General features: G+C 44.8%; 1 protein-coding gene across 3 annotated transcripts; it reads left to right on the forward strand.

The window, feature by feature from the left end:
- Nucleotides 1–11,007: 11,007 nt before the first annotated feature.
- Nucleotides 11,008–93,230, forward strand: CALCRL (calcitonin receptor like receptor). Of its 3 annotated transcripts, none has more exons than XM_088655825.1 (13): nucleotides 11,008–11,523; nucleotides 60,956–61,059; nucleotides 61,984–62,155; nucleotides 65,492–65,602; nucleotides 66,880–66,992; nucleotides 72,188–72,279; nucleotides 73,130–73,256; nucleotides 73,871–74,024; nucleotides 81,960–82,020; nucleotides 82,138–82,204; nucleotides 83,321–83,539; nucleotides 85,317–85,358; nucleotides 88,372–93,230. In XM_088655825.1, the coding sequence occupies exons 2-13, from the start codon at nucleotides 61,009–61,011 to the stop codon at nucleotides 88,591–88,593; spliced, it is 1,431 nt and encodes a 476-aa protein (XP_088511951.1). In that variant the 5' UTR covers nucleotides 11,008–11,523; nucleotides 60,956–61,008; the 3' UTR covers nucleotides 88,594–93,230. The 3 variants fall into 3 exon arrangements, with proteins under 3 accessions (XP_088511951.1, XP_088511969.1, XP_088511996.1); XM_088655843.1 differs by lacking the exon at nucleotides 11,008–11,523 and adding an exon at nucleotides 15,138–15,160; XM_088655870.1 differs by lacking the exon at nucleotides 11,008–11,523 and adding an exon at nucleotides 55,897–57,986.
- The last annotated feature ends 50,949 nt before the right edge of the window (nucleotides 93,231–144,179 follow it).

The following is a 144,179-nucleotide window of genomic DNA, read 5'->3' on the forward strand; positions in this document are numbered from 1 at the left end:
TAGTCACAGAGAGAAGCTTGGAAATGCAGCCTTTTGGAATAATAGCGTTGCCCCAAGTGAATCTCCACCTCCTCCATCTCTCCCACTTCCTCATGCATCATCGCTACAGGAGCTGAAAAGTATCCTCTGCCTTTGAGCTCTTTGCTCTCCTACTTTCAAGGTTTCTGGGAGGGAGGGGGTCTGGAATGCTTTCTAAAGATGGTGTGTCCGTCAGCTCTTGCCTTCCTCCTCCTCCTCCTCTCCCATTACTTCCCAACCTTTTCATCTTCCTCTGAGCTGTGACCTCCCTCAAAACCCTGTTGTAATTCTGAACTGTCTCCTTCTTCCTGGAAGGGTCAGGCTGGGGAGGCAGTCTCCACCGTTCCTCCTCTGCCCGGTCCCTGACAATAGTGAGGAAATTGCTGCTGGAAGGTGGTGTCCAGTCCCCCCCCCTCTTGTAAGATCTGGAGGCTACTAAGGATTCAGTGTTTCAGTAAAGAGTGGTCTCAGCAAGAGCAGGGTTTTCACTGCCCCATCAGCTACTTGCCCCCACTGGTTTGCAAGCTGCAGAGGCAAAGCCCTCACTCCGACGTGGTAGAAAGGTGGAACGTGCCAGAGATCAGAGACATGGTAACAAAAGTCGGATAATACCAGGCAGTGGCGTAGAATGGGAGGGCCACGGGGACGTTTGGCCCGGGCGCAAAATTGTTTGGGCACAAAATTACATCGCCCAGCGCTGCCTCAATACAGCTGCATGCTTCCGTCACTGGGCTCTGTTGAAAATGGCTTCTCCATCATGCAAACCAGGAAGTGACCTCTCCAGACAACGAAACTGTTGGATCAATCCATCAACTTCTGACGGATGATTTAGACACTTGCTGCATGTGTGTGCCAGTATCTGTACTCAGCTGAGTTACATCTCAACGCATCTCCTCCTTCCTTGGAAGCGTCTATGGGATTGAGGGTACACACAGTAGGCAATAAACATCCATGGGCGCCATAAAGATTCAGTCTTGTGTAGAGGTTTACTTGACAGGCATAAAAGCACATTGGTAGCAAATACATACAGATGTTCACCACTGCCGTGGTCAAGGCATGTTTAGAGTCCAACAAGAGTCCAAGACGCTCTCTCCGCTTCTCTCACCATAAGATACAAGCAAGAGACTCAGAACAAGTTACAACAAGTCACACATAACCATTGTTTATCAGTACTTCCTGTCACACTGTGCATGTCCAAAGAACAGTTCCCACAGAAAATCTCCTTGCATAGACAAACGTGTGTGTGTGTGTGTGTGTGTGTGTGTGTGTGACACAGTAGCTTAAAAAAGGCCCTTTAAAACACATTTTGTTTTAGCAGCTTGCTTCTTTTGTCATTTGTATGATCACCATAATAGTGAGGAGAAATACGCATTGCACTGGAAACACTCATAGGGGGACGGACTCCATTTCTTGATGAGTCAAGAATTCTTAGCATGTAGGACCGGCTAGTGTTCTGTAAACTTCAGCTGGTCTCTGGGTTCAGGTTTCAGCTGGAATACCAAATCCTGCTCTCCCTGCTCATTCACTCCCCTTCTCAAAGTAGGCTCAAAGTGCCTGGTTAAATTGCAGCTGTTGGCACATCACATGAGCGCTTTGCCTTAAACCCGATCAGATGTGAACTCTGGAAGAATTAAGATGGACATTTCAAAGAGGATGCTTACATACAGAGAAGCAAATACTTGTCCTGGGTGTGGCTGGGGGAATTTGACTGAATCCTTTGTGAAATGATGGCTTTCAATCCTATCCATGCTTTCCTGGGAGCAGGGATGGGTGATTCTGCTCATTTCAGTTTCTCAGTTTCTCATATTTGCAGTCTTCATTTCCCCACATTGATTGATATTTATTACGGCCATTGGCCCATCACAAAACAATTCCCATACTAATACTACTACTAATAATAATAATTTATTATTTATACCCCGCCCATCTGGCTGGGTTTCCCCAGCCACTCTGGGCGGCTTCCAACAGAAAAATAAAACACAATAATCTATTAAACATTAAAAGCCTCCCTTCAGATGTCTTGTAAAAGTCTGGTAGTTGTTTTCCTCTTTGACATCTGTTGGGAGGGTGTTCCACAGGGCAGGCGCCACCACCGATAAGGCCCTCTGCCTAGTTCCCTGCAACTTGGCTTCTTGCAACGAGGGAACTGCCAGAAGGCCCTCGGTGCTGGACCTCAGTGTCTGGGCAGAATGAATACCAACATATATGTACTTAAACCTCCAAATTTAAAACAGCCAAAAACTTACACAAAACAAACAAAAAACAAAAGACCAACAACATCCACATCCTTTTGAGATTAAATGTCACCTTGAAAATCCCCCCAGCATTTTTGTGTGAATTTCTCCTAATATAATACAATTTCTAATTGCAGTTTCCCCTAATGCAATGCATTTTGGGGGTTTTATTTTCATCGACATATGTGTTTTGGGGCATAGTTTGCTCTAATGTGTGCACTTTGTATACATCACTTGGCTGGAGAACTGTGTTGCAAAATTCAGAGAACAGTGAACTTTGAAAGATGAGTGTATTTTGGTTCACATGTTTCAGAAAGTGTGGACAAGGTATGTTTGCCTTTAAATGAAAACTGAACTGAATTTCTCCCCCCCAGTGGGGCAAGTCCCACTGAACTCAATAGTTGATGATGATGATGTCACTCCATCTTGCTCCTGGGGCAACTCAAATTGGCTTTCAACCAAACAACATGACTCCTGAGAAGACATTTATAAGATAGCACTGTGAATTATTTTTTAAAAAACCAATCTGGACACCTTAATTGGGACATGAAAATGTGGATTATGTGGATCTATGCAAGGTTTGGCCAAATGTTAAAGCGTTTGTGTAGCTGCATCAGCAGCGTTGCATGAGCAGAAGATTGCAGAACATCTGGAGAACCACGGGTTTCTCACCCCTCTTCTAATGTCTTTTGACCCTAGACAACTCTTAAGGAAGTGCTGACTGCTGTGTATGTTAAGGTTCAGATTTGTTTGATTCCACAAAAGTTAGGCAGAAACTGTTGGATTCCAACATCTGGAAGCCACGGACCATGTTGGCTACCCTTGTATTAGACTAACATGTCCTTATAATTTACCTTCAGCAACTGGGGTGGGGGTGGGGGAAGCAACATGGAAACGCCAGCCTGCATCCTGAATAGGAATCGACTCAACCTCTCAGCAGATTACCCCTGGTCAGTATCCCACAGAAATCTCATCGGCTCATTTTCCACAGATGTTGCACCTGTTTGACAGTCTTCCTGTGGAGACCTGACCTTCTGCTCCTTGGTTTCCATGATGGTAATGCCAGTCGCTCTGCTAAGCTCAGCTGTTACGCCTAATCACCCACAGTGTGCAATGTTTGCTAGTTTTATAATAGCAGAGATGTGAATATTGCCTCTCCAGAGCAGGAGATGGACAGTAACCCTATGGCCTGTAAACTCATTTGTTCAAAGCCACCATGACTTCAGGCTGCCCAGGTTCAATCCCTGGCATCACCAGGTAAGGCTGGGAGAGAACCTTGTTTCAAACCCCAAAGAGCAGCTGCCAGGCAATGTAAACAATAGATAGATTTGGCACAAGGCAACTTTCTATGTTCCATGTGAGTTGCCGGGGGTTGGACTAGATAACCCTTGAGGATTCCTCGAACTCTACAATTCTATGGTTCTAAGTTGAAATCTACACACACATATATAAAAATGCATTTAAAAAAGTTTTGAAAAACACATTGAATTTGGCATAGCTCACTATCGCCATCTAGTGTCACATTTGTGTATTGAGCTTTGCAACACATTGAAAATGTTTTGTTTGCAGCTGTATAGCTGACTCCTAAGTCCTAAGGCCAGAGAGCAGTTTCAGGTGCTGATCTTAATGCTCAGGTAAGCTCCTCAGGGAAAACATGGGGTAATAGCAGCCATTAACCCCTCATTCAATAAGCTGCATGAAAGATATAGAAGCTGTGAAACAGCCTGCTGGATATGAAGGGCAGATGAGCTGCTGCAAATGTAGGCGGTGATATATGGAAAACAACACATTTTCGTTAAATGGTATAGTGCAACTGGGGTTCCACCGTTAATTATATGTCAATCACTGCTTTCTCTCCCTCTTTCTTTTTTTTAAAGAAAGGCTGTGAACATCATTTATTTCCTTTCAGTTCCATCAGCCAATTTGCTGAAAATAGATGATGACAGAACAGTCCTTGGCCTGGTGAATAATTGCACTCCAGCTGTAAAATGGGGTTTACTTTGAAAACTTTTTTTTTTTTGCTAAGAATCGACTGTCTTGGTCGAGCGACAATGAGCGACAATGACACATCCTTTTAAAGCTGTTGGGTGACGGAAATGCTCTATTTCTATAACATGCAATACAAAAGCATGGTGGGCTGTAAAAAAAGAAAAGAAAAAGTCCCGTTCCCGCCCCCGCCCCGCCCCCCACCCCTTTGTGGTTGTGCCTTAAGAACATTCTTCTGCCTATCTTTTTGCTTGAAGTATATGAAAACATGTGGGGGTTCCTTTTGTTTAGGATGCCTTTTGGGGACCAAGTAAATAAAAGGAGCGCAGGCAGGCAAGATGTGCTTGCTTCCTAGCGATTAGCTCGTGGGATTTGAAAAGAAAAGACTGCAGCAAATCTCCTTGAGGGCATTTTGGGGCTGCAACCTGTCTTGGTCCGTGTCATTGTCCAATTATTCCCCATCATTCTTGGTCTCGTTGCTGTCAAATTCTGCTCTGCCTATTTTCATGCCCAGATGAAAGTTGGGGGCTGAAAGTTGTTAGGAGATCCTTAGTCCCGCCACAGAACTACAATGCCCAGGGTTCCCTGTGAAGAGCAATTGATTGTTAAACCACTCTGGGAATGGTAGTTCCACAAGGAGAATAGAGGTCTCCCAGCAACTTTCAGCACCCTTAACAAACTACACTTCCCAGAATTCTTTGAGAGGACCCAAGTCTGCTTGTCTTGTGATTTTGGAGATGGTTTTAATAGATTTTTAGATATGTATATAGTTCTAATTACGGTATTTCAATGTTTCTATTGATATTATTGATTTTTAATTTTCCCCCCTATGTTTTAAGTGGTTCTTATTTTCATCTGCAAGCTGCATTGAGAACAAGGCATGTTATAAATACAGTGGTACCTTGGTTGTCGAACAGCTTGGCTCCCAAACAAATCAGCTCCCGAACGCCACAAACCCAGAAGTAAGTGTTCCGGCTTGCGAATGTTTTTTGGAAGCCGAACGTGGCTTCCGATTGTGTGCAGGAAGCTCTGCAGCCAATCGGAACCCGCGCTTCGGTTTTCAAATGGACTCCTGGAACGGATTAAATTCGACAACCAGGGTACCACTGTATATTATAACAATTATAATAACGACTGTTTAAAGTGATATCACAGTATGGCGCGAATGTGGCTTTAAAAAGAGGATGGCGCTACAAGCCTGGCAGCAAACTGGTTTATTATATATTGATTTTGTAATATATTTTTATCCTACCCTTCCTTAAAGGAGCTTTCCTCCACCTCTAGCCTCATAACAAAAGTGTGTGGTTAGGCAAAGCTTAGAGCAGGGTCCCCAAACTAAGGCCCGGGGGCTGGATGCGGCCCAATCGCCTTCTAAATCCGGCCCGCGGACGGTCCTGGAATCAGCGTGCTTTTTACATGAGTAGAATGTGTCCTTTTATTTAAAATGCACCTCTGGGTTATTTGTGGGGCATAGGAATTCATTCAAATTTTTCTTCAAAATATAGTCCAGCCCCCCACAAGGTCTGAGGGACAGTGGACTGGCCCCCTGCTGAAAAAGTTTGTTGACCCCTGGCTTAGAGAGACAGAGGCCATGTTCAAGGTCGCTTTGTGCCACAGCTGAGTGGGGACTTGGACTCAGGTCTCACTATATATAAGGGCCTGGTGACTTCTGTTTCAGCGTATCTGAAGAAGTGTGCATGCACACAAAAGCTCATACCAATGACAAACTTAGTTGGTCTCTAAGGTGCTGCTGGAAGGATTTTTTTTATTTTGTTTTGACTATGTCAGACCAACACGGCTACCTACCTGTAATCAGGTCTCCCTGGTCTTCATCTTGTCTCTTGATCCATTACTAGGGCTGCCATATGTGGCAAATTTGTGTACTGTAGTTTTTTTTTGGGGGGGGGAGCTCAACAACTGTGGGGTTTGTCATTTTGAAATATGGGAATCCGATTCACTACCCTGTAATAAACAACTTTAAAGACAGAGCTGGAACATTAAGCAGAATTGATGGGGACTTTTAAAAAAATAGCTTTAGTAGAGTAGGGGTTGGCACAAAAAGGGAGGCAAGAAAGGCAGCAATTTGGGTGGAGGAAAAAGGACAAAATGAACATTTTCAGCTGTCGGGGAGCATATATGGAAATGCAGCTCCTTTTCTTTTTAGAACTGGAAGCTGGCAAACCCAGTATCCAGGGCATAGGTGGGGGACAAGGTGGAAAGGAGCAGAATTCATCCCAAAGAGGAAGAGGAAGAAACATTGCAGTTCCCAATATGCAGGTTTTTCAAACAGAACTGAGATTAGCACCACTGGAAATTACGCTTGGTTAATATTACGGCGGGGACGCGGGTGGCGCTGTGGTCTAAACCACTGAGCCTCTTGGGCTTGCCGATCAGGAGGTCAGCAGTTCGAATCCCTGTGACAGGGTGAGCTCCCGTTACTTGGTCCCAGCTCCTGCCAACCTACTTGCACGCCAGTGCAAGTAGATAAATAGGCAGCGCTGCGGTGGAAAGGTAAACAGCGTTTCCATGCGCTCTGGTTTCCATCAATGGTGTTCTGTTGTGCCAGAAGCGGTTTAGTCATGCTGGCCATATGACCCGGAAAAACTGTCTGCAGAGTGGACAAACGCTGGCTCCGTCAGCCTGTAAAGCAAGATGAGTGCCACAACCCCAGAGTCGTTCGTGACTGGACTTAACTGTCAGGGGTCCTTTACCATTTTAAAAAATATTACGGCAGCAAGTCCACTCCCCCCACCCTCCAAATTGTTGAGATTTCCGATTGACTTGCCTGAGATCCAGGACAAGTGCAGCCTTTCGGAAATTCTCCTCAAATGTCAATTCTACCTTTGAAATCCTGGAAATGTCTGGGGAAAATCTGGATATATAGCAGCGCTGTGTCTCGAAAGGTGGCTTGTTAGTGCTTCAACACTAGAGGGCAGCATCACACAGCAGACCAATTCTTTTTCTGCCTTGCTTTAACCTTGATTGAAACCATGGTTTCATGATATTAAAAATCCAAGTCTTATAGAGGGCATATTATTTTTATTTTACCTTATTTTCGTTTTTCATCTGATTTTGGTCGCATTCAGGTTTCAAAAACTTTCTGATGTGTAACTGGTTTTAACGATTGGATTTGCAATGCTGTCATGGGCGCAGGCAGGGGGGCAGGGGGCAATTGCCCCCCGCAGAAGCAAAAGGCTGAGGGGCGCAGCATGGCGGCCCCAGGCTTATGCTCCCCGCATGCCTCTGGAGCTTTGCGCCGGGAGCGGGAGCCTGGGGCCGCCTCCTCGGAAGAGCTGGGAGGTGCAGGCCACGTAGCCCCACCTACATTCCCACTGTGACCCCCTCCCCTCCCATGCCTTGGCCCCGCCCCTTGCCCCCCTAATTTTGATCCTGGGTACGCCCCTGAATGCTGTTGTCTGATCATTTTCTTCTATATTATCAGTGCTGGGTTTACGTATAAGCTAAACAAGCTATAGTTTAGGGCCCCACGCAGCAGCGTAGCTAGCCACTGGGACACCTGGAGCGGCATAAAATAACTGTTCAAATTTCCCAGCAGAGCTGATAGTCCAGTGGGGAAAGGCAGGGTTTGCCCATCAAAGCACCTGTCAACAGTATTAAGAGCACTGGGTCTCTATAATAACAACAACAACAACAACAACAACAACAACAACAACAACAACAATAATAATAATAATAATAATTTATTATTTATACCCCGGGCATCTGGCTGGGTCTCCCCTTTAAGCTCATCTTGAAGGAATCTGCTGGTGTTTGCTGGCCTTTGTCTAGCTTTAAGCACCTCTGAGTTCCAGAATGTTGGGGTCATCACCACCAGGTTTCTAGAACAATGAGGACAATGAGATGACAGGGAGGGGAACAGGGGAGAAGTCAGGTAGAACGACAGCAGCATTGAAGCTCTGGCCCTGCGGCAACTAGTTGCAGAAAGCTGGAGGTTGCCAAGAGATTTGCACGGATTGGATTGCTCTGGCTTTCTCAAACGCCACGGGTATGCCTCCTTGGCCAAGAATTTTGCACGTTTCCAAAGAGGTGCTTCAGGGCTGCAACTGAACCATGGGGGATGCTCCCATGGAAAGGTCTTTTCGTGCGTGCTAAAAATAGGTGCAGTGTGGTATGGGGATTCCCTGCACGGCTGAGACATCTTCTGCGTGAGGCAAATCTGCAGGCAGGCTGAGATCCACCCTGGGCTTGCGAGGGCTTTTGTGCATTTGATACAATGGCAGGCCAATCCTTTGCATGTTTACGAGGGGGGGTGGGAATCCCAAATAGGTATACTAGGAATTAAATCCCTCTAGTTTCCATGAGGGTGACTTATGCAGCCTAAAAGACCAAGGCAGATCTGAAGACGGTCACATCTTTTTTTGCTGCTGAGTTCCTTGTGAATTTTCAACCATTTCGGCAAAGCATTTGTGTGAATCTTTAGGGATTCGAGGGATTAAATTTTCTCTTTAGGAAGGGAGAGGTCAGTTGGGGTAAGAATACTCAGTCGATTTTATCATATATAGCCAAAGGCCTTTACAATGGATGGCAGAGAATAAAAGGAAACTTTAAAACCCTACGACGTAACCTGTGTAGCAGATAACATAAAAAGAAATCTACAGCATTAAAACTTAAGATTGGAGTGCATTCACATAGCTGGAATGAAGCTTCTTGGCGGCCGGTGCAAATTTGGCTACCTGGTGAATAGTATATAGATGTTTATCTGCTAGGAGTTGAACTCTCACTTCCAGTGCGGATCGACCTGGAAGCCAATGAAGAATTGGCAATATAGATTTTTCCTCTGGGCGATGCATACAGCGGGGAAATCAGCAGAGAGTTTGTGATGTCCTCCACCTGATCCCATCCATATATACATTTGCGATCCATATGGGCAGCGCCAGATTTATGTATAAGCTGAACAAGCTATAGCTTAGGGCCCCCACTCTCTTGGGAGCCCCCCAAAAAAATTAAAGGAAAAAAACTGGATGCACGTTTCCAAAATATAAGATAAAAAAACAAATAAACTAAAACCTACATACAGTTAGAGCTTAATAATTATTTCACTATTAATAAACTTCTTCTTAATTGTATTTCACTATTAATATACTTCTTCTTAATTGTATTTCACTATTAATATACTTCTTAATTGTATTTCACTATTAATATACTTCTTAATTGTATTTCGGTTCAACAATTACAACGATTACTTTGATAAAATACATATTTTGTTATGTGTAAATGGCTTTAGATACCTATTATGTCCATAAATTACCATGTAGCACTAGCAGGGCTGTCCAACAGTTCAATTGCGATCTACCGGTCGATCGCAGGATGCCACTGGTCGATCATGGGATCCTTCCCCCCCCCAAGCTTTTCAACACAAAAAACAGCGACAATTTGTTGTTGACAAAGGACAGCTGGACATATAAAGGGCCCCATTACCTTCAGTAGCTTAGGGCAGGCATAGGCAAACTCAGCCCTCCAGATGTTTTGAGACTACAATTCCCATCATCCCTGACCACTGGTCCTGTTAGCTAGGGATCGTGGGAGTTGTAGTCCCAAAACATCTGGAAGGCCGAGTTTGCCTATGCCTGGCTTAGGGCCTCATCAAACCTAAATTCGACCCTGCATAGGGGGCATTCTCCGGTATCTCCCCTCTAAATATGCTGAGGGCATCTGTTGAAATCTTAGTTCTAGAAAGGCCCTGCATTGTTGTGGGAAGGTCAGAGTCTCAAGGTAACAGCGCTTTGAGTGATTGGTCTCAATCTCTCAAGAGTACTAAGAGTAGCTCTATCAAGCAATTGGATATAAGCAAGTGCTGCTTAATGATGATGATACGTTTATTCCATCACAGCACGCACAAACATATTCTTTCAAGCACATACACAATCTAGACCCTCATGATGACTTAGTCTTCATATCATGCCTGTGAGAGAGGTTAGGCTGAGTGCCTCAAAGTCACGCCGTGAGTTTCGTGGCATGTATATGCAGCACTGTGGGGCAAATGGTAGCTTAAAGACTTCCTGGCAACCATAGTTTGTTAAGGGAGCTGGGAATTGTAGTTCTGACTGTGAGAAGCAAATTGCAGCTCCTGTGATTCTTGGTGGAGGGAATCCATGTGCTGTAAATGTGTGATGTGGCTGGGGAAACAGTGTAAAAAGAATGAGTAACCAGCCCAGTACAAACTTCCAGCATCTGCTTTTACTTTTGAGGCAGGGTGGGGAATCACAGGCAATTCAATCAGAGGCCTCTCCACATGATATTTGAACCCCCGCGGTAATCCAACACTCTAACCACTACGCCACACTGCCTCTCCTGTTGCACCTCCATGCCCCACTTGAACCAGAGCAATGTAGTGTTTAGACTGAGTCTCCAGGTTCCAATTCTCCCCTGAAGTTTGCTGGGGTCATCCACAATCGCTGTGCCTAAGGAGCCTACCTTGTGGGGTTGTTGTGAGGATCGGCATGTTGCCTTGAGCTCCTCCCAAGAAAGGCAGGATGCAATGGAGAAAGGTAGTCTGCAAGGCGATTTATGACAGCTTTCCACTTTCCTTGCGCTCAAGCTGGCCTTGAGAGCCTGTGTGATCTAACAGTTAAGAGTGTCGGGAGGGATCCTGAGGGTCATCTAGCCCAACCCCATCTCCACACAAGGTTTCCCATCCAATCAGAAACCACACCGGACCCTGCTTAGCTTTGCAAATGTTCCGGCAGCTTTATTGCTGCACCACTCCCGTTTTCTATGCCTCTTAGGTGGAGAGATCTCGCTGTCCCGCCCCTCACTTCAGTTCCTGGGTGCGCGCGTTTCAGGACGATCGGCTAAAGAAGGTTAAGAAGCAGCAGCAGCAGCAACAGCTCTGCGCTCGTACCGAGAGCGCGTCTCCGGGAAGAGAAAGCGAGCAGCGCTTGGCTTGCCAAGAAAGTAACCCAATCCTCCCGGCGGGCGGGGTCTGGGACTGATGTAACAGGAAACGGGGATGTTTCCTTTGCGCTGCGGATCGCTTACAACCGGACCACGCTCGCCAGTCCCTCTTCAGACCCAGCCGCCTCCTCCGGAGGGCAGAGCGCAGCAAAGCCGCTTCACTTCGCCCCATCTCCCAACTTGGATTGTACCTGCCTCTCCGGACCGCCTCCTTTGTTGTGCGCTTCGACTCCGCTTCGCATTTGCCTTTTTGGGGTGTGGGGGTGGGTGTGGAAGGGGGCAAAGCTGCCACCGAAACGAAGAACCCACCGAGAGTTTCACGCACATCCGATCGTCTTGCCTACGGTGCCGCCGGGAGGAAGAGCTTTGGGTGAGCATCGATCCGAATACAGATCTCTCTTTACCCACGCGCGAGCGAGGCAATCGCTCTCGCTGGCGAAGTTGGGGGCTCCCCGCGTGTGGTTTGCACAAGCCCTGGAGAGGAACTTTCTTTGGAAGGAGGGAGGGGAGAAAAACCCTTTGTTCGAAAGCGCGCATCCGTGTAGGGATGAGAGAGGTGGGACCACACGCAACTCGGGGTTTCGCTGGCTGCGCGTAAAGAGACAGACCCCAAGTTGGCTACAGGCGACACCCGGGCGCACCCGGTTTCGCCTTGGGAAATGCAGGAAATCCTCCGGGCCTTCGGAGTTTTCGGGATCTCTCTGGAGCAAAGCCCGGCGTGGAAAGCAGGCGGCTTTGGGCAAAGCAGGGGCGAACGGAATAAGAGGACGAGGGCAATGCCGGCGCTGCAGCCGCGCTCGCCTCGGTGCCGTTTCGGTTGCTGAATCAGCGCGAGGGTTTGCGCGCATCGCGAGCGCCTTCGCTTGTCGGAAAGGGTGGCTTGGCGTGGAGAGAGAGGAGCGTGCGAAAATGCATCCCCGGTAGCCCTTTGCTGTTCGTGTCCGATCAGACTCAGGGCTGTAAACGCTGCGCGTCCTTACTTGGGACTAAGCCTCGTTGCTCTCAGTGGGGCTTCCTTCAAGTAAACGGGGAAGAGCTTGTTCTGGGAGTCCCACAGAGATCAGTGGGGCTCTTTCCTACATAAGGAGACACATTTGAGTTCATGCGCTATGGCACTTGTGCCTGAGTAGGCTTAGCATCATTATTAGCATTCAGGGAAGTTTTTAGTACAGTATGTGATGTTGTATTGTGCTTTTCTTGTTTTTTGTTGGGAGCTGCCCAGAGTGGCTGGGGCAACAGAGTCAGATGGGTGTCATATTTATAAATTGTTGTTGTTTGTATACCACCCTTCACCTGTAGATAAAGTTTAATACCTGGTACTAATAATCACATTTGCATCCAGATGTTGCTATTTCTGATTTTATGTATGAATAGCCTAGGTCCCAAATCCAGCCGGTTTTGCTATTTCCAGTAAATATGCTTTAAGATCCACTGGTTGCTGCTACCAGTTCTTTAGATGCCAATGTGCCTAGAATTTCTGCCCGGGGCTGCAGTTCTGTGCACACTTACCTGGGAGCGAACCAGATTCAATTCGCTCACTCTTCTGAGTAGGCATACATTGTTTGGATCGGACTGCATTGTTGCAATGCCAAGTATACACATTTGGCAATCCCATGCTGAGCGAGAGGACTTCTGAGTAAGCCTGGTTAGGATTGGGGTATTAGCAGGCCATGTGCTCGCCACAAACACTGCCGCTTTTTCCTCCTTCCGCTTCAAAACCATTGGAGCCATGAAAATGTGGAAGTGTGTGGAATTGTAGGGTTACATTTTCTCCCCATCCTCGTGTGCTTTGACTTCTCTTGATTTGGATGTAGCAAAGAGGCAGGAGCACATTGATATAGGGAAGTTTTTCATGTTTAGTGTTTTATTGTGTTTTTACTACCGTATTCTGCTGGGAACTGCCCAGAGTGGGGGGCAACCCAGTCAGTCAGACAGCCTATAAATAATAAAATTATTATTATTATTATTATTATTATTATTATTATTATTATTACAGTATTATTATTTCCATGAACTTCAGCTTTGGTGCTTGACCTTCTTTGTGTAAGGAAGAGAGAGTTTAAGGAGGATTGGCTCCTGTGTGATGTTTTGTCGATGGCAAAAATCCTACTGAGGTGTATAGAAGGAAATAAATGCCTAAGGGTTGCCCAGAGAGGTTGGCAGCCCTGCATTTAAACTGGAGAATTTGTGAGTGCAGAATGGATGTGTGGTCCAAGCCTCCACTGTTATTTTGGCCATTAGAAATTAACCCTTCCTAGCACTGGGGAGCAGGACTCCACTTACCTGGAAGGTCAAGGGGTTGTTGGGGAAACCCCCAATAGAAATATCTGGGGCACAGAGAGTGCTGAAACGCTTCGGTTAGACTTGTTTGGGGTTTTTCTTTTGCCGGAGATTGGAAGTGCAAGTAAGCCCCCTTCATGCAAGAGTGGCTGCTAAAGGATAGGAGTTGTTTATCATACTTTTAAGTACTGCTGTGGTTTGCTCGGAACTCAAATGGCACGGGGTTAACTTTCATCCATGAACCCTATGAGGTAATTCAGGCTAGTACCTTGTCTCCATTTCCCCAGGAGGAGCGATCCCTATAGCTCAGAAGTGCATGAATTGCTTCACAGGTCTTACGTTTCTTGACTGTGCATACAAAGGTCTGTCCGTTGCAATGGTTACAAATTGTGCCGTTTGTTGTGTCCCTTGCTACTTGTAACCCATCATGGGCTATTGCTCTACATTTCAGCGTTTCCTTTTCTCTGCTGGATACCAGTTGTCTGCTTGTATTACTACAGTACTTTTGACCTTTTTTAAAAAAGAAAGAAAGAAAAGGAACAAGACGCTTTGCAAATGGCCAAATAAAATCCTGCTCTTCGTTGCCATGATCCAGATAAGTGCTGACCAGTGTTTTTCTGCCAGTTCATTCATAGGGTGGACTAGGGTATTTGGGACCTGTCCTCAAAAACATTCACAGATCTAAAACATCAGACCAGAATATCTTTCTTTAGATTATAAAGAAACTGGCCATTTAGTCATGCTTAGCCATGATGCAAAACTAGAGTTTAGGACATGGGGGGCGCTGTGGTCTAAACCACTGAGCCTCTTGCGTTTGCTGATCAGAAGGTTGTTGGTTCGAATCCCCGTGATGGAGTGAGTTCCCATTGCTCTGTCCCAGCTCCAGCCAACCTACCAGTTCAAAAGCACACCAGTGCAATTAGATAAATAGGTACCGCTGCGGTGGGAAGGTAAGTGGCATTTCTGTGTGCTCTGGTTTCCATCACAGTGTCCTGTTGCACCAGAAGCAGTTTCGTCATGCTGGCCATGTGATCCGGAAAGCTAGGTAAAGGTAAAGGGACCCCTGACCATTAGGTCCAGTCGTGACTGACTCTGGGGTTGCGCGCTCATCTCGCATTATTGGCCGAGGGAGCCGGCGTATAGCTTCCAGGTCATGTGGCCAGCATGACAAAGCCGCTTCTGGCAAACCAGAGCAGTACATGGAACGCCGTTTACCTTCCCGCTGTAGCAGTTCCTATTTATCTACTTGCATTTTGACATGCTTTCGAACTGCTAGGTTGGCAGGAGCTGGGACCAAGCAACGGGAGCTCACCCCGTCACAGGGATTCGAACCGCCGACCTTCTGATCAGCAAGCCCTAGGCTCTGTGATTTAACCACAGCACCACCTGGGTCCCACCTGGGACCCACCTGGGTCTGTGGACAAATGCTGGCTCCCTCGGCATGAAAGCGAGATGAGCACCGCAACCCCATAGTCGCCTTTGACTGGACTTAACCGTCCAGGGGTCCTTTGCCTTTACTTTTACCTTTTACCTTTACTATAGTTCACATTACCATCTTAGAGGATGGTGAAGTTGGGTGTGTGTTTTCTTTTCAGGGTGTTCCTCAGCTCATCCTCCAACCCCTTCCTCAGATGGAACAGCAAAGATTCAACAGCAAAAGCATTCACGACACGTAAGGCTTTCTTCTTCAGTTACCGCTAGAGGCCCCAACGCTCTTCCAAGTGAAGGTCAGGAAAATTTAAAGCAACTCCCTATAAAGCTTTAATTCCTTTAAAACTGTGAAATTTAAAGCTTGGAGCTTAAAACTTAAAACTTAGGACTTATGGCCTAAAATTAAACTAAGCTAAAACAGTATAAAAACAGTATAAAATAATATAAGTCAGCAAAACAGACCAGAAAAATACGGAGGTCAGAGGTTCTCCCCATCTTAGTCGTGTCTTCTGTGGGTTTTCTCCCCCCATTTAGGCATCCCAAAAACCAAAACTCAAGCCTTTTTTCATTCAGCCCAACATTTACTTTCTGGTCAGCAGGTGGACTGGCCAGACCTTCAAGCTTTGGTTCTCTGTTCCACCTTGTCTGAAACAATATAAACAAATGAGAAATATTGTTCCCATGCGCAGATAGTCTCTCTCGCAATCCTCTAATAGACTTTTTTCATAATGAAAAGGCAAAGAAACATGATCACTAAAACGTATGATGGAAAAGATGCAGTGGTTAGAATCTAGCACAGACATCTAAATTTAAAACGGTTGTTTTCTAGTGCTGGTCAGCATCCCTGCCTCTCATCAGGGAATAAATCCTCTGTGTGTGTGTGTGTGTTTTCTTTTCGGTGTGTTCCTCAGCTCGTCCTCCAACCCCTTCCTCAGATGTTCAAATCAACATAGCTTCATTAGTGTCATATTTGTGTACGTATGTTTGTATACAGGGGGCGTTGATGGGCAAAGGACTCTCGTCGGTGTGAATAGTTTCTTATGACAGTAGTACAGGATGCAACTGTATTTTGGATGGTGCTGAGCTGTGTGAACACAGGTTCAAAACCCAGCACTGGAAACGCAGTGAGTGCACTGTAAAGCAGTGTTTCCCAACCAGTGTGCCTCCAGATGTTTTGGGACTACAACTCCCCTCATTCCTGACCACTGGTCTTGCTAGCTAGGGATGATGGGAGTTGTAGTCCCAAAACATCTGGAGGCACACTGGTTGGGAAACACTGCTGTAAAGGGGACTGTGAATTTATTTAATTTATATTTAATTTATATCCCGCCCTTATGGCTGGGTTTCCCCCAGCCATTCTGGGCAGCTTACAACATATATAAAAACACAACAAAACATCAAACATTGAAAAACAAAATATCCTATATGTACAAGCAACAAACAAACCAATAAATCAATAGAAAACAACAACAACAACCAGTTTGCAGTTATACACAAATTTTAAAAAACTGCCAACCCCAAATAAACATTTAACTAACACCAACCCGACAAAAATGAAACAGAGGAACCAAAACTGGAGCTGGTTAAAACATTTTGAAACGGTTTAGCCAGTTGCCTCCACCCAAGAGTTGCTCCAGCAATGTCTCAGTGGCCTCCCAGGAGCCTCTTTTAGCTGCTCAAGGTAAGCCTGGGGCCCATCCCCTAAGCCAGGTGAAAATGGGCCTTGCAGCAGGGAGTAGACTTCCTTCCAGCACTCATGGCAGCAGCCATGAACACAGCAGCAGTTAACCTCCCCAACCCCCTCCAAGGCCACAATCGGTGGGGCTAGAAGCAACAATGGTCATGGCCCGTGTTTTCCCCCTCTCTTTCTGCTTCCCAGCTACTCTCCCTCTCTCTCCCTCCCTCCCCCTCTTCCTCCCTGCCCAGAGAACTGCCAGGAAAGGACAGATTGCTGTTGCCAGAGGTCTCAACTGATTGCCCCCAGAGGGATTTCCATCCATCCATCTCTTCCATTTGGCTTTGTGTGTGTTTTGCTGCCCTGCGCTCCTTCTCTTCCTTCCAGCTCTCCCCAACTCCATGAAATCCATCGGAGGTCCACAGGTTCATCACTGCTGATCTCACGAATCATTACCACAGTCCTGTAAGGACCTCAGCCTCAAGGTTTTCTCACCTCATGTCACTCTATGTAGCATTTTGAGGCAGGGAAGTTCTGACTACGACATCACAATGAAGCACATTTTGCACCATGGAAGAGCAGGGGAGAGAATAAGACACAGGGCTCCTATTTTCAATGGCCACCTGGCATCTGCAGCATCATTTAATGTTGGCCCAAGGTGCTTGGAAAGCAACTTCATTTGCAAAACCAAATCCTATCACAGTCAGTGAATAAACTATCCAGATTAGAGCAAGATCAAACACATTTTGTGACTCTCTCTGTGTGCTTTGAATGGATGGCGGTTAGGCAGCCTGTAAAATCCAAATCTAACATCATAAATTTGTCAAAGAAGTTTGTTTGCAGACTGAAATCCACAGTAGTTTTCATGTCTAAGGCTTTGAACATCCTCTAAAATGTGAATAGGAAACTACATTAATAAAAAAAATCTACATTCGATTTTTTTTTCTGCGTTTGGTCTGGCATTAACCACTTTAGGAATGTAAGAAGCCCTCTTCTGGATCGAACCAAAGATCCATCTATAAGTCAGCATCCTTTTGCCCATAGTGGGCAGTCAGATGCCTATGGAAAGCCCACAGGCGGGGCATGAGAGTAATTCACACAGGGCACAGGAAAGGCTGAAAGGGGCTTCTGAGCCTATATTTTTTGCGCTTAAATCCCCAAAGGAAAGAAAGTATAAACTGAAAGCAATGGTGGGTTCAAATGCAAACGTTTTTGCTTTCTGGGATATAAATGTTTTATTTTAGTTTGCTTAAAATGGTATCTATAAGAAGCTGGATTGTTCCATTGTTTATGGATATGTTGCTGGTTGCACTCTCAGTCCTTACGTGGTATAGGGAGTTGTACTGCGGTAGCTAGGAAAATGAAAGAGAGTACCACCGGCATTCGATTCAAGCAGTTGGCTTATCTTCTTTGAGAAGGATGTGCAAGAAGACATTTTGTAGCTCTTCAGTAGTTAGTTACCGGTACTAGTCCCACAATACACTTATGTTTCAATGGTGGTGATGCTGGCTAATTTTGGTTACTTTAGAAGTCAGTACTGTAAAACAATTGTTTGAAACCTCAGCTTGATCTTTACTAAATCAAAATTTAGAGCGAATCTTCTGGTGTCTTTGGTTTTATGTTTAATAGAATCTGAGGATGTGGGCAAGTGGAAAGTTAGGGGGTTAACTTTAACAGTGTTACACAGGAGTTGCCAAAGCTAAGGTGGTTTTAAAATGGTACATGCGCAGTTCAGCAAAGCCACTATTTTGGAACAAATAAGATTCACAAGGTGAAGCAGTTTTCACTTCTTGATCTCTAAGTGGCAGGTCTGTACTTACTCTTTTTGAAGATCTGCAAATGGGTTGAACAGAAGCTCACCGAAATATTTCAGTCATTTTCAGTGAAGCCAGCTGAACCGTCACCAAGTGCGCACCTCCACAGGTGTCCCAAATGCCACCTGAAGACCGAAAGGGTCCCTTCCTCCTGCAATTCGGATGTTTGAGACTCGCTGCCTGTGCTTTTCGTGGTTTTGCTGCTTGCTAGCTTCGCTGTGGGTTAAACCACTGAGCCTAGGGCTTGCCAATCAGAAAGGGTCGGTGGTTTGAATCCCTGTGACGGGGTGAGCTCCTGTTGCTCGGTCCCAGCTCCTGCCAACCTAGCAGTTCAAAAGCATGTCAAAGTGCAAGTAGATAAATTGGCACCGCTCTGGTGGGAAGGTAAATGGTGTTTCCGTGCGCTGCTCTGGTTCACCAGGCGAGGTTTAGTCATGCTGGCCACATGACCTGGAAGCTGTACGCTGGCTCCCTTGGCCAGTAAAGCAAGATGAGTGCCGCAACCCCAGAGTCGTCTGCGACGGGACCTAACGGTCAGGGGTCCCTTTAGCTTCTACAGGGAGATGACTCCTGAGTTGTGGAAGTGTGGTGAGCGATAGAGGCTGGCTGGCTCATCCTGGCACAGCAAAATTGGCCAAATGTCAGAGTTAAAAAAAAAAAGTTTAAGCATCCTTTAGCCTCTAGCTGTATTGTTCAACTATCCCACATGTCAACTTTCCCACATCCAAACCTGACCAACAAGCCATTGCATCACAATCGCTTTTATTCTCACTGAGTGGAAGTCTTTTTTTAGTCCTGGAAGCCAACACACCCTAAATTCCCAATGCAGTTTTGTTAAACGGTGTTTTAAAAAGTTTTGTCACTGCTTCAGGTCAGGTTTATAGTTTCAACACGAAGTTTGCTTGTACCTCGGAGTCACACTTTTGCAAACATAAGCTCCTTCCTTTTATTCACCTTCTGCCCGTGTCTGTAGTTTCTGGGTGAATCGTGCAGAAATAAGTTCACATTTACAGGCCTCGGGAAGATTAGATTGAATGTTGCTTGTATGAAGGGGGATTTTTAGGGGATATTTGTGCCAGGCTGCAAATCTGCTGGCCCTTTTTTCCTTTTGAAAACTTAATTTTTTAAGCAAAAAACAATCAGGGTGACTGGGTGTGTTACATGTTGGAGTACCCAAAAGGAGATACCAGCCACTTGCTGTTTTACTTTACCCAGAGGATTTTTTTAAATGTACAAGTACATATGCACAATTCTTGCACACAGAGATGAAAGCTATTGAAATATTTCATACAGTAGCACAGTGAGTGCTGATGTACAAATTGCAACCGGGGCAGGGTAGAGGACCCAGTACACACATTAAAAAAAGGTAAAAGGTAAAGGACCCCTGGACGGTTAAGTCCAGTCAAAGGTGACTATGGGATTGTGGCGCTCATCTCGCTTTCAGGCCGAGGGAGCCGGCCAGAGCTGTCTTAAACATATCTGGCGCCGTGGTGCGAAGATCCCTCCGGTGCCCCCCTGCCCCATTTCCCAGGGCGCGCCCCCTGGCGGCCTGCGTCACCCAGCCTTGTCGTAGGGCCGGCCCTGGAGCCGGCATTAATCCACAGACAGCTGTCCAGGTCATGTGGCCTGTATGACTAAACAGCTTCTGGTGCAACGGGACATTGTGACAGAAGTCAGAGTGCACTGAAACGTTGTTTACCTTCCCACCACAGCGGTACCTGCTTATCTATTTGCACTGGTGTGCTTTCGAACTGCTAGGTAGGCAGGATCTGGGATAGAGCAACAGGCACTCACCCCGTTGTGCAGATTCGAACTGCCAACCTTCTGATTGGCAAGCCCAAGAGGCTCAGTGGTTCAGACCACAGCGCCACCCACATCCCTTTACAAGTACACACGTGCAATGTTGTGGATCTGGGAAATCCTTTAAGCACCTCATAGCTCAGCTTAAGTCCTGACATGCAGAGGTCCCCCCCCCACCGACAACCAGAGTTACCCCCCTAAAAGTCAGCCTCAGTGTGCATCTGCATATAAATTAGCAGGTGCAAACTTGTGTCGTGAGCCTGCACCCCAAGTCTTTCAAGTACCTATCTGTTTTCCCTTTGCTTCTATGGCTTTTGCATGGATTTACCAAAAGGGCCCTGGCGTTTGAAAGCTTCTGCCCGGTTTCTTGCGCTTCTATACAGCAAACCTGCAATGTGACTTAAAGACAATTTATGGTTTTAATTACGGCTTTGAAACTGCGTCCGTGCCAATAAAGGAAGAGGAGACGAGGCTTGCCGTTTGGCACGCCTTGCGTTTTGAAAAGTTTGAAGAACCCAGGCAGCACTTCTAGCCAAGAGTTCGAAAGCAGCTTGTTCAAAGCTCCTCACCGAGTTCACAGCAGATGTGACATTTGAAAGGAAGGACTTCCTGCTTTGCAGCTCAGCCTCTTTACATAAGGTGCAATTCCCTTATATATACATACTATATATTTAATTTTTAACCTGGTAACCACAACATTTGCTGAGCTTTATTATTTTGCCGCCAGCTGCATATGTGTACGTTACATAAACTTTCTGGAAGGAAGCCCAGATCTAGCCCACTCTGTATCTTATCTCTGTGTAGGCAACACACAGCGTTATGGCATGGCGAATAGAAGTGGTTTTCCTCTGTTGTGGGTTGGGGGGAACCGGACCTCAGACTTGGGAGCCAAATACTCCAGCACTCTCAGCCTGGTCCTCTGGAACTCTCTTTGCACTCCTGGCTGTCCCTGCTTCACCTTCTCTTTGAAGGATTTACCTAGCCAGAACTCCTTAAACCAGGGATCAGCAAGCTTTTTCAGCAGGGGATGGGTCCACTGTCCCTCAGACCATGTGGTGGGCCGGACTATATTTTGGAGCGAAAAAATGAATGAATTCCTATGCCCCACAAATAACCCAGAGATGCATTTTAAATAAAATAACACATTCTACTCATGTAAAAACACGCTGATTCCTGTACCGTCTGTGGGCCGGATTTAGAAGGCGATTAAGCTGGATCTAGCCCCTGGGCCTTAGTTTGTCCACCCATGCCTTAAACTCTGCTAATGACACTTTTTTTTTGTCTGAATGGAGGATTGCGAGGGGTGTGAAAAGCAGTGTAAAAACAAAGGGTGCATGCATTGTGGGTGGCTCTTGTGAACCAAGTAAAAACGTCTCCTGGGAAAACACACAGAAGTAGCAATCAGGAACAGCTCAGGCCTCTATCTCTGTGGGTTTACCAAAGAAAACTGGCAATTTAACCATTTCAATTGTACGGGGACGTTAATTTTGTTCCCTGGTGTTCATACCAAGTGCAAAATGACTCATGAGATGTTGTCCCCCACCTCAACAGCAATTCCTTACCACCCTCACTTAAATATACCGAGCAATATAGGTGTTTTGGATCAAGGGGAAGCAACTTTTCCTCAGGGTATGAATTTATTATGTGTGTGTGTGTGATAAAGACTTAAAATCTTGCAGCCTAGATTCAGATTATTAAAGTTTCCGGGCAAGGAAAAAGGCCAAAATCGTTCTGCGTAATCCACTTGGAAGACATAATTTTGATTACTTTAAATTCAAGTAGCAGAGCTTACTGAATTTTAAATCCAAGGGTTTTGAGCAAAGGAGAGTACAATCACAAAGCTGTTGGGAACATTTAGTAATAATTCCGCCGTCGAGCACAGTTTTTAAAATTCAGGTGATCAGTTTCTGCCTACATACTACTGGATTTGTGGCCATTATGCTCATTTGCCTTGAGTAGCAGTAAAGCTCTGCTGAATGAAATACAATTGCCTCTGGTCTATTTTTTGGGAATCCTGCAACCAGTTTAAGTTTTTACTCTGCCAACTATACATTGGAGTTCTGTTCTGGATCAATATTGAGTAGAATTTCATGACAGTGTCTACGTATGTGGTGTGTCTGTTGACTGCAGCAAATATGGTCCTGAAACTTTTTCTCAGAAGCCATTCAGCTGGAGTTAGGGTTGCCATATGTCCAGAATTTCCTGGACGTATTCAGAATACTGCAGCTGCAAGCAGTGTCTGGATAGAATTCGGCAGAAGGTCTGGGAAAATTCGGACGTACGAAAGCCTATGCCGGTAGTGTTGTTTCCCTCAGAAACAGCTAAAAAAAAAAGTCCAATCTCCTTGTGAGTTTGCCAGAAAAAAAAAAAGCTCAACAACTTTTCTGTCTGGGTTTTCACTTTTTGAAATATGGAAACAACCCTAGTACTTCTTTGAAGTAAATAGGTTGCTTATTGGCAGCGTGGGAAAGAAGTTAAGTAGTTATGCAAATAGTAAATAGAGCGGCTTGTTGTATAATTAGTAACACCAGAAAAAAAGAGCGCTCATTTCCTCTCTATCTAAAACGAAGTCTTTGGTTTAAACCAGCTGTGTTTCTTGTCTAGCTGAAGGTTAGTGACATTATGACAGTTTCTTGTTTACTAAACACAGAGTGTTGGGTAGGTTTTAATAATAGCACTAAGTAAAATGGTCCAGTTCCAAATTACTTGTCAAAAAAAGCTCGGCAACTTGTCATATGGCAACTCTACATTTAAAGCACTATCGTAGGGATTTAAACTGTCATGGCTCCCCATCTGCCATTTGTTAAGGGTGCTGAGAGTTGTTAGGAAACCCCTGTTGCCCTCACAGAACTACAATTCCCAGAGTTCCACGGGAAGAGGGGTTGATTCTTAAGCCATTGTTGGGAATGAAGCAGGCCCAACAATGGCTAGGATACAAATGGATGTGCTAGGTTCTTTGAGGATAAAATTGCTCATTGCCACAACAACTCAGATGCCATGGCTATTAAAGGTCCAATGTGCCAGGATGTAATGCAATTTTATGGGATCAATGACAGCTTTCCAGGTCTGAGGAAATAGGCAAAGTACTTGGAGTGGCTCAGTCAACAGCATGTATTGTTTCCTTGTGTACCGCTTTGAGGTGGGCGGGGCGGGGCGATACAGTCAAGTGGAATACAGTAAATAAATAAAAGCTGAAAACCACTGAATGCTACCAACAAATTTAACTTTAACACAAAGGATGTCACTCCCTTTCATGCTTTGTTGCTTCCGTTTCTGCTCTTAAAGGAGTCTAACTCTCACACCATGCCCTCTTTGCCGGCCACGAAAGCAATTGCTTCCCACTTCAACTTACCCGCCACTGACCCGGCAGCTGCCATTTTTAAAATTCAGAATTGTGATTTTAGAGTGTCTTTTGGAGCACTGTCTCGTTATTACAAGCGGAAACCTTGGGTCCCCTCTGAAACCGATGGGACATGTTAGTCTTGACTTAAACCCTTGTGCAAATCAATTGAAACAAACAATGTAGTTTATTGTACAAAACTCACATGTTGTTGTTTAGTCATTTAGTCGTGTCCGACTCTTTGTGACCCCATGGACCAAAGCACGCCAGGCGCTCCTGTCTTGCACTGCCTCCCGCAGTTTGGTCAAACTCATGTTTGTAGCTTCGAGAACACTGTCCAACCATCTCGTCCTCTGTCGTCCCCTTCTCCTAGTGCCCTCAATCTTTCCCAACATCAGGGTCTTTTCCAAGGATTCTTCTCTTCTCATGAGGTGGTCAAAGTATTGGAGCCTCAGCTTCACGATCTGTACAAATACATGTACAAAACTCACATATATGTACATTAGTAACAGATATGACCTCAGCTATTTTTAAGCAGCATTTGAACACGGTTTGGCATGGAGTCTACTAGTTTCGAACAGTCACTGTTGATTTTCGGATCCCTGTACCACACTTGAATCAGCGCCTGAATGAGCTTCTCCATAGTCATACAGTCTACAGCATGGAGGCGACTTTCATATAGCCCACAAATTCTCAATGGGATTTACGTCCAGGGAATTCCCTGGCCAATCAAGTACCTGTATTTGCTGCTCTGTTGTGAATTTCTTCACAGCTTTTGATGTGTGACAGGGGGCAATATCCCAGTACCATCAGGATACCTCTTTTCCAGCTCTGGAATAACTCTCGTTCATAGAACCTCAATATATTGTGGCGAGTGCATCATTCCTTCTATTGGCTGCAGGCTTCTGACACCATAATGATCAATTGACTTTTCATGTTTGTTTTGACTACAGGATTACAAGTAAGATAGAAAAGATGGTTTGTTTCAATTAATTTGCACAAAGGTGTAAGCCCCGTTGAGTTCCGTGGGAATGAAGTGCAACTACTGTATTTCTTGCTCCATAAGATGCACTTTTTTCCTCCTAAAAAGTGAGAGGAACTGTCTGTGCGTCTTATGGAGCGAATGTGTGGTCCCTGGAGCCAAATTGCCCAGGTGTGAAAGGCAGATCATGCTTTTTTTTATATAAAAAAAAAAGAGCTAAAGGCTAACAAGAGGGAAAGAGAGCATTGAAAGGACCTGCTCAGCAGCTGATTGCAAGAGATCTGGGAGGGAGAGGAGGGAGCTAGCTTCCGCCCCGGCCCCTTGCCCAGGCCTCAATTGTTGTCTGCAGAGGGAGGCTGCTTGTTTCCCCAGCTACATGTGACTGGCTGATTAGATTATCTGTCTGGAAACTGTAGAAATGGGTCCCTTTCCTTTCCTAGAGAAGCTGCAGAGCTGTGAGTTGAACCCCATAAAAACAGGATTTTTTCCTTTGCAAGGTAAGCTCAACAACTTTGAGCTGATCCTCAAAAATGGAGCTTTCCCCCTTTGCAAAAAAGTTGCACAACTGTGAGCTGACACCCCCCCCCTCAAATTTGCAAAATAAGCTTCCTCAAATATTTAATGGGGGGGGGACAAAGGCACCTAGGCCTCTAGGAGTTGGCTGCTATGCCTAGAACAATTCAAGAAACCAAAATATTTTTTTCTTGTTTTCCTCCTCTAAAAACTAGGCGCATCCTATGGTCAGGTGCGTCCTATGGAGCGAAAAATACGGTAAAGTTAGCTTGGATCTAGCAAATGGAAAATAAACTTTTTAAAAAGAAGGCATCCTCCCGAGTGCAGTAGATCAGTTCTTGATATGCAGGGAAAATAGCCCTGAGCAAACAGCCTTTATCATGGACACCGAGTTCCTCCGAATGGAAATGTACTTGTGAGTTTATTATGGGAATATCTTAACTCTTGTGGTGGGTTTTGTCAATGGAGCCCAGCAGGTGTCACTCTGGGGACTAAACATGAAGGAGATGTTAGAATGACATTTCTTTTCTGAAGAGAGGATGTGCCGAAGAAAGATATTTTCTTCATAACCCATAAGAAGTATTTTTTACTGCAGTTCTGTCTCACTCTCTTTTAAACTGGCATTAGCTGCTTCTCAGGACGTTCCTCCTCCTCTGTTACAAACTGTTGTAACTTTGATGTGTGATCTGCTTTAAGAATGACACACACATGGCCCTGGATATGGTGCTTGCATTCATTGACTATAATCAGCTACTTCAACAAAGCAAACATACACAATGGGTTGCTGCAGATAACTGTGATTCTGACCAGTGTTCAAAACTCCCATTGTTCTAGGCGCATTTTGCGACAGGGAATTTCATTCTCGTGAGCCGCTTCTGAGCTCTGGGCGCAGTTCTGCGCCTAAGATTTCAGATTAATACTGCAGAGTGGAAGGAAAAGAGGACCTTTTTCTGCCTCCCCACTTCCAGCTACTTTCTGAAGACTGGAGAAGAGACCCTCTTAAGAATATCAGGGGGTGGGCATGGGGAAGGACTTGACCATCTAAAAAAGGAACCTAATATTTAGGCTTCAGTTCATTCATTTTTCAGCTTTGTATTCTTGTTATAAAAAAGCACGCCTAGACATTCCGTTGTGGCACCCATAACTTCGGTTTAAGGTGTCATTTAGCTCCTAGCGTTCATATCTCAGTTTCTAACACTGATTATAGATACCGCTTGAGCCTATGGTCTGTCTCACTAGGCAAAATGATATCGCCGCAGAATATTCCCACGGTAAGAGGAGTGTGTGTGTGTGTTCTGAGATGCTAAATCCACAAAGAAGTGTACAGAGTCAAGAAGGAAGCCAGAACATTTTCCGTGTCTGACAGCAATAACATAGGGGAACTTTATTGGCTTGTCAACAAAAAGCTCATGGGTTTATGAAAAAAGCTTGCAGTGGGTGTGTGTTTTTATGAAAGGGTGTGGGTCCTTCTTTGTAGAAATATGGCCTGAAATTATCTTTGGGGCTCAGCGGGGAACTGATCTGCTGTATTGCTCCTGTTGGGAAGCTGGATGTTTTGTTGAGACAAATGATTTGTTTGTACGTACTGTGAATTGTTGGTCTTGGCTGCTGGATTCATTCATCCCAAATATTAATAAGTCAAAATTGTTGGCAGGCACCATGGGAGACATAGGGCAGCAGGCTGGCCTCAACTGATGCAGGCCCTCCCGGTACCGACCCGCCGGGCGTCTCCACCCTCCAGTGCAGCCAGGAGATATCGATCTGGACTCCAAGAGCCTAGATATGCTGTAGCAGAATCCACGTAGCTTGAGTGGCCACAGAGAGAGAGAGAGAGACGTGGTGGCATATTTACAGGCATATCTCAGGAGAGAGAAAAACACATCCTATCCTTCTTCTTCTTTTTTATAATTATTTTTATTAAGGATTTTTGTGGGTTACAACGGTAGTGCAGTGTCTCATGCATCATTTTTACACATCAATTATACTTGTTGAGACATTATGAGGAAGGGGGGAAAGAGGTGGGTGGGATGGGGAGTTGGGTGTGGTGGATTGTCAATGTTTCTGTTCTTCTTGATATGTGTAGGGGTTCGGCGTCAGCGTCGTTTGTGCAGGTTCTCTGTTGTTTGTTCGTGATTCTCTGTTGGTGAGAGAGGTCGGAATTCATCTTAGGATGCAATTGCTCATTTGTGGTTGGCTGTGATGATCTTTAGTTTCTTGTGTGAGTGGGGAGGGAGGATGTTTTGATTAGGATAGCCATATTGATTTGTATGCTGACGGTAAGTTTTTGTTGTTGTCTTGTTGGGCTGTATAAGTGATGAAGGGGAACCATACTGGGGTGAAGGTGTCTTCTTTTGTTTGTCCCCGTGTCAGTTTCAGCTTACTGGTTAGTTTTTCTAGTAGGGCCGTTTCCCATACAATTTGGTACCATTGGTCCATGCTTACCCCTGACAGGCCCCTCCAGTGCCTGGCTATGATGTTTCTTGTTGCTGACAATAGGTGGATTATAAGTTCTTTGTGATCTGAGTAAGCGTTGTTATCTTGAAAGATATTTAGTAAAACCAATTCTGGGGTAGTATCTAGCACTTGCTTAGTTATCTTACAGATTTCTTGCATGGATGTCATCCAGAATGATTGGATTTTAGGGCACTCCCACCACATGTGGAGATATGTGCCTATGGAGGTGCATCCTCTCCAACAATTCGATGAGGTTTCTGAATGTATTAGTGCTAGTTTCCTTGGAGTCAAGTACCATCTGTAAGTTAGTTTCAATGAGAGTTCTTTTCTTTTCATTGATATAGATTTGAAGGGGAGTTCTCTCCTTCTTCATCAGCACAGCAGAGCAAAAGCAAAAGCAATATACAACAGAAGTGTACAGACATGGTACATACAACAGCTACACGTCTATAGCTTAAGGTGGAACTGAATTCCCAACAAATATCATTTATAAGTAGGCTACATTGCCCTAGCAAAACAATCTACAAAAAAAAGGAGAGCCATGAGATAGAAGCCATCAGAACGATGTGTGCATCATAGGTAAGAAAGCTCAAACTGAAACATGCAGACTGTGATTTTTGCCAGAGGTAGAGAGAAAAATATTCAAGCTTTGCTTAAGCCCCTGAACTGAAGTGGCAGGGTATAAATCAGTTGGAAGGGAGTTCCATTGCTGTGGGATCACCGCTAAAACGACCCTGTTTCTTGAGGACACTAACCGGAAGTTATCTAAAAGCACCAAGCCTGTTAGCATAGGTTATTCTTGGAAAACTACTATGTGAACCACTACCAAAACTTGGCTTAATAATGGCCAAGCCTTAGTCATTCATGCAGCCCCTAGAATTGGCTGTACATTCCACTGAACTCCAGTGAAATGCCTTTCCAAGGATACATGCAGGGCCGGATGAGGCCCTAAGCTACTGAAGGTAATGGAGCCCTTTATATGTCCAGCTGTCCTTTGTCAACAACAAATTGTCGCTGGTTGGTTTTTTTTTTTGAATATATGCTATATGGTAATTTATGAACCTAATAGATATCTAAAGCCATTTGTATATGTTGCCATGCAACCAGTCCATGCAGAATGTAGGCACCCTATATATGGAAAAGAGCAAACCAGTGATATTTTAGGGAGCAGGCTAGCAGGCCATTACTTACATCATAGAATCCTACACAACACAAAACACTGTTGCTGTATGTAGGTTTTGTTTTATTTGTTTTTTTATCTTATATCTTGGAAACGTACATCCAGGTTTCCCCCCCTTAAAATTGTTTTGGGGCCCCCAATAGAGTGGGGCACTACCGGTAAGCTATAGCTTGTTTAGCTTATACATAAATCTAGCACTGGATACATGGATGTTATCTGGCTTTAAGAGCAGTTTGTGCTCCTTCCCTTCCACGGAACGAAATACGCCCAAGAGCTAAGCAAAAACTTCTACAATGTACAATTACAATCAAGTTGTTACATTGAATACAACCATTGCTAGAACCACGGCTAGGTTATCTGTGAACATCTTCCTATGGATCTAAGGTATTACAGTATTAGAATTTCTAACCACTTCGTCACTAAGCTAGACGGAAACAGTAAATATAATTATTCACATGCGCGTGCAACCTCAGACCACATAAAGCATCTCTGTTTCCTTTCTTTCCTCTCTAGATCCATCCTGTTCCTTTCTTATTTTGTTCTATTTCCTCTCCAACGATGGTGTTGAGTGAGATGTTTTGGCAAGCCATAAAAACCGGCCACGTTTTTCCAAAATCTGTATCGCTACTTGTTTCGGGTACTGTGGTACCTCTGGTTAAGAACTTAATTTGTTCTGGAGGTCCGTTCTTAACCTGAAACTGTTCTTAACCTGAGGTACCACTTTAGCTAATGGGGCCTCCTGCTGCTTCCGGTGCGTGATTTCTGCTCTCATCCTGAGGCAAAGTTCTTAACCGGAGGTACTAATTCCGAGTTAGCGGAGTCTGTAAACTGAAGCGTTTGTAACCTGAAGCATTTGTAACCTGAGATACCACTGTATATGGCATTAAGCACTGCTTCAAACTTATTTTAATGTGTGCCTGTAATATTAGATTTTTCAGGCAGCCTTTTCCACAATCATAATACCCCTGAGAAAGTAGGACTACTAAATTGATGCTGGATAAATATCCTTCCTGGAAGGTTGTATAATGACAAAGAAGGAGCTCTGTGTAGTTATATATTACAAAAAGGCCTAGTTCATACATATAGATCAAATGAAGATATGCACAAACTTTTCTATTCTCTTCTCCCATTTCACAATGACCCAAGGAATTATTTGGTTAACCATAGTTTCTCATAAGAACCAAACCATGAAACCATACCCTCCAACATTTATCCGATGAAAATAGGGACATCCTATTCCATAATAATAATTTTACTAGTTATACCCCACACACCTTACTGGGTTGCCCCAGTCACTCTGGGCAGCTTCCAACATATATAAAAACATAATAAAACACTAAACATTTAAAAAACTTCCCTATACAGGGATACCTTCAGACAGCTCAGGGGTCAGATAACTGCATACCCGCCAACATTTCTCCAATCAAAATAGGGACATCCTAATGAAAAGTGGGACGTTCCAGGATCAAATCAGAAACTGGGGCAACTTCTCTAAATCAGGGACGTCCTTGGAAAATAGGGACATTTGAAGGGTCTGTGAATCTGTGGTTAAGTCAGGATCTTAAACCATGGCTTCAAATTTATTTAATATCTTTGTGCGATCCAAAACCTGGTAATGATAATTCATAGCTGCCAAGTTATCCCTTTTTTAAAGGGATTTTCCCTTATGCTGAATAGGCTTCCTTGCGAGAAAAGGGAAAACTTGGCAGCTATGGATAATTTCCCATTTTGGAAGCAACAGAAAGCAATGTTTAGCTGAAATGGGTTAATTTCATTGTGCTGAGAAGCTACGAGGGAAATGGCTGTGTCCAGAAGACACAAGATTCATTCGTGTCTTGGTTTCTTAAGCCAAGGTTTGTACAGCTGAACTGGGCTGATATTGAGTACAATCCCATCAAAATTACTCAGTAAAGATTAAAGGTGGTTGGATGAGCAGACTGTATAATCTATCTTCCATTTGTTGCAACTTCTTTGGGTTTGAGAAATCCCATGGTACGTTTTAGCAATCACACGTTTTTCAAATGTTCAGATTATCTGCAAACCTGTAATGGTTGATTAGTTACCATATTGATGCCTTTGTTTTGTTTTGTTTTGTTTTTTGTTCCCCCCCCTCTGCTATTATTATTATTATTATTATTATTATTATTATTATTATTAAAGGATTTTATTCGTTCACAAAGGTAGTACAATGTCTCATATTTTTCCCATGCATCATTTTTACACATTAATCTTGATTGTTGAGACATTAGGAAGAAAGGGGGGGGAGGTAGGTGAGTGGGTGGGGGGTGTCGATCCTACACAGCCCAACAAGACAATGACAAAAACCTACCATCAGCATACAAATCAATATGGATGCCTTTGTTAATCTATACCTCCTACAGACAACTATAAGAATGCAAAGGTGATATGAACAGGCTTTTAAAAAATGGTACCTGAATTACAGAGGGGGGGTTAGCCTCGCTACCTTTCATGACATCACCCTTAGCTCGCGTTTTAGAAGGCCATGGTGTTGTAATTTTACTAAGATTGAGAGGGGTTAGGGTGGTGCCCCTATATTTGATTCCTTAATTCAAGCACTGTTTTTTGAAGATTTGTAAGATTAGGGTGGACGTAAGCCCTATTTTACAGAGGGCAGTCTTCTATTTAAAGGGCTGTCCAGTTTAAAACAGGCCACCTATTCAGTCTCCTCCCATACAGAGAGACATGTTGAACTTCCATTTCAGTTATAGTTATTGTATCCAAGTGACCTCTTAGTCTTCTTTTTCGGAAATGTGCTTCCTCTTTCCCTTTTCCTTTTGGGAAATGTGTTAAGTGGCCATGTTACATGTGGCAATTTATTATTTCTCACATTTATAGCCTTCTCTTCCTCCGAGGAGCTCCGGGTAGCACACATGGGGATTGTCCCATATTTTCTCACACACAAACCTTGAAAAGTGGTTTTAGACAGAGAGAGAGAGAGAGAGAGAGAGAGAGAGAGAGAGAGAGCAATTGACAAAAGATCACCCGGTGAACTTCACGTCTGAGTTGACATTCAAACCCAGATTCCCCTTGTCCAATCACTGTTATTAGCTCTTTAATTAAACCGTTTCTGAAATAGGTTGTGGATGTGCGACCTTTTTTCTTCTTCTTTTAACAGCAGGAAGAATAATGGTGTGTGTGTGTGTGTGTGTGTGTGTGTGTGTGTGTGTATATATGTGTGTGTGTGTGTGTGTGTGTGTGTGTTGTCTAAGGAATAGGCAGAGTCTCCACAAACTTGAAACCCTTTATTTGGTAGGGGGCAGAAATTAAAACATTATGAAAGTCATCCTATTGGATCAAGGGAGGTACTGAGTGAAGAGATAAAAAGGATGTCTTCTCTGAATAAAGATAACTGTAATTTAAAAGAGGACTTGAAGTAAGGTTTTCAACCTGGTTTCCCCTGTTAGACACACATGCAAACAAACTGAACATTGGTTCAAGTCATCAGTCTTGCACCCCTATATTTTTAAGTGAATTGCCTGCCTTATGTATATTTTTTTTAAAAAATCATATATCTGCCTGTTAGCATAAATTTCTAAGTGGTGTTTTCTTTTTAAGTTGCAAAACTACTCCAGGTATTTGAGGCCAGAGACAAGTGTATTTATGATGCCATGGGCATCTGCCAATCAGTGTTATCCATGTGAGGTTCTGCAGAATAATTGTGGGGTGGTTTGTCTTACATCTCAAGCAAAGAGAGAAAAGGGCACATTTTGAACATGCCAGAGATGTTTTGAAACTGACTCCAACCCTCTACAAATGAAACATCCCTGTCTTTTAAGATCCTGTCTTCTTCTTCCTCCTCCTCTGAGGCCTGGCCACAACTGGAGAAGCAATATTGGATAAGGTTTGCTGCTCATTCCCTGTGGACCATTTGATGGATTGGATTGGCTTTGATGCTCAAGTACAAGGTTGAGATTTAGCATGGGGTGTATCAACAGGTAAAATCTCCTTGTCATTCTCCCATGGATGCTTGTTATAAATGCTTGCCCTTTCCCGAGTTAAAAGGTAAAGGGACCCCTGGCCATTAGGTCCAGTCGCAGACGACTCTGGGGTTGCGGCACTCATCTCACTTTATTGGCCGAGGGAGCCGGCGTACAGCTTCTGGGTCATGCGGCCAGCATGACTATGCTGCTTCTGGCGAACCAGAGCAGTGCACAGAAACACCACCGGAGCGGTACCTATTTATCTACTTGCACTTTGACATGCTTTCGAACTGCTAGGTGGGCAGGAGCAGGGACCGAGGAACAGGAGCTCACCCCGCCGCAGGGATTCGAACCGCCGACCTTCTGATCGGAAAGCCCTAGGCTCTGTGGTTTAACCCACAGCGCCACCCGTTTCCCGAGATAGAGAAAGATAAATGATTAATTTCCAGCTATCGCCTCTCCTTTAGTCATATACAAACTCTGTTGATCTATGGAGGGGGGGGTGCGTAAGATATATCTCTATACTGGTGCATTTTTTTCAGTCATTGTGTAAAGGTGAAACTAGTTCTGCACCTGCAGAGCTGCACTTGGCCTGTTTTATTTAGAGGCGGAAAGATAAGGCCAGGAATCTGCTGACACACTGAGCTTCTCCCGGACTCACATTACAGCACGTTGACAGACACGGATGTAGCGAGATGGACTCAGTTATATGAGGACGAGTAAAATACCTGTATAGCACATTCTCTACCTTTGGCAGGCAACTGGTGTGCATGTCTGTGGCAGGGGACCTGACTCTGGGAATAGCTGGTGCTTCTAAACCGATTCTGGAGTTTCAGAAGCTGTAAGCTGACCCTGATTTTCGGCCCCGTTGGCAGTTACATCCTTGGCTGAAGAAGCAGGTTATTACCAAGCAAAGGATGTTTGCACAGCAAGATGGAAAAGTGTGAAAAGCACCTTCTTGGAGGATTGGCTTTTCTTTCATAATTTTGCTTCCTCGGGACAAATAATCAAAGTTAACAGAATCAGTTCAGGCTGCTGAAAGACCAAACCGATCCAGATATGGCGATTATCTTTGTTTGCTTAAAAAAGCTCTGTGGGGGGAACCCACACATCTGTGGGTGTGAGCCTGCCTGCCTGAGAATAGCAGCTAAGTTGGGGCACCCTGGGTGAACCCCATAGTGGCTCATTGCTGCAGTCATATAGGCCAGTGTGGGGCAAGCAGTCTGCAGCTGACGTCAAAGAGCAGACCAAGGAATAAAATAAAAGATATCTGAGGTTGCCTGAGGGTGGGCTTGTTTCTTGTGAGTACATCCTGATTCATTTGCAGGGAAATTAGATGAATAACAATTGTTTATACTTTGTGGGGGAGCACATTTGATGTTAAGCCAAAGCTAGTGCCACAGTGCATTTTCCAGTACATTTCCCCATCACTTTCCTTCCTGCAAGAAGTCCAGGCCTTCGAAGTAATGGGTTTGCTGAGTTCCTCACCAGCTATAATTGTGCGGCCTGAATTTGCTGGTATGCGATTGGATCCCCCTGAGAAATAGTGACAGTCTGGATATGGCCTGAGAGACAAGAGCCTAACTCTTGACAGGGATGCCGAGGAACAGGCCAATGTGACCTAGGGAATGTTTGTACTACTCTTCACCCAACCAGATGAATGGGCTGGAAGCCTGCTAGGACTTAAGAATTCCCTGACGTAACAAGGGCGACCAGAATGGTCCTACCACTATCCAGGCTACAAACAGCCTTGTTTTCCTTTTCCTCTAGTCCTGTTTGTTCAGGAACTAGCATTCAGGGGGCAGTTTGCCGGAGGCGAAGGTGGACGGGAGCAAGCGAATCATTAAATTCAGTCACGGGAATCAATCTTTGAAAAGCCCGTCTCTTGCTGGGCTCCTCCTGAGTCAGCTGCACTTAGCAGCACATGCAAGTACCCTGAAAGCTTCCTTTCTAAAAGGAAAAGAAGCTCAATGACTTCTAAGGACAAATGCAGTTATAGAAATCGAACACCTGGAGCTCCTCTGCTTAGTAAATTTCTTTTGGACAGCTTGTCAGGTATTAATTTATATAGTACAGCTGGCAGATCACTCAAACTGTTAACATTTATCAACGACTCCCACATCCTAATATTCAAATATTAAAAGTCAATCTTTTCTTCTTCTTTTAAAAATGCACAGATTGGCTTAAGTATACTTATTTTCCATCCTTAAGATATCAATGACTTCCCTTCTTCTCTTTCCATGGTTCATTTTACATATCATAAATCCCTGCATATTTTACAAAAAAAACTATACCAATCCGTATTCCATTATTGCATCCATCAAAACTTATTTAGTGTTGAATTTATCTCAATGCTTCCAGCATTTTCAGCTGTGCATTTTCCATATATTCAATAAACGTTTTCCAATCTTCTTTAAACACATGTTCTTCCTGTTCTCTTATTCTATATATTAAGTCTGCAAGTTGTGTATATTCTGTCAACTTAAGTTGCCATTCTTCTTTGGATGGGACTTCGCTCGTTTTCCATTTTTGGGCTAACGAAACACAGACCGCAGTAGTACCATACATAAATAAACATTTTTGACACCTGAGAATTTCAGTCTGATTTATTCCCAACAGAAAGGACTCTGGGTTGGGGGGGGGGAAGTACTTATAAACTCCCCCCCCATTCATTATGGATAATTTCCTAATACACTTTTACCCTTTTACAAGTCCACCACATATAAAAGAACGTTCCCTCTGTTCTTTATATTTTTAATCCGGTTGCATATTTCCCCCTTCTAGTTATGCTTCAGTTGCTTCCTTTCAGACGCAAGCACACGCTTTCTTCCTAATTACTTTCTAGCGCTAAACGGGTGGCTGAAATCGGTCTAATTGAACACCCGGAGATGTCTCTTGGTTGAAGCGCTTTCAGCCACTTGTCAGTAATGTGGAGAAACAGTACTGGGCCAGGGAAGCCCATCATGGGAGATGTGGGTAGAAAGGGAGGTGATAAACCGCAATCCTAAAATTGCTTTGTTACAGGGAGCGTTTTCAGATACAGGCAGGATTTTCCGGGAGAATGCTGCATTATCAGTCCTGGGATGAGAGCCAACGTTGAGGGTACATGAAACAGCAGGATCTCATGTGTTGATCCACTAGCAAAATTTTGCAGGTAAAGGGATCATAACAAGGAAGGGAAGCCCTGGTCTTGCAAGTCCAAGGGTTGCAAGGGTTGATATTAGGTCATAGTATCATAGAATTGTAGAGTTGAAAGGGGCGGCAATGGTCATCTAGCCCAAGAATCTTTCTCCCAATGTGGGGCTCGAACCCATGAACCTGAGATTAAGAGTCTATTAAGTCCATACACGTGGAACTAACAGGAAGTACAAATTATTTTTCTTTTCTTTTTTATCTTATTTTTTTTATTTTTCCCTTTTTATTTTTCTTAATTTTCTTTTTTTTTCTTTTTTTCATTATTATTATTTTAAATCCCCCCTTTTTTTTACTGTACCCCAATTTATCCTTATTTAAGGATGGTAATAGCAGGAAAAAGGAAAAAAAGATAAGCAATGATGACTTTCAGTATTGTGTTTGTCCTGCTGTGTATAATCTATGTAAGTTTAATATATATCTTGTATGGTACAGTATGGGATGTTTTATATGAGATATATATATTGTATATGTGAAGAATAAGCAAGAAAGTTTAAAGAGAGAGAGAGAGAGAGATTAAGAGTCTCCTGCTCTAGTGACCGAGGTGACATTGGGCTTCAGTTCCCAGTGCTGATGCTGAATTCTGTGGCCCATGTGACATGGGCCGCAGCTTGAGTCCTATTTGGGGAGAAGGGGAAGCAAAACTCTCTCTCTCTCTCTCTCTCTCACACACACACACACACACACACAAACACACACACACAGAGGGGCTATCATTGTCCTGACAGTGGTTACTGCAATGCGCAGGCCTTCTTTCCTGCTTGTCATTTTTGAGCATTTTTGAGCATTTAGTATCTTAAAAAATAATAATAATTCTGAACTCCTTGAACCTGTGAGGATTTTGCTGTTCTGTTCCCTTTCTTGGGTCAATGTCTGCAAAGCCACGACTCCCTGATTAGGCAACCATTTGGAAGGTTCCTGGGGTCTGCTAGTTTTGTGTGGGTGTGTTCGGAGCGGGACCCATGTCATGGTTTTTTATTGGATAGAGACGAAGCTGGAATTAAAGCTGCCCCCGTCTGCCGATAAACAGAGAACTGGGAAAATGCAAGTTTCGAGTTGCTTATATATCACATATTCCCTTTCCTGTATACTTCCTACTCTCAGGCCGCAAATGGAAACGGAACTACTAAAATGCCTTGGGTGGGGAAGGTAAATGCCCCCTCTCTGTTGTGTTATTTATAGCTTGATGATGATTATAACATATAAAGTATCTACAGTCTTACCAGAAAACCCGTTTTAACGAGATTCCCATCCTGGATTTCTGGCCAGAGAAATCTGGAATAGCTTCTTAAACAACATGGCCTCTACTTATATCTGAATGGGATCAGACCATTGAATTACTCTTAACTGCTACCTGCTCCCCTCCCTCCATTCCCAACCTTCGTCTTCGTTTTCCGCACATTTGAGAGGAAACATCTTTGCACTTCCTTAGCTCTCGAGCTTTTGCCCATCAACAAAACAGCTGTGTACATCGGTTTCCTTTTCCGTTCCCAGACCCCGGTGTCATTAGATGACTAATATTTTCTGTAAAGTTGAAGAAAAAATGAACAAATAGGTTGTAGGGTTTACATCTGTTTGGTGGGGACCAACTTCTAATGGTGACGGGAGCATAAAGAGTTGCCTTCTTCCAAATGTTGTTCTCCGGCCTGCAAATGCACACTATCTTACAGTAGGGTTGCCATATTTCAAAAAGTGAAAATCTGAAAGTTGCTTTTGGGGGGAGGGGGCAGGACGGTCTGCAAAAAGGACACTGCCGACATGGGCTCCTGCTTCCGACAGCAAACCCCATCTTATGGATAGAATCTGATCTGATAAAATATCCTATTTCTGTCAAGCTCTTCAGTGTTGTTGCTGACCTTTACAGTCCTAAACGGACTCAGCCCAGTATATCTGAAGGAGTGTCTCCACCCCCGATGGGTTGGGTATGTATGTATGTATGTATAAATAATTGTTGTTGTTGTTATTGTGGTTTTACACGATTTGGCTTATACGTGTGATGGCCAGGAATATAACTCCCACCTAAGCTGGGAAGAGAAGACTCCCTGGAAAAGACCCTGATGTTGCGGAAAGATGGAGGGCACAAGGAGAAGGGGACGACAGAGGACGAGATGGTTGGACAGTGTTCTCGAAGCTACAAACATGAGTTTGACCAAACTGCGGGAGGCAGTGGAAGACAGGAGTGCCTGGCGTGTTCTGGTCCATGGGGTCACGAAGAGTCGGACACGACTAAACGACTAAACAACAACAACAAGTTGAGATCTACCTATGGTCAGAACCGAAGGAAGATCTGGAGCAGTTCCACCTCCCCATGTTACTTTGAGGGTTTTCCCAGGCTATAATTGGCTTCTTGCCCAGTCCCCTCCAATACAAGCTGTCCATCAGACCCAGTCCTGAACGGTCTGCTGGCAAACTGGTGCAAATAAGGAGCAGTTTGTACAGACAATAGAATCAAGGTGGCAAAGCCCAGACAAGACCACTTTCCTGGACATGGCCTCTCCAGACTATAGGTTGGGAACTGTATACTTTTGAGTGCTTCCCCATAAAATAATAATGATAATATTGTACATAGAATAATAGCAAGACAGGGAGAAAGCCAGGACAAATGTCTAAATTAGGCTTAGAGTATAAGCACACCCCAATGTAAGTATGCTCATTCTACTGAGTTCTCTTACATTTTTAAGCAAGAGAGAGAGGAGGGAACTTGACATTTTCAAGTACTTTTGCTTCCCAAAAGTCTTATACAGTATTTGGTTGCCCTTATTATGACCTGCATAGCTATAAATGTCATTAATAGCAATGATATTAATCAGAACTGCTTCTGTGCCTGTTGCAGCAAGCTACGGAGAATAGCTCAGTTCAGATGCAGAATTGTAGCCTTCCTAATCATGGACTTTGTGCTCATCCTTCCTCCTCTTACTCCTTGGCCTCATAGGCAGGCTCCTTGCCCCAACTTTTCTTAGACTGCGATAACCAGACAAATTGTAGCAGCCGAATTAGCGCTAACTTGCAAGCTGTGTATGGCTGGACACGAGCTTTGCAAGCTTGGATTTTAGTCTCAACATTAGTAGATCAGTGGATTGCATAGTAGATTTTTAGAGTCAGGACCCACTTTGAAGGTTAGAGTATGGCAACATGCTATACCTCTGAAGACAGTTCAGGAACATCACCTGGTGCAGATTTTGGAGGCTAGTTGCTCACCGGTGGGGAAGATGGTTTGAGCATATTACACCAATCCTGGCCCAACTGCACTGGCTGCCAGTGAGATTCCGGGCCCAATTCAAAGTGCTGGTTTTGACCTGTAAAGCAGGGGTCCCCAAACTAAGGCCTGGGGGCCGGATGCTGCCCAATCACCTTCTAAATCCGGCCCGCGGACAGTCCGGGAATCAGCATGTTTTTACATGAGTAGACTGTGTCCTTTTATTTAAAATGCATCTCTGGAACTATTACATGGCCTGCCCCCGGCCCTTCTAGGTTTGGGAGGGTCTACCAGTCAGTCCTGGTGGCTCCAGAACACTCTCCAGATTCATACATTTTGAAATGGAATCCTTCCTACCCATTCAGGCAAGTTAAAGAGCAACCATGTTAAAAAGCTGTGGACGGTGGTGATCAAAAGTCTGCTTTCCTGTCTCGTCTTCCCTTCTCCCTCTATGTCTGCCTAGCATCTCTGTCTGTCTGTCTCGTCTTTTTGTTTCTCTCTCTCTCTCTCTCTCTCTCTCTCTCTCTCTCTCTCTCTCTCTCTCTCTCTCTCTCTCATAAGTCAGTTGGCAACAGTACCAAGGAGAAGCAGCAGCTGATGCCAGCGAGGCGGAGGCCTGCTGAAGAAAGAGACCCCCGCTGAGACCAACTTGCCCCAGGGCATCTCAGATCCTGGATGCAGCACAGCTGACAGTGGAATATCTTCAATTTCCTTCTTTTGGCTGCAAACTGGCTTTGTTGATGTGTTGCTACAAAGAGACACTATCTAGATGGGACGAAACTGAGCGCACTTGGCAGTACTCCTCTGCCCCAACAATGGTTTTAATAGTTTGGTTAGATTGCCAATTCGTCTCCAGATGTCTTCTGAGTTCTGACATCCCTCCCAGTCATGTAACTCCAGCCGAAAACTTTCGTAATACTATTTCTGTCTATTCTCGTCTGCTTTTGCTTACATTTTGCAATTCTTTGTGTACGTTGACCCCTTTTAGGGATTTCTTTTATTATTACTGTTTCTTTTGTTCTCCTCCCCACCCACCCCGTCCACCTTCCATGTTTACACTTCAGCGTAGATGGACACAGATGGATGCTTCTGTAATTTTTATATTTTAAAACGGAAGAGTTGCTTTTAATGCAGATAGGCATGCAGAGTGCTTCCATTGAGCAAACCTCGCAGAAAAAGAAGCATATGCAAGAGTTTGCCTCCACTTGCAGCATCATGCCTGCACTTTGAGATCTGTGGCAGAGTCTCATCATCTGGTATGCCCCTCTTCTAAGACACTTAAGGTCATGGGGGAGAAGCTCTTCTCTTAAAATGGTAAAGCGCTTTATATCATCCAATATAAAGCGGATTGTGGTAGGGCTGTTAGGAAATTTACTATAGGGTTTGGGTTCTGGCCTAGGCCACAGGTCATGCTGAGTAATGGGGGCGTGGGTATGCAAATTTGGGAATTGTAATTGGTTGAAAGGTCCCTCTTTTAAAGATCTTGCCCTCCATTTTAGAATCACTTTTGCCTTGGCGTTTGAATCCCCTCCCACCCGCCCTTTTTTCTTGCAGGTTAGCACGACATTGCTACTGCCTTCGGGGCCGCCTGTATTCAGGGGCCAGTAGGAATTTTTTCCAATTGGCTGATTGGCTTTGCCTCTTGGTTTTCGCCTACTGCGTTAGCAAATTGTCACAACTTGTTAGGTTGGCGGTTAGGCTTTTGGTTGGTTAATCGGTTGGTAGAGGGGTGTGGCACCCAGATGCCTACCCCCACCTCCGTTTGCTCCATATAGAAGTATTCCGTTAAAGGAATCTCGGGGCTTACGCTCTTGTCCTTACCATCCCGCCATTGGCGGGGATGGTGAGCCCAATTATAAGAGTAAGAGCCTTGGGGAACATTCTTGGGAAAAGAGAGGAGGGAATGACTGGGCTCAGCCACCTCCTCTCCCAGGTATGTTTACTTGACTTCCCTTCAGGAAGTCGGAGCAGGTACTGTCCAAGCGGACAGTGGTGAGTCCTGCCCCATGGTGACAGCTGAAGTGAGTCCTGCCCCAACTGGGCAGATGAGGTGAGTCCTGTCCAAAGGGGACAGCTGATTGAGTCCTGTCCTAAGTGGACAGATGGGGATAGTCCTTCTTAAGGAAGGATGAGTGGATAACCAAAAGCCTAAGCCAACACTCAGATTAAAATTGGTGTAATTAAATAAAGTTGTGGCCCTAAATTAATTGCTAAAAACCAAACCATAATTCTGGTGTCAGTTGTGAGTTATTTAAGGTAATTTCTGGTAAGCCTCGACACACAAAAAGGTAAAGGACCCCTGGACGGTTAAGTCCAGTCAAAGGCGACTATGGGGTTGTGGCGCTCTTCTTGCTTTTCAGGCTGAGGGAGCCAGCGTTTGTCCACAGCTGGTCATGTGGCCAGCAGGACTAAACCGCTTCTGGTGCAACGGGACACCGTGAAGGAAGCCAGAGCACACAGAAATGTCGTTTACCTTCCCACCGCAGTGGTACCTATTTATCTACTTCCACTGGTGTGCTTTCAAACTGCTAGGTGGGCAGGAGCTGGGGCAGAGCAACTCAAATTCAGTCAGTTGCAGTTTGTGTTTCGTTAACGTTCTATGCTCTGGTGCTTTGCAAAAAGAACATTATTCTTAGCGATTCTCCTGACAATGTCGCAAGCATCGCTCATGTAATGGCTATCGCTGTTCACAGTATACTTCTGCTGTTATTCAGTGCCTGTCATCCAGTAGCCCCCATCTGCATGCCCCCAGGGGTGTGGTAATTTGTCTGTCTTGTGGTACTACTTTAGTTTTGACATGTCTCTTTCTTATTTCTACGCCTTTAAGGAATTTAATGAGGCTTGCACATGCAGCGGAACAAAGTGCTTTCTTTTACTGTTTTGCTGATTTTACTCGGTTGTCTATCCTCAACTGTGTTGTGGACCCTAACTTGTTGCGAATCCACCTCGAGAGGTCCAGAGGGTGGCAACACGAGAACGGAGCCTTCTCTGCAGTGGCTCCCCATCTGTGGAATGCTCTCCCCAGGGAAGTTTGCCTGGCACCTTCATTATACACCTTTAGGTGCCAGGCAAAAAACATTCCTTTTCAACCAGGCCTTTGGTTGATCTGATTGACATCCTATATATACCCTTTTAAAATGTGGCTCTTTTCTGAGGGTGTGATATTGGGTTGTTTTTATTTTGATTATATATATTCTGGTTTTTAGGTTGATCTTTTCTGTGAACCGCCCTGAGACCTCCAGGTATAGGGCGGTATATAATTTCAAATGATGATGATGATGATAATCTTTGCCATGAGTGCCCACTTGTTAGAGTTTGAGTCTTGTTTTAAATGATTGCTGCCTTTGTGTTTTCGATTGTTTTATGTGTAAGTCACCTTGAGATGGTGGTTTAGAATGTGATCAATAAATTGACTGTAGTAATAATTAAGAGCCCACTCCATCACATGCATGGAGTATAACCTTCAGTTTCAGGGGTGTGTGGTTGTATCTACACAAACACACACAGGAAGCATATATAGAATTGTGGGGAGTTGACTGTAAGCAATGAGGTCAGAGGGAAATGAAATACACAAAGGGCAGATAGTGACTATTCAATTAGAGCTGGAATGTAGGAACTGAACAAGTTACTTAGGGTGTAGAAAAACATAAGTTTGTGAGTAATATTGATATTATTTATTGTGTCTCCAGTAGGCTTGTCTTAGAATTCCAGCAGAATTCTCTCAATCAGCCCTTGATTGGCCATTGCACTCAATATAACATGCCAAGAAGTAGCACGTCTACGTGGAAGTAAATCTCACTAAGTTCACTCATTAGTACAGTATGTGTGTTTCAGATTGCAGCCTTAGCCAACTATGACTCTGCTGTGCTTAAATATGTAACACTGAATTCAGGTTGCTGACTGTTCTTCTGAATTTTCTGAATTACTGCTCTGAAACTTTTGACAGCCTTTCAGAGATTACCTAAATGTGCGTAGGTTTTTTTTTGTGTTTTTGATTGTCAAGTGTGCCACCTTTTATTGGCCGGTAAAAGAGAAAGAGGTTGTCATTTCTGAAAAACACCAGCGTATGGGATAACCTTTACGGATAGGTTTGCCATATTTCAAAAAGTAAAAACCAGGACACCCCAAAAGTTGTTGAGTTTCTTTTGGGCAAAAACATAATTTTCCGATTGACTTGCCTAATATCTGCCACCTTTTGGAAATCCACCCCCCCCCCCCCCGGACATCAATTCCACCTTTGAAATCCTGATAATGCCCAGGAAAATCTGAATCTATGGCAGCCCTATTTATGTGGTAACAAATTGCCTCATGATCTGGATCATTTTTTAAACACTGAAATATTCTGTGCTGCAGTATGTGAACAAAGTCAAATCTGCATATTCAGTCCAGATTTGCGGCTTTACATTCTTAAAATGCTATGGCCCTGATCCACGTCCAGTTACAAGCAGATTGTCTTACGTATTAGTCAACTTTGGATGGGGATATGCGTTCCCATCCATATCAAGAGACACATCCAGGTTCTTCATAACCAACCATATGAGCATGGCAATGTAGACACAAATGGAAACACAGATGTTTAACTGCATCTGGCACTGGTTGTTCAGCATCATTGGCTCCCACTGTCCACATCTGGCTCTTCCTTTGTTCAATCAGGACATCATATTGCTAACATGCAGTCACAACTAAGTGGACCTGCCAAATCCCAGTGTGCTTTTCTTCGTTCTAGATCAGGGGTGGGGAACCTCTATTGCCCTCCAGATGTTGTTTGACTCCTCCAGATGTTGTTTGACTCCAAGTCCCATCAGCCCTAGTCCTTTGTCATTGTCCAGCAACAAGTCCCCCACCCTGATCTAGTCTGTAAAGAGAACACGGACATACTCTATGGAAGGATGTTGTAATGTGAAGACTGTTCTGCACAATACAAGCTTCTGTTCAGCACTTGCCCAACACAACATGCTACTGCATAGGGCTGCCATATGTCCGGATTTTCCCAGACGTTATTGGGATTTCCAAAATGCGGAATTGACGTTTGGGGGGGGGAATTTCCAAAAGGTGCTCAACTGTTCTTCCCACCCAGGGCACACTGCCTTCTGTCTGCCCCTCAAAGCCAACGTGCCATACAAAGCTGGTTATCAGAGGTGGTAGCCTCTCCTCCTCCTGGCTCTCTTTCCAGCAGTCGCTATGGGCTGCCCAAGGGAGGAGGCCAGCAGCGGTGACCATGGAAAAGCCACAGGATGCTCCCTCATCATCTATCTATCATTCATCTATCTATCATCTATCTATCTATCTATCTATCTATCTATCTGTCATCTATCTATCATCTATCATCTATCTGTCTATCTACAGTCATACCTCGGGTTATGGCTGCTTCAGGTTGCACGTTTTTGGGTTGCACACCGCGCCGATCCCAGAAGTCCCAGAACAGGTTACTTTTGGGTTTCGGCACTCGTGCATGTGCAGAAACACTGAATCACAACCAGAGTGTGCACAAATACGGCGCTGTGGGTTGCGAACATGCCTCCCGCATGGATCATGTTTGCAACCTGAGCGTCCACTGTATCTATCGATCATCATCTATCTATCTATCATCTGTCAATTTATCATCTATCGATCTATATTTATCATCTATCACCTACCTCTATCTATCTATCTATCATCTATCTATCTATCATCTATCATCTCTCTCTCTCTCTCTCTCTCTCTCTCTCTTTCTCTGTCATCTATCTATCTATCTATCATTTATCATCTATCTATCTATCATCTATCTATCTATCTATCTATCTGTCATCTATAAATGCTTTGTGTGTCAGCTTCTAATCTTGCCCCTTTCTGAAATTGATTTATTGGTGTGTGTTTTTCTTTTTGTAAATCTACTAAAGGATTAAATCAAATCAGGATTAAGGAGTTTTCTCAGGAGGACATCTGAGCTGTGCCCCAATGGCATTGTGCTGATGACACTCACCCTTCTGGTAGGAAATGCTCTGGGGGGGGGGACACAAAAAATAGGGGGTGGGATCAAGGAGGGTCAGTTGTGAGGAGTGACAAATGTGCCTATTTTCATCTAAGTAATTTTAGTGGGTAAGCTGTTCTGGATGTGCTGTGTAGCCTTTTCTGGTGTCAGGCTTCGGGGAATCGACATCGTCCTCCCATGGCAGTAGATAAGAAGATCAAAGAAGAGAACGTCTTACCAGTTAGAAACTTTAATAATCACAGCGAGAGAACAAAGAACACATCTAGAAATGGTGGTGCTCCCAATTAAGGATCACACCCCCTTCCGTCTCTATTAACTTACATCATTTCTGCGTCTTGTAATCTGAGTTTGTACCCTCTGTGCTTTCTGTTTGGAGACTTTCTGAGGTCTTCATGACTTTGAGGAGATTGGAGGGATGCTTTCCAGAGACAGTGGATCTGATAACCCTCCCTCTCCCAGTGTTTCTTCTCCTAGCTGTTCCCCATCCAGTATTTCCCAGCTTCTGCCTTCTGAACTATGCCCCTCTGCAAACCACTGTTCCAAATCTATGCTGCCCTCCTGCTCCTGGGAAGATTCAGGATCAGGATCGGGGGGAGGGGGTGGCTCCCACCATTCTTCCTCAGTGCAGCCCTCCTCAGCACAGTCCCTGACATCTGGAGACCAAGCCCTCCTTCAGTTTCACGTGTGCCATGCAGCATCGCAGGGATGGTAGTAGCCACAGGTAAATCGGTCTTCCATTCTTGGAAATATACATCTCCAAGTGAGTTTTAAAATAGCTCTTTCATCACATGGCAGCTTGACGCAGAATACCGTCTCAGTTTCTGTGCTGATGGATTCAGAAGCACTCGGACTGCCGGCTGCATCTGTGAATATCCCACTCCATCAGCACTGAGAGGAAGCTGAGGATAAATGATAGGCCGTTACCTTTAAATTAAAAAAATTGGCTCACAGTATCCCGGAGGAAGTCAATGTAGGAGAGCTTTTAGTGTTCTCGTCACATGGGAAGAACGTTGGGCGATATTTCTTCTTCAAGGCCATCGAGGCCGTTGATGATGAAAGCTTTGTTGTAATGTTTCCACCACAGTCTGGAAAATTTTCTCAATTTCAGAAGGCTGCCAAGTTAGCAGCTGCGAGCAAATGTGTTGGCAAGTGGAATTTTATGTTGCTGTTGGATAACAGGAAACACAAATGCAGCTCTTAGCAGAAGTGAGGCTGAGGTGGGCCAATTCAGAGCTTGTAAGGTTGCCGTATTTCAAAAAGTAAAAACCAGGACACCCCAGAAGCTTTTTTAAGGAAGACCACAAAATTGTTCAATTTTAGGGTGTGTGTGTGTTTTTTTTTACAAAAACGCCAAAAACCCCACAATTTTTCTATTGACTTGCCTACGATCCAGGACTAAGCGCTGCCTTTTGGAAATTCCCACTGGACGTCAATTCTGCCTTTGAAACTGGGGCATATAGTTTAGTAAATCATTTGTTTCAGCTGATCATCTAAAACCCAGCCCAGTGACTTAACTATGATTTATTAACCAGTATACCTGAAGGAGCGTCTCTACCTCCATCGTTCTGCCCGGACACTGAGGTCCAGTGCTGAGGGCCTTCTGGCGGTTCCCTCGCTGCGAGAAGCCAAGTTACAGTGAACCAGGCAGAGGGCCTTCTTGGTAGTGGCACCCGCCCTGTGGAACGCCCTCCCACCAGATGTCAAAGAGAAAAACAACCAGCAGACTTTTAGAGGACATCTGAAGGCAGCCTTGTTTAGGGAAGCTTTTAATGTTTAATAAATTATTGTATTTTAATACTTCTGTTGGAAGCTGCCCAGAGTGGCTGGGGAAGCCCAGCCACTTGGGCGGGGTATAAATAAATTATTATTATTATTATTATTCACAAACAAACCACACTCATAAGCCAAGACTGGTTTGTTGTTCGTTTGTAACATTACTTAACCTTCACCATAGCTCTGTATTACACACAAACAAGGCCAGAATCTGGGTTTTCTTTCCTAGCTTTGTTTACCACCAGCTAGTCTAACCCAAAGGTAAAATCTCCTTATTCCTCATGGCATAGTCATGAAATGTAGGAAAACAATGCTAATTCTGTTGTAAAGGTGAACACAGACCGATCCAACCTTTAACAGTCCATTCATTTTTCTCCTGCTGAGGGTGTGCTCTGTGTTACATCCACTTGGCTACTATTTTTAGATGACTATTGGAGGGTATGGGTTTTAAAAAAATAAATGAGGGGTGTCATGGGTTTGGGGTGGTGCATTTAATGAAGTCCTCTCCATAATTCAAACCCTGGCTTCCTTCACCTTTGCTCCACTAGTCACAAGCATATCATTCTCTGAATCCGGGTGCTGACCCATACAAGCTTTCAGCTTTTTTTAAAAAATTAATCAGACATCCAGCATGCTTAGCCATTCAAATGTTTTTTTTTCAGCACCTCTTTTTGCAAGCCAGTCAGCCACATCTCCCCCTGCCTGCCCAGTAAGCATAAGGGAAATGCTATGTGATTGTTTGCATGCCTTACTGGAAAGGAGAGCTGGGGCAGGAGATCCAACTTGGGCCCCAGGTTATGGGTGCCCAGCGTGTGTGATGTCATGTCATGATGTCACGTCATAACATGATGTCATGACCTTACGCCCTCTGCCAAGACCTCGGGACCCGACTTTCAGTGGCACCGGAAGTCAGGTTCCAAGGTCTAGGAAGGCCTCAGAAAGCATCTCCAAGGCCTCAGAGATGCAATCTGAGGCCTTGCGAGACCTTGGAAGTTGGAGTGGGGGAGGCCCTGCAGTGTGGGTGCTGAGCACTCACAATGCATTGTGACTGGCTGATCCATGTGGCAGTCGGTGCTCTGCACAGTTAGCTTTAGCTGGAAAGAGGAAGAACTTACTTCTGCTGAGCTCAGTTCTCTGAGGAAGATTGTGCATTCAGCCAAAAAATGGTGCCTGAGGGCCCACCGCTCAAAATATGTATACAGTGGTGCCTCGCAAGACGAATTTAATTCGTTCTGCGAGTCAATTCGTTTTGTGAAAAATTCGTCTTGCGAATCACAGTTTCCCATAATTTCTTTTTTTGCCCATAGGAACGCATTAATTAAATTTCAATTCATTCCTATGGGAAACCGCGATTTGCAAGGCGAATTTTTTGCAAAATGAATTTGTCTTGCGAGTCACCCATAGAATCGCAAGACGCAGTCGTCTTGCCAAAAATTCGGCTTGCAGGGCATTCGTCTTGCGAGGTACCACTGTATACCTACTGAATATAACACATGCTACATGGAGCCTCCTAGATTGTGGGATCTTGAGCTCAGCCTCCAGTCAGTTGATTCCATCCTTATTGTTGCTGTACCAACGTCCCGTCCAATGTCTCGTTTGCTCCACTTCTTGGATGAAATATGTGTCTGTTGTTGATTTCTGGCTTCGTCCGCTTCAATATTCAGGAGAAATATTGTTACTTTGCGTTGTCAGGTAGAGTGACAGGGTGGAGTAACACTAAAGGATGTGTGTGTGTGGAAATCTGCTTGTACTTAAGAAGAATGCTAATTGGACTTCAGGGGCCAAGTCTAAGAAGCAGCAGACTTTCTCACGACCACGCCTTAAGCATCAGAGCCCAGCTCAAATTCATCCCAGCGTTGTGCCTGCTTTTCAGAGACTGACACTGGCATTCTTCGTCAAACGTTGTGTAGTGAATTCATTGGTCATGTATTCATTGGTCCATTTGCTATTCCGCCCTGCCCCCTGCCCGGACTGTACCAATTTAGGCTGCAGGGTGAAGGAAGTATGTTTGAATTCACTCTTCCACCGGGGACTCATCGCCCGTGGAACAGCAGCACGTCGTGGGGTGTGTTTTAACTGAGTCTTCCTTGTTGCGTTTGTAGTCTGGGAGCATTCAAATATGCAACCTTCCACCTGCAGTTAGTACAGTCTGGGGACTGTTTGATCCTGCATGTTGCAGGAATGGGACCCAATGCAGAAAGACAGTGCAAACAGTGTCCTCCATAATTCACCAGAGTGCAAGGCAGCCAAAGTACAGCTAAGACCCTCTAGGCATTTGTCCTGTAATTATTCTGCAATTAGTGCCAGAAAATGTCCTTTTTCTGTAACATCTTTTTCCTTAAATGGGGAACCTGTGACCCTCTAGGTGTTGCCGGACTGCAACTCCAATCTTCCCTGACTGATTGAGACGCAGGTGGCCAACTCCCAAGAGACTGCAATCTACTTACAGAATTAAAAACTGGCAGTGATCTACCCCTGTTTTTTGGGGGTTCAGGTCAAAGTTCTTTAGTTTTTTTAGGGAGGAGGAAAACCCCGTTTGGGGGGAGGGAGAGGAACAGCCACTCACCAGCAGATTGCAGGGGGGACAAACAACCTCAATGAGTAAACTTCGTCTTCCGTTCTGCAGATCGTGAAACAATGGAGAGCAGGGCGAGGGGGCGGGGCCAGATTCTATTTTACCAACACTAAGGAAAGGGACCCAGCGATCGACCGCGATCTACCAAAACCTCTACCAGTAGATCACAATCGACCTGTTGGACATCCCTGGTCTAAACCACTGAGCCTCTTGGGCTTGCTGATCAGAAGGTGGCCAGTTCAAATCCCCGCAACGGAGTGAGCTCCCATTGTTCTGTCCCAGCTCCTGCCAACCTAGTAGTTTGGAAGCACGCCAGTGTGAGTAGATAGGTACTGCTGCGGCGGGAAGGTAAACGGTGTTTCCGTGCGCTCTGGTTTCTGACACGGTGTCCTGTTGCATCAGAAGCGGTTTAGTCATGCTGGCCACATGACCCAGAAAGCTGTCTGTGGTCAAACGCCGGCTCCCTTAGCCTGAAAGCGAGATGAGCGCCGCAATAGTCATCTTTGACTGGACTTAACCGTCCAGGGGTCCTTTACCTTATCTTTACCTTCCCTGATCATTAGCCAATACTGGCCGTGTCTCTGAAGCAGCTTGCCTGATGGGTCAGAGTGAAGCTGTAGCTTCCAAGCAGTTGTGTTGTTACTGCTTGCTGGGAAGGGGGAATGAGAATAGCGTGTGGTCAGCGCTGTGTGGATGCCCAAGCAGGAACACCAGATTGGCTCCACCAAGGCACCCGCACGTCCCCAGCCATTCTGCCACCTCAGCTGAGTGCCACCTCTGTTAAGCGGCAGCATCACGACTGCCAGGAAGCTCGTATTGTGGTTCTGTTGTGTTATGATGGCATGGAATCTGCTTCCATGGCACAGGAGGTAGCAATCTCAGTCACCAGATACGGTAGTAGGAATGAAGAAAAGCTGGCATTTCTCTGGGAGGATGTCAGGTGATTGTTCAGTTCCTCTCACAAATAAAAGGCAGATCCCTGCAGGTAACGTAATCCTTTAATCTCTCGCTTAAGGTTGTTAATCCTTTGTAACATTTGCTATTGCTTTGGGTTAAGTGGAGAGGCTTTCCTTTAACATAGGAAGAGTCACGGGAGATAAAAGAGAGCTGGTTGTGTTTGTTGTACTTACATGTTTATGGAAGCCACCACAAGGTTTGAACTTAGGTTGTGGTCTTTCTAAACAGAGGCCAGGCTTGCTCAGAGCTGGATGGGGTATCTGCTTCTCCAGAGGTTGCTGGATTATATCTCTTTCTTTCTCACCATTGGGAGTAAAGAGTCACAACAATATTTGGAGAGCCACCAGCATAGGAGAAATGATTGCATAAGCCGCAATGTGTTTAAGGTTGTTACATTTAGGAGAACCAGGTTGCAATAAGTCTGTGGTCTCATTCCATCAAGCCCAGATGTTTACAATTTTTAGAAAACTATCAGATGTGTTCGGTATTATTTTTTCTGCCAAAAACATTCTCCTTTGTCTTTGTCAGGTTTGATGACAGCGCAGTGCATCATATTCATCTATGACTAATGCTAATTCTCATAATTCCAGAATTTAAGATGTAGGAGGGGAATTAAATTGAAGGCAGATAGCAAAAAAAAAAATTGTAGAAGGTTATTTTCAACAAATGTGGAGGTCTGTGAGGGAGAAGCTTCGGTCCCTGGCATCTTCAGGTAAGGCTGGTGTATGCCTTGAAACTTTAGAGAATGCTTTCTGAGCTAGATGGACCAACAGTCTCACTCAGTCATTGTGGACCAATGACTGAAGGGATCTCACAAGTACAGAGATTATAATAAAAGAAAATGTTGCATTGCATGAACTAGAACTGGAATGTTGGAAGGAATGAGAACAGTCGTCGTCGTCACACACACACACACACACACACACACGGTAGCTGCCTCTGGTTTCACTTAGAGCTAGTTTACTAGAGCATCAAGTGATAAATAAATGAGTTGTCCATGAGTTGTTAGAGATCAGATGTCTCCAATAGACTGTAGCCTTCATACACTGTTTTGCAGTGGGTTCATAAACTCCCACAACATAGTGCAAGCCATCAGGTCCACTTGTGTTATTTCACTGGGCATGAATCCCACGATTGAACCTTGAAACATTCTTGTCTACAGGGGCCATTTGGCGAAAGTCTGGAAAACCAGTGCATTTGCTGCCTTTCCCCACTTGCGGTGTGTTTGTTTGCAGAGTGGCGGCTCTAATCTATGGCTTATGAGGACACCACATTAATTTCATTGCACTGCGCATTACGCTTGAGTACTTTTAGGGCAAACCAAACAACACAATAATGCTTTTATCCTTGCTTAGGTTTATTTGAGAGCAGGGCAGTTAAATCATGATCAGCACATATGACAGTACAGTATGTATCCATAATTCAGGCTGAGCTCTACTGCTCCCTTAGTCACATTCAACCGTTTGCTATCTGATTGGATTAGTATCACTGGCATTAGGGCTGGCAAATAACACTCTTTTGGTATGACTGGCGCAGCATTTTCCTTGCAGAAGCATAACATATATATAAAAGCCATCAATTTCAGTGAATTCGGAATTTATGATATTTCACTGTTTCTCACACACACAGGAAAAAGAGGTGCCGAAACTCACCATGAATGCTCTGTGATTCTCTTAGAATGGCAATGGTGCCCACCTGAGAGGTGCGGGTGAGTTCTGGCCCTGCTCACCCGTGATTTATTTACCTTAAGAACAAGAAAATCTAATTTCTTGCACTTTAAAGGGCCCTGAGAGTGTTCCTAATGAGCATGTAGTCTGTACCACTCAGTTTCATTTTGGCTCTGAAATCCTCCGTCAGCTCCTCCGGAGGAGGATCAGCTCCTCCGTCAAATTACTGAGGCAGGCACATCTCAAACAGAAACGAGTGTAGGCATGAATTGCCCTTTCCCTTTCGAAGTTACAGAGTTAGTTACAACAGACAAGCAAGCAAAGTTGGGGGAAGTGGCAGAGCTAATAGCAACTCTAGGCAGGGTGCGAAAGACTCCAGGCTGAACCCCCAGAGAGCCACTGCAAGTCTATGCAGACAGTGCAGATGTACCATTTGTCAGACTCCGTACAGGGGTACCTTTGTTTAAGAACAGCTTAGTTTATGAACAAAGTGAGCTCCCGCTGTTTGGTCCCAGCTCCTGCCAACCTAGCAGTTCGAAAGCACATCAAAGTGCAAGTAGATGAATAGGTGGTGGGAAGGCAAACAGCTTTCCCATGTGTTCTGGCTTCCGTCACGGTCTTCCGTTGTGCCAGAAGCGGTTTAGTCCTGCTGGCCATGTGACCCAGAAAGCTGTCTGTGGACAAACACCAGCTCCCTTGACCTGAAAGCGAGATGAGCGCCGCAACCCCATAGTCACCTTTGACTCGACTTAACCGTCCAGGGGGCCTTTACCTTTACCTTTTTTTTCTTTTTAACATATGAAGATATACTCATAGGGACATCTATTCCTTATAAAAAATGCATTTAATTGAGAAAAAAGAAAGAAAAAGCACTGTACCTGTATTGAATAAGGATCCTTTCTAGTCAATCTGGAATGACATCTGCTCATTTTTTATGCCAGCCCTTGCAAAGAGCATCCCTTGACTTTATACATACATCTGATTCCCCTTTGATATTTGCAGGTGCATGTCTGAATTGAAAAACCCATCACATTTCTTTCTGTGGGGATGTTTGCTTATTCCTCTTTCCTTGGTCCTGCTTTTGACTGTGCTTGTGTTGTGATCAGTTTCAACTTTAGCGAAGTTCTCTCATTTCTTATTAAGGCTGTCCAGGTTTTCAGCTGGTGGCATCAACACAAAGCATTTTACTACGGAGCGAGCGCATTTCTCCTTTGATAAGTGCACTTTGTGAGGCACATTTCCTTTGATGCAGCGAGCTTGATTATCGGGCATTAAGCAAGGTTTGCAGAATCTAGGCTAGTGCTGTGTCCTCCATTTTCTAGAAAGTATTCTTCTCTTAGGAAAGAGGCTTATGTCTTTCTGCCTCCTTGTGACACTTTTTTAAAAAAATAAATAAATCGAATTTTGGTGGTTCCAGAGGTATTATTTATTAATTTAATGATGTATATAACACATGGGTGGCACTGTGGGTTAAACCACAGAGCCTAGGGCTTGCCGGTCAGAAGGTCGGCGGTTCGAATCGCTGCGACGCGGTGAGCTCCCGTTGCTCGGTCCCTGCTCCTGCCCACCTAGCAGTTCGAAAGCACGTCAAAGTGCAAGTAGATAAATAGGTACCGCTACAGCGGGAAGGTAAACGGCGTTTCCGTGTGCTGCTCTGGTTTGCCAGAAGCGGCTTAGTCATGCTAGCCATATGACCCGGAAGCTGTACACCAGCTCCCTCGGCCAATAAAGCGAAATGAGCACCGCAACCCCAGAGTCGTCCCCGACTGGACCTAATGGTCAGGGGTCCCTTTACCTTTATAACACATGCAGACCCTCCAAGTGTGCCTGTTTTCCAGGGACAGTCCTAGATTTACAGGAACCATCCTGGTTTCTGATTTGATCCTGGAATATCCCATTTTTCCTTAGGACATCCCTATTTTCATCGGAGAAATGTTGAAGGGTATGGAGTTATGTGACCCCTGATCCAAGGAGATAAGTAACTATTCAACCTTTAGAAGACATCTGAAGGCAGCCCTGTAGAGGGAAGTTTTTTTGTTAATGTTTAATGTTTTATTATGTTTTTATATATGTTGGAAGCCGTCCCTAATTCCATCGGTGAAATGTTGGAGGTTATGCACTTGCATGGTAAAATGGTTTCTAAGCAGTTTACAAGTATAAAATACTATGTAACTAAATGCATAAGTGCATAATTAAAATACAATAAAATAATTCCATCAAAGGAATGAAAACACCTGCAATTGAAAAATGCAATAAAGCAAATCAGTTTAATGACGACAACAACAACAACAACAACAACAACAACAACAACAACATTTACAGCACATAAAAATGGTAAAACATTATACATTCTTCTTCATTCTTCTTCTTCTTTGGCGGTCACTCGTAGCCGAGTAAGATTGTCTTCCATAAACACAGTCTTAACAGTGGGTCTGTAAGTGATTGTGGAGGCCATTTCTGGATCCACACATCCTTCACGGTGTGGATTTGCTAAGTATGCCTTCCTCTTAGCATGTTTATTCCCTTCGTCCTGAGTTTGAGTGACACCTTTGGTAAAAGCTGTTCTCCAACTGGAGCGCTCACAGGCAAGTGTTTCCCAGTTGTTGGTGTTTATACTACTAGCTTTGCCCTGAGACAGTCTTTAAACCTCTTTTGTTGTCCACCAGCATTACGCTTTCTATTTTTAAGTTCGGAATAGAGTAGTTGCTTTGGAAGACGATAAATTTCCCAATACAGGGTTTCCTAACAATTAATTCAAACAAGTAGGGCACAAGTTCAGGGGAGTGCTTGCTTCTAAACAGGTGGATCTACAAGAGCTGGAGTGTTGATACTGATTGTTGTTGTTGTTTAGTCATTTAGTCGTGTCCGACTCTTCGTGACCCCATGGACCAGAGCACACCAGGCCTTCCTGTCTTCCACTGCCTCATGCAATTTGGTCAAGCTCATGTTGGTAGCTTCAAGAACACTGTCCAACAAACTTGTCCTCTGCCGTCCCTTTCTCCTTGTGCCCTCAATCTTTCCCAACATCAGGGTCTTTCCCAGGGAGTCTTCTCTTCTCATGAGGTGGCCAAAGTATTGGAGCCTCAGCTTCAGGATCTGTACTTCCAGTGAGCACTCAGGGTGATTTCCTTCAGAATGGATAGGTTTTATCTTCTTGCAGTCCATGGGACTACTGATAGGAAGTGCTAAAATTCCACAATACTGGTTTACCAGCAAGAAAGGCTTGCAGTCTTCAGGTGTTTTCGGCCATTCCACTTGCATGCAGAAGCCAACATGGGTGCAGGGAAAGTGTGATGAGCTCCACCCCCTTGCTCTCCCCCCCATTGACCCCCAACTCATGGAGGGAGCATAGCTGCCAAGTACCCTGTAATCCCTGGGAAACCCCCGTTTTTCCTTACTATTTCCCGTTTGAGCTCCTCTCCCGTAAATCTCCCTTAAATCCGCTCCTGCCAGCAGCCATTTTTCTGGTGCCGGTTTGCCCATCTATGGGCACCAGAAAATGGCCGCCGCTGGCGCCGGAAATAGCTTCTATGCATGCCCGACGGCCATCTTAGGGGTGGCCACATGGCGGTGGCCATCCCAAGATGGCCGCCGGAAAACCTCCGGTGCAACTTCTGGTGCCGCTGCTGCTTCTAATCCCGTATTTTTCTGCGGGAGACTTGGCAGGTATGGGAGGGAGGCCATACCTGCCATGTTGCTGTCGGAGAAATAAGGTACCGGGCGGAAGTAGCAGACCAGAAGTAGCGCTGCCGCCATTTTGGAACTGGGCGGAGCATGCTCAGAAGTGACTTTTGATGCTGCTTTGCCCAGTTCCAAAATGGCCGCCACGCCAGAAGTCGCACTGCAGCCATTTTGGAACTGGGCAGAGCAGCATCAAAAGTCGCTTCTGAGCATGCTCCGCCCAGTTCCAAAATGGCCGCCGGGCCAGAATAAACCGGGAAAAAGCAAAAAAATCCGTTTTTTCAGCTAGGAACAGCTGGAAAAATGGGGATTTCCTGGGGAATACGGGAGACTTGGCAGCTATGGAGGGAGGCAGAGATGGGTGTTTGTGTTTGGGCTCATGTCCTCTTCTCCCCCCTCCCCGCTTGCATCTCAACTTTGCACGCAAGCAAAATACCTGAAGAGAACTTTTCAGTCAGATGATGTGATGATGAAATGCTATCTCTTCAGAAAGGAGCTTCTTTGGCTTCCCAGATTGTTTTGCCCAGTAATGAATGTGTGGTGCCTTTAGGAAGAGTGAGCGTTTGGAAAATGTGCTCTTTCAACATGACAAGGCACTTCTTTTCTAGCAGGGCTTTGTTTTAAATAGGGTGTTGCTTTCTTGCATTTTCTTTTCTGGCACCAGGTTGCGCAGGAAAGAAAGTTATTTTAAATGTCCATTGAGGACATGTTTTTAAAACAGGAAAAAACACGGCGCTGAGTTGATAATAGTTTGCCGCAAAAGGTTAACCCAGTTTAAATGGGTTTGCCATCTCTAGGAGATGGAACATGATGTTCTAAGCCAGTTCTCAGTTAAGAGCCTCACAGCGCAGGAAAGTAGTGGGCTTCTTTGTGGGATTCTGGACCTTTTTTAAAGCACATCTTAGTTCATTTTCCACCTGTGGGAAATAAATCTTAAAGTAATGGGATTTGTCAACCGGAAGGACAGCAAAAGCATCTTTAGGCAAAGGCGGGGGGGGGGGCGTTTCCTCACAAAATTTGGGGGAAGACACCATTTAGTGAAAACAGCTGGTATTCATCACTCTAGAAACTTCGTTGAATTCTTTCAGACTGAATGTTAAACCTTAGCTTAACATTACAGGAATGGGCCCAAGTCATCATTCACATGGTAGAGGGAACAAGCTTGTTTTCTCCTGAGATTCCTGCAATGCTCCTGTTGCTGGGTCCCAGCTCCTGCCTACCTAGCAGTTCGAAAGCACATCAAAGTGCAAGTAGATAAATAGGTACCACTCCGGCGGGAAGGTAAACGGCGTTTCCGTGCACTGCTCTGGTTCGCCAGAAGCGGCTTAGTCATGCTGGCCACATGACCCGGGAAAACTGTCCACGGACAAACGTCAGCTCCCTCGGCCAGTAAAGCAAGATGACCGTAAAGCACCGAAACCCCAGTGTCGTTCGCGACTGGAGTTATCTGTCAGGGGTCCTTTACCTTTACCTTCATGTGGGAGGTTTTTAAACAGAGCTCGGATGGCCAACTGTCACAGATGCTTTAGCTGAGATTCCTGCCATGCAGGGGGTTGGACTTGATGACCCTTGGGGTCACCTCCAACTCTACGATTCTTTGATTCTGTGATCTTGAGGCTTTTTTTCCAGGAAGTGTTAAGCATTTGGCAGATTTCCTACATTTGCCTACATTTGACAGATTTCTTACATCTTTTTTAACCACTATATACTTGTTTTTTTTGGTAGAGGATGCCACCACAATTAAGTTAAATCAGGATTTAAAAAATGATAATCTTTTGACCTACATTATATGTAGGTTTTTGTGAAAGACACCACATCAGGTTGTGAACTCATGCCATGCACTTACTTGGGAGTAAGACCCATTCAGAGTAATGCCACGTACGTCTAAGTAAACTGGGTAAATATGCTTCATATCCCAGGCCCAGCTTGAGGAGAATTTTATCATACCTATTTAAAAGAGTTGTATTTGTCCGAAATAGTATCCATGGAGTCAACTGTTTGTTTACTGTCATAAATCTATCTTGTAGGTCATGACTTTTGGAGAAAATAAGTCTGAAGATTAGAGAGAGTGGAACGTATGGGAAAATGCTGCTTCAGTCTAGACTGAGCTGTACATGTAGGAATTCAAATTTCCATAGTACAAAACAGAGTTGCTTAAACACATAGCTGCCAAGTTCTCCCTTTTCTCGCGAGGAAGCCTATTCAGCATAAGGGAATTTCCCTTAAAAAAAGGGGAGAACTTGACAGCTTTGCTTAAACAACGCAAAGTTGTGGGGCGATATCTAGCTATTGGCATAAAACCCACTCAAGGCCATTGATTTCTGTGGGTTTTCTCTTAATAGAGTGGTACCTTGGTTCTCAAACACCTTGGTTCTCAAACAACTTGGAACTCAAACACTGCAAACCCGGGGGTAAGTGTTCCGGTTTGTGAACTTTTTTCAGAAGCTGAACGTGCTCCGTTTTGAGTGTTACGCTTCCGATTTTAGTGCCACACTTCTGTTTGGAATGTTATGCTGAGGGCTGTCTGTTTTTGCTACTTATTTTGCGTTTTTGTGGCTCGTGTGTGTGTGTGTGTGACTGTGTGGAACCCAGTTCAGCTACTGATTGATTGTGTGACTGCAGTACATTGTTTATTACTTTCATTTTATGAATCAATGGTCTCATTAGATAGTAAAATTTATGTTAAATTGCTGTTTTGGGGTTGTTATTAAAAGTCTGAAACGGATTAATCCATTTTCTATGGGAAAGCGTGCCTTGGTTTTGGAACGTTTTGGTTTTGGAACGGACTGCTGGAACGGATTAAGTTTGAGAACCAAGGTACCACTGTACGGCTATTTGATATCACAATGAAGGATGGATGAGCAGTGCTCAATGTTGTTGAGGATATTTCTTCTTCCTTTCGATCATCAAGTTAAGAACGTACAAAAGAGGCTTCTGGATCAAAGGTCCATCTTTCCCAGAAAATCTATTTCTATCAGTGGTGACCCAGATGTTTCTGGGATGCAAACAAGCTGTGCGTGGGGACAAAATGCCTCTCCTGGTTAGCCTTCAGTCAAACAGCTGACAGTCAGTAGGGGTATGCATTTATTTCAAAAACAAAGGCAAAGGGCAAATGAATGCTCCCCCATTCATTTTCATTTTCACTTGTATTTGTGTGCATGCAAACAAAGGAAGCTTGTCGGGTGTCCTGTCCTTTTTCGTCACCTCTAAAACAAGGACCTTTTGCCCAGTCTGTCTGAAATTTTCAAGTTTGATGCCCTGAGAAAGTCATAGAATTCTGCACACTTGGTGCCGTTTGAACGGAAAGCACCAAAGTTATGGGCATCAGAATGCATCAGGGGTCTCTACTGAAACCAGCAAGCGAACAATTAAAATTAAAGTAAAATGAAGGTAATTAAAACAAAGGCATTTTTGTTCTGTTTTTAGTTTAGTTTAGTTTTGTTTTGCTCAGGGCGGTCTCAAGCCGGTCGGGCGCCCTGGCGCTGAGGCGCAGAGATCACTCCGGCACCCCCGCCCTTGCAGCGTGCAGCACGGCTTCCGCACGGCTTTGCCACACAGCGCCCCCCCCCCTGCCGGCCTGGCGCCCCACGCCACCGGGACTACACCTAGAGCCGGGCCTGGTTTTGCTTTACCTTTACATTACACACACTTACTATTCAGTGACATCCTAGAGATTGCATGTACAGTGGTACCTCTGGTTAAGAACTTAATTCGTTCTGGAGGTCCGTTCTTAACCTGAAACTGTTCTTAACCTGAGGTGCCACTTTAGCTAACGGGGCCTCCGATTTCTGTTCTCATCCTGAAGCAAAGTTCTTAACCCGAGGTACCACTGTAGCTACTATGGTTAATTGTGATTGGTAGAGACTTGTTCTCTGAAATTGTCTGATCCCCTTTCAAGGTTGTTTAAATGAATATTCTAAATTGTAAAACAGAAAATTTAATTACACACACACACACACACACACAGAGAGAGAGAGAGAGAGAGAGAGAGAGAGAGAGAGAGAGAGAGAGAGAGAGAGAGAGCTTTTTTTTCTAGGGGGACGCATACTCCTAAACATTTTGTGAATCTAAGTTTGGCCTCCTTGAGGGGCAGTATTGCAATATGAGTAGGAAAATGAGAGTACCCCTAAACATTTTTTAAGGGGGAAAAAGGACTCTGTGTGTGTGTGTGTGTGTGTGTGTGTGTGTGTGTTTATTTATGATTTTCATTTATAACAAATAAACATTTCAACAAAGAAATTTAAGCAATTCTCACACATCAAATTTCGACTTCTCTCCCCCTCTTTCAGCGGTTCCATGAATTTACCCTCTTTTTTACCCCTTCTGCATATCCCAATGAACGCTATCAATTCTTTTCCTCATCCATTTCATATATGTTTTTAAAACTGCAAGTTTTTACAGTAGTAATCTATTCTTGCTAATGTCTTAATTTGTTTATGATTTGTTTGTAAATATCCAATAAACGATTTCCATACCTTGATAAAAAGTCTGTTGTCTTGATTTCTTATCTTTCCAGTAAGTTTCGCCATTTCTGCATAGTCCATGAATTTCTGTAACCATTCTTCTTTCGTCAGGACTTCTTCTTCCCATTTGGGGGCAAATACCATTCTTGCGGCAGTTATTGCATGCATAAATGAATTTCTATATTGTTTAGGTAACTCTGATCCCATCATTCCCAATAGAAAAGCTTCTGGGTTGGGGTTTTTTTGGTGGTTTTTTTTTACAAATTGCACTATTTCAGTTCTGGCTTGTATTCTTGTAAGCTCTTCCCTTGCCCCCTAATCAACACTGGAGCCCAAGGCAGGGGCAGATAGGAGGGTGGAAGGAAAGAAGAGTAATTTCCACTTGTGGAAACAAAAGTCTGTTTTGTATGGGGGTTGCCATAACTGAATAGCACCCTAAATTTTTAGTGCACAGTTAAACCATTTGTCACTTTTAAGTTGACTGCAATGGGAGTAATTAACCATACAGTGGTACCTCTGGTCGCAAACAGGATCTGTTCCAGAGCCCCGTTCGCAACATGAGCAGTATGCAACCCGCGTCTGCACTTCTGTGCACACGCGGTTCGTGATTTGGCACTTCTGTGCATGCGCATGATGTCATTCGCCGCTTCTGTGCATGCGCAAACCGCCGAACCCGGAAGTAGCCTGTTCCGTTACTTCCGGGTTCGGCGTGTTCGTAACCCGTGTTGTACGCAACCTGCAGCGTTCGTATCCAGAGGTATGACTGTATATTTTAATTTCTCCCTTTCGGTGAAAAAAAAAGGAAATGAAAGTGCTTAACTTTGGCTGGTTATTGTTCTTCCAGTGAAATATTATGAGTGTCTATTCGGTTTCAGGTTGCTTTTTTATTTTATTTTAAAAATATGTTTTCATTTCAGCGACGCTTCTTTGCTGAACTACAGTGCAACAACGACACTAGCTATATTGAGTGATGGAGACAAACTGGATCATGCAGATGGTGTTCCTCTTAGCTCTGACCTTGGTGAGTTGCTTTCTTTCCCTGAAGTTACTCATACAGTATAATAAAGGTGTTTTTCTTCTTCTTTTTCAATATGCATATGCAAAGCACGCATATTATGTTACCGACACCATCAAAATCAGGTCAAGCCTCAGATTTTCATGCTTTTCACTCCGATAGCATATCCATCCCTTAAAAAAAAAAGATTTTATTTTTTAAATTGGCATTTCTCCTGTGGGTCGAGTCAATGAATTTATAAATTTCTGCAAGCTTTAAACATTTCACCAATGAAATAATGGGTCGTGTCTCATGCTCCACATGCCTGGCTCCACTGTTGCAATGGGATTTTTATTTCCTCCCCCTGTGTGCTCCCAACCCTCTGGAGCTGATTTTGAGGGTGCATGAAGGGGCTGGAGGCAACAGGAGAGGGAGAGGAAGCTCTGTGCATGCACAAGATCTGTGGCGGCGGCCGTGGAACAGCCACATTTCACAGAACCCACTATTATTTCTGTTCCTTAAAAAGTGAATTCCCAGTTGCAAACTGCAGTGGAAAGTCATTATCTCACAAGGAAATCGGTCTTGTTAAGTTTTAGTTAATTGTGGGAATTAAATCAATGAATAGATCTCATTTGCATAAATCTGCATACGAACAAAAAGTGTTTCCACCACCTGCTTATTTTAAGCTGGCACAGGCATATGACTACATTTAAAGAGTCATGCCTTCTGTGCAGGAGAAATGGTGGAAGGGTAGAGTCTTGTAAGTTATGCCCAATGGTTTTTACAGGTACACGTATTAACCTCTTTTTAAAAAATCTTCCGCCCAGTTTGTTGGAAGATGCCTCTTTAATTGCTTGAAATATTTTGCACCACTTATTCTAACTAATTAATCGATGAAATACTGCAACCCTCCTGAGAACGGTGGCAATTTCTTTCTCCCTTTCTATTCAGATTTTTGTCACGGCGGTTCCGGACGAGAATGCAACCAAGGACGGCTATATAAAAGGGGATGCGAACGAAACCGAAGATATCTTTGCACTAAGCATAACTGTGAATAAAATCATGACAGCACAGTTTGAATGTTACCAGAAAATTATGCAAACATCTTCTAAAAAGAATGAAGGTAAAAAAAGAAAGAAACCTGAAATGTTATTTTTTTTAAAGAATGAACAAACCCATATATTCTGAATGAAAGCATTGTATCTGTTGTTACTTAAAATTACATTCTGAAAAACAAAGGCAATCCCCATGCAAGCATAATATCTCATTCAAACCACTGTAATTATAGAATTCTAGAATTGTAGCCAGTGCCAATGCAGGAAACCGACTCGTACAGTCTTCCTGGTAGGATGCCATCCAGCCTTCGCTTAAAAAGCACTCTTGATGCCTTAGGTACCGTACTTTTCCGTGTATAAGACGAGGTTTTGTTTTTTTTTACTGTAAAACAATGTTCAAAATTGGGGGCCGTCTTATACACGGATAGTGCGGAGGGGGGGACTGGAGATTGGTTGCAGCCGCGAGCAGGAGGTTGTCAGCGGCGATTGGGTAGGTGATTGGTGGCTGCGGCAAGGGCTGCTGTGGATTGGCTTCTGCTGCGACAGTTGTGCGTGCGTTTGCCGGCTGCTGGTGGCGAGCGGGCAGACGCTTTGTGGCTTTCGTGACGGGTGTGATTGGCAACGTTTGTCAGTCTGGTGAGTGATTTTCGGCATTCCTCCCCCCAAAAAAGCTCAACAACTATGGGCAACCCTCCCCAAAATAGGGGGCGTCTTATACATGGAAAAATATGGTATTAAGGATCCCTTGCAAACAGTTCAGAGGAGGAGGAAAAGAACAAGGAGCAAACAAACTCAGGGAGTTGAAACTGCAGCACACTGTTCATGGAATTGCATATTTTTAGAAATTATCCTAATTAAATCAGGGTTTTGAAAGGATGGAACGCAGGTCTCAGCAAATCAATGAGACCTAAAAGAAAAGGGACCGTGCAGACCCTTCCACCCGTGATTTTGCAGAGCAAACCAGTTTGTAATGTAGCTTCACTCTAGCATTCTGCTTCATATAGATATTGAAATTTTCCATTTTTCAATTTAAAATACTCATTTTACTTCCTTAAGATATCAATGACTTCCCTTCTTCTCTTTCCATGGTTCATTTTACATATCATAAATCTCTGCAGATTTTACAAAAACTATACAGTCGTACCTCGGTTACAAACACCTCGGGTTACAAACTCCGCAAACCCGGAAGTATTTTCGCCGCACGTGCGCGGTTTGCACAAGCGCAAAGTGTGACAATTGTGCTTTGCACATGCGCAAAATGGCGCTTCGGGTTACTACCATTTCGGGTTACGAACTGCGTCCCGGAACGGATCATGTTCGTAACCCAAGGTACCACTGTACTAACTTAGTATTCCATTATTATCCCCATCAAAACTTGTTTACACTTTATCTTAATGCTGCCAGCGTTTCCAACTGTATACAATCATTTCCCATATATTCAATCAATGTTTTCCAATCGTCTTTAAATGCATGTTCTTCTTGTTCTCTTATTCTATATGTCAGGAATGTCCAACAGGTCGATTGCGATCTACTGGTAGATCCCTGTGAGGTTTCGGTAGATCGCGGTCGATCTCTGGCTCCCTTTCCTTAGTGTCACTTAAAACTGACTCCTGCCATGCCCCCTCACCCCACCCTCCATTGTTGTATGATCTCTGGAAGGGAAGACGGAGTTCTCTCTGGCTGCTGTTTTGATCCATAGCAATCTTTCTGTGAGTGACTATACCCCTTTGTCCCTTGCTTTTACTCCCCCCCCCAAAAAAACACGGAACTCCCTTCCAAAAAAGCTTTTTTATAACCCCTAAAAACAGGGCTTTTCTCCTCCCTGAAAAGCTCAACAACTTTGAGCTGAACCCGCCAAAAATGGGGGTACATCACTGTCTGCTTTTAATTCTGAAAGTAGATTGTAGTCTCTTGAGAGTTGGCCACCCTTGCTATATGTTAAGTCTATGAATTGTGCATATTCTGTGAACTGAAGTTGCCATTCTTCTTTAGTTGGGACCTTGCTTGTTTTCCATTTGGGGGCCAGTGCTTTTTTTCTTTACAAAAAAATGTTTAGAGGTACTCTCATTATCCTACTCATATTGAAATACAGTGGTGCCTCGCCAGACGAATTTAATTTGTTCCACGGGTCTTTTCTTATGACGAAAAATTCGTCTAGCGAATCCCATAGGAATGCATTGAATTTTTTTTTGAATTTTTATTTGCCCATAGGAACGCATTAATTGAATTTCAATGCATTCCTATGGGAAACCGTGATTCGCTAGACGAATTTTTCGTAAAACGAATTTGTCTAGCGAGGCAACCTCCGCTAGAAAAAACCTTTCGTTAAGCGGAAATTTCGTTAAGCAGGGCATTCGTTAAGCAGAGCACCACTGTACTGGCCCTCAATGAGGCCAAACTTAGATTCACAAAATGTTTAGGGGTATGCGTACCCCCGCGTACCCCCAGAAATAAAGCACTGTTTTGAGTTAATGGCATTCTGCTTCTTGGCCGTGCTAGCGTTCAACACTAGGGTGACAGAGCTTCAAGAGCTCCCAGTAATCTATAGATACTCAAGAGGATATGTTAATGATGGTTGAAAGCCCAGATGAAACAGGTGTAGTCATGGGGGGAGATTTTTTGTTTACCTCAAAAGCAGATATGTAGCCATTGCTACAGTATACCTGAAGGAGCATCTCCACCCCCATTGTTCAGCCCAGACACTGAGATCCAGCACCGAGGGCCTTCTGAAGCAAACCTACAGGGAACCAGGCAGAGGGCCTTCTTGGTAGTGGCCACCCTTCCATCAGAGATCAAGGAGATAAACAACTACTTGACATTAAGAAAACACCTAAAGGCAGCCCTGTTTAGGGAAGTGAGTGCTCCCTGGAAGGACAGATCGTGAAGCTGAGGCTCCAATACTTTGGCCACCTCATGAGAAGAGAAGAATCCTTGGAAAAGACCCTGATGTTGGGAAAGATTGAGGGCACTAGGAGAAGGGGACGACAGAGGACAAGATGGTTGGACAGTGTTCTCGAAGCTATGAACATGAGTTTGACCAAACTGCGGGAGGCAGTGCAAGACAGGAGTGCCTGGTGTGCTATGGTCCATGGGGTCACGAAGAGTCGGACACGACTAAACGACTAAACAACAACAACATTTTAATGTATTTTGGTACTTGTTGGAAGCTGCCCAGAGTGGCGGGGAAAACCCAGCCAGATGGGCAGGGTAGAAATAATAATAAAATAATAATAATAATAAATCCATTGGACTTGCTCCAAAGGTCAGCTTCCTGCAACGGAAGGAGTCCTTCCGTCAAAGGAAGTCTCCTTCCGCGGGAGGGCATTCCTCATGTCCAAGGAAGGGCTCCTTGGGATGACTTGGGATTCAACACTTCATAACTTCTTCTCTCATCTTTTGCGTAGGTCCTCATTGCAATAGGACATGGGACGGCTGGTTGTGCTGGGATGATGCCGCTTTGGGGAAAACAGTCGTCCAGAACTGCCCTGATTACTATCAGGACTTTGACCCCTCAGGTAAATCTCTGCCAATGAGGAAATGTATTAAAATGTGAATGAGTCTCACGGATACTATGAGGAAGATGCTGTTTGTGGGTGCTGCTCTTGTGCCTTTCTAAAAGCCACTCTTTTACCCATTCAAGACCAGACTTAGAACATTGGTTCCTTCACATTGTACCAGGCAGAGGGCCTTCTCGGTAGTGGCGCCTGCCCTGTGGAATGCCCTCCCATCAGATGTCAAGGAAATTAACAACTGCCTGACTTTTAGAAAACATCTGAAGGCAGCCCTGTTTAGGAAAGTTTTTAAAGTTTGATGTTTTATCATTTTTTAAATATTCTATTGGGAGCTGCCCAGAGTGGCTGGGGAAACCCAGCCAGATGGGTGGGGTGTAAATAATATATTATTATTATTATTATTATTATTATTATTATTATTATTATTATTATACCTAACTACAGATGGGGAAATGGGTCAATTTAAGTTTTCCCCCGCTTCTCATTTTTCGAGTCTTAAGTTTGGTTCTTTGCATTCCCACATCACTTTGCATTTTTTAAAAAAGATTTTTTTTAAGTGCCTTGCTTGGCTACCGAACTATATTTAGCTTTATATTTAGTAAGTTCTGTAGGCCGGAATATATTGTGCACTTTATATCTTGATGCTGAAATGCCAAACCAGGGCAGAATTGTCATTCACCCAGAGCTGACACAACCAAGGTTAGGACACTAGGACAGCCAAGCAGTTTGCTCGAAGCCTCCTAAACTGTACTGGAGCCGGAGGGTGAGCGTGGCTCCCGCAAGACCACCTTGTGCCTGTGATTTGAAGCTTGGTCTTCACATTCCTAACCTCACATCACAGCTTGGCTGGAAAACCAGCAGCCTAAATAATGTAGTTTGAACTTTGTGCTTCAATTCAACAGTTATTGGACATTTATGCCCTTAAATTTGTAATATCCCATAGGGCAGTGCGTGTTTGATTTATCTGAAAAGTTGTCATGATTATAATCCAGGATGCAATTACGTATGTTTACAACCCACTTTAATGCATGTTTCTCTATTTCAGTGTGAGTGCACAGAACCTTTGTGCTGTGTTATTGCGTCATTGCAACCATAAATGATATATTCACATTTACTTCCCAAGTCAAATAATGAGCTAGATCAGGGTTGTTGCTTTTTTCAATTTCTCTGAAATTTTGACATCATCTTTTATTTTTCTACATCTACTTGTTTAATACAGAGAAGAAACAAGAGTAATGACTATGTGTGTGTTTTCCCTCTCCTTAATTTTCCTTAACAAGAGAAAGTTTTTAAGACCTGTGAAGTAAATGGGCAATGGTTTGTGCATCCCGAAAGCAACAGAACATGGACAAACTACACACGCTGTAGTTTAGGAGTAAGCGAAAAACTGAAGGTAGGCTGAAAAATGAATATTATCGGGGAATGGGATCCATTTCAAAAGCACATGGAACCGATGCTATTATGGCATCGTGCCCCTTTTGATATGCAACCTTTGTTTTTCACTGCCTTTGTATTTCAGGGAAGTTTGAAATGCATGTAGTATTTTATCAAATGGTTACTACTCATGGGTAGGCAAACTATGGCCCGAGGGCCGGATTCGGCCCAATCACCTTCTAAATCCAGCCTTCGGACGGTCCGGGAATCAGCGTGTTTTTTACATGAGTAGAATGTGTGCTTTTATTGAAAATGCATCTCTGGGTTATTTGGGGGGCATAGGAATTCGTTCATTCCCCCGCCCCGCCCCCCCCAAAATAGTCAGCCATTGCACACACACACGGATGACAGCATATATGCCGATGACAGCTTCACAATTGGGAGTCGGCAGGGGGGTGCCTAGACTGACCCACTGGTGTGGACAAGCAATGGGTGGCTTAGAAGCACATTGGACCTTACTGATGTGCACCACATCGTGCAAATGCGACTTGAAACACAATGGGAGGGGGGGGGACAACTTTGCTGGTTTTAAGCCAGTAATGTGTATATAGCCTAAGATGGCAGGGCAGCAAAAATAGGAAGGAAGGAAGGCTGATGGCTTACTGAGCTAGGGACACGCGTGGCGCTGTGGTCTAAACCAATGAGCCTCTTGGGCTTGCTGATCAGAAGGTCGACAGTTCGAATCCCCATGACGGGGTGAGCACCCATTGCTCTGTCCACCTAGCTCCTGCCAACTTAGCAGTTCGAAAGCACACCAGTGCAAGTAGGTACCGCTGCGGTGGGAAGGTAGATGGTGTTTCCGTGCGCTCTGGTTTCCTTCACAGTGTTCCGTTACTCCAGAAGGGGTTTAGTCCTGCTGGTCGCATGACCCGGAAAGCTGTCTGTAGACAAACGCCAGCTCCCTCAGCCTGAAAAGCGAGATGAGAGCTGCAACCTCATGGTCACCTTTGACTGGACTTAACTGTCCAGCATCCTTTACCTTTACCTTTTACCTACTGAGCTTAGTAGACCAGTGCCCCATTCACTATAATGCACCACCAGCCTAGTGGCAGTGATTATTAAAGAGCGCTGGGCCATTCTGCCCACTGGTTCCATGGAATAGGCAAGAGGACAAATTCTACCAATGAGCATTTAAGAGTGAAGCACCCTGCACCCTGTCCCGGCATCCTAATCTTCAAGCTGTTCTGTTGAATGGAGCATAGCCAACTAAAAGGTGTTTGATGTTTGGGAAGCGCATTTTGTTTAATGACAGCTTGAGACCCATGAAGTTCCTATTGGGTTACAGTGCAGTTGGTCTCATGGATTTTGCAAGGTCTATAAATATAGGCCTCGATCACCCCTGTGGCTTCCTTGCAAGCCGGATTTTGTGTGTGTGTGTGTGTGAGTGAGAGAGAGAGAGAGAGAGAGAGAGAAAGATTTAACCTGCTAAGTGCTCATGATCTCAAAGTTACATGAGGACCTTTTGTAAAATAAAGGGTGGAGAAGCAGGCATGCAGCAATCTCTGTTTAGAACCAGCCTGCACCTCTTGCATACCTACCAAGTTCCGGCCTGAGAAATAAGGGACCGGACCGGAAGTAGCAGACCGGAAGTAGCGCTGCCGCCATTTTGGAACTGGGCGGAGCATGCTCAGAAGCGACTTTTGATGCTGCTTTGCCCAGTTCCAAAATGGCCGCCACGCCAGAAGTCGCACTGCAGCCATTTTGGAACTGGGCAGAGCTGCATCAAAAGTTGCTTCTGAGCATGCTCCGCCCAGTTCCAAAATGGCCGCCGCGCCAGAATAAACCGGGGAAAACAAAAAAATCCGTTTTTTTAGGTGAGAACAGCTAGAAAAACGGGGGTTTCCCGGGGAATACGGGAGACTTGGCAGCTATGCTTTTGTGGTCCTCAGAATTGAGCATAGCCTCACATACCCTAACCCAGGGGTCAGCAAACGTTTTCAGCAAGTGGCTGGTCCACTGTCCCTTGGACCTTGTGGGGGGGCTGGACTATATTTTTTTGGGAGGATGAACGAAGTCCTATGCCCCACAAATAACCCAGAGATGCATTATAATTAAAAGGACACATTCTACTCATGTAAAAACATGCTGATTCCTGGACTGTTCGCAGGCCCTGATTTAGAAGGCGATTGGGCCGGATCCAGCCCCCGAGCCTTACTTTGCCTACCTATGCCCCTAACCCATGTTTGTGCAACCTGCAAAGTCTCTGAAGACGATTCCATCTGTGCTTAGAAGTCCCAGTAGCCAGAGGCAGGCCAGAGGCAGGCCACAATAGCCAGAGGCAGGCTCTGGTTCATCAGAATGGCTCACAAGTTACCCAGGCCAGATTTTAAAGTGAATACGTTTTTGGGACTTGTGTTGATCATGGAGGCCAGCTCTGCTTTCCGGCACAAGGGGCAGAAGCAGCCATCGGCAGAACTGGACTAGTCCTTAGAATGCCTCACCAACACAGAACCTGGGAATCTCCCAAAGAGAGTTTTAGGGACTGAGCAGAGTTATGGGATCTCCCAGGCAATGTCCTAAGTGGTTTATTCTGAGAACCGCAGCATAGTCTCTTAACCGCTATTTGCCAATCGGTGAATTTCACAAACAGATGCAAGAGATGCCACTCCAAGCTTGATACAGATGTGATTAATTCAGAAATATATATTCCGCCATTTACCATGAGTATCAGATTATCTCATCTGCATTTGCACCAGCTTCCATTTATTTCTCCTTTTCTCTCTTTTTTTATAAAAAAATAACACTGGTGGAAAAGTATCAGTTCAGTATGTCAATCACAGTTTATTTAGGTGTCTTTCATTTGCCGTTTTAAGATCCTCTTGCGGCACACATGGATTTCATCGAAGCACTTTAGAATCACGCTCATTTGCAGAACATTCATAATGGGCTCAATATGAGATGAATCAAGTTTAATGCATAGCTGTACTCAATAAAGTAAACTCACGTTATGCAAGAGCAGACAAGTATTTTATTTTATTTTTTTTAAAAAAAGATTGCAGTATGAAATAATGGCTGCTGTTCTCAAAATGCAGTGCCCCCCCCCCCGGCTTCAAGGAAGCCACTTTGCAAATAAGCAAAGTTGAACAAGGCTAAACATTGGCATGGAGGTGGGGGGCGGGGGCTTCGGGGGTCTTTGGATCTGAAGGAGTTTATCATTTAGCCCTATATCTCGGTGTCCAATGCGCCTGACAGCAAAAAAAAATTAACAATATAGCAAAACCACATAATAAACTACTGAAAGCGGTAGCAAAAGAAAACAGATTTTTAAAAACCTGGCAATCAACAAGAAGCTCAGCGAAACGGAAAACTATCTATCGCTGGTTTGAGCTGGGGCGTAGCTTGGGTTGCTGGCACCCAGGGTGGGGCAGGGTGGATTGGGCAGCAGTTAGTCCCTTCACTGGCCAGTGTCTAATCCAGGGAGTCTTTTCTCTAAAACTAGCCCCAACCTGGCAGCAGAGATAAGGCAGAGAAACACGAAGCTGGGAGCGCCGCTATGTCGCCTCACCTTCCTGTGCTTGCAGTGAGGCGCTCTAGGCCAGGCACCCCCGAACTTCGGCCCTCCAGATGTTTTGGACTACAATTCCCATCATCCCTGACCACTGGTCCTGTTAACTAGGGATCATGGGAGTTGTAGGCCAAAACATCTGGAGGGCCGCAGTTTGGGGATGCCTGCTCTAGGCAATGCAGTTCTTTTGTGCCTTGCTCTTCCTCCCTCCTTCCTCGATGGGTGGCATTGGCGCTGTCCCCCTCCCTCCCTCTTGGCCCAGGGGTGGGGCACATGCAGGCATCCCTTCACCAGCCATGAAGAGAAGGAGGCTCTGCTAACCCCCCCCCCCCAAGCCCCAAAGTCCTGGCCTGTGGCTCCGGTCTTGATGAGGAAGCCTGTCGTGAGGGCACCTGGTTGCACTCCCTCGGAAATTTGCGCCCCGGGTCACTGCCCACCATGGTACGCCACTGGGCTTAAGGCTACCATTCTTATTTGTGAGTAAGCAGCACTGAATTCATTGGACCTTTCTTCTGAATACAGTCATACCTCGGTTTAAGTATGGTACGCTTCGGTTTGAGTACTTTCATTAAGTACTCTGCGGACCCGTCTGGAACGGATTAATCCACTTTCCATTACTTTCAATGGGAAAGTTCGCTTCAGGTTAAGTACGCATCAGGTTAAGTACGGACTTCCGGAACCAATTACACTGATACCGTGTTTCTCCAAAAATAAGACACCGTCTTATATTTATTTTTCCTTAAAAAAAAAACACGGTGGCTTATTTTCAGGGATGTCTTTTTTTAAAATTAAGTATGGTACAGTTAAGGTTAACAAGGTTAAACTGCCTATCACTATGGTTTATTTTCGGGGTATGGCTTATTTACGGAGAAACACGGTACTTCGGGTTAAGTACGCTTCAGGTTGAGTACTTCACGGACCTGTCTGGAATGGATTAATCCACTTTCCAATACTTTCAATGGGAAAGTTCGCTTCAGGTTAAGTACACTTCAGTTTAAGTACTCCGTGGACCATGTGGAATGGATTAATCCACTTTCCATTACTTTCAATGGGAAAGTTCGCTTCAGGTTAAGTACAGACTTCCAGAACCAATTGTGTACTTAAACCGAGGTACCACTGTACTGTATACTGTCTTAGTTTCATGATGCTAGCCGCCATGAGCCCAGCTCCAGCTGGGGATGGCGGGGTACAAATAAAAAATTATTATTATTATTAGGCATGTGTAGGATTGCTCCCTGAAATGAGGGAGGAAATGAGGTGCTTGGAGGGGGATATGTAAAGACATGAGGCCGCCACTGAACCTGCCCTGCCTTCATGCCCACCAGTCTGATGGTTCTTAATGGTGACTCAGGTAGCCCAACCATGGAAGCTGGTTTTAGGACTCTAAACGTGCAGGCCAGGAATGGGAAAACTGTGGCCTCTGGATATTGCTGGAAACCAGCCAGTCTGGTCGGGGATGACGGGAATTGTAATCCTACAACTCCTGCAGGACCACAGATTCCCTGTCCCTAGTGTAGACAGTCACAGAGTAGAGAGATGAACTAATGCTAATATCCTATTTTGTACTAGCCGTGTTACCTTGGAATGCTTTGTACCTATTTAGTTCATGGGATTTGGGGTTTCATCTTCTTCTCTGTGTTTTATTGCAGACAGCTATGAATTTGTATTACCTCACTATCATTGGTCATAGCCTTTCAATAGTTTCACTTTTGATTTCCCTTGGCATATTCTTCTTTTTTAGGTAAGTATAATTCTATTTATATTTTGCTCTTCCCCTGACTTTATATAGTTTTATTATTATTGGGGGGGGGACACACTAATAAATCACCATGACATATAAATCATTCCATTTCTCACATCTAAAATTATTTTGAACAACTATTGGCAATGATGACTGTCATTTTTTTTTAATTTTTACTGATGCATTCACATTTAACAATGTTTGAACATTCATTTATCAGCTCAGTACAGTCATACTCCATGTTATGTCTGCTGCAGGTTACGTCCTTTCGGGTTGCGCTCTGTGCCAAACCCAGAAGTACTGGAACGGGTTACTTCCGGGTTTGGCACGCACGCATGCACAGAAACGCTAAATCGCTCTTTGCGCATGCGCAGAAGCACCGAATCACAACCCGCGCATGCGCAGATGCAGATCACGTTCACAACCCGAGCATCCACTGTAAGCCAAAATATGAATGAATCTCTTCCATGCCCATACGGCTTCATTGCTCCTCCCTTCATAGCCTAAGCAATGAAACCGGGAAGCCATAGTTTCATGTTTTATCCTAGCCAGGAAACTATGGTTATCAGTATTAGAACAAACTAGGAACTTAAACCATGATCTGAAGTTGTTTTAATGCCATGGCTTGTGCTGAAGTGCAGTAGCCATAGTTTCCCAACTTGGATGAAACAGGAAACGATGGTTAGTTGGAAGCTTCCTAGTTTGATTGCTTGTACTACAAAGGAAAGTGCACAGGCAAAATGCTTGCTCCTTTCTTGGTTTACTGTATTCCAGCATATAACTGCATTGCTACTGTTGCAAATGTCTTGACCATCCACATTAATCTCCTCTTGTGTATGTTTAATTTCAGGAGCCTGAGTTGCCAGAGGATCACGTTGCATAAAAATCTCTTTTTCTCTTTTGTTTTCAACTCCATCGTTACAGTCATTTCTCTCACGGGAGTTGCCAACAACCAACAGCTGGTTCATCATAATCCAGTAAGTGGGCAAGCCTTTGGTTGTTTTACTGCTTCATAAGTAGCAGCATTCCAGTCTCAAAAGTCTGATAGGCAGTGCAAGTGTGTCTTTTTCCAGCAGAAGTAATTAGATGGCGAATTTGATACCTACAGATTAGATGGAGGGCAAGGTGGGGCTGCTCTGCTTTACCTGACCTCCCTCCAGCTGAGTCACTGCTGCGTACCAGGATGGAGACTGGAAATGGCCAGGTTGGTGCAGTGCTAATGCGCCAGCAGAATCAATCCGGTCCTCATGCCAGTGCATTTGCACCATGCCAACCTCATTGCCACCTCGTCCCTGCCCCTATCCATCCTGGGGCCTCCTGACCTTCAGATCGTTGGAGAGCTTAGATGGCTGCATGGCAAGAGGACACAATAGGAAACTTTCCTTTTGCAAGTTTATTTTAGTACCCAAGCCTATAGCATGAACACGGCACTTGAAAGTTACAAACGTATCTATTTCAAAACATGGCAGTTCGGAGAATTTTTTTAAAAAAAATTCTTCACATTAAAATTATTGCCCAAAACAAGTCTTATGTAGTTGTTTCTACTTATTATTACACTTGACATTGTTCTGCTGGTATTTTCCCCCCGTAGGTCGGATGCAAAGTGGCTCAGTTCTTCCATCTTTATTTAATGATCTGCAATTACTTCTGGATGCTCTGCGAAGGCATTTACCTGCACACGCTCATTGTGGTGGCTGTATTTGCAGAAAAGCAGCACTTACTGTGGTATTACCTTCTCGGATGGGGTATGCTATTTTCCTCCTTCTTTTTCCTCTTCTTAAATCCCAAAGATGTGCCATTAATATCCGCTGGAGAGCGCAAGCATAATGGTGCTTTCATTTAAGAGTTTTGCAATGCCATGGTTGAAGCAAGGCTGGCCCGAAGCACATGGTTCAGGCAATGGGTTGAGACGGGTGACAGATTGTGTGCCCAACACCCTCCCATCCACCAAACACAAGGCCACCTCCAAATGGGTGGCTGGCCGGCCTGCTGCTCTTGCCATTGCCCATCTGGTTGGCCCATCTAATGTCAACTCCTGCTACTCCTCCCAACCCCCTAACTGTCAAGGACTGGGCAGTATGCCACCTTTCCATAGTTGAAACTATGCTCAAGGTGGCTCACAACCATAGCTGCCAAGTCTCCCGTTTTCCCCGGGAAATCCCCGTTTTTCCAGCTGTTCCTAGCTGAAAAAACGGATTTTTTGTTTTTCCCCAGTTTATTCTGGCGCGGCGGCCATTTTGGAACTGGGCAAAGCAGCATCAAAAGTCACTTCTGAGCATGCTCCGCCCAGTTCCAAAATGGCGGCAGCGCTACTTCCGGTCTGCTATTTCCGACCCGGTCCCTTATTTCTCTGACAGCAACTTGGCAGGTATGCTCACAACATGATAAGGTTTGCACAATTACAAACATAACAGGAGTCATAAACAATAAATAAAACACATCAAAAAGTACGCAACCTAATGGAAACAATTTCCACATAAATCATGAGATCTAAAACTAAAGATACAGCAATAATACCGGTATCAATAACAGCAACAGTTTCTCAACCCCCCATAAACAAGACTCCAGCCGAAGAATCTGTTCAATAGCCTCAGCTTTTGTAGCTGGAGTCAGTCCGCACTCCACTCTCCCAGGCCAGATGGGGAAAGGGCCTGTGGGGCAGGGTGCGGGGCTTCCAGGGATCACAGCCAAGATGGTCTCATTTAAAACAACACAGATAAAAACAAAAACAATTTAAAAGAGGAGCCCTCGGTGCTCAGCAACAGCTGCAGTCCTTGTGAAGCCTGGCGAGCCCTGCTCCAAGCCAGGTGGAAAGAGGGAAGGGCGGGGCCTTTCAGGCCCTCAACAGGTAGTCCTCCTGGTCATGTCAGGGGCTGGGCAGAGGAGGAGGAGTGACGGAGACCACTGACCCTTCCAGGGAGGAGGAAAAGGAAGACAGTATAGATTTACAACAGGGGTTTGCGGAAGTCACAGCTCAGAGGCAGGTGAGGGGGAAAGTTGGGGAATTGTGGGAGAGCCGGAGCAGCTGGCTGACATGTTGTCCCTAGAAAGTATTCCAGACCCTCCATCTCGCAGAACTTGGTGAGCCTTAAAAGTAGAAGAGCAAGGAGCTCAAAGACAGAGGGCACCCGTAGAGGAGGCGATGATGATGATGAATGAGGAAGTGGGAGAGACGGGGAGGTGGAGATTCCCTTGGGACAACGCCATTATCCAAGAGGCTGGGTTCTATAGCCCCTCTCTGCAAAGCTTGAAATAAAAAAGGACTGGAAGAAACTTTTCCTTGTCTTTATACTTTCCCAAGCAACCAGCCGGGAGCCGCTGACAGCACCTGACAGAAACTGCTGCTCCCTCCCACCCCAGCCTGCTCACTCACTTGCTCCTCTTGTGGCGGATAACAGTCTTGGGCACTCCATGCATCCCTCTAAGTCAGAGCTTTCTAAACTGTGTGTCGTGACACAATTAGTATGTCAACAGCAATGTGTAGGTGTGTCGCGCGAACGCTCCCCGTGCTCCTCCCCGGGCTGAAAAAATGAAAAGGGGTTAGTTTAACCTCTGGTTTGCTAGCAAAACTGAATCGCTGTGTCGTGAAATTATGCCTGTCTAAAAAGTGTGTCAGCAGCGTGAAATGTTTGGAAAGCTCTGCTCTAAGTGAGTTGAGATCACCTCAGGAGATCCTACACCACAACCGCTCTGTTGCTGCAAGTAGTTTAATTTCAACATCTTTTTTCCTCATATATTCCTCATTTTAAAATGGCTAATCAGAATAAAAATACAGTGGTACCTCAGTTTAAGTACACAATTGGTTCTGGAAGTCTGTACTTAAACTGAAGCGTACTTAACCTGAAGCAAACTTTCCCATTGAAAGTAATGGAAAGTGGATTAATCTGTTCCAGATGGGTCCGCGGAGTACTTAAACTGAAAGTACCAAAACCGAAGCGTACTCAAACCAAGGTATGGCTGTAAATGTGTGGTCCATGGCAGGCCACAATAAATCAATAAGGAATGAATCCTAAAAGCAATGTAAAAAAACAAAAAAGCAGGGGGAATACCCCCAGGGGAGGGATTTACTAAATGCAAGTTATATATCCACATAAGGGACGCAATCCCAATGCCGTTGCCACTCACCTTTGAACAGTTTTGTCACTTTACATTGTAATTTGCGGGTGTCACTGCAAAGCAGTGGAGGTGCCCTAAGGGTGAACTTGTCCGTAATTCCTCACTCTGAGGAGGAATCTCTAATTCAGAAGGTTTGCACAGTGGGTGGGGGAAGAATGGCAGCAGCAGTTGGAAGAGGGAAGGATATGGGAGAAATATCAGTAATTGATCAGGCAGAAGGAGGGGCAGTGTTGGCTGAGGAAGTGGCAACGACTCTCTCATCCAGGACATGGATGGGATTTCAAAGGTAGAATTGAAGTCCAGGGGGAATTTCTGAAAGGTGGCACTTTGTCCTGGATCTTAGGCAAGTCAAACTTTCGGGGTGTCCTGGTTTTTACTTATTGAAATATCTGTGTTCAAGAGAGAAAGTCGGAAGTTGGCAGCCCTTCTGCTTTGCTCTCTCTTGTAGCTAAGAAATAAAACCAGAGTCAACTTAAGAATGTCAATCTTCTTTGCCCCTTTGTTTTTGTCTGGCGAATAAACCTTTGCCATGGCATTTAGGCAGCCATCTTTATCTTGGCTAAAAAAGACAGTGCACATTTAAGCCTAATCAGGAAACAGCTCCTCTTTTGTGGAGAGAAAAAATAGTCTTCTATTGTGAAAAGGCATTCAGGGGTAATTATTCATTGTTTCTGATCTCCGAGGTGTTTATACAGGAATGAGTGTTTGTTTTCAAAGAAGTCTCGCCATTCCTAAGGTAGGAGGTCGAACCAACTTCTATTTTTCCAGCAGTTCCTCTTGACCTGCTTTGTTCTCAGAGGAAAGCAAAAAAAAATTATTGAGATGAAAAAACCTGATGCGGAGAACAGTATTGAAGACTGTAGGCTGAAATTTCTGAAGTTAATCCAGTTAGCTTTGGGGGCTTTTCTGTTTAAAGAAAAATTAGACCCATGTGAACTGCCTTATCCCTGTGAGCATAAACACTGGGGAACCTGATCCACAAAAAAGAGCCAGATTCAATTTGGATTTAAGATGGCTCCTGGTCCTATCCCATGAGCCCTTTTGGTGACTCAGTGGCCCGTAGTGTTCTAGTTGCTTATGCCCCTCCCTCTTTGAATTTTAGTTTGTTTTTATTTTTCTTGTGGACCAAAACAGCTTCCATTGCTTTTTACTCTCCCAGGGTGTTCCACCTTTTATCTGCCGTGCACAGAGCATAGCTGCCAAGTTATCCCTTTTTTACAGGGATTTTCCCTTATGCTGAATAGGCTTCCTCGCGAGAAAAGGGAAAACTTGGCAGCTATGGCACAGAGACAAATTAAGCAAACACCTCCTGCTCAAAACTGCAGCATTGCAGCAGAGAGTTGGCAGAAAGTATATCAGAAGCCCAGCCTTTAAGGGACCTGGCAGGTTTGGTTATTCTTCCCTTGGGATCTGGCTTTTAGTGTGTCAGGTTCTGACCTGTGGAACTCCCTGCCTCTGGAGAGACTCAACAGGAACTATCCCCCCCCCACCTTTCCTCTTGGGGCGGGGGAATGTTTAGACAAGTCTTTACGACAGAGCTTTCCAAACTTTGCATGTTGGCGACACACTTTTTAGATATGCATTTCGTGACACACCAATTCCATTTGACTAGCATACCGGAGGGTAAACTAACCCCTTTCCAGCCTTGGGAGGAGCACCTACACAGTGCAGCCGACACACTAATGCAGGCATCCCCAAACTGCGGCCCTCCAGATGTTTTGGCCTACAACTCCCATGATCCCTAGCTAACAGGACCAGTGGTCGGGGAAGATGGGAATTGTAGTCCAAAAAATCTGGAGGAATGAAGTTTGGGGATGCCTGCACTAATGTGTCGCGAGACACAGTTTGGAAATCTCTGCTTTACGGCATGCTTTTCCCCCTTTCAACTATTCAGTATTTATTGATCTTTATTTATGTTTCTATGGATCGTTTGTTGATTTTATCCTTACGTGCTGCACTCTACCTTGCTATATATACCATATTTTTTTATTATAAGTTTGTAAGTTAATAAACACACAGCTCCTTCGGAAGCCGTTTCCAGATCAGGAGATTTAATAGCAGTGACGGCTGGGTCATCTGAGGGTTGACACCCTCGCTCCTGCCCCAGAGTGAAAACCTGGCTTGCTGTAAGCTAGATCTTTTGGTCTTCATTCTTAAGCGCCTTGCTACACCTTTAAGGCCCGAGACTGCGAGGAATCGGATGAGGGTTCCATTATGTACCATCACAGCCCTTCAGAAAGGGCATCAGAGCATGCTTAGTCGTCCTCTGAGTTGATAATACAATCCTCCTGTGACCCTTTTTCCCACGGACAAAAATGTCACCTTGGTCAAAGGAACAAACTCAGGGACCTGCCCCAGGCCAAATGCTAAAGATAATCTGAATATGATAAATAATGGTTTGGGGCATCTGTTTTAAAGTACTACGTGGGACGGCATGGTGGGTAGCTTCCGAAAATCTAATTTTGTGCTTTTCGGAACCATGTGGCTTATTTTAATTTTAAAGCTTTAATAGCTATTTAACATAGACTTCTCTGACAGCTTTGATTGATGGCTCAGATACACAGACATTATAATGAGTCACTTTTAATTAGACTCAACAGGGCTCAATGGGAGTTTGATTTATCGTCTAAAAGGTGTCAGTGTTAACATAAATGGTTTAATTTTAAATCATTCTTCATTTATAAATGTGTCTCTAACCTTACATTGGCATTATAGATTCTTTATTACTGATTAGAAGGGAACTGCAATCTAAATCAATCGAAGTTCGAAAGACTTAGCTAGTTCAGAATCTGGGGACTCATTTGTACAGCTGCAAATTAAACGTTTTAAGTCTGTTGTAAAGTGCAATATGCAAATAAGACACTAGATGGCGAAAGTGAGCTATGGCAAATTCAATGTATTTTTAAAAACGTTTTTTAAAAACACATTTTCACAAGGAGGTTTATATCTGTGTAAGGATGCTTCATTGATGCAGCACTTACAATTCACCCTGTCCATCACTGCAGGGGTAGCAAAACTTAGTGCCAGCCCATTTGTAATTTGCTTTCTTTTGTTTTGGGGAAACAAAAACAAAACAAAACAGAAACACTGAGGAAGAAAGTTTGTCTGTGCTTTTCTTTCATGGGCTCCACTCCAGCAAAGCACTTAAAGGTTTGCCTAACTTCATGTGAAATCTGGGGGAATTCATAGGCTTAGCAATTGAATTTTCAATCTCTCCTTCTGGCCATATTCAGGCTAAGATCACATTTGAGTTACCAAGTAACTTAAACAGGCTCAAGTGAGGTTTATTAAATAAAAGAATCGGTTGTGCCAAAACTGGAGCTTGAACAAACAACATCTTTTCATTTCCCAAACAGAAATTGCTTTGCGGTTCTCTTGAAGAATTCCAGATGGGCAACTGCAGAGCAAAAACAACAAAGAATCCTATGACACCTTAAAGATTAACAGATTTATTGGGGGTTGTGTTTTCATGGGGTAGAGCCTACTTTTGTCAGGTGGTCACATATCTAGACTTCTTCCTGCTTCTGATCAAGTGGGCACTAATCTACGGAATCTTGTCTCACAATAAATTTGCTTTTGGGGTGTTTCGGGACATTTTGTTCAAGGAAGTTCAAGTTTGTACATGATTATTTTTATTTTTTTAATGTTGACTCCACTGGCACTGAATAACATCAAGGTGAATTACGGTGTGGCATCGCTTGACTCGGGTGCGTGCTCCTACCTGCCAAACAGCCTTCCGTCTTGTTTTGAGGAATAACACACTATTATCCTCAACGTAAAGATCTGGGAACGGAAGATCAGGTGGTCTTCAGATCGCAGCCAGAGCCCCTGGTTGAGCTGGAATTTGAAATTGGGACAGGTAGTTTGCCCGCACACAGTTTGGTGCTCCCTCCAGTGTTTCTCTTTGCATATGGCTTCGGAGAGTGCAGATTTGGTAGGCTCACCTTTAAATGTGAACAGAATCCTTGATCCCCGGTTGTTAACAAGCCATTAATTTTCATGCGGAGCTAGGGTGATCCAGGGCTTTTTTTCAGCCGGATCTCGGTTCCGGCACCTCTCAGGTACAGTGGTACCTCGGTTTATGAACACAATTGGTTCCGGAAGTCTGTTCATAAACTGAAGCGTTCATAAACTGAAGCGAACTTTCCCATTGAAAGTAATGGAAAGTGAATTAATCCGTTCCAGACGGTCCGCGGAGTAAGCGTTCATAAACTGAAGCAAACTTTACCATTGAAAGTAAGGGAAAGTGGATTAATCCGTTCCAGATGGGTCCGCAGAGTACTTAAACTGAAGCGTTCATAAACTGAAGCATGGGTGTAATTGGTTCCGGAAGTCTGTTCATAAACTGAAGCGTTCATAAACTGAAGCAAACTTTCCCATTGAAAGTAATGGAAAATGAATTAATCCGTTCCAGATGGGTCCGCAGCGTTCATAAACCGAAAATTCATAAACCGAGGTGTTCATAAACCGAGGTTCCACTGTAGTAGTAGTAGTAGTAGTAGTAGTAATAATAATAATAATAATAATAATAATAATAATAATAATAATAATTTATTATTTATACCCCACCCATCTGGCCGGGTCTCCCCAGCCACTCTGGGCGGCTTCCAACAGAAAAATACAACACAATAATCCATTAAACATTAAAAGCCTCCCTGAATAGGGCTGCCTTCAGATGTCTTCTAAAAGTCTGGTAGTTGTTTTCCTTTTTGACATCTGTTGGGAGGGCGTTCCACAGGGCAGGCGCCACCACCGAGAAGGCCCTCTGCCTAGTTCCCTGCAACTTGGCTTCTCGCAACGAGGTAACCGCCAGAAGGCCCTCGGTGCTGGACCTCAGTTTCCGGGCAGAATGATGGAGGTGGAGACGCTCCTTCAGGTATACTGGACCGAGGCTATTTAGGGCTTTAAAGGTCAGCACCAACACTTTGAACTGTGCTCGGAAACGTACTGGGAGCCAATGTAGATGTTTCAAGACTGGTGTTATGTGGTCTCGGCGGCCGCTCCCAGTCACCAGTCTAGCTGCCGCATTCTGGATTAGTTGTAGTTTCCGAGTCACCTTCAAAGGTAGCCCCACATAGAGCGCATTGCAGTAGTCCAAGCGGGAGATAACTAGAGCATGCACCACTCTGGTGAGACAGTCTGCAGGTAGGCGCAATTGTCATTCTAAGAGGACGAGGGAGGTGTTCATGGCGAGTTCCGGCACCTCTTTTTCTAAGCAAATAGCACTGGGATGATCTTCCCTGTTTTGTGCCCTTGCTTTGAATGCAGGTTCTATACTAACCCAGCAGCTCTTGTTCCTGTTGTCTTTCCTCTGGCCAATGTGTGCTTCCTCTCACTTTTGCTGTCTGGCAGTTAAAGCTGAGGTCTTTTTGACATGAAGGGAAATGAGGATGATCTCATTCTCTGGCCAATGGCTTGGGCCAGCCTGGACTTCCGTTGACCACAACCTTCTCCAGGGGAGGGTGACCTCTCAGTGGCCCTTATTCCTGCGGCAGCAGAGGCCACAATATCCTCTCCTTGCTGCTTCTTTTCTTAGTAACGAAGATCCCGTTTTCTCTTTGCAGGATTCCCGCTCATTCCTTCCTGCATACATGCTGTAGCAAGGACCCTATATTACAACGACAAGTAAGTCAAAATGCAATTCAGCCTGCTATCTTTGAAACAAATCTCGAGAGCACCTTTTGTGAGAGAGAAGACAGATTATTATTCTTCCCTAATTCTGATTTATTCTCTTCCTTCCAGCTGCTGGATCAGTTCAGAGACTAATCTATTGTACATCGTTCATGGTCCTATTTGTGCTGCTTTATTGGTATGAATTTTTAAAATATTACATTGGTTTTTTTATTTTAAAAAATCCTGGTTTTATGTCTTGGCTTTCATGAGGACCAGCATGATTTCCTACTTAAAAGGAAGTAGGCCTTAAAGCAGGGGTTAGCAGCTTCAGTCCAAGGTGATGATCCACGCCCACCGTGTGTGTGTGTGTGTGTGTGTGCGCGCGCGCGCACGTGTGTGTTGTTAGTTATTATATTTCTGTTAACTAGCTTCTCTGTAAGAAGATTACTTGCTCAAAACTTTCAGTGTTCTGGACAGTGGGTGCAAAATGGCCTGTTTTTATATTTCATCAAATAAATATTTTGATATACATTGGAATTTTAATTGCCAAATAGTTTTTATTTATTTATTTTTTTAAAAAAATACTTATTAGGCTGCAATCCTGCAGCTGGTTTGAGGCTGGCTGTCAACACAAGTGCAAGAGGGGAAGATCAACAGTGGAACAGAGACTCCCTTGGGAGGTGGTGGACTCTCCTTCCTTGGAGGTTCTTAAGCAGAGGTTGTGTGGTCATCTGTCATGGATGCTTAGCCGAGATTCCTGCATTTCAGGGGGTTGGACTAGATGACCCTCAGGACCTTCCAACTCTACAGGCCTATGATTCTATGATTCTATCATCCTCAGGCAGAATTATACTTATGCCACCAGAGGCCCATGTGTACCCAGAAATCTCCATCAACATAGATGTTCTGCTAGCTGTGTTCCACCAACAGCCAAAATGAGGTTGTGTGTGTGTGTGTGTGTGTGTGTGTGTGTGTGTGTGTGTGTCGAGGGTAGCCATAGATCTACATGATCCAATAATCTTCCACTTCCCCTGAAATGCCCCCAGAATTGACCCACAGTTATGGAAAATTCCCTACCACTACTGCCAGTATCCTGCCCTGGCTTCCATAAACTGGCAGAGCTGTGCATGCGGCGATTGTTCTGCCATGGAATTGCCCGCAATCCAATAGGATTTTCACAATGCGTTATGGAGCCTCCCCCAAAACAAGTGCAGTCATGGCCTCTCTTGCACACAGCCCACACAGGTCCTTAGCGTCGATACCGTATGACAAAATTATCCACGTTAACACTGTCCTTCTCCTTCCCTTGTAGGTGAATCTTTTTTTCCTCTTGAACATTGTGCGCGTGCTGATCACCAAGCTAAAGGTCACCCACCAAGCAGAATCCAATCTCTACATGAAGGCCGTCAGAGCCACCCTCATTTTAGTGCCGCTTCTGGGCATCGAATTTGTACTGTTTCCCTGGCGGCCCGTGGGCCATATCGCCGAGGAGATTTATGACTATGTGATGCATATCCTTATACACTATCAGGTATCAAATCTGCATGTGGAGTTTGCACTTGGGAGTACAGGAATGTCAAAAAAGAAAAGAAAAAAAGGAGTGATGTGCTCGTGATGATCAATAACTGATCCAAATGCCCCTTGCGAGCCTTGTCAGATGCATTCCAATTTTGGGTTTTGCTTAAGTGCTGTTGATAGGGACGCGGGGGGCGCTGTGGTGTAAACCACAGAGCCTAGGGCTTGCCAATTAGAAGGTTGGCGGTTTGAATCCCCACGATGGGGTGAGTTCCCATTGCTCAGTCCCAGCTCCTGCCAACCTAGCAGTTCGAAAGCACGTCAAAGTGCAAGTAGATAAATAGGTACCACTCCGGCAGGATTGTAAATGCCGTTTCCGTGCGCTGCTCTGGTTTCGCCAGAAGCAGCTTAGTCATGCTGGCCACATGACCTGGAAAAATTGCCTGCGGACAAACGCCGGCTCCCTCGGCCAGTAAAGAGAGATGAGCGCCACAACCCCAGAGTTGTTCAGGACTGGACTTAACTGTCAGGGGTCCTTTACCTTTACCTTTAACCATTGTTGATATATGCAGTACATAACGCGGGTGGCACTGTGATCTGAACCAATGAGCCTCTTGGGCTTGCCCATCAGAAGGTTGACAGTTCGAATCCCCGTGACGGGGTGAGCTCCCATTGCTCTGTCTCGGCTCCTGCCAACCTAGCAGTTCGAAAGCAAACCAGTCCAAGTAGATAAATTGGTACCGCTGTGCCAGGAAGGTAAACGCCATTTCCGTGTGCTCTGGTTCCCATCAAGGTGTCCCGTTGCGCTAGAAGCAGTTTGGTCATGCTGGCCACATGACCCGGAAAGCTGTCTGTGGACGAACCCCCTCGGCCTGAAAGTGAGATGAGCGCCGCAACCCCACAGTCGCCTTTGACTGGACTTAACCGTCCAGGGGTTCTTTACATTTTTTACCTTTACTTTATACAAAGCAGATTCACAAGGACTGGGGAGGGGAGCAGACAGTTGGTCCAACATTTTCTTCCTCTAAGAAATGTGCCCTCTACTTTGCACAATTTTGCAAGGCATAAGGAATAGAGCGGATGTGTTTGTATAGCTGGAACATAGCCTCAAAACACACTTCCCTCTACTCTGCATTTAGGCTCTGACTTCCCTGAAAAAATTAGCTCTTTTCAGCTCTTTACCACTTGCTGCTTTGACACCTTTTTCTTTTTTAAAAGGACCTTCTTCCTAATAACCAGATTTGTCTGTTTGATGGTGTTTCCAGCATTCACCAACAGGGTGGGCTCCAGATGTTTAGGACTACAACTCCACGCAGCCCAAGTCAGAATGAAGTTAGCAAAGGCTAGTGATGGCAAGAGAAAAATATTCAGAATGAGGGTCTCACTAGGGGGGGAAAGGGCAATTCCCCCCCTTTTTAAATTAATACACATTTATTCAAAAGTTGCAATACAGCTTTTTCCACTGCCATAGTATCACAGAATGATCACTCCAATCTTCAATCCCTTGTCACTGTCATGTCAGCTCACCGAATACCCTCAGTAGGAACCCAACCGATCTGGTTTGCTAGATGTTTCCACTTAATATATTCCCTGCACAAACACCTCTGGTGGCATTAAAATACCCTGTTCTTCTCCAATAAAAGAGAATGGCACCAACGTAGCAGAAAGTCAGAGCTCAAAGCAGCCGAGAACCAGTGCAGGAAAATGTGTCCCTCTGAGTTTCTGAATTGCATCTGAATTTTATTAAGTGTGTTTGTCTCATAAGATTTACAACTTCTTGTTTTGTTCCACAGGGCTTGTTGGTGGCAACCATTTTCTGCTTTTTTAATGGCGAGGTACAGTAACTGATTTCTTTACTTTTTACAAATGAAGGTTCTTTCACATCACGATACATTTGTGTGAAATTGCTGGTTTGTCCTTGCTTCCATTTCCCACCACAAAGCTGAGGAGAAACATTTCTTTTAGCCCTGTGAACTCTTTTAGCCCTGTGTACATGGTGAGCTGCTTTGCACAAAAGACTCAAAATGTGGAACAGCTTCCACATAGCTGGGTTTTAATCATCTCGCACAGTGGCCATTTCTTCATGTACCTCACAAACTACTTGGTCCTCCTGTGCAAGCTAGGATAATTGGTCTCCTTCAGTCATTTGCTACAGAAAACGGATGTTGGTATGAGATGGAAAATCCCTCTTGAAGAAGGAAATACACTTCCGTACCATTCAGTACTGGATTCACAGAGGAGTGGTAATACCATTGAGAGTCTGTTACCAATAAATGGATTCCTGGAATTATGTGGCTCGAATCCTAAGTTTATTTAAGGACGTTTGTGGAAGGAAACTTTCCCTTCCTCTGAGACCAGCAGCTACTTACACACACCCCAAAAAACCCTTTCTAGTGGTGTGTGTGTGTGTGTGTGTGTGTGTGTGTGTGTGTGTGTGTGTGTCGGGGGCCCATTTGGGATGAGATGCAGGGAACGGAAGGGGTGGGAAAGTGATGGGAAACTTTCCTCCCATGGACTTCCTTAAATTATATTGAAAGCCCAGTTTATGTAAGCAGCTGTGGAAACGCACGAATATTTCTGTTTCCTCCAGTATGGTGAATGTGCAGCAATGCACTACTTCTGCATCACTGAGAACCAGGGGGGGGGGGGCTGGGGGATAGCAACTCAAGCATCTCCCCATAAAAATGAGAAGCCAAAAGAGGACACAGTTGTACATCCCACCATAGTAGGGAAGACCGTGGGCAAGTTGAATGATGGGACAACTGAATCTGCTGCTCACAGCAGCTTCAAGCTCCCTTCTGCTCCTCCTGACCATGGTTGTTTATCTTTAAACCCAACTCAGACAGGAAAACCCTTCAAACAGAGGGCCCCTCTAAACAGAAGACTGACAGCCTTTCAAATACAGTAGATGGTTGCCCTCTATGAAGTGGGGTACAAGGCCACTCTAAATGCAGATGGTATTATAATACTAGGGGAGGGTCGCCATATTTCAAAAACTAAAAGCCAGGACACCCCAAAAGTTGTTGCGTTTTTTTTCTTTTTTATATAATAATACCCAAAAAAGCAATTTTTCGATCGACTTGCCTAAATCCAGGACAAAGCACCACCTTTGAAATCCCAGTAATGTCTGGGGAAATCCAGACATTTTTCAGGGGCTGATTCCTTTTTAGCATGATTCTGCACACACAGCACAACATGATCACATTCCATCTTTCTCTTTTTTCAGTGGGTATTTATTTATGGTTAATGAGTTTTCCCCACATAAAATTCCAATAATAAAATTTATTTTTTTATTTTCAACTTCCCAACCCATTTTCCGTGATGTTATTCTTATTCCCTCTTTGCTGCACCCCATCTTCCCTCTTTTTTTAATCATTATCCTGACAAAATAATCTCACATTCTTTCTGTTGCTCGTAGTCCGAAGCCTGGTCGTGGGTTCTTCATATTGTAATATTTCTTCAAATAATCCGAAAAGGGATTCCATTCTCCCCACCCTACCCCAAAAAACTCAGCCATCATTAAATTCTCTTATTTTAGCTGTTAGCTTTGCTGATTCAACATAGCCCATTACTTTCCTTATCCATTCTTATTTAGCGGGAACTTCTTCATCTTTCCATTTCCATGTCCAAGTATCCTAGCTGCTATCGTCTCCAGTATTTGACAAAGCAGATTCAGTAACCTTCCACTCCTGATGTCAACGGTTCTCAGAGGGGATGGGTTCTGGGTTCTGCATACCTTTTGCCAAAGCTGCTGGTAAACTCCGCTTCCTGTTGCACAGGTGGCCTCCCATATTGTATAAACGGAAACTATTGTAAAACAGAACATCCTTCCATAGCCCTTCTGCAAACAAACACAGGCCTCGTGTGCCTTCATCTGTTTTATCTCATGTATTTTTAAACAAGGTAGGAAAGCAGACTGAGCTCTATTCAGGAAGTGGCATTTCCATCAGCGCCGCGAAAATGTGAATCACATTTGCTGATTGAAAACCCTTGCCAGATTATGCGGATGCATAACGTTTAGGAAGCTATGGTGCTTTAAACCATGCTGAACATCTCACGTCGGTCAACGTGTTTTGGGGATATTTATTGTTTCCATTTGTACAGAGGTCACCAGGCAATCTCCCACCCAGGGGTCACCAGGTCCAGGCCTACTTAATTTCAGAAATTAAACCAGAGGGTTTCAACCTTTTCGAGTCCATGGCTCCCTTGACCAACTGCATTCTTTGTGTGGCTCCCCTTGAGTCAGTTCATAAGGAAGGATTCCACCATTGTGTCTGTTGCTGTTCACATTGAGGAGGAGGAATAAAAAAAAAAATTGTCCAGTAGCACCTTAGAGACCAACTTAAGGTCCTACTGGACAATTTTTTATTTATTTTGACTGTGTCAGACCAACACGGCTATCTACCTGAATTGAATTTATTTATTCAGACCAACACGGCTACCTACCTGAACTGAGGAAGAGGGAGTCCGTGCCTCCGGTCCTTGAGCCCCTGCTTAATTCAAATATATAAGCTATTCAAAATTAGGAGCATAAGGTGAAGACAGTGCCAGATTATCAAATAAGCAGAGTAGGCACCAGCCTATAGGTCCTATGACAGCAGATCAAAATTATATTGATTTGATCTTGAAATTGGTTTATTAACATTCTTGTTTGGTAAAAGCAAAACAAAAAACCACCAACATATTAGGAGATAATTTGCTGGTGGAGGGGGCTCCACGGGGTTTAATCTGGCACTGGGAGATGAAAGCAAATGTGTGCCATTTTCTATGCTTTCCTTCTTTCTGATATGGCACCCGAGGCAGCCATCTTTGCCAACCTGTCCTCTGTCCTCTTCTTCCCTGAAATAGGTCCAGTCTGTTCTGAGGAGGAACTGGAAGCAATACAGGATCCAATTTGAGCACAGCTTTTCTCACTCGGACGCCCTTCGCTCGGCTTCCTACACAGCCTCCTCGATCGTCGACGGTCAAAGCTTCAGCTACAATCGCGAGTGCAACGGTGAATATATGAACGGCAAAAGCATTTACGACACGGAAAATGTTGTTTTTAAAGCCGAGAAGCTGTACGGCTGATTCTCAAAGACTCTTTATTCCCACCCTCATGATATTTTGAAAGGATGACTCCAGGAGCCAGCAAGACAGTCCCCCCCCACCCACTCACACTTTTTTTGGTCAGTCTTTGAACTCGGCTACTCTTGAAGGATGTGACGGATTTCAATTTCTTTCTCACATGTGCTCATGCCTTAGCATATCTCGGCATGTGAGTGCTTGCTCTTTGTTTGTACACTGGAGCTGGTCTTGCCCACCAACTGAAGTTTCATGCTCTGACCTCTGGGTGCCCAACCTTCGGAGAAATACTGGCTGAAGTTTTCACGGGGATCAATCAAGCTCTAGATCTACATATGTGTTTTGTACATATAGATATGTGTCAGGATAGATAGACGTTGCCTCTTCGGCTTCTACCGTGTAGACAAAGTGGGCAATTCTTTTGTATGACGGGAATCAAGGGAAGTTTCGGTTTATTTTCAGCGGTTTTGTATCATGACTGTGGGTTGTCCAAGAGGCTGTTTTGTATGCTCAGAAGAACTCGTAAATGCTGTATTTATCATGTCGTGTTGTCTTAAGTGCAGCCAGCAGAGCAGCCTAAATAAGTATTGGAAAGGATGCAATGATTGTAAAGTATTCTATATGTTGACTGTGCAACATTTAACTCTGACAAAGATAGATATAAATCTGCAGTATAGACAATGGCTCTGATTTGATTGACATTAGTCGTTGACTAACCTGCTCCATTTGCTTCAGTGGGACATGCTATAATACAATGGACCCTTACTTGAGATTGAGGCCCATGGAATTTGATGTGAACAGCTCCTGGGTATATATGAACAGGATTGGGCCGTTAGTCACAACTTGCTTTCTCTGACCCAATGATTTAGCTCGTATTGACCACTATTTGAAATGCAGGGTGTCACAAAGCCATGGGGAATCTTCGGGCCCGAATGCTATGCTTTGCTTCTTCATCTTTTCGTTCAGCTCCTCTAAGGAATCTCTCCCTCGAGTTTCCCTTTCCTTTTTGCACAAGGATCTGTTTTTGAATGTGCACAAAGTGAAGCGACCGTGTGCTCCTTGGTGCACATTGTCGAATAGCATATATGAAGTTTGCACTAGAGGAAGTAGCAGGTTTGTATTTCGTAAGAGGAAGAAAATCAGGCACTTAAAACTCACATTCAGTGATGCGCAATGCAATGCAATGCAATGCAACACAATGCAATTAATCGTTTCCAGCTGGTTTGTCTCCTAGGTCCTAGATGTTTCAGCCAGAGCACAGATTTGGATGTACTGCAGCTGCGCACTCTTCTTGTGGTACAGAAACCTGGCTGACTATATACTGATGGGAAAGGCAGTGATGGGAGAATGAGTTGGCCATAGCTAAGGCTTATGGACCCAGGAGTCTGCATTGGCGGCAGCGCTTACAGTAATTTGGTATAGAAGGCATAGGGCAGGGATTAGGGCTGGGCAGTATCTGTTTTTCAACATCATGGTATATTGCCAGCCAAACGTCACAATATACCAATCTATCACGGTGTTGGAAATAAGGATGGAACTATGTAGAGGTGAACCGTAGGGCTAGGCAGTATTCGGTTTCCAGCTTCCTGATACATTGTGATAAACTGATCTATCGCAAGGTCTGAAATAAGGATGGAGCTGTTTTTAAACTTGGCGATATATCACCAGCGAAACATCGCGATGTACTGATATATCACGATGTCAAGTTATGCAGAGGCGTTGACCGGCCCTCACGGTTCTCCCCACATTGTAAGTTTTTCATAGCGTGTACGCATCATGATTTGCAATGTATTGCCAGGTCCAAAACTATGAAGACGATGTCGTGATATGGACTCCGAACTGGACTTCAAATCGCTATATTGCCCAGCCCTAACAGGTCAAAAGAGGTGCTAGAAAAAGAGGTGCTGGAACTCACCATGAAAGCCACCCTTGTTCTCTTATAATGGCAATGGCACCGACCTGAGAGGGGTCGGAATCGAGTTCCGGTGAGTTCCAGCTGGAAAAAAAGCCCTGGGGATGAGGAACCTGTGGCACCTCCGATGTTGCTGGACTGCAACTCCTCTCATTCCACGTATACCCCCCAAAATACTTAAATCCAGCAGAAGTCAGTGGGATGCAATGTAGCTTAACTGCATGCAAGAAAACCTTCTGGGAGCCTTAGCCTCTTGAGGTCTGCATGTAAGTGTGATATTCTTGTTTCTCATGCCTTTCCCAAACTTTATTCTGCTGTCTCCACTTACACTGAGAAGGGCTTTAGTCTGTGGATAACACCACTGGTGCATTTTTAAATGATGAGGTATTTTAATTTTAGATCATGCATATTGACTAGCAGGAAAAAGCTACGAGAGCACATGGACCTAAGGTGAAATAAATTCCCCAAAAGACTTAGGAACAAAGAAAATGGGTGTGGGGGTGTGTGGTGGTTCCTTTAAAATGTCTACTCACTGCTACTGGTGATAGAGCAGTCTCATACCAATGTGGTTCAACTTCTGACTTCTTATGAAAGGACTGGCAAGGAACAAAATGAAGCCCCTTCGTCTTTCTCAGAACAACATCTGCCTAGAAATGCCATGGTGCAATGTGAAGTGTTCCATTTCCTTGTTTTTTTCAAGGTTGTATGTTAATTGTCATTTAACAGGCTTCAATAGGCAGCTAATTTTGTGATTAATGCTTTTGAGGTTTGAAAAAGCTTTGAATGGTTGCCATCACGATCGCATAATCGCATTCAGATGCTTTAGGGAAAGCTCGGCAAATTCTTGTTATTTTGTTATTTAGGATGGCATTTGGCGGAGTAATGAAATGTATTGAAACAGCCATGTGGTGTTACAAAATTCTAGCCACTGGGTTCTTGGAGCCATTCCTGTCATTTGAAAAAGCATGGATTTATTCAGGGTTGTGTGTTGCCTGTGATTCCATGGCAGTGCGTAAACTCTACAGGATTCATGTTCCTAAGAATATCTTCTTCTTTTTAGATTTATAAAAAAAAATGGTTGAAAAATGTGTGGTCCGATCTCAGAATCCAGGAGTCAGAGGGAAATCTTCCACTGAAAGATCCTTCCAGTCCCTTTGGGTAGCTCCTCCTCTCCGTGACTAAATTATGCAAATATATTCCATTTTATGTAGGTCACAGCATTCAGATTTTGGGTGCAAAGGAGTTTTTAAATCTTAATTTTCACTAGCTTACAGTGCTGTACTTACAGTGTGTCATCTGGAAACACATCTGGGCCTAAAGTTGCACAATAAACATGTTTTAATTCTATTAGACGCATCTTTCTTGGAGAGATGACACACAGATTTGCCCTACCCACGGTGTCACTGAAGGACAGATGTTCGTTTTACAACTTTCTTTTCTGTGGAGCTTGCTCATGGGTGCGGTACCTTAGGGCTCTTCCCTTCCTTTTCAAAAGCCATGCAAAAGGAGAGCTTTGAAATGTCATTTTGTCTGTAGATTTTAATCTAGCAGGCTGCTGCGTTGGCCCAAATCTGAGGTAAAGTCAGAATCGTTTCATTGCATCCAAAGCCAAGCTGTGAGTCTCGGGACATGCTGTGACTTTCTTTTGTAAGCAGGGCGAGAAGGCTCTGCATATGCAGTCTGGAATCAGGAATATTCCTTCCAAAGAAGACGATGGAAAGCACTGGAAACACAGAACTTTGGATTGTGGCCATGCGTGCCACGATGCACCTCAACAACAGCCATTCCTTTCTTTATTTCTAAGTAACTCCACCTCTGCTCCCCTCCCCCCCCAAAAAAAAGAATTCTTACTTTCTTTGAGACCCACATATCATTTCTGTACACTGTCCTGGATGTTAGGTCATTGTAACTTGAGTGCTACAACGCTATCAGCTTAGGCCTTTTTCAACCTGCATGGACATTACGTGATCCACCTATCACTTGTGGATTCTCAGGTGACTACAGTCGTACCTTGGAAGTCGAATGGAATCTGTTCTGGAATTCCGTTCGACTTCCAAAACATTCAGAAACCAAAGCATGGCTTCTGATTGGCTGAAGAGGCTCCTGCAGCCAATCAGAAGCCGCAGAAGCATTGTCGGACGTTCGGGTTCCAAAAGAACATTCACAAACCGGAACAATCACTTCCAGGTTTTTCGGCGTTCGGGAGCCAAAGCGTCTGAGTTCCAGGGCGTTCAGGATCCAAGGTACGACTGTATATGAGCTCTCTGTATGGGAATATATTGCAACTGAGTAGATATCGGGTGATAAGAAAGTTCTCTCTGTGGTGATTAATTGTCGCTTGATATTTCAGCCAAGAGACAACCATGTCTGTATGAGCCAGCCCTTAGTGGCTCGAACCCAGAGTTATTCCTCATCTACAGGGCAATCAATCCATTCTTGCATGGATGGTGTATCCTCTTATAAATGTGGTTAGTAAACTAGCATCTTGGAATAATGGCACTTTTTGAAGGCAGTTCAACATTCTTTTACAGTCATCATTTTACTAACCTAAGAAGTCAAAAAAGGGATTTTTATTTCATTTTAAAGTATTTCGCCTTACATCTGGTATCTCATAATAATGACTATCTAAATTTTAGTGTTACAGTACTAGATATTTCTTCAAATGAATGAATATCTGTTTTATTTTTCCTTCTGCTGCTGATGCGTTCAGTTAATAAAATGTCAGAAACTACTATTTGAGTGTGATCCTTAAAAGATTCTTAGTTGCTCTTCTTCTCCACCAAGGTTAACACACACTTCAATCTCTCCCTGCCCTCCAGGGGCTTTCATTGCATTTCTGGACTCTTGGAGGTTGCCCATTTTTTCCAATGCCATGGTCAATCAGGCAACATCCAAGACTGAATCATGTTAATGGATGATTTACAAGGGCAGGGACAGTCCCAGATTTAGGATGGAGGACCCACATCAGTGCCTCTGAAGCAGGGAGAAACCATGGGCCAAAAACTCATAAAGTTTGCTTTTTGTTGCCTTTCACACTCTGCCAGTGACCTCCTCTGCAGCCATTGGGGTTGGGTGTACTCTGCTCCCCTCCTCTGTCAGTCCATCTACCTGCTTGCCTTCCTCCCTCCCTCCCTCCCTTTCCCCTCCTTCTGCAACTCTTGCCCAAACTCTCCACCTTCCTTCCCTCTAAGCCCCACTGGGTGCTTCACTCACACTTCTAATAGTGAGCATGGAGCCCAAAGGCTGCAGAAAGTCCCCAGAATTATACCCTAGCAATCATTCATCTAGACGCCCGATTAATTTCTGCCCAGCCATTTCTTTCAGCAGAAATTAAACAGCACTGCTTCATTGTTCCATATCTTGGATAGTTCACGGCCCATCCAGAAGAGTCCTCCTGCCTTCTCCTTCTTTGGCAAAGTGCCAAATAACTCATTGAAGAACATCACAGGATAGGACCACTCATAGGTGCAAACTCCCTGGGGCCCTGGGTGCCAGAGCACCCACAAAATTCACCATGAAGGGGCCGGGCACCCACAAATTTTGGTGCCAGGGCTATGCACACTGCATGGCACCCACGACCCCGACCACCCACGGTTGTGGGGCCAAGCTGGCACTCCTGGCACTAGCACAATTAGAGGGATGACCAAAGAGAGTAGAGTTTGTTGGATGGTGGCAATTCATTAATTGCCTGCAAATTACTTTGGGGTGTTCTACTAAATTTAGGTACGATTGTTCAAATTTTAGCCCTTAAGCGGAAAATAGAAAATAAGCAAAGCCTGCAATGCAGAGAAATGTAAAATGCCTATGTGTGCACAGGGACTGTGAGGATCACAGGAGAGATAAACAATAATAAGAGAGCTGGCATCTAACTTAAAGCACTTGTGCCCTCCTGATGTTTGCAAACTTGCATGAGCATCTGTGTGCAAGAACCCTCCTTTCGGGCTGATGGAAGGTGTTACTGAAAGTCAAGCAAAGCCCATTCCCTTTGTAGGAGAGATGGCTGGAGAGTTTGTTGTGTCTTTATAAAAAGCCTGGTTTATTTACAGATGCTCCAGATAAGAGATTTATAGGGTTGCGTCCTACATGAACAGGCAGTGTTCATTCCAAAATAACATCACTCCCAGATGTGAAAGTTAACAGGCTCTGGGCATATAAAGCCAAACAATCTGCTTCTCATGAGTTTTTTTTCCTCCCCCAGCTGCTAAAGCTGCCACAATAAAACAAGCTTCTACAACCCCTAGGGTTGCCATACTTCAAAAAGTAAAATCCAGGACACCCTGAAAGTTTTTCAGTTTGGGTTTTATTTTGGGGAGGGGGTGGGGAATCCAAAAGTTGTTGAGCATTTTTTAGACCAAAAAAAACATGTGATTGACTTGGCTAAGATCCCTAGACATACGGTACCCCAAACCACCCCCTACTCCTCGCTGGTTACAAGAAAAACCGCATGAGTTCGATATGGCCGCCAGCCTAAAACAGGATTCCTTTTACCTGTTAGTTACTACAGTGGTACCTCAGTTTACAAACACAATTGGTTCCGGAAGTCTGTACATAACCTGAAGCGTACTTAACCTGAAGTGAACTTTCCCACTGAAAGTAATGGAAAGTGGATTAATCCGTTCCAGACGGTCCGTGGAGTACTTAAACTGAAGCGTACTTAACCTGAAGCGAACGTTCCCATTGAAAGTAATGGAAAGTGGATTAATCTGTTCCAGACGGTCCGTGGAGTACTTAAACTGAAGCGTACTTAACATGAGGTATGAGTGTAATTGGTTCTGGAAGTCCGTACTTAACCTGAAGCATACTTAACCTGAAGCAAACTTTCCCATTGAAAGTAATGGAAAGTGGATTAATCCATTCCAGACAGGTCCGCGGAGTGCTTAAACTGAAAATACTCAAACCGAGGCGTACTTAAACCGAGGTATGACTGTATTTATACATTTGCACTGTCGAACCTTACCTTCTCTGGTGACCTGGGCCCAAGCTTTTCTTGAAAGTTAAAATAAGGAAAATCTGATGTAGACTTGTTCCATTCCTTTACTGAAGTCACTTTCTGATAAACAGCCAAACAACAATAATAATACAAAACAAAAAATCTAACTCAAATACATAAGAGAGCTTGGATAACCCAGTCTTTTTGGCAGGTCACAAGGATGTGCTGTTTTGGCATGAGGGAATTATTTGTTGTTTCCTTCAAAACAACAGCCCAGATAAAAACTGATGAACGTACAGTTCTGTTTTACAATTTCTACAAAGAGAAAATGTTAGTCGATTCAATTCCTTGTCTCTCATACAACAAATGAATGTTGAGAAAGAAAGTTGAAAAAGCTAACATCCTCAAATATTCAGTTTTTCATTCTTTTTATTGGAAATGGAAATGAATTAGTTTTTCTCCTTTCCTTAATCATTTTAAATGTGTAGTACTGTAATACAGAATGTTTGACCGCAAAAATTCCAGCAGCAGGGGGGAGAATACAATATATCATGAAGGCTATAATAAATAAGAACGAACACACAGGAGAAAAAATATATTGTAAATATGGTAATAACTATTACATATATTTATTAATAAATATGAATAAAAAAGACTCGGAAATCTCTCACACAACAATTAATACCTTCGTATGGACATTGAGACATTGTTCAATTCCAGTAATTGTATGAAAGGGGTCTCCTCCCTTCCATTAAGGGCTTACTGTTTGTTTCCATGGAAGTGATTTTAAAATGTGAAACTTTATACACTCAGGGAATTTCTTTTTTGTTCACCGAGGCTGACAAATGCTGGAAGGGTTGTGCATGTGTTTTGCTAAGAGTTGTGAAACTGCACATGCTCAGAATATTTTTTTTCTGGTCCACGAAAGCTTATTCCTCAGGCTTTTATATACTGTACATTATTTACACAATGAGTCCCATCTGATTGGCTGATTCTGCTTCCCTCCTGGAGCCCGATTGGTCTTCTCCTGCAGGCCAATCAGTTGTTGCATTCTACGATCCTACCAGCCTAATAGGCTGATTAACTTCCTCCTGGGGTCTGATTGGGCTGCTCCTACAAGCCAATCAGTTGCTGCATTCTATGATCCTACCTGCCTATTGTTCTAGAATCCAAGATTGGTACATAAAACTGGGCCTGGGTATGGGCTAGGGCCACGTCACAGCCCCTACGGGGACCCCACAGGGTGCCACTATCTGATGTAAGTTATAAGGCACCCCCTATCGGGGGTTTACCCTTCTGTGGACTCCCTGCAGGTGGGCAGGAGTCAAGATATAGCCTGGCTTCGCCCCAATGCCTTAGCCAAACCGCTCACATCTGTAACCAATAAAGTTGTGGCCTATTTGAACCCACAAACCAAAATACTCCATGTCAGTGTGTTTTATTGTTTTTCTGGGAACTTTGTGGCTCGGGTGCCTTGGCATGCAAATGCCGCTGGGGGTTGCAGGGTGGGCCCTCAGTAGTACACACATAATGACAAATGCTGTGCAGGAAAGAAATGGCATAATATATCTGAACCTTAATCTAAAGAAGCACAGTACAGTTCCTGCTTCATCATCATCATCATCATCATTATTAGTTTATCCCTTTAGGTCAGGGGTCAGCAAACTTTTTCAGCAGGGGGCCGGTCCACTGTCCCTCAGACCTTGTGGGGGGCCGGACTATATTTTGAAAAAAAATAATGAACGAATTCCTATGCCCCACAAATAACCCAGAGCTGCATTTTAAATAAAAGGACACATTCTACTCATGTAAAAACATGCTGATTCCCGGACTGTCCGCGGGCCAGATTTAGAAGGCGATTGGGCTGCATCCGGCCCCCGGGCCTTAGTTTGGGAACCCCTGCTTTAGGCACTTGGCTTTGTGCACAGAAACAACTTTGCAGCCGTCAAGAACAGAGCAGGATGGCACTCTCACAAGATTTGAACTGGGCCGAATGCAGGATTTGTAAAGAAGGCTAAATCCCACGTGACTCATTAATACTTGTGCATGCATCCACTGTCGAAACCTGACAGAGAGCTTGAAAAATAACAAAGTACAGTAGTTATTTTGTGCCTTTTCTGAGTCGCATCGCCCTTAGGCAGGGCTGCCTTCGCCTCTTTGTTGTTGGTGGCGAGGATGTGCTCCTCCTGTCAGCGTGCAGAATGTTACCATCTGCAGCGTGAGGTGGTGAGAATATGTCCTTAGGCAGATGAACGTGCCTTAATCCAGCCTTCCCCAACCTTGTGCCCTCCAGATAATAGTGATTTAATAATCATTTTATTATTTATACCCCGCCCATCTGGCTGGGTCGCCCCAGCCACTCTGGGCGGCTTCCACCACATACAAAAACATATGAAAACATCAAACATTAAAAACTTTCCGATACAGAGCTGCCTTCAGATGTCTTCTAAAACAGGGGTGGCCAACTCCCAAGAGACTGCGATCTACTCACTAAAGACTGGCAGTGACCTACCCCCTATTTTGGGGTTCAGGTCAAAGTTGTTGAGATTTTTTTTTAGGAAGTAAAGCCCTGTTATGTGGAGTTCAGTTCAAATTGTTGAACTTCTTTTAGGGAGGAGGGAAGGCCCATTTTGGGGGGGGGGGTAAAGGGCCAAAATGTTGAGCTTTTTCTAGGGGAGCCAGAGTTGTTCAGCTTCTTTGGGGGGAGCCACTGATCTACCAGTGATCTACCACAGACATCCAGTGATCTCCCAGTAGATCACGATCTACCTGTTGGACGTGTCTGTTCTAAAAGTTGTGTGGTTCTTTATCTCTCTGATGTCTGATGGGAGGGTGTTCCACTGCCGAGAAGGCCCTCTACCTGATTCCCTGTAACTTCGCTTCTCGGAGTGAGGTAGCCTGCAGAAGACCCTCTGAGGTGGTCCTCAGTCTGGACAATGGAGGTGGAGACATTCCTTCATTTATACTGGAGGAGATACTTTGGACGACAACTTCCTAGCTGCGGCTGATGGAAATTGTCATTAAACCAACTTCAGTCTGCAGTATAGGATACAGCTTTTGCGTTTCCCATGGATTGCTATGTTTGGAAGATGCCCTGGTTTCTTTCTTCTGATCCCCACAGGTAGACAAATATGCAGCATCTTCCAATATTTCAGCTATTGTTCCATGTGTCTGTTGGAAACAAATGGGTGATCCCGTTCCAGGAACTGGCAATAGTGCTGGTGACATATGTACGACAAAGTCTTGACACAGCAGAAATGCCTCCCATAACAGAACTGTTAACTAGACAGCAACCGTTCATGGAATGCCATAAAGCAGGGGCTCACTCTCACAATTCTTTACAGTATTCCTCTGTCTTGCTTGCTCAGCCAACTTCGCTGATTACATTTTGATGTCTACCATCGCCAATGGTCCTATACACAACAGAAGTTGTCCAAGCAAACCCTGCTGCTATCACCAATTTCTGGATATTCTCAAGGACTTTTATTTGTCATACCCCAGGGGGCAGCATTTGTGCCATGCCTGGAAGAATTAGAACAGTGGAGTTCAGCAGAGAGCTTTTGGTCCCTTAAAAAATCAGTGATGTCACAGTGGCCGGAGTGGACTACTTCAGAGTAACGACGCTACGCAGCTCTGCATTTTATTCTTTTATTGGTGCTGCGTATTTACAGTGCTCAAGTCATTGCTATTTACACGGAGCGATGTTGTCAGTCGGTTTCAGAACCTCCTAATGGCTTTTGGCGCGTCTTTCTCCAACACAAAAGCTTTGGCAGACCCATCCTCTTGCCCCTCCTCTTCCTGCGTAATTCTGGAGTTGGGGGGATGGGTCTTCCCCCCTTACTTGCCCCTTCCTGTCCCACCTGGGACCCTGGCTCCTCTACCTTGCCTGAGCCTCGGACACGACTTCCTGCTTCCCCACTGGAATCGGAACTCTCCCTGCTTTCCCCTTTGCTCGGGGACGGGCTTGAACTCAGGAGGGGAGGGACTTCGCGATATCCCCTGTCCCTCACATCCACCCCCCTCCCAAGCTCTCCTTCACCCCTCCCCAGGCCCCCCCCATGTGTCGGTGACGACTGGAAGCCTAAAAACTCGGTGCTCTCCGAGCCCGTTGGTGTGAACACCTCCCCCCAGTCCTGCGAGCCCCCCCCTTCCGCCTGGGAGGACGGGAATCCCAAAAAGTCCGTGGCGTCAGAGCTGGTGGGGGTAAAAATGTTTTGCCAATCTGCTCCTTCCTCTGACTGGGTGGATCTTGGCGACACCCATACCTCATCCTCTGGTTCCTCAAACTCCGCTTCCCAGCGCCATGGTGAGCTGTTCTCCCGTGCCTCCTCCTCCTCCCCCTCCCTTTCCATGTGCCAGGGCTTGGGTCTGTGGGGAAAGAGGGCGTGAAATTCTTCCACCAAGAATTCCTCCTGTATCTGAGTGGCGGGAACCCATTCATTCTGGGACGGTGGAGCATCCTCCCATGCCATGAGGTACTCCAGGCCCCCCACCCCCCACCTTGAATCCAGGATGGCCGTGGCCTCATTGAGTTGCTCCCTGCTTTCCCTCTCCCCCCCTCCCTCGGGGGTTTGTTCGCTGTCTCTGAGCCTGCTGCTTTCCCTGTACGGCGACAGCAGCGATCTATGAAACACTGGATGCACCCTCATGTCCTCTGGCAGTGCCAGCCTGTATGCCACCGGGTTGACCTGTTGCGTGACCGTGAAGGGGCCCAGCCATTTGGGTGCCAGCTTTTTGCACCTCCCCCTGGTGGGAAGGCCCTCCGAGGACAACCACACCTTGTCCCCCACCCTGATGACCTCCCCTTGTCGCCTGTGGCGATCTGCCCCCTTTTTGTACGCTTCCTTGGCCCTCTCCAAGTGTTCTCTGAGCTGCTGGTGCACCGTCTCCAGTTCCTCTGCCCAATCCTCAGCCTGTGGGCCCTCCTCCTCCTCCTCCCTCTCCCTCTCTGGGAAAGATCTGAGGTCGCGCCCGTAATTGGCCTTAAAGGGCGACACCCCTGTGGAGACGTGCACTGCATTGTTGTAGGCAAATTCTGCTAGTGGCAAGCGATCCACCCAGTCCGTTTGCCGCTGGCTGACGTAGCATCTCAGGTACTGCTGCAGAATGGCGTTGACCCTCTCCGCTTGTCCGTTGGTCTGCGGGTGTCTAGCCGTCGACAAGCTGACCTCCACCTGCAGGAGGTTCATGAGCCGCCGCCAGAACCTGGAAACAAATTGGCGGCCACGATCCGAAATAACCCTTAAAGGTAATCCATGCAGTCTGAAAATGTGATCAACAAACAGTTTGGCTGTCTCTTCTGCCGAGACTGCCCTGGCACACGGTATAAAGTGACACATTTTGGACATGAGGTCCACCACCACCAACACTGCAGTCTTACCCCTGGACGAAGGCAGATCTGTGATGAAGTCCATGGACACCACTTCCCACGGCCTGTGTGGTGTGGCTAAGGGCTCCAGCAACCCTGGTGGCGCTGCTCTGACCACCTTCGCCCGCTGGCAGGTGGTACAGCCCCTTACATAGTCTCGAACATCTTCCCTCACCCCTGGCCACCAGAAGTGTCTCATGACTAGGTGAGTGGTCTTGTCCCTTCCAAAATGCCCCGCTGTAGGGTTGTCGTGCATCTGCTTGAGGACCGTACGTCGAAGCTGGGTGGTGGGTAGGTACAGCGCACCCTTGTAGAAAAGCAGCCCTCTGCGTTCTGCAAAGTCTTTTGCCTGCTCCCTCCCCCCTCTCAGTTCTCTGAAGATGCGGTTGGCAAATTCATCCGCTGCCGTCAGTGCTGTGAGTTCTGCCTCGCTCACCACTGCTGCTCCGCAGGACCATGCCGACGGGGGGAAAATGTGCCTTGGGGCTGGTGGCGCCTCCTCCTCCATGTACTCTGGCTTGCGGGAGAGGGCATCCGCCCTGACATTCTGCTCTCCTGGGATGTAGTGTATGGAGAAGTTGAAGTTCGAGAAGAACTCCGCCCACCGTATCTGCCGCTGGTTGAGCACCCTGGCAGTTCTCCAGAACTCCAGGTTCTTGTGGTCTGTGCACACCTGGATGGGGTGCTTGGCGCCCACCAGGAAGTGTCTCCAGTGCTGGAACGCCGCGTGGATCGCAAGAAGTTCCCGATCAAAAACTGTGTAGTTTCGCTCGGGCTGGGTCAACTTCCTGGAGAAGAAGGCACAGGGTCTCCACTCTCTGTTGGCGTCCAGTTGCAACAAAATGGCGCCCACAGCCTTATCAGAAGCATCTGTTTCAATGCGTAGGGGCGCGTCCTGAACCACGTGGAACAGGTTCTGGTCTGAGGCGAACACCCTCTTGAGGCTTTCGAACGCTGCTTGCGCCTCTGGTGTCCACCTGAACTTCTGCTTGCCTCTCAGGCAGTCAGTGATGGGAGCCGTAACTCGAGAGAAGTTCTTGATGAACTTCCTGTAGAAGTTGGCAAAGCCTAGTAGGCGTTGGGCATCTTTGCGCGTCCTGGGGCTGTGCCAGTCCAGGATGGTCTGCACCTTGTCCTTGTCCATTGCCAGCCCCTTGTCTGACAGCTTGTAGCCCAGGAAGTCCACCTCCTTGGTGTGAAACTTGCACTTCTCCAGCTTCACATACAGGTGGTTCTCCTTCAGGCGCTGTAACACCTCCCTGACGTCCTTCACGTGCTGCACTGGGTCGTTGGAGTAAATAAGGATGTCATCCAGAAAGACCAAGCATTTCCTGAAGAGTAGGGACCCCAGGACGTGGTGCATGAAGGCCTGGAAGCATGCTGAGCCCCCTTGCAACCCGAAGGGCATCACCAGATATTCAAAAGAGCCCAGAGGCGTGAACATCGTGGTTTTCCACTCATCGCCTTCCCGGATCCTGATCAAGTTGTACGCCCCCCTCAGGTCTAGCTTGGTGAAAATCTTGCCTCTGCGTGCCGCTGTCAGGAGATCATCCACTCTGGGCATGGGGAAAGCCACTGGCTCTGTCACCGAATTCAGCCGTCTAAAATCCACCACAAGACGGCGCTGTTGCGTGTCTTTCTTGTCCACCCAGAAGACCGGGCTGCCCCCTGCTGCCTTGCTTTCTCTGATGAACCCCCGCTTGAGGTTCTTGTCGATAAAAGCGCGCAGATCCTCCAGTTCCTGGTCTGACATGGCGTACAGCTTGGCTGGGGGTATAGTTGCCCCAGGCACCAGGTTGATCTGGCAGTCAAAAGGCCTGTGTGGGGGCAGGTGGTCGGACTCCGCTTCACTGAAGACCTCCTGCAGGTCCCAGTATGGTTTGGGTATCGCCTCACCCCCTTTGACGTGCATGGTGGCCACCGTGGCTATCGGAGGCCCCTCCCCTGGTTGGTGCTGCATGCAATGTTCCAGGCAAAAGTCCGATCCAAAAGTGATGCATCTCTGATGCCAACTTATGGAGGGGTCGTGGCGCGCCAGCCAGCTCATGCCCAAAACGATTGGGGGGTCTGAGATGGTGGTGACGTTGAATGCCAGTGTCTCTGAGTGCCTTCCAACCGTCATTCTCATGGGGGGGGTTTGATGAGTGATGGCCCCTCCCAGCAGCTCTCTGCCGTCAATGGTTGCCACGTGCAGAGGAAAATCCAGCTGCAGAAGCTGGATCTGGTGCTCTTCTGCAAAGTTTCTCGAGAAGAAGTTGGCTGAGGCACCACTGTCAATTAGGGCGAGGACCGTCAATGGATAGCCATTTGGGAGCGTGAGCGTCACTTCTAGAACCACTCCTGCTCTGGGAGGGGTGGGCTGGCTCTGCTCCTCTCTGTGCGGGTGGGTGGGCTGGGGCTGTTGTCTGCTGACTGTGCCTGGCTGCCGCCCCTTGTCTCCTGCAGCCAGGCTTTCCCGTTTCCCTGCTGTGGTGCTGCGTCAGTGGGGGAGGGCACAACCGTTCCCGCCTTTCCTTGCCACTCCCTGCGATGTGGGCAGTCTCTGACGAGATGCTGGGGGGAGTTGCAGAGAAAGCAATTCCCACCCCTTCCCTCCTTGCGTCTTGGCGCCGCTGGGGTTTGAAAAGCCCGCGCGCGCGCGCTATCAATCTGCATGGGTTCCTGGTCCTGACTGGCCCCAGGCGTGGCTTGAAAGGGTTGTTGAGGGAGTGGCTTCTCCTGCGACCGTGGGAACCAAGCCCGCTTTGCGCGCGTTGCTTGCTTGTCGCTCCATCTGGATTCCTGCCTCACCCCCACCGCCAGAGCCGCTTTGCTCAGTTGATCCATATTACTGGGCTTTGGACCTCTCGAGAGCTCATCCTTCACCTCCTCATGCAACCCCAAGTAAAACGCCGCTTGCATTGGGGCAGACTCCAGATCCCACCCCAATCTGTGCACCAGCATGGTGAATTTCGCCCAATACGCGCGAACTGTCATATTTCCTTGGCGTAAATTATGAAGTTCCTCCTTAGTCTGGTCCATATGACTATCGGACGAATACATCGTTTTCAAACCTTCTAGAAATAGTTTGACATTCTTCATGCAAGGATTCCTTGTTGCAATTAACGGTCTTAGCCACTCCCTGGCCGCCCCTGTAAGGTGCTCCACAATAAACGCTACTCTGTGCTCATCATCAGGGAACTCATCGTGGTGCAGCTCAAGAGCATACACAATCTCAGTCTCAAAGCCCTGAAACTCCTTCGGGTCTCCATTGAACTTGCTTACTAGGGTCCCGGCTCTCCTTCCTGGCAGCACTTGGACTTGGGGTGCCCCTCCCGCCTTGTTTTTCTCTGCATCCAGCTTGTTTTGGAGGTCTACCGCCACCGCCCTTAAATGCTGCTCTTTTTCCTGGAGCTCTCTCACCTGTTCCGCAAGTTGTAGCCGGTCGTCCTGGACCTTCTTAGTCTCCTCTTTAGCTGCCTTCAATTCTCCCTGCGCCTGCAGCGACAGCTGTTGCAGTTCTAGCTGGGCTTGCTCAGCGATCTGCCGCCACTTCTCCGCCTCTGACACGCTCATCCCGGCAACTCCAAAGTAGCCCAAAAATGATTAGGAGGTTGCTGTCACAGTGGCCGGAGTGGACTACTTCAGAGTAACGACGCTACGCAGCTCTGCATTTTATTCTTTTATTGGTGCTGCGTATTTACAGTGCTCAAGTCATTGCTATTTACACGGAGCGATGTTGTCAGTCGGTTTCAGAACCTCCTAATGGCTTTTGGCGCGTCTTTCTCCAACACAAAAGCTTTGGCAGACCCATCCTCTTGCCCCTCCTCTTCCTGCGTAATTCTGGAGTTGGGGGGATGGGTCTTCCCCCCTTACTTGCCCCTTCCTGTCCCACCTGGGACCCTGGCTCCTCTACCTTGCCTGAGCCTCGGACACGACTTCCTGCTTCCCCACTGGAATCGGAACTCTCCCTGCTTTCCCCTTTGCTCGGGGACGGGCTTGAACTCAGGAGGGGAGGGACTTCGCGATATCCCCTGTCCCTCACAAGTGAGCAGTGCTGTTACTAGTTTTGGCAATTCCAGATGGTCTGAGTAATGAATCTTTGCTAACGTTGAGTAACAGTGTAATGAAAAAACTGTGCAAGATATTAAGACAATATGTTTCGAACAATCACTTTTGGGAAGCATTTCAATTTTTTTATTTGTTTATTTGTTTTAAGTGAGTGAGGCAGCTTCCTTCTTACAAACTAGAAATGGTGTAAAATTAAATTAAATTATGGTAAAATGGTAACAGAATAATTCTGCCAGCACTTATGTCATGCCTTAAGGTTTCCTCAGTAATTTTGAAATTTTACTTTTGGAAAGATGCCTCACCTACCAGTATTCGCAATCAACTCACGTCTTTTCTTGCTTACTGCTGCAAGTATTATTTATGCAATATCACAGGGGACAGCATCAAAATCTAAAGACCTGCAAAGCTTGTTAAGGAACCAACCGTTCAGAAAACACACGAGTTATTTACAAAGATTGCAAAATGTAGCTTTCAAAAAAAAACTGTTCTCTTTCAGTTTGTTGCAAATATAGTTTAAAAACATTGCAATGCGCTGCATCGTGTTTTGTATCATTTATGTATTTGAGGGGAGGAAATTGTACATTTAGTCATGGCGTGCTCAATATGTGCCATGCAATTTGTATTTTTCTATTTGCTCAGATTTGTTTAAGGTTTGCAGCCTAACATACCTGAAGTTGAGCAACATCTGAATTTATTGTTTTTATTCTGTTCTCATAGCCAGTTATAATGTGCTATAATCCATTATTTTACTGTGTTGTGATGCATAGGTGATACTGTGTTGCTACTAGACACTCCGTGTTTTCCTTAGGAAGGATGGAGGAATATAAGTATGAGGAAATAAATTAATAAGTAAGTACTGTATGGTAAATGAAATATTTTATTTCTGTCTAACAGAGCACGAAAAGATATAACCAACGTGCTTGTGTTTTCTTGATTTACTGTTCATAATTCTACGCATGCATGCTAAAAATATTCTTAGAACTATTTAGGGTGATCTCTCTTCTTAACTATCTCTTTTTCTGCGAGCAAAAGTTCACAAAAAGCAGGACTATTCCGTCTGCTCGTAATTTGCCTGTAAACCAGTCTCCATTCAGTTTACATAGTTTTAGCTGCAAATAAATTCCTGGGAGAACGGAGGAACAGGACTTGACAGATAACAGAATATTTGCAAACCCAAACTAAACCTGACATGACACTTGCATCCTTGTGGTAGAGATTAGCATGGCTTAAATGGCATTAACAACCGTGGTACTTATGTTAGTACACTAAGTCACAAAGACAGGTGGTCTAGGCCGTGCCATGCAGTACCAAGATGCTGGGGGACTCCACATTGTTAAATAGCGGTGCTCTTAGAATCTGTGTGAGGTGTATACTGTAGAGTGGATGTGATGCAGTTCATATTTTCTTTATTCGTGCGTAATTTGAATGTTGTTGTTGTTTAGTCGTTTAGTCGTGTCCGACTCTTCGTGACCCCATGGACCATAGCACGCCAGGCACTCCTGTCTTGCACTGCCTCCCGCAGTTTGGTCAAACTCATGTTCGTAGCTTCGAGAACACTGTCCAACCATCTTGTCCTCTGTCGTCCCGTTCTCCTTGTGCCCTCAATCTTTCCTAACATCAGGGTCTTTTCCAAGGATTCTTCTCTTCTCATGAGGTGGCCAAAGTATTGGAGCCTCAGCTTCACGATCTGTCCTTCCAGTGAGCACTCAGGGCTGATTTCCTTAAGAATGGATAGGTTTGATCTTCTTGCAGTCCATGGGACTCTCAAGAGTCTCCTCCAGCACCATAATTCAAAAGCATCAATTCTTCGGCGATCAGCCTTCTTTATGGTCCAGCTCTCACTTCCATACATCACTACTGGGAAAACCATAGCTTTAACTATACGGACCTTTGTAGTCAAGGTGATGTCTCTGCTTTTTAAGATGCTGTCTAGGTTTGTCATTGCTTTTCTCCCAAGAAGCAGGCGTCTTTTAATTTCGTGACTGCTGTCATCATCTGCAGTGATCAAGGAGCCCAAGAAAATAAAACCTCTCACTGCCTCCATTTCTTCCCCTTCTATTTGCCAGGAGGTGATGGGACCAGTGGCCATGATCTTGGTTTTTTTGATGTTGAGCTTCAGACCATATTTTGCGCTCTCCTCTTTCACCCTCATTAAAAGGTTCTTTAATTCCTCCTCACTTTCTGCCATCAAGGTTGTGTCATCTGCATATCTGAGGTTGTTATTTCTTCCGGCAATCTTAATTCCGGCTTGGGATTCATCTAGTCCAGCCTTTCGCATGATGAATTCTGCATATAAGTTAAATAAGCAGGGAGACAATATACAACCTTGTCATACTCCTTTCCCAATTTTGAACCAATCAGTTGTTCCATATCCAGTAATTTGAATACATCCTGTCTATTTATCTTACCCACTCTTTGTGGATTACCTAGAGAGGATTTTCCTTCAGGCCACTTCAGATGCGGAGGATGCAATGTATGCAAATATTCTTTACAGGTGAGGGAGTTTTCCGATGCCTCATCTAAGTTCAAGTTTACTTTAAGACACTTCGGTAACTGTAACACTAAAAATTGCATATATGCAAGGATTTGTCCATGCCAAAAAATGTACATTGGCAAATGTTCCATACCCATAAAACTTAGAATTAGCGAACACCACTCAAGGATTCGTAATCAGATCATGGAAGCACCATTGGTTGACCATTACACCCAACACAAACACACAGAGGATGATTTTTTATTCTTCATAATATGGAAACTACCTCCAGCCCGCTTTCACCGGAAGAACAATGACAGACTTCTCCTTCAACAAGAATCCAAGTCCATACATCTTTTTAACACATTACATCCGCGGGGGTTGAATAACAGTCTTGACTTTACAGCATTCTTATAATCAATATTGTGTTCTTATACAGCCTGTATTTAAATCATGCCACTGCAACTTTAAATTGTTGCAACCATAGTCAGCATCTGCAAATGTAGTACTGTTCCTTTAATTAGATAGTAGACCACACCTAGTTTTCTGTTTAAATACTGCAAACAGATTGAGTAAGTTAGAAAAACATCAATGATACGCTTTGACCTTGAAACTATGAAACTAGAGGTGAGCATTCTTTGTTTGTTATAAGTCTACCGGTATATATAATTTTTTATATATCTCCTATGTAAATATGACAAAAGATGTGCTGTCTCTGTCTGTTGGAATTTCCTGTATATAATTGTATATATAAAGAAGACAGAATGTAATACAATACTCTAAGACACATTTTTAATGCAAGACTCTTTGTCATTCCAGCTGATGAAGAATAAACCAAAACAGGGCCTTGTCCTGGATTTCTAAAAACTGGATTGCTACTGGAATTTGTCTTATTATTCTCTACTTAAAACTTTCTAAAAATTAATCTACTACCTGGCCAGAGCTCTTGGAACTTTTTCATTTGATTTCCTCTACTCTCCAAGGACTCCAACTTATTTAGTGTACTGGAAGAAGCAAAAATCACCAGTGTCAAAGAAATGAATCTTCAACATCAACTTCGTTGGACTGGTCATGTTGTACGGATACCTGATACTACTCTATTCCGAATTTAAACATGGAAAGTGTAATGCTGGTGGTCAACAAAAGAGGTTTAAAGGCTCTCTCAAGGCAAATCTAAAAAATGTGGTATAAACACCAACAACTGGGAAACGCTGGCCTGCGAGCAATCCAATTGGAGATCACCCTCTACCAAAGGTGTCATGGGATTTAAAGATGCTTGAACTCAAGACGAAAGGGAGAAACGTGCTAAGAGGAAGGCACTTTTGGCGAACCCTCACCGTGATCAACTCCTGCCCGGAAACCTATGTCCCCACTGTGGAAGGACATGTGGATCCACAGTCACTTACTGACTCACTGTTAAAGCGGTGTTCATGGAAAACAATCTTACTCGGCTACGAGTGATCGCCAAAGAAGAAAAAGGCATTGAGCTAGATTTTACTCAGAGCAGACCCATTGAAATGAATGAACATGGCTAAGTTAGGGCTAGTAATATAAAGGGGTCTACTCTCAGTAAAACTGTCTTCTCACAGAAGAGAAAGCCCTCCCCAAACCTCAGTGCCTTTGTGACATTAGATGCCACTGCACCAATCCCCAACAACTTCCTGTATTCATTCGCATCATTACAAACTCCACTCGGGCTAAATCCAAACGTTACATTAAAAAAGGAAAACAACCTTATTAAAATTCTCTCTCACTCTTCCTCCCAAAGGAGCCCAGCACACAAACATCAAAAAGGTCAAAGCATATAAAATAGAATAAAAGCCTATTTAAAAAATCAAAACTATCTAAAGACATTTAAAAGCAATTACATACTCTCACCGCTTCTAATTTCAAAGTGACTATGGCCAGTATCTTTCAGCCATCAAATGCTGAAAGATATGTTTTTAGATTTCTCCCATGAGTCAATGAGAGAGGCTGTGGGGATTACAGGAGGAAATTGTGCAGGCATGTGTGGGAATGACTGAGATCTGGTGCTGGCAAGCCACACTGATCTTTGAGAGTGTGGGCATTAGCGCGGCAAACCGGCTAATGTCAGAATGGGAAACACGTGAAGAAGGACAGGTCAGAGGCTCAGGTCAGCAGGGCAACAGGTCACAACAGAGCTAGAAGGATCTAGGAGGATCTGGATGGAACTGGATGAATCAGGACAAACCAGATGGGTCAAGCCAAGGAGGGCAACACAATGGGAACGAGGAGGGGGTGTTTACAGAGTGACATGTGCTTGGAGCATGGACAGAGGGCATGGCAAAACAACACGTGGGCTATGGAGGATGTCTTAGGGAGTGACCGGTTGTGACGTTACAGGAAACATCACCTTGTATGGGACTGCACTGCTGTAATTGGCTAGAAGTTACACTGTCGTAATGATTAACTGTCATCCTGAGCTTTCAATAAAAGGAAGCGCTCGAGCTCTGCTCTTGGTCGCCTTCCCATTGAGTTCAACCTGCCTTGAGTCGTGTCGTCTTTGCCATTACAACAAGAGGCAGGTGTGATTTACCAACAGGGGCGTTCCAAAACCGGGGAACCACCACCAAGAAGGTCCTGCCACAGGACAACACCAAGACAGCAGGAGGCAGAGGCAGGACCACCTACAGGGCCGGACCTGCCTTTTCATGGACCAAGATGATTGATATTGAAGAAGTTCCTCCTCCAGGGACTTGGGTCCCAAGCAGTTGAGCTTGATTTGGGCTTGGTAGCACTTTGGCAGCCAGGGCAGAGCTTTCAGGATGGGGGACACATAGCACCATTGAGCTACCATTGCAGAGTGGGGCTCATAGGGCCAAGCCTCGGTCTCTACTGCATGGTTGCCATAGACTACTTCCACTTGTGATATTGAAAGACCAAATGTGCAGGGCCGGCTCTAGGGGTAGGCTGGGTGGCGCAGGGCGCCAGGGCGCCGGGCTGGGAGGGGGGCGCTGTACGGCGAAGCCACGCGGAAACCACGCTGCGCCCGCCCACCAGCCGCGGGAAGAAACGGGGCGGGGCGGGGGCGCCGGAGCGATCCACGCACCATGGCGCCCGGGCGCCCGACCCGCTTAAGACGGCCCTGCAAATGTGCAGAAACTTCAGCCTTTGTTGCACAATCATGCAGCGATGGTTGTGTAGGGCAGACCCCATTGCTGTCACACCCCATGCTGCCCTCTCTAGTTATTATTATTATTATTAAAAATATATTTATACCCTGCCCATCTGGCTGGGTTTCCCCAGCCACTCTGGGCAGCTCTGAACAGAATATTAAAAAACCAATAAAATATCAAACATTCAAAAGGTAGCATATTCAAAAGGTAGCATAGGTACAGTGGGCCAGTTTGCATGAGTTGAAACGCAGAGGAATTGCTGTGTTTGGTGTTTCCTTTGCATCGTAACAAATCCTCTTTGCTCTAAAATGAATGGCAAGGAATAATGCAATGACAGTGTAATTCATTTGATAAAATTCTTCCGCGGCAGACAGCGAGGCCAATGATGTAGTTTTGTCAGAAGCTGAACTGCAGTGGAATGGAAACAGTGCAGCATGCGTTAAACAGGGGTCGGAGCAGAAATCGATGCCTTCTTGCATTTCTGGCCGAGAAGGATCACTTCTACCTCCACCAGCCCTTGCCTCTTTAAGAAAAGCCCATTTTGCAATGTGCAAAACAACCAAGGTGTAGGTTCTAGCACATTAAACAATGGCTTTGTGCTCTTGAATTTTTCTTCGTGAATTATTGTGCAGCACAAAACTGTTCTGTATGAAATGTGTGTATCTCATGGCACCAGTGAATTGAAGATGAACATGAATGCAAAAAGAAAGGTAACATCAAATTCATTTTCTGATAGGGTAGTACTTGCAGTGGTTCTGAACTATGAAAAATATATGCTTCTTTGAAGTCAAAAGGCTTACCTCTGGGGCTCACTATTTTTCGCTTTGTAAGCTCTCCCTGTTCTCATTGGGTAAAATAATAATAATAATCCCCTTTCAGCATTATATATTCACTTCAAAAAGATAAGGAAAGAAAGAGAAAGAGAGGATATGAGAAGTGGACAGTTTTTGTGATGGAACAGCATGATTTGTTCAGTATGATTAATCAGCATGTAGGAGACTTGCTGTTGGTACTCTTGACTACATTTTTGAACACAACAAGAGTTACATAAATGCAATTAATGGCATTACGATAATGTCATAGTGAATACTTAATAGCTCCCTTGTTGATTCCGGGACTATTTGAACTGGAAAAACATTCAAGGCAGACATTCTGTAAGCCTTATTTTGAAAGCAAACCTAGGGAGTTCTGTCTTTAGAAGACTATATGAAATCACAAGTATTCTAATATTGATCCTGTTGGCTCCTCAGTGATGAGAGCGTTCCGAAAATAAGAACGACCGAATTGTTGTTTGAAGTGCTGTACTAGAAGAAAATGTTTTGCATTTGGCCTAGCTTTGGAAGCTGGAGCTAGATGTTACGACACATGCATGGTTAACTGTTCTCTATTTTTATTAGCTTCTTACATTTATATCTTAACTGTTTTCCGTCATGGAACCCAAGGCAATGTACATGGGGTTTCCTGTGCATCCAGGCCCTGACAGTATATGGAGGGCCACAGATTCCCAATCTCTGCTCTTGCATAAGCAACCGTTCTGTTCTGTTATTTGGTGGAATCTACACACACACATATAAAAAAAACCAATATGAAAATGCTTTTATAAAAAAAACCGTTTTGGAAAATACATTGAACTTTGCATAGCTCCCTGTGGCCATCTAGTGTCACATTTCTATACTGCGCCTTACAACACATTTAAAACGTTTTATTTGCAGCCGGGTAGATGAGTCCTTGGTCTCAAAAGAAACAAACGAATCAAAATCCCCGGTAAAAATGAAATTGTTCCCAACAAAAGCTGGCATCTTAAGATCAATATCAGCTTCATATTAGAGACAGCGAGGAAGTCTGCCTCCTATTTCAATAATAATATTTATGTAAGGAAACAGGAATAGGGATATGCCTAGCGAGTGGTATGAATTGACAAAGGAATCCACTAAAAGAAGGAGGAAACCTGATATGAAGGATATTCACCAAGCCATGGTTTCATTGTCCTTTGTTGAAGCTTATGAACACATGAATATCAAAGGGCTGGAAGACGGGGCAAGTGGATATGGAAGTGCACTTAAGAGAGCAAAATGAGGTTTCATGACACCGTGGAAACATATATAAGCAGACGCCATTCCTCGCAAGGAGCAAGGTGAAGTTCTTTGGAGTGGCTGGGAGCCTCACGCCGGTGAAACAAGCAGGCACCAGCAGAAATTCTAGAGAACAAGAGAGATAATAAAACAGGAGGGTGGTATTTCTGAATCTTTGGTCCATGCCATGTACACTGCTCAATTTGCAGGTAGCAAACTTAAGTTCAGGAGGTGTTTAAAAATATATGGAGCTGTCTCAGATTATAATGCGCTTATACAGGGCCAGATTTAGGTTTGATGGGGCCCTAGGCTACTGAAGGTAATGGGGCCCTTTATATGTCCAGCTGTCCTTTGCCAACAACAAATCGTCACTGTTTTTTTGTGTTGAATATATGCTATATGGTAACTTATGGACCTAATAGGTATCTAAAGCCATTTGCACATGTTGCCATGCAAACAGTCCATGCAGAATGTAGGCACCCTATACTGTATATAGAAATGAGCAAACCAGTGATATTTTAGGGAGCAGGCTAGCAGGCAGGGCCCATTACTTACACCATAGGTGCCTACACAACACAAAACACTGTTGCTGTATGTAGGTTTTATTCTGTTTGTTTTTGTCTTATATTTTGGAAATGTACACTCAGGGTTGTTTTCCTTTAAATTTTTTTGGGGCCCTAAGCTATAGCTTGTTTAGCTTATACGTAAATCAGGCACTGAATTTCTCTTTTAGAGGTTGCAGCAGTAATTTGGGGATAAGTACAGAGGGTGTATTTAAAGTAAATTACCAGCATTTTAGTAGAGAGTGTCGATAAAAATCTAAGTACTGCAAATGGTCCAGATTTAGTTTATTTTGTGGCCACAGTGGATAGCCTCTACGAAAATAAACATCTCGCCTAGATTTCTTTTCCTTTTTGAAAACGTTCCCGTGAACATTTTGGGAAGTGGTCTGACAAGTTGGCAGAACATGTTGCCGAGGTTTAATTACGGGAAATAAAATGGCAAGGGTAGATACAAGCACTTCAGGAAAGTCCTGGGTTGGGTTGAAATGTGAATCCTAATCTCATTTTTTTTAATGCAGTTATGTTAAAATCCATTGTTATTGGGGAAATAATAAAGAAGAAACCCTATGGCTGTTGTGTATTGAGTCAAAGGATTTTATATCTGTATTACTATTGTCTGTATTTGCATTAGGGTAAAGTAGCTGCCTTTTGGTTCCAGAAGGTACAGCTACTATTGGTTCATTTAAGCTGCTGTATTTGGATCCTCTGTCTTATTGGTTTCCTCCCAAAGGCAGCACTGTGATTGCCTGATATTGTTCCCTCCAAAATGTGTCCCTTTCTAGCTAGTCCCCCGTCCCTATAAATGTAGCTTTCCTCTCCTCAGAGCTTAGTCTTGTTTGCTTAATAAAGAAGTGTTACTAGAGAACTGTCTCCAGCATATTATGTCAAGAGAGCTGAAATCACGAACCCCGCGTCACAACAATGGCTGAAATTAAAGTCTCCTTTTGGCAACTGTTGTCTGGGCAATAAGGTAATAAGATCTAACACTGTTAGGTCTGCAGTCCTATACCGATTTTAACTGGGACTGAGAAGACATGTGTAGGGCTGCTTCGGAAGAAATTCAACTCATTTATTGAGTTGAGAGAGAGGGCAAAAGGTATCCAGGGCTGCTTTTCCACTTGCGCAGCAGAATTCCACTTTTGCAAGAAAACCTCCTCCTCCTCCTCCTCCTCCTCCTCCCCCAGGCAGCCCCCCATTCACCCTCAAAATCTGCTCCAGGGGGCTGTGGGGCCTTCTGGAGCAGATGTTATTTCTGAGGTGCTGGTGTGGGGAGAGGCAAAGAAGCAGAACTTGAGTTACAAAAAAGAAAAAGTCTGTCCAAAGTGACACAAGCTTTTTCAACGCTTAGCCTTGACCAACTTGCATGCAGTGGCATAGCGTGGGTTGCAGGCACCCATGGCAGGGCAAGTGTCGCCTTCCACCCTTGCCCGCTGCCGGGCCTCAGCTGCCAGGGTTCCTTGCCTGATGGGGGGGGCTAGTCACATCCCCTCAAAAATGTGCCCCTGGGGCCAATGCCACCTGGCCCCCTCATGCTATGCCTCTGCTTGCCTGCTGAGTAAAGGTGGGAAGGAGGGGCTTACTAGCCCGCAGTTCTGTTGAGACGTGGCAAGCTCAATATATTTTGGCATGTGAGGCAAACCCCAAAATTGGTGCCCCCTCTTCACTAGGGAAGAAGGGACGAGGGAAGATCTACATCAGGAACAAGGAGGGGAAAGAAAGATTGACATTGGGATCTGCTGCCCAGGGGCCTCCGATTCCCTTGTGTGCTTTAAGTGTACTTTAAACCCATGGTCTGTCTTCAGCCTTTGTTGCAGTTCATTGCACATTAATCTGCTTTTGTTGTCTTTTTTGGCTAGCAGGAATCTGTAGGGAGGAGAAAGGAACACCGTTCCTTTGTATGTTAGGAGCCCATACAAAGGTAAAGTCCCGGTGGAGGCGGGGCGCTGCATGACGAAGCCGCGCGGAAGCCATGCTGCACGGTGCGAGGGCGGGGGCGCCGGAGCAATCTCCGCACCTCAGCGCCAGGGCGCCCGACCTGCTCGAGACTGCCCTGCCCATAATCGAAACACCTGCAAGAATCAGCCCTATTTTGCATCCCTAAATTCTGTACACCTTGTTTCAGTTTCCAAAACCAAGCAAGTGAAAATGCTGGGAATGCTTATTGGTTGTACATTGTTTCCCCGAAGAACATCATTCTTGTTCATATTTTAATGGGCTTTTTTGAAATTATTCTTATTATTTTAAAGGCCAGAAATTGTTTTGAAGTTGGGTGCGCCCCAATTGTTCTCACAATTTCCTCAATCAAAATGACTGCATTATTCCAACCAGTGTGACTTTCTCTTATATATATAAAACAAGAATGCCCTGGTGTTGGGGACAGGATATATGTTTATATGCTGTGCTTTCCCCTTATTAACCTTTCCCACTGAAACACACGGCCTAAGGCCGGAAAAGAAAGAAAAAGAGAGGTTCTGCCCCTCGTAAAATGTGTGTGAATAGGTTCACTTTATTCTTAATGCCTACTCTGGCTCATCTGAAGTACACAGGCTATGAATAATAATAATAATAATAATAATAATAATAATAATAATAATAATAATAATTTATTTTCTTCTTCTTCTTTCTTCTTCTTTGGCGATCACTCGTAGCCGAGTAAGATTGTCTTCTATAAACACGATTTTAACAATGGGTCCGTAAGCGACTGTGGAGGCCAATTCTGGATCCACACGTCCTTCTACAGTGGGGACATTCATATCCAGGCAAGAGATGATCACGGTGTGGATTTGCCAAGCGTGCCTTCCTCTTAGCACGTTGCTCCCTTGCGTCCCGAGATCGAGTTTCTTCAAAGCCCATGACACCTTTGGAAAAGGCTGTTCTCCAACTGGAGCGTTCGTATAAATTTATTATTTATACCCTGCCCATCTGGCTGGGTTTCCCCAGCCACTCTGGGCGGCTTCCAACAGAAAAATAAAATAATCGATTAAACCTTTAAAGCCTCCCTAAACAGGGCTGCATTCAGATGTCTTCTAAAAATCTGCTAGCTGTTTTTCTCTGAATTAAGCCCTAAAGTGGAGTGCAGATGCACTCTTATCCCCCAATGAAACCAATGGATGTACAAAGTGCTGTGCACAACATTAGACCGAAGCATAATAAAAGTATTCTTATGAGTTTGGTGGGGGTAGGCTGGGTGCCTGAGCCTCCTTCTAATTCCTGGATCTGGCACAGATTCAATTCCTGGAATAGCCAGGCTAGCTTCCTGGTGAGGTAATGACCCTCTTTGCATGGGCCATTAAGGCATACATAAGCCCAGAGTGCCTTCCATCAGCTTCGGCTGGTGGCCCAGCTACCTCCCTATCTGGACAGGGATAGCCTAACGACTGTTGTCTATGCTCTGGTAACCTCAAGGTTAGATTACTGCAATGAGTTATATATAGGGCTGCCTCTGAAGATGGTTGGGAAACCTCACCTACAGCAGAATTCAGTGGCCAGGTTGCTCACCGGAGCAGGACGGTTTGAGCATATTACAGCGATCCTGGTTCTGACTGCACTGGCTACCAATTACCATAGTTTCCCGACCCAATTCAAAATGCTGGTTTTGACCTATAAAGACTTAAATGGCTCAGGACCGCAATACCTCAAGGACTGCCTCTTTCCATATGAACCTAAATGGATCCTGAGATCATCTTTTGAGCCCCTTCTTTGTGTGCCGCCTCCTCCTCCAGAGGTCCGGAGGGTGGCAACACGAGAACGGAGCCTTCTCTGCAGCGACTCCCCTTCTGTGGAATGCTCTCCCCAGGGAAGTTCTCCTCGCTCCTTCATTATACACCTTTAGGCACCAGGCAAAAATGTTCCTTTTTAACCAGGCCTTTGGTTGATCTGATTTACATCCTATGCCCTTTTAAAATATGGTTTGTTTGGGGGGGGAGGCTATTGGGTTGTTTTATTATTATTATTTATTGTGTATTTTGTGGTTTTATATCTTGCTTTTATTCTGTGAACCGCCCTGAGACCCTCAGGTATAGGGTGGTATATAAATTCAATAAATAAATAAAAAAGGCATGCCCTCCAAAATCCTAGGGACCGAAATTGGGACACTCCTTTTTTTGGTCCCGAGTCTTGTGAGATTTTTTTTTAAAAAAGTGAGTGGCTTTCATTCTAGTGCTCTGGCGCGACCCACCTAACTCATGCCAGAACGCCAGACCAAAAAAATAGAAGTACCTTCCGGACTTTCAGGAGAGGGAGCATCATGGCAGATTGGTTTTTCTCTCGGTGGCGGCAGGCTGATGAGAGATACCTGTGTGAAGTACCAGCCAGGCACATTTCTGGCTACAAATTTGCTTCAGTTAAAAAGATGAGTCGATGGATCTGCCTCTCATGCTTCACTTAAAGCTCTTTTCCTCCCCTTGGAACAGACAGAAAAGACTATCGGAGAACTGTCTTCTCAGGCTCGGGAGGATGGAAGGATCAGAAGGCGAGGATTTGAACCATGCCAATACCATGAAGCACTTGACCTAGTTGACTCACGCTGGGCCCCAAAAACTGGACATCCCAGGATCTATTCGGAAGTAATTCTGGGATGTCCTGCTTAAAATGGGGCAGTCGAGTGGTATGTTAAGGTAGCAAAGGAAACAAACCCTCCCTCAACTCACTGGTAGTTAGACAGAGACGATGGAGTTGAGATGGAAGTTAGGAGCAAGGCTGCAGGCTGAGCAGCTGGCAGAAACAACCATGCCTGATTTCTGTTGGAATCCAAGGCTGTGGCTTTTGGAGAAGCAGGACCTTCTTGAATTGATGACACTTCTGTTGCACCGAGCTCCCGCTTGAGAGCTTCTCAGAGGCACCTGTTTGGCTACTGCAATAAGAGGATTTTGGACTAGGTGGGCCACTGGCCTGATCCATTAGGACTCTCCTTATGACTTACATTTTAATGAAAGTTAAACATTGGGGGGGGGGTGTTGGATTATCTCAAAGGTGGCAAGCTCTAATGATCACGCCCTTATAGTTGCACCATCTAATTTCCTGGCGCGGTTAGTGGCAGTGTGGCAAAAGCAGCCGGGTGAATGCGCAGCTATTTAACATAGAGACATATTTGGCAGGACGGAGATCAACTCAGCATTCTCAATACACTTTTCGAATTCTTTCTTTTGAAATCATCTCTTCGACTGTCTGCAGTGATTTAAAAAAAGTCAAAGTCACAGCAAACCGCTTCCTTTGTTGATGTTAAAGGATTTAAAGCATTCTCCACGGACCAAAGAAAGTTTTATTTTAAGTACCGTTTGAAGATGACAAGGCAGACTGAGCTGAAAGGATTTGCATGACAGCAAAATTGGATTCAATAAAAGAATACACTAGCCAAGAGATAAATTATCAGCTCCCAGTGCCAGTGATATTGGGGGGAAAGGGAATTATCTAAATTACCTTTGCGTTTTAGAATTAAGAATTATCTAATTCTAGCCTAAAGGTAAAGGTAAAGGGCCCCTGGACAGTTAAGTTCAGTCAAAGGATACTATGGGGTTGCAGTGCTCATCTCGCTTTCAGGCCGAGGGAGCCGGTGTTTGTCCCCAGACAGCTTTCCGGGTCATGTGGCAAGACACCGTGACAGAAACCAGAGCGCATGAAAACATCGTTTACCTTCCCACCGCAGCGGTACCTATTTATCTAATCGCACTGCTAGGTTGGCAGGAGCTGGGACAGAGCAACAGGATTCGAACTGCCGACCTTCTGATGGGCAAGCCCAAGAGGCTCAGTGGTTTAGACCACAGCACCACCTGTGTCCCTGTATTACGGTAGTCTAATGACATAGGAAAAAGAGAATTATCTAATTCACATTCACATTTTCAAAAGTGAATGGAAATTGTTGGTCTCTGAACAAAATACTGTGGGGAATCCAATTGATGGCTTTTAGCTGTCATAAGGTTTTTGATCTGCAAATGGGCAGTCCTTAACATATGCAACAGATAATCGTCCCTATTTATCCCAAAGTAAAGGTAGTGTAATCTCCACCTATTCTGCTCTGTATTCTGTCCTCATGCTAAGTGCAAAACGGCAGCATTAACATGCCATTATCCATCCTCGTATGAGGCAGCTCTCACATGTATGAGTTTCATAACATGTCACAACAACTGGATTATAATTCCCAGAGGGCCGTGCAATCACATGCTTGTGCAAGACACCAGCAGCAGCTATGCCAATCAGGCTTTCAGTGGGAAGACACAGGAAGACCAAACCAGTTAAAGACTGTCGTGGAAGGAGGGATCTTGCCGCCATTAGCTTAGATTAATCTTTAGCATGGAAAAGTAAGGTAAGGTAAAGGTAAGGGGACCCTGACCATTAGGTCCAGTCGTGACCGACTCTGGGGTTGCACGCTCATCTCGCATTATTGGCCGAGGGAGCCGGCGTATAGCTTCCAGGTCATGTGGCCAGCATGACAAGGCCGCTTCTGGCAAACCAGAGCAGCACATGGAAACGCTGTTTACCTTCCCGCTATAGCGGTTCCTATTTATCTACTTGCATTTTGACGTGCTTTCGAACTGCTAGGTTGGCAGGAGCTGGGACCGAGCAACGGGAGCTCACCCCGTCACAGGGATTCGAACCGCCGACCTTCTGATCAGCAAGCCCTAGGCTCAGTGGTTTAGCCCACAGCGCCACCTGGGTCCCTTTAGCATGGAAAAGGAACATACTGTAAATGAAGATGAAGAACCTTCCCATCTGCCTCCAACACCCAGCAGTTTCAGCCCTTTGATGCCTCTGAAATTTTTGATGCGTCCACCCAAAATGTTCTGTGCACTGCTGTGTGTTGCTCACATACCGTTAAACGTAAGCCACAAGGTCCTTAAAGCTAAGAGGGGGGTTTGATGGACATTTGATGCCACCCATGAAGCAGAGACCTAATGGCATGCCCCCTGCTAGGGTGAGCTCTTTCAAGAAGTCTTCCTGCACCGTTCTTCCTCAGGGAACAGCACTGCCTGAAGCAAACCTCTTCGCCCGACGGCAGGGCCAGACGGCGCCACCAAGAGCTTGACTGGCAGCTCACCCAGAAAAGGATGTGGAGCATTCAAAAATGGTTTATATAAGAATGCCAGTCACCAAATACCTGATATCCTTCTCCGTTAAGAAAGTGGGCGTACAGCTGGAGTTATTCAACAAAAGGAAGGGGGTTGTTTATCTGATCTTTTGCCCCAACCCACTCCGCATTGTTTCATATCGGCCTCCTTTTGTTCCTCCTGGAAATGATGTTTGAATTAAATGTGCCCAGCTCTAAAGGGGTGACCTCACGCTCCTTGAGATTGTTTTGTGCGTTACAAAATTGCTATCGTGATGTGGTAACCAAAAGAAAAATTACTCGATACATGGGCTCAGGTCCAAGTGCGTGCGGGCAGAGCACTAGGCTTTCCTTAACAATGATTAGCAATGCCACTAACTGGCTGCTTTAGGGCCCGGGTCACAAGAAGGTCAGACCTCTCTCTGTTCCCCGCTGCCAGGAAATAGCCAAGTAGGCTGGTGTGGGGAAACAGAGCAGCAGCTAGAGGAACGCAGGGTTGGGGAGGAGGGCAGTGGCCAAAACCCTCTCGGGTGGCGGCATCGAGCAGTTTTTCCAAGGAGCCACCATTGCTGTGAAAGCAAGCACACCATCCCAAACAGTGTTCTGGTTTAGTTCCATCCCCACCGTGGAAAAACCAGCCCCCTCATTTTACTCCTTTTGCGTCGGCAAGTCGAGAGTGCCTCGCTTCTGTGGCGTAGTGGGGGGGGGGGCACTAGGGCGGTTGCCTCGGGCATAAAATTGTTTGGGGCACAAAAATTTCAACACTAGGTACTGCCTCAATTCAGCTACACATTTCCATCGCTGGGCTCCATTGAAAACCAGGAAGTGACCTCTCCAGACAATGGAATGACTCTTTTCTTATCTTTGTGGCTGCCATCTCCCATGCTTCTGATGTGGCAAAATTCATTGTATGCTCATTTGTTTCAGGTGGTGAAAAGAGGAGCATTCCATCCTTGTGGACAGGGCCGGATTTAGGTTTGATGAAGCCCTAAGCTACTGAAGGCAATGGGGCCCTTTATATGCCCAGCTGTTCTTTGTCAACAACAAACCAGGGATATTTTAGGGAGTAGGCTAGCAGGTGTGGCCCATTACTTACCGTATTTTTCACTCCATAGGACGCACCTGATCATAGAACACACCTAGTTTTTAGAGGAGGAAAACAAGAAAAAAATATTTTGCTTTCTTGAATTGTCCTAGGCATGCATAGCAGCCAACTCCTAGAGGCCTAGGTGCCTTTGCGCCCGCCCCCATTAAATATTTGAGGAAGCTTCTTTTGCAAAGGAGGAAAGCTCCATTTTTTAAGGATCAGCTCAAACTTGTGCATCTTTTTTTGCAAAGGGGGAAAGCTCCATTTTTTAGGATCAACTCAAAGTTGCTGAGTTTCCTTGCAAAGGGGGAAAATCCTGTTTTTATGGGGTTCTACTCACAGTTCTGCAGCTTCTCTAGGAAAGCTTCTACACTTTCCAGACAGATAATCTAATCAGTCAGTCACTTGCATAGCTGCCAAGTTATCCCTTTTTTAAAGGGAAATTCCATTATGTTGAATAGGCTTCCTCGCGAGAAAAGGGAAAACTTGGCAGCTATGGTCACTTGTCTCCCTCTGCAGACAACAATTTAAGCCTAGGCAAGGGGCCAGGAGGGGCCGGAAGGGAGCTAGCTCCCTCTCCCCAATCTCTTGCAATCAGCTGCTGAGCGGATTCCTTTCAACTGGCTCATTCCCTCTTGTTAGCCTTTAGCACTTTCTTTATATTAAAAAAAGCACGATCTGCTTTTCGCCCCTGGGCAATCCGGCTCCAGGGACCACGCATTCGCTCCATAAGACGCACGAACATTCCTCTTACTTTTCAGGAGGAAAAAAATGTGTCTTATGGAATGAAAAATGCCTCATAGGAGCCTATACAACACAAAACACTGTCACTGTATGTAGGTTTTATTTGTTTTTTATCTTATATTTTGGAAATATACATCCAGTTTTATTTTCCTTTAAAAAATTTTTTGTGGCCCCCAAGAGAGTGGGGCCCTAAGCTATAGCTTGTTTAGCTTATATGTAAATCCAGCACTGCTTGTGGACAGCTGGTAATAATAATAATAATAATAATAATAATAATAATAATAATAATAATAATATTTTATTTATACTCCGCCCTCCCCAGTCAAAACCGGGCTCAGGGCGGCTAACACCAATAAAATTACAATAAAACATAAAAAGCAATTAATTAAAATACAATATTAAAATTTAAAATGCAGCCTCATTTTAAGTAGTCCATAAATCCAAACCATGAGGGAGGAGAAAAAAACCAGGGGTCAGACTAACATGCCAAGATAAGAACTCGAAAAGAGAACATTTTCTGACATACAAAGAAGCAGCTGCCGCCACCAGCAGCTGCATTCATAAGAAACTTGCAACACTGAGAATGCTAAAGAAAAAGTTTTATAATGACAATAGGGAGCACTCATTCAACAACAACAACAACAACAACAGTGCAATCTTATATATGTCCACTCCTATTATTCTTTTTTATGAGTAAGCTCAACGTGTTCAATGGGACTTACTCTCGGGTGAGTGTGAGTAGGATTGTAGACTTAAGGTCTGTCCAGTTGTATTAGCAGGATCAGAATTAGTGGAGTTCATACAACAATGCTAAACGCAGGTGTAGATGTGTCACTGGTTGGGTGTAACTGTCTCCTTGTAACATCCTCCTGGGTGTTACAATGACTCCGTCTCCCAAGAAATGCTGGTTGGGCATGACGCAAGCTGTTGGATGCGAGACACAAAGAGGAGAGTTCTGCCAGCATTTGTTGGACTTGTACTTCAGCAGGCCTAAGTCAATTTGCAGGGAGTGTTTTGCAATGTGTCCTAACTGCAGTCCAAGACCACATTTGATTTGTTATCATACACACTGAAATTTCGAGTCTGTCGCTTGGCTTCATGCCACCGTAGTAAAGTTTAATTTATGGCTGTCAGTAGAACAACAAAAGAAGACTCAGTTGTAATAACGTGTCTACTCGAGAGAGACTAAACAATCCTTGAGTACTTGTGCAGGGACAGAAAGAAGAAGCGGGGACATTTCTGCGAACACACGAACCTTCGTACCACGTCAAACACAAATTTTGTTCTTCTTGTTGAAGGTATGCTCCGGCTTACAGCCTATGTAAACTTAATGTACTAAGTTGGGCTCAGTGCCCTTTTCTCTCCCCTGTTTAAAAAAATAGTAGTTAGTAATACTTTTTGTAATCTTGTTACACACATACAGCAGTGGCGGGAACTGTAGGGGAACAGTTAGGGCCAGAGGTGCCGTCTTGTGAACATGCTGGAGCCCTCCTGCCTTCTACCCAAAGCTAGACGAGCTTTGGGAAGGTTGTGGAAGGGCTATTAGACCCTTTGGAGCATCGTGCCTCCCTCCCTAAGCTGGGCAGAATCTTCCTGGGCGTTGGGAAGAAGGCCAGCCTCCCTAACCTAGCCTCCCTGGCCCACTGACTGCACACCACTGACATACAGCCAGATTTAATTTGAGGTTATATGTTGCTTGAGCAGCTTTCTTTGCACAGCTCCCTATCTAGATGAGGAACGGGGAAGAGCCACAGAGCAATAGGAGATCATTTGCTTTGCATGCAGATGCAATCCCCTGGCATCTCCAGGTAGGGTTAGGAATGTCTCTGAAACCCTGCAGAGCTGCTGCCAGTCAATGTAGATTCTGCTGAATTAGACAGACCAACGGTCTATTTTTTAGTCTAAGGCAGCTCCCTATGTTCCTACACATGAAGGTGGTCACTTCAATGCAGTTTCCCAGCTCCATGCAGGAGCCAGTACTATGGGCCTGTAGCCCTTTACAAAAACAAACTGCAGCTCTATTCACCAGATATATGGTATGCAGAAGGGAGTAGATGAATGGTGTCTCTGAAATTTTTTACATATCACTTGGGAAGACAGGCAAACTAATGCCAGCATACTGGAAAAAGCAAAGATCACCAGTGTCAAGGCAGTGAATCTTCAACATCACCTTCTTTGGACTGGTCATGTTGGACTGGATGCCTGGTTATCATCTTCCAAAGCAACTGCTCTATTCAAACAAAAACGGAAAGTGTAATGCTGGTGGTCAACAAAAGAGGTTCAAATATTCTCTCAACGCAAATCTAAAAAAAAAAAAGTAGTATAAACACCGACAAATGGAAAACACTGGCCTGAGAGCGCTCCAGTTGGAGAACAGCCTTTACCAAAGGTGTCATGGGCTTTGAAGACACTCGAACTCAGGATGCAAGGGAGAAACGTGAAAAGAGGAAGGCACGCTTGGCAAATCCACACCGTGATCAACTCCCTCCCGGAAACCTATGTCTCCACTGCTGAAAGACGTGTGGATCCAGAATTGGCCTCCACAGTCACTTACGGACTCACTGTTAAAACCATGTTTATGGAAAGCAATCTTACAAGTGATTGCCGAAGAAGAAGGTATGCAAAGGGGAGTGGATGAACTCAGTCCCACTCTCCCTTCCATTCCAGTTACTTAATTTAAAACAGAGGTGGGAGACCTGTGTGGTCTTCAAGATGTTCCTGGACCATGGCTCCATCATCATCATGGTGACGTCAGGTAGCTCACAGTTGGGCAGTCCTGTTTTCTACCTTGGTTTAGAGAGTCAGGCCAAAACTGCAGGACCTTGGATAGCTCCAATAATTTTCTCCACCATTTTTGGGGTGATGGGTGTCATTTCTCCACCTCCCCTCCAACGCTTCACAATGATGCCACTGCCTTAGGAAGGAAGGGAGAAGACATGCTGTTGCCGTGGCAAATGGTAAACCCTATCTGGAAGCTGTTGGAGAATTTCTGCTCCCCTCGGTGAAATCCTCCCCACTCGCAATTTTTTCTGTGCACAAATGGGATGGAGAACTTCAAGAATCCGTCTTGAGCCAGGAAAACTGTGGATTCAGTACAGTAATTCAGTTCCTTGATGCAAGAAGCCCCTTTTTTGCCAGAGACAGTGGTCAACATTTCAGTATCCTGCATAGGACTCCCAACTTCCCTCCTCCCTGCTTTCCAGGCCTCTTTCTCAAAATAGGATTGTCTCATTGCTGTGAAGTCAGGAAAAGCTGTAAAGTGACTGGCTAAAATTCCCAGGTGTCAAAAATGGAAAACGAGCGAGGTCCCAACCAAAGAATAATGGCAACTTAAGTTGAGAGAATATGCACAACTTGCAGAATTAACATAAAGAATAAGAGAACAGGAAGAACATGTGTTTAAAGAAGATTGGAAAACGTTTATTGAGTATATGGGAAATAACTGTGCACAGCTGAAAAATGCTGGAAGCATTAAGATAAATTCAACAGTAAATAAGTTTTGATGGATGCAATAATGGAATACTGAATGGTATAGTTTTGGTAAAATATGCAGGGATTTATGATAGGTAAAATGAAGCATGAAAAGAGAAGAATGGAAGTAATTGATATCTTAAGAATGTAAAAATGAGTATTTTAAATTGTACAACAGAACATTTAGTAAAAATTATATATATATAAATAAAGTGTAGCAATATCCAGACCCCAACAGCAATATTGTCCTCATACAATACCTATCATTATAACAACATCTTGCTCCTCTCAGTTTGTTGTTACAATGATAAGGGTTTGTCTTCAAAGAATGCTTATCATTATAACAACATGTTGTTCCCCTCATGGAGTCAGAACAATTTACGGAGTGCACTGACTTCATTTTTTTTTGTTTCCTAATAACTAGCCAGGGATAAACATAAAGGATGTTTAAAAAATATTGCACCTTCAATTAATCTTTCTGATTGTTGTTGTTTAGTCGTTTAGTCGTGTCCGACTCTTCATGACCCCATGGACCAGAGCATGCCAGGCACTCTTTCTGATATTTTCTCCCAAATCTAATCACTATTATTATTATTATTATTATTATTATTATTACTGCTGCTGCTGCTGCTACTACTACTGCTACATATATTTGTTTTTACTCAACCTCCCCCCCCCCAGGACTCAAGGCAGCTTACAGATTAAAATAAGAACAGTTAAGGGGGGGAGGGGATCAATCATTAGAAAATCAATCAAACATTGATAGAATTGAACTGTATACATATATCTAAGATCTGTTTAAAACATACAAATAATTGCAATAAAAACAGCACGGTACCACCCATTAAAGCAGTCAATTGCTCAAAGCTGTCGGAACAAGGAAGTCTCCATCTGCCAGTAGAAGGACAGCAAAGAGGAGGCTAGTTTAGCTTCTCTAGGTAGAGAGTTCCAAGGCCTGGAAACAGCCACCAAGGAGGCCCTTTCTTGTGTCCCCACTAAGCAGGACTGTGAGGGTGGTGGAACTGATGGAAGGGCCTCCCCCGAAGATCTCAAAACCTGGGCAGGTTTGTGTAAGGGCATGTGGTCTTTCAGATAACTTGGATCCAAGCCTAAGCCAGCCAGGAAGCCTCACCAGGAGCCTCCTGGACTTATGCTGTTATGCTTATAACTTTATTCTAACAAGACTCCCATCCCAGGCCTCAGACTAGCTCTTCACAGGCCTGCTTGGACCTAAGCCGTCAATCCAGGACAGGATTATCCATTAAGCAAAAGGAGCCCATGCCCATCAAGTGAAGTGGGACACCACAGAATTCTTCAATTGCTGGATTTACCATGAATAAAGGTAAAGGTAAAGGGACCCCTGACCATTAGGTCCAGTCGTGGACAACTCTGGGGCTGCAGCGCTCATCTCGCTTTATTGGCCGAGGGAGCGGGCGTACAGCTTCCAGGCCATGTGGCCAGCATAACTAAGTAGCTTCTGGCGAACCAGAGGAGCGCACGGAAACGCCGTTTACCTTCCCGCCGGAGTGGTACCTATTTATCTACTTGCACTTTGACGTGTTTTCGAACTGCTAGGTGGGCAGGAGCTGGGATCGAGCAACAGGAGCTCACCCCGCCGAGAGGATTTGAACCGCTGACCTTCTGATCAGCAAGCCCTAGGCTCTGTGGTTTAACCCACAGCGCCACCCGCATCCTGTTTTACCATGAATACCATGAATGAAAGAAATTATGGAGAATTATGGAGAAAGCTAGAGAGTTCCAGAAAAACGTCTACTTCTGCTTCATTGAATATGCAAAAGCCTTTGACTGTGTCGACCACAGCAAACTATGGCAAGTTCTTAAAGAAATGGGAGTGCCTGATCACCTCATCTGTCTCCTGAGAAATCTCTATGTGGGACAAGAAGCTACAGTTAGAACTGGATATGGAACAACTGAGTGGTTCAAAATTGGGAAAGGAGTACGACAAGGTTGTATATTGTCTCCCTGCTTATTTAACTTATATGCAGAATTCATCATGCGAAAGGCAGGACTAGATGAATCCCAAGCCGGAATTAAGATTGCCGGAAGAAATATCAACAACCTCAGATATGCAGATGACACAACCTTGATGGCAGAAAGCGAGGAGGAATTAAAGAACCTTTTAATGAGGGTGAAAGAGGAGAGCGCAAAATATGGTCTGAAGCTCAACATCAAAAAAACCAAGATCATGGCCACTGGTCCCATCACCTCCTGGCAAATAGAAGGGGAAGAAATGGAGGCAGTGAGAGATTTCACCTTCTTGGGCTCCTTGATCACTGCAGATGGTGACAGCAGTCATGAAATTAAAAGACGCCTGCTTCTTGGGAGAAAAGCAATGACTAACCTAGACAGCATCTTAAAAAGCAGAGACATCACCTTGCCGACAAAGGTCCATATAGTTAAAGCTATGGTTTTCCCAGTAGTGATGTATGGAAGTGAGAGCTGGACCATAAAGAAAGCTGATCTCCGAAGAATTGATGCTTTTGAATTATGGTGCTGGAGGAGACTCTTGAGAGTCCCATGGACTGCTAGAAGATCAAACCTATCCATTCTTAAGGAAATCAGCCCTGAGTGCTCCCTGGAAGGACAGATCGTGAAGCTGAGGCTCCAATACTTTGGCCACCTCATGAGAAGAGAAGAATCCTTGGAAAAGACCCTGATGTTGGGAAAGATTGAGGGCACTAGGAGAAGGGGACGTCAGAGGACAAGATGATTGGACAGTGTTCTCGAAGCTACGAACATGAGTTTGACCAAACTGCAGGAGGCAGTGCAAGACAGGAGTGCCTGGCGTGCTATGGTCCATGGGGTCACGAAGAGTCGGACACGACTAAACGACTAAACAACAACAACAACAACAACAACAACATATGCATCGTATGTTCCATGCAACAAAAAAATGTAAAAGCAAGATTCAGGCTGAACTTCACAGAGTAATTGTAGAAGACACCATCATCATCACCATCATCATCATTTATTCCCCACCCACCTGGCTGGGTTTCCCCAGCCACTCTGGGCAGCTCCCAACAGAATATTAAAAACATGATAAAAACCAAGCAGAGGGCCTTCTCAGTAGTGGCTCCCGCCCTGTGGAAAGCCCTCCCATCAGATGTCAAAGAAATAAACAACTATCTGATTTTTAGAAGACATCTGAAGGCAGCCCTGTTGGGGGAAGTTTTTAATGTTTGATGCTTTATCGTGTTTTTAATATTCTGTTGGGAGCCACCCAGTGTGGCTGGGGTATAAATAATAAATCTTCATAATAATGAATGTGTTTAATCCTTTTTTAAAGCCATCCAAGTTGGTGCCCGTCACTACAGCTTGTGGTAGCCAATTCCATATGCACTGTGTGAAGCAGTAACTTCCTCTTGCCTGTCCTGAATCTCCCAATACTTAAGTTCATGCGCCCTTGCAATGGATGGAGCCATGTGCAGTATGAAGCAATATCACTGAAAACTGATGGGATTGCTAAGATGATATGGGTCCACTTGGACCTTCGTTGATGACGGGGGTTTCTCTCCATGTCTGTTGGAGGCTTTCCCAACCCAGCATCATAAGTTTTGTGGAAGCAAATCTCCTTGAACTTTAGCTGCGCTGTTCGGTAAATATATTTGTCCTTGTTTTGTTAGTACAGCTCTGTTTCTCTCAAAGCTCAGTGTAAGGGTCTTTGATCATCCTTGGTGAGTCAGAAAACATAGTATGATCCATACATCTGACATTTCCCTCTCTCCTCCACGGCAACGAGATTCTGAGAATTGTTGACAATAAAAAGGGTTGCTTTTCTTTATTTTGCAGTGTCACGGCGAGCCAAAACAAGCAGAGGGAAGACACCGCTTCCAGGAATGAGAGAATATTTCTTTCTTTCTTCTCTTTGTGCAATACCTCTGAGGGTACTGGCTGATGCTAATAGGCCTCCCAGGTAACAGCTCTTTATTGCTTAGCTGTAATTGGAAGCTCCATTACGGCTGATCAAAAATCATTTAAGTGGTTTGCATAAGGTTTGCGATGAAATATGAGGGGAAATGCCAATTCTCAAAATAGCCTGCTTTTTATTATTTGTTAAGTAAGGGTTCTAAGGGACGCGGTTAAACCACAGAGCCTAGGGCTTAGTAGTTCGAAAGCACGTCAAAGTGCAAGTAGATAAATAGGTACCGCTCTGGCAGGAAGGTAAACGGCGTTTCCGTGTGCTGCTTTGGTTCGCCAGAAGAGGCTTTGTCATGCTGGCCACATGACCTGGAAGCTGTATGCCGGCTCCCTCTGCCAGTAAAGCGAGATGAGTGCCACAACCCCAGAGTCGGTCACAACTGGACTTAATACTCAGGGGTCCCTTTACCTTAAGGGTTCTAAGGCCCCGTTCGTCTGATTAAATTGTGTGTGCATCTTCATGAAACAGAATTCAACAAGAAAAAGAGAGCTGCTTTCCTTTTGGGAATCATAGCAACAGAACTACCCAAACTGTATAGAAATTTATTCATGTATGTGACTATAGTGGCACGAATGTTATTTGCCCCAAAATGGAAAGAAGAATGAAAGAAGAATGGATACAAAAACTTAGGGAATATGCAGAAAAGGCGAAACTTACCGGAAAAATAGGAAATCAAGATAGCAAACTTTTTATAAAAGAATTGAAATGGTTTATTGAATATTTACAAACAAACTGTAAACAAATAAGAACATTGGTGGGGTTATTGCAATAACCTGCAGTTTTATAAGAGTATACATTTAAAGTAGATGAATAAATGGTTAAGTTAAGTTAATTTGGAATATGCAGAAAAATATAAAAAAACAAATTGAAGGAACAGTAGAAAGAGGGGGAAGGAAGTCGAGTTTCGAAATGTTAAAACGATTGTAAAGTTATTGAAATGTATAAAAGTATAATGGAGAGAGAGAGAGAGAGAGAGAGAGAGAGAGAGAGAGAGAGAGAGAGAGAGAGAGCGCTGCATAAAGTGTCCCACATCGTCATGTCAAAAGCTTCCTTGTTTTCCCATTTTGGTAACCTTTAATAACCAAAAGAAATAGCAGTTTGAAAAGGGTGTTGTGCAAGGAAGTAGAATACAGCAGGAATGAGAATGTGACCTTTCGGCTGGGCAGCATTAAAGCATTAAAATATTAAAAACATACAGGATGGGAAGGCGCCAAGCTGCAGGTTTACCTATCTAATCAGCTGCGTCTGTGATAAAGGAGGAAGTGAGCTGAAGGGAGGAACCTGTGGATGCTTGTAATAGTCCCCAAGACTCCAACTTTATGACAGCTTCGTTGTGTCTTTAGGATTCAGGCCAAGCTCAGGCTTAAGGAGGAAATTTAAGTAATCATTACTTACAGGCTTACTTATTCATTACTGGACAGTATATAGGTTCTAAGACAAATACACACATGGTTTTTTCGTGTATTTTTTTCAAAACGTATGGGTGCCATAGGAGCCAACTCCTAGGGGCCAAGGTCCCTTTGCTCCCCCCCCCATAAAATATTGGAGGAGCCAGGCCGCCACCCCCCAAAAAAGTTGATGGGGACTGGCATTCATGTGTGTTGCATCATGTGATCGATTCTGCAGAGTGGGGCTTGCCGGCCTCTACCCCCCCCACACACACACAATATTTTATTCAATTTGGCACCCTGCTGGATGCTGTCTGTCATCGACACCCACTACTTCCCTCCAAAGAAAAGGATATAACCTTCTCAATGGTTCATTTGTTTGTTTGAAGGAGCGTTTCCACACCCATTGTTCAGCCCGGACACTGAGGTCCAACTCCAAGGGCCTTCTGGCAGTTCCCTCACTGCAAGAAGCAAAGCTACAGGGAACCAGGCAGAGGGCCTTCTCGGTAGTGGCACCCGCCCTGTGGAATGCCCTCCCATCAGATGTCAAGGAAATAGACAACTATGTGACGTTTAGAAGACATCTGAAGGCAGCCCTGTTTAGGGAAGTTTTTAATGTATTTTTTGTGTTTTAATGTATTTTTAATCCTTTTTGGAAGCCGCCCAAAGTGGCTGGGGAAGCCCAGCCAGATGGGCAGGGAAACCCAGTCAGATTGGCAGGGTGTAAATAATAAATTTTTGTTGTTGTTGTTGCTGTTGCTGCTGTCGTTGTTGTTGTCTGCAAAACAGCTAAGAGCTGCTGTAGTGCAAAGCAGCTGTATTTAGGGTTGCTAAAGAAAGAAAGAAAATTATTAAAGAAAATTTCAGAAACAGACTGGAAAGAGAAGTTGCTGAATTGCAACTCATTACCAAGCTTAAAACCATGGAGAGACCTGGTATGAACAGAGACACAGGATTCTTATCTCATTATACATGATCAAGCTTTCTTTAGCACCTCAGCCCTTGCTTTTTCCTGCAAGACCAATTGCAGTCATTAACAGTCATCAACAGGTTTACCACTCCTATCAGCCCATCACCCATTCCCATCACCCCACCCCCCACCCTCTGACTATACATAAGGGTCTGGTGACTTCTGTTTCAGTGTATCTGAAGAAGTGTGCATGCACACGAAAGCTCATACCAATGACAAATTTAGTTGGTCTCTAAGGTGCTGCTTGAAGGATTTTTTTGATTTTTTTTCCCGACTACGTCAGACCAACACGGCTACCTACCTGTAAATTGAATTTTCTGTAAGACTCACCATCGCCATCTAGTATCATATTGCACTTAAAACACACTTAAAATGTTTTATTTGCAGCCATGTAGCTGAGTCTGAGGTCATAAATTAGAATTGACTAATAAGAACAAATATTCCCGTGAAATTTCACGGGCTTCTACTTATACGAATATATTCCTATCATTAACATTAACTGCCCACCACTGTCAATATGGGGCACTCATAATAGGTACGTGTGAAAACCGCTCACGTTGGATTTAATTGAATAATTGTTTTTCTCATTAAAGCATGTCTGGTATTTATATAGGCTTGCTTAAACAAGCAAGCTGATCCACCATGAAAGGAAATCATTACTCATAATTAGAACAGCAGCTCAATAAATCTGAGGTTTCTGTTTAGGAGAGCCTTTGCAATTTTAACAGGTCTAAATGGAAGTGCCCTCATTTATGTGCAAGCAAAGGACACTTGATTCGTAAGGGGGAAGTGACTGATTAGCGTTGATGAAGATTATGTTTCTTGCACAAAAGCACTTTTGCCTGCCTCCCTGTAACCATAGCAAAGGAAGGCAACAATTAAGAAGAAATTGTAGATGGCAATGATGAGAGAATGAAGTCGACTGAATCTCACGCATACAAACGAATTTTGCGATGCAGCGGTCCAACCAGCATGAGCAAAAATGCATATCTTGGGGGAAAGTGTGTGTAAACGGCACATATTAGTGCAAATAACACACAAGAATGCATTATGTTCGAGCAAGTTGCCTTTAAAATGTGCATACTAGTTAAAACCACCATACAAAAACGTGTTGATTTGGAGAAATTGGAATGACAATGCTCCTAAGTTTTCGTGAAGATTTTTTCTAAAAAATCATGAACTGCTGCAAAAATGTGGAGAACTGAATTGAAGACTGAAGAACAGAAGCTGGGAGAACAGAGATGGACACATTCATCCAACCCTACTCTCCACAGGTCAGAGTAGTGTGAGAAGTGTGAATGTCAGGCTTCCGGGAATCAGAGCTCTCCCAGGGTGGCAGCCAAGAAGAAGATAAACAAGAAGAGTTCTTACCAGTCTTTTATTCAAAATTCACAGAGAGAGAGATGTAGAAATGCGGTCTCTCCTAGATAATGGTGTTGCTCCGAGTAAAGTCCCACCCCCTCTGTCTCTCCTATTGTACGTCATCCCTGAAGCAACTGATCTGTGCTTTCTGCCTCTGAGTTTTCTGTTCTGCTACTCTCAATGCACACCGGGTCCTAGGAGAAGGGGGGTTGAGTATGCTTTCTAAAGACACTGACATAGCTGCCAAGTTTTCCCTTTTCTCGCGAGGAAGCCTATTCAGCATAATGGAAAATCCCTTAAAAAAAGGGATAACTTGGCAGCTATGCACTGAGTCTGTCAGCTGTCTCCCCCCCCCCCCGGTGCTTCTTCTCCCTGCTGCTCCTCTCCCAATATTTCCCAGCTTCTCCCCTCTGTAGACTCTGAACCTTCTGCAAACCATGGTTGTAAATCTATACTGTCTCCCTCTTCTCTGGGAAGTGCAGAAGAAGGTGGGCAGACTCCACCATTCCTCTTCAGACCCGTCCCTGACAAAGATAAAGCTTTCCCATTTAGCTCTATAGATGAGCAACTCTGCACATACAAAGAGATGATTATATGGGGCTACCTTGACAATGATGTGACTGGCAGACCTCACAGAAGCTAAATGTGCCCCCCTCACCATGTATATGAAGTTCCAAGGTCAGAGCTATTGATTTGAAGTAAATCGTGCCTTTTCCACATGTCAGGTTTCAGATTCAGATATGGCTTGAGAACGAAACATGCCTCATGAAGTTATATTTGCATTTCATTGTTTTATGTGTTCTTTTCCTCTCCTGTTCATTTTCCGGGACTTGCTATATTTGAAGGAAAGCAGAATCATCTTAGATGAGCATTCTGTGCACCTGACTTAAGTCATTCTACTGTTTGGCTTTGAGAATTGGTTGCTATGTGCATTATTTTTTTAAAAAAAAATTATACACATGATATTAGGAGGGGAATGGCAATGGGGTCAGATGAGCTTTTTACAAACAAAAATGTCATTTCCATGAAAATGGGAAAACTAGAAGCCAATGGAAAATGGGTGCCAGATTTGGCTGACACTTCTGTGATGTCATTCACTGGTTTTCTTTTCAGCTTGGCAGAACAGAAAGCTCAAATTAACTCAGAAAACCTTTTGCCATTTTGTCCAAAACAGATTTCTCAACCCACCCCTTCCAGGCTTCTCTGGATTTAAATGGCCAACCGTGCAATTCTATACATATCTACGCAGAAGTAAGCTCCGTTGAATTCAATTGGACTAGGTATAATCCTAACTACATCTACTCAGAAGTGAGTCCTGTTCCGTTCAGTGGCAGTTAGGGTTAGGATTACAGCCGTACTCCCCGTAAGTGTGTACAGTGGAATCTCGGTTTATGAACACCTCGGTTTATGAATTTTCGGTTTATGAACGCTGCGGACCCATCTGGAACGGATTAATCCACTTTCCATTACTTTCAATGGGAAAGTTCCCTTCAGTTTATGAACGCTTCAGTTTATGAACAGACTTCCGGAACCAATTACACCCATGCTTTGGGTTAAGTATGCTTCAGGTTGAGTACTCCGCGGACCCGTCTGGAACGGATTAATCCACTTTCCATTACTTTCAATGGGAAAGTTCGCTTCAGTTTATGAACGCTTCAGTTTATGAACAGACTTCCGGAACCAATTACACCCATGCTTTGGGTTAAGTATGCTTCAGGTTGAGTACTCCGCGGACCCGTCTGGAACGGATTAATCCACTTTCCATTACTTTCAATGGGAAAGTTCGCTTCAGTTTATGAACGCTTCAGTTTATGAACAGACTTCCGGAACCAATTGTGTTAATAAACCGAGGTACCACTGTATTGTTGAATTTTCAGCCAAAAATAGAAAGACAGCAACTATTCTGTAACATGAGTAAGCCACTGTGTGCCATTGAGCAACCTTTAAAGGGACAAGATTTTTATTCTGCAACTACAGATATAAAAAGCAGACAGTGGGGACTGGGAGGCAGTGTTTAGAAACAGAATTATCCCAGTCAGTTTAAAAAATAGAATCTCTTTAAATAAAGAAACAAAATTCAAGCTTGCAACTTTCCAAACGTTTATAAAATCTGTCTGACTAGCTTTTTTATTAATCCTGTGCAGAACTTTATTATTCTGCATTGGGGAATATCCAAACACACTCACCGCTTCCCTGAGCAGTGAGAAGCCAAGGAGCCATACTCAAAGATTTAGCTACTTTTGAATGAGAAAGAGCACAATGGAAGTGGCTGTTTCCTTAAAATACGCAGCCGATCGATTAACCATTTTCATTCCTTATCAGGGGTTGAGAAAACTCTTTCTGGCATCCTCTCTAGGCAAACCCATGCCAGCGGTGGATACTGTCAGAGGCAAAAGTCTGCAGAACAATTAAGGTAAGTTTTACCTTTGACTGGTTTCTACACGCATTCCCCTCTGTAACAAATGCATGGGAAGAGAAGTACCTGCAGGTGGTTTTTCCCCCCATGAATTTCGGGTTAAGCCTTTTGTGGAAAGACAACAGTTGTTGTTGTTGTTGGCATCTGTCTGTCTCGAGAAACAATGGGATGTGTCTCTGGGGGCCAAGCCAAGCCACTGTGTTAGCAACACCAAAGTGACCTCTACGGGGCGCAAGTCTAGGCAGTGTTTATGGAGGTCCTGGGCTGCTCAGAAGACAAGACTCCTCTCCCTGGTCTCGCTGATGTGGTCCAAAGGAAAGCAGAGCAATATGTTTGGCACTAGCTTGCCTGCAGGAGTTGCCACCGGAAGGAGGCACTCCAATCTGGATTTGTGTATGGTTTACTCCTTGGCCTTTTCTTATCCCAAATATATCTTGAAAGGTTTAGGGTCAGAGTTTTCCTTTTCCTAGATAGGCTACCTTCCCAGGTTGACGAGCCCCATTTGCCCCTCGCTTCCCTCTACAGCACGTGCAAAAAACGCCTTCTTGACCAATGGGCCCACTATTAGTCTCATTCTCTCAATCCAACAGAGCCTGTCTTGTCCTGCAGGGGAAGTCCCTGACTCACTGAGGGCATGACACTCATTGGCCACCCTTACCTGGTTTAACCAGTCAGTCTATGCCAGGGGTCCCCAGACTTACCCGGCTTTGGGCCGGTGCCCGCCGTGCCAATCGTGCGGCGGGCCGGAGTGCAGGGGAGTGCGCGCCCGTGTGCATGCGCGCACACACTTACTGGTGCGGTGGTGTGCTTCCAGGTCGGAAAAATCACCGAAAATCGTTTGTGCGCATGCGTATGGGCCTCCCCCGACCCGGAAGTGCACCAGAAATGACCTCTTCTGGGTCGGGAGAGGCCCATACGCATGCGCACAAACGATTTTCGGCGCTTTTTTCGATCTGGAAGTGTGCCGCCGTGCTGCGCGGCGTAATAGCGGGCAGCAGCAGCGGGCGGTGGGGGTCATCACGGGCCGGATTGGGAGGCCAATTGGGCCGCATCTGGCCCGCGGACCGTAGTCTGAGGACCCTTGGTCTATGCAATTTCCTGGGGTGTGGCCGCTGTCGCATGTCGACAGCTTCTAGAATTTAAATGTGGCTCCTAGAATGTCAATAATAATAATAATAATAATAATAATAATAATAATAATAATACACTGAAACAGAGTTTGGTTCCTATACAATAAGAATCTCACTTGGTGCTGTTTACTATTATTTTCTAATGGATTATTGAATTTTGCTTTATTTGATATAAGTTGACTTTTTTGTATCGGATCAGATTGTTATTATTAATGAATGACATTTTATTATGTTGTTACATGTGCTAGAAGCCTCCCAGAGTGGAGCAACCCAGCCAGATGGGTGGGGTATAAATAATAAAATTATTATAGTTGTCAGATTATTATTGGTCAAATTCCTGAATTGTGAAAATATTGTACCCCACATTGTTTTGATGCAGGTGCTGCCTCTAATTGAAGAGACATTTTGTCTTACTGCGTTTGCTATCTGTCTTTTCCAGCTGCGCCCCTAGACTTGAGGGATGAATTTGCATTCCGGTTGTCACTAGTGAGCTAGAAAATGTAGTAAAATGAGGAGATCAATCCAGCAAAGACGAACGCTGTCACAGCTCAGGCTCTTACTGCAGCTGACAGAAATGTAATTAATCGAATGTTAGGAATCTAAGAGCTAAAGCAGACATCACACAGCAGAGGCATTCAACCTTCTCCCAAAGGGACTGGGTTTCGTTTCGTTGTTTTTAATGAAAAGAGCCAATGGGTGGCTCCCGGTTTGAAAAGAGGAGCAGCAGGGAAGGGTGGCTGCTTAACTCTTTCTTCTTCAGATATAATTCACTTACAAACACAACTTCTTTTCCATGCATGGGGGAAATATACAGGGTGTGTGATTTAAACAGTCTCAGTCTCCCTCTCCCCTTGCCATCACACACTCTTGTTAGCACACTCAGACAGTTGATTTTTATTTTATTTTTATTTTATTTTTATTTTATTTAAGTCGAGAAGGGACCCAGGTGGTGCTGTGGGTTAAACCACAGAGTCTAGGGCTTGCTGATCAGAAGGTCGGCGGTTCGAATCCCTGCAACGGAGTGAGCTCCCGTTGCTCGGTCCCAGCTCCTGCCCACCTAGCAGTTCGAAAGCACATCAAAGTGCAAGTAGATAAATAGGGACCGCTCCGGCGGGAAGGTAAACGGCGTTTCTGTGCGCTGCTCTGGTTCGCCAGAAGCAGCTTTGTCATGCTGGCCACATGACCCGGAAGCTGTCTGCGGACAAACGCCGGTTCCCTCGGCCTATAGAGCGAGATGAGCACCGCAACCCCAGAGTCGGACACGACTGGACCTGTTGGTCAGGGGCCCCTTTACCTTTAAGTCGAGTGGTGGTTAGATACAGCTGCAAGGCTGCTAATTAGGACAGATGAGTAGAGTCAACTCCTCCGGCTGCTGATCCATTTCTAAGGACAATTCGGTCCAAGAACAAGAGCTGGTGCTTGCCTTCAAAGCCCTCAATAGTTTGGGACTGGGACACCTGAATAGTTTGGGACTGGGATACCTGAAGCAGGACAGCGCGCTCTCTCTGAAGGACCTGCCTGAATACTAGGGAAGGGGGAGGAATTTGGTTCACAGGGCGGCCCTCTCTAACTCACACCTCCTGGGACACAAACCAAAATGCAGGTATCCTTCCTGCTCCTTCTGAATTTTGCGGTGCAGTCTTCCCCCAAAAAAAACTGCACAGAGAAATGCATATATTAGGGGAAAGTGTGCATAAAAAATTCATGTATTAGCTACAATAACATACAATAATGTCAGAGACCATTGCTTGCAAATAAAAAGTGCATATTGGGAGAAAATGGTGAATTTTCACAAGGATTTTTTTTAATGCGAATTTCTAGCTAAATTAATGGAGTGCCTACATTGCTAATATACTCCTTATGCAGCTTTGAGTAATATAAAGGTAAAGGTAAAGGGACCCCTGACCATTAGGTCCAGTCGTGACCGACTCTGGGGTTGCGCGCTCATCTCGCATTATTGGCCAAGGGAGCCGGCGTACAGCTTCCAGGTCATGTGGCCAGCATGACAGAGCCGCTTCTGGCAAACCAGAGCAGCACATGGAAACGCCGTTTACCTTCCCGCTGTAGCGGTTCTTATTTATCTACTTGCATTTTGACGTACTTTCGAACTGCTAGGTTGGCAGGAGCTGGGACCAAGCAACGGGAGCTCACCCCGTCACAGGGATTCGAACCGCCGACCTTCTGATCAACAAGCCCTAGGCTTTTTGGGAGCCCCCCCAAAAGAGGCATTGTGGGGGGGGAGGGATCATTGGATGGAAAATGAGAAAGGAGGAGGGATGCAGAGAATGCACACCGGGGGAGGAAGGGTGGGAGCTAAAACTGATTTTGTTCTGGGGGGCTGGATCGAGCAGTGGTGATAGTCAGGTGCCAAGAGCTGGCTGCCTGTCTCTCGATCCCCCCTCACTTTTTCCTTTTCTCTCTCTCCCTCTCCCTATACTTGCACACTCACATGCACGCACACAAACAGCACAAAAACACACAGGCTGGCATACACAGGGCGCCCCCTTGGCCTGATCCCGCATGACCAGGATCCTAGGACTGACAGGACCTGGAGTCCTAGAACATGTTTCCTACAGGTTTCCTATCCATCACTTCTAAGTCCGATAAAGTCCTGATCATTAGAATTCATTGGAAGTCATTGTTGCCAATCATGACAGTCATGGCCCAAAGCAAACTGACATGAAAATGCAGAATGATGTTCTGAATTTGATCATTTAAACCAGGTTTTCTTAGAGCACAATCCTAACCTCCACGTTGGAAGGGCTTTGCAGGTTTACATCACCGTGGTGTAATGGTTAAGAGTGGTGGACTTATAATCTGGTGAACCGGGTTCGCTTCCCTGCTCCTCCACATGCAGCTGCTGGGTGACCTTGGGCTAGTCACACTTCTCTGAAGTCTCTCAGCCTCACTCACCTCACAGAGTGTTTGTGGTGGGGGAGGAAGGGAAAAGGAGATTGTTGGCCGCTTTGAGGCTCCTTAATGGGAGTGAAAGAAGGGATATCAACTCCAAACTCTTCTTCTTCTTACCATAAGGATGGCCGCGGCAGAAAGGAGGGGGTGGGATGGCCTACACAATTGGACAGCAACCAACGATGCAGGATTCAGGGATCTTGGGCTGGCCCAGCCCCATCCTATCCCCTCCCTTCAAATACCCCATTTGAGGGCTTCCCAGTGGCTCTGACCAGCAGATTTCCTGCCTGCCCATATGTCTGGCAGCTGGGGGGAGTTGAGCACAGGGACACCTCGGCCTATTCCAACCCCGCTATCCCAGCGTGGCCAAAGGGGTTTTCTTTTGATTGTCCTGTTAGTCATTGAATGTTGAACAATGGGACAAACAAAAAGTCTGCAAACATCTGGAAAGACTAAGGGGAAGAACAGGAGACAATTATGCTAATGATGCTAGAACAGACAAATGTTTTACACATAGGATGAGAAAGGATACTGGCTTCCACCAGGGTCTATGTTTTGGCAAAGGGTACACACAGCGGAAGCAGATGTTAGCACTGTCATTAGCTGTCCTTCAAGCTTACATACAGGCTGCAGTTTGGGGAATGGGAATGCACCTTGGTAGGGCTTTTCTTCCTGTCCACATGTTTTGCTTTATAGAGGAAAAGGTGAAAGGGGAAGACTCTTCCGTAATGGCTTTCTACACCGTGCGGTTTTTCAGGAGTACTGTTTCCTCTCTATGTGTAGTCTCAGGGCAAAGGGCAGCAACATTTAATCAATTGAATGTAACTACCCTTTAAAAGCTTTCCAGTTGCAGGTAGTTCTCTCTCTCTCAGAATTAAGGCTGAAATCCAGTGCATGCTCCTGAAGGAACAAGGCTGCGAAGGACTTGCCCACAAATTTATTAACAGCTGCACGGGTTATGATAGCTAGGAAGCGTAAGGGGCAAGCAGAATATAAAATGGAAGGATGGTATAAAGAGGTGTGGGATATAGCTATTAATGATAAATTAACATGTGCTGTTAAGGTAAGATGGGGAATATGCAGGAGAAATGATTTTGAGGAGATATGGAGGGTGTTTGTAGAATCTGTACTGTTAAAACGGAAAGGGGTCAAACCATCGCAAGAGGTGTTTTTTGGGGGGGGGTTGGATAGTTACAATGGAATGGTCTCGGGTGGGGTGCACATTTTTTAGTCTTGTCTATTTATTATTATTATTGGGTCCCAGGTGGTGCTGTGGTTAAACCACTGAGCCTAGGGCTTGCTGATCAGAAGGTCGGCGGTTCGAATCCCTGTGACGGGGTGAGTTCCCGTTGCTTGGTCCCAGCTCCTGCCAACCTAGCAGTTCGAAAGCACATCAAAGTGCAAGTAGATAAATAGGTACCGCTAGTACAGCGGGAAGGTAAACGATGTTTTCGTGTGCTGCTCTGGTTTGCCAGAAGCGGCTATGTCATACTGGCCACATGACCTGGAAGCTATACGCCGGCTCCCTCGGCCAATAATGCAAGATGAGCGCGCAACCCCAGAGTCGGTCACGACTGGACCTAATGGTCAGGGGTCCCTTTACCTTTACCTATTTATTATTATTACTTTGTAAAATGAAAGGAATAAACTCTATTGAATTCAGCGGGACTTCTGAATAAGCACGTAAGATTGCTCTGCCAGTGCTTTTTTCGTGAATTGAAGGTGGAAGTAAAACATTTTCCTGATTTGGATCTCTCTCTTGCATACCCTCCAACATTTTTCCGATGAAAATAAGGAGTGTTTCCGTGCGCTGCTCGGGTTCACCAGAAGCGGCTTAGTCTTGTTGGCCACATGACCCAGAAGCTGTCTGCAGACAAACGCCGGCTCCCTTGGCCTATAGAGCTAAATGAGCGCCGCAACCCCAGAGTCGTCCGCAACTGGACCTAACGGTCAGGGGTACCTTTACCTTTATTCTATAATTATTATTATTATTATTATTATTATTATTATTATTATTCCATGCCCATCTAACTGGGTTGCCTCAGTCACTAATGGCAGCTTCCAACATATGTAAAAAACATAATAAAACATTCTAAATAAATAAATAAAGCTTATACACAGAACAAACTAAGTTGGTATCTAAGGTGCTACTGGACAATTTTTTAATTTCTTTCGACTGCATCAGACCAACATGGCTACATACCTGAAATAATAAAAAATTAGACATTAAAAACTAAATGTTGTATCTCCTTATCACCTTGTCTTGGGGGTCAGGTAACTCCATACCCTCCAACATGTTTTCAATGAAAATAGGGACATCCTACCATACCCTCCAACATTTCTCTGATGAAAATAGGGACATCCTAAAGAAAAGCGGGACATTCTGGGGCCAAATCAGAAACTGGGATGGCTTCTGTAAATCTAGGACTGTCCCTGGAAAATAGGGACAATTTGACAGTCTAATCTTGGTGCTTATACAGTGGACCCTCGACTTACGAACTTAATCCGTTCTGAATGCACATTCGTAGGTCGAAAAGTTCGGAAGTCAAAACGCGGCTTCCCATAGGAAAAAAAAATATTCAGAAAAATTCGTAAGTCGAAAAATCCACATGTAATAATTTGTAAGTCGAAAAAACTGCATTTAAAGCCGCCAACGATTTCCGTTTGGATGTAGAAAAATTTGTAAGCGAGTGGCCATTTGTCCCGTTCTTAAGTTGAAACCTACGGATGTCGAGTAATTCGTAAGTCGAGGGACCACTGTATGTATGTGCAGACAAATTATTTCTATGGAGCAACTTGAGTGACTTCTTCCTTGCCACAACTATGACGAGAAGACAGGTGACAATCTTTTGTATGCAAAATGACCCAAGTTCCAATCCTGGTTTCTTTGGGCAGGGATGAGACAGACCCCTGGCGAGTCTCCACCAGTCAATATAGACAATACTGAACTCACTGAAAACCTGTGGTTTGGTTCAAGAGAAGCCAGCTCCCTACCTTCTGAGTGAGACAAGGAGTTCTACAGAAATACCCTTGATAAGCATTTCATATTTTTTTACTTCCTGATCTTATTGTGAGTGGCTTGAAAGTATACAGGCACTTTTTTTTCCCCCTTACAGGATACTTTAAAAATAAATCTAGGAAAATCTGTTTCCTCTTATGTATCTAATTTTAGCACTTGGCTTGACACGGCCTTCAATTTCCCATGATATAATCATCAGATATACATTATTTTTAACTTTGCTTGGAGATAGCACTGATCAAGAAGAAAGAGGGAAAGCATTTGCTGTGCTTTCTGTGGTGCTTTTTAACACGTACGAGGCCCTAAATCGCTGCACTTGTTCCATCCTGTGTAGATTAAGTGCAACCTCACAGTAAGCTAACTATGGGTAACTCGCAAGGGAAAGAGAAGTTCCGTCTTGCTCCCCCCCCCCTCGTGCAGTTTCTGGAGCTGAAAACAAAGATCTACTAAGCACACAGGGACAACTCTGCTGCATAGTTGTTTTCAGTGTACCTGAGCCGAGGCGAGCAGCAAACACACACCTGCAACTGCGTGAACATTCATAGAGGCAGAGTATGTTGCAATTGGGCACTTAAAGGTAAAGGTAGAGGGACCCCTAACCATTAGGTCGAGTTGTGCATGATTCTGGGGTTGCAGCGCTCATCTCGCTCTATTGGCCGAGGGAGCCAGCGTACAGCTTCTGGGTCATGTGACCAGCATGACTGAGCCACTTCTGGTGAACCAGAGCAGTGCATGGAAACGCCGTTTACCTTCCCACCAGAGCGGTACCTATTTGCAAAAAAAGCTGCACAACTTTGAGCTGATCCTGATCCTTTAAAAAATGGAGCTTTCCCCCTTTGCAAAGGAAGCTTCCTCAAATATTTAATGGGGGGGGGCAAAGGCACCTAGGCCTCTAGGAGTTGGCTGCTATGCCTAGGACAATTGAAGAAAGCAAAATATTTTTTTCTTGTTTTCCTCCTCTAAAAACTAGGTGCGTCCTATGGTCAGGTGCGTCCTATGGAGCGAAAAATACGTTGTGTTGTTTGGCTTGGGTGGCTACCATTTTCTTTGATGTTGTCAGCTAAAGAAGGAATTTCTCTTCAAAGCTGGGCTCACCAGGCTCCAGTCCTGTTTGCTACAGCTGCCCCGCCACTTCCAAGAATTTCCTTGCGTCGGAGAGAACGAAAACCTATCTCTTATTGTAATATTGTACCTATTTTGATGATTCTGGAGTACCGCTTCTGTGTGCTGTATGTCTTGTAATAGCGGGTACATTGTGACGAATACATTCATGTTCCTTTGCTTGCCTGTCTTCGTATGTTGGCCTGAACCCCTGTTTTTTTGGGCTTTTTTATTGGTGTACTGACAGAAGGCAAAGGGCCATTTATATATCACAGATATGGGCAGGTTCAGTGAATACAATACTTTCCCCTTCAGAGGCTGAAAATTCAGTGCTTTTCTAGACTACCATAACAAAAGTAAAGGTAGATAACCTCCCCCCCCCCCCCGTTAAACCAAGGGGGATTTATACCCAATTTCTCAGCAGCCTAAGCGATCTCAGGCTGTCATGTTTTAATGATTTACGAAACTATCAGCAAGGGTTTGTGAGGAGGTGAGGCCTCTTTTCAA

Source organism: Zootoca vivipara, chromosome 1, assembly GCF_965207765.1.
Source record: "Zootoca vivipara chromosome 1, rZooViv2.hap1.1, whole genome shotgun sequence".
NCBI classification, from domain to species: Eukaryota; Metazoa; Chordata; class Lepidosauria; order Squamata; family Lacertidae; genus Zootoca; species Zootoca vivipara.

What these genes read in the sequence shown, in the direction of transcription:
- CALCRL (XM_088655825.1), top strand. Translation starts at nt 61,009, where the DNA reads ATGGAGACAAACTGGATCATGCAGATGGTGTTCCTCTTAGCTCTGACC. An exon ending in AGCTGGTTCATCATAATCCA is followed by an intron (nt 73,257 to 73,870) that starts GTAAGTGGGCAA and finishes TTCCCCCCGTAG; the next exon opens with GTCGGATGCAAAGTGGCTCA. An exon ending in TCTGCTTTTTTAATGGCGAG is followed by an intron (nt 85,359 to 88,371) that starts GTACAGTAACTG and finishes TCCCTGAAATAG; the next exon opens with GTCCAGTCTGTTCTGAGGAG.